The sequence below is a fragment of the Chenopodium quinoa genome, unplaced genomic scaffold, assembly GCF_001683475.1.
Source record: "Chenopodium quinoa cultivar QQ74 unplaced genomic scaffold, ASM168347v1, whole genome shotgun sequence".
In the NCBI taxonomy this organism is placed as follows: domain Eukaryota; kingdom Viridiplantae; phylum Streptophyta; class Magnoliopsida; order Caryophyllales; family Amaranthaceae; genus Chenopodium; species Chenopodium quinoa.
The window spans coordinates 1-136,048 of NW_018744290.1; the positions used below are offsets into that span (position 1 = coordinate 1).

The 136,048-nt window shown below is 37.2% G+C and overlaps 13 protein-coding genes, 2 long non-coding RNA genes and 2 pseudogenes across 21 annotated transcripts; 11 read left to right on the forward strand and 6 right to left on the reverse strand.

The window, feature by feature from the left end:
- Positions 1-1,017: 1,017 nt before the first annotated feature.
- LOC110695370 lies at positions 1,018-8,684 on the reverse strand (annotated as a pseudogene).
- A 3,262-nt stretch (positions 8,685-11,946) lies between these two features.
- LOC110695345 lies at positions 11,947-12,543 on the forward strand. The gene is made up of 2 exons (XM_021872594.1): positions 11,947-12,401; positions 12,494-12,543. Exons 1-2 carry the CDS (start codon positions 12,001-12,003, stop codon positions 12,498-12,500), a joined length of 408 nt encoding a protein of 135 aa, XP_021728286.1. The 5' UTR covers positions 11,947-12,000; the 3' UTR covers positions 12,501-12,543.
- A 15-nt stretch (positions 12,544-12,558) lies between these two features.
- On the forward strand, positions 12,559-13,104 carry LOC110695308 (ankyrin repeat-containing protein ITN1-like). Its single transcript, XM_021872566.1, has one exon. It carries the CDS (start codon positions 12,559-12,561, stop codon positions 13,102-13,104), a length of 546 nt encoding a protein of 181 aa, XP_021728258.1.
- Positions 13,105-14,829: 1,725 nt separating this feature from the next.
- On the reverse strand, positions 14,830-15,485 carry LOC110695346. Its single transcript, XR_002506041.1, has 2 exons — positions 15,315-15,485; positions 14,830-15,220 (listed from the first exon to the last, which is right to left on the reverse strand). It is a non-coding gene; the product is annotated as an uncharacterized LOC110695346 (long non-coding RNA).
- Positions 15,486-20,005: 4,520 nt separating this feature from the next.
- On the forward strand, positions 20,006-34,737 carry LOC110695347. Its single transcript, XM_021872596.1, has 5 exons — positions 20,006-20,216; positions 31,010-31,528; positions 31,711-31,875; positions 33,173-33,606; positions 33,870-34,737. The coding sequence occupies exons 1-5, from the start codon at positions 20,141-20,143 to the stop codon at positions 34,473-34,475; spliced, it is 1,800 nt and encodes a 599-aa protein (XP_021728288.1). The 5' UTR covers positions 20,006-20,140; the 3' UTR covers positions 34,476-34,737.
- Positions 34,738-35,340: 603 nt separating this feature from the next.
- On the forward strand, positions 35,341-40,810 carry LOC110695037 (probable disease resistance RPP8-like protein 2). The gene is made up of 2 exons (XM_021872226.1): positions 35,341-37,595; positions 38,887-40,810. Exons 1-2 carry the CDS (start codon positions 35,755-35,757, stop codon positions 40,154-40,156), a joined length of 3,111 nt encoding a protein of 1,036 aa, XP_021727918.1. The 5' UTR covers positions 35,341-35,754; the 3' UTR covers positions 40,157-40,810.
- Positions 40,811-41,564: 754 nt separating this feature from the next.
- LOC110695036 (putative disease resistance protein RGA3) lies at positions 41,565-46,595 on the forward strand. The gene is made up of 2 exons (XM_021872225.1): positions 41,565-45,298; positions 45,447-46,595. The coding sequence occupies exons 1-2, from the start codon at positions 41,704-41,706 to the stop codon at positions 45,458-45,460; spliced, it is 3,609 nt and encodes a 1,202-aa protein (XP_021727917.1). The 5' UTR covers positions 41,565-41,703; the 3' UTR covers positions 45,461-46,595.
- A 142-nt stretch (positions 46,596-46,737) lies between these two features.
- On the reverse strand, positions 46,738-47,341 carry LOC110695040. Its single transcript, XM_021872229.1, has one exon. The coding sequence runs from the start codon at positions 47,131-47,133 to the stop codon at positions 46,918-46,920; it is 216 nt and encodes a 71-aa protein (XP_021727921.1). The 5' UTR covers positions 47,134-47,341; the 3' UTR covers positions 46,738-46,917.
- Positions 47,342-47,886: 545 nt separating this feature from the next.
- LOC110695041 lies at positions 47,887-51,342 on the forward strand. Its single transcript, XM_021872230.1, has one exon. The coding sequence runs from the start codon at positions 49,253-49,255 to the stop codon at positions 49,460-49,462; it is 210 nt and encodes a 69-aa protein (XP_021727922.1). The 5' UTR covers positions 47,887-49,252; the 3' UTR covers positions 49,463-51,342.
- A 1,252-nt stretch (positions 51,343-52,594) lies between these two features.
- Positions 52,595-54,729, reverse strand: LOC110695039. Its single transcript, XM_021872228.1, has 2 exons — positions 53,480-54,729; positions 52,595-52,866 (listed from the first exon to the last, which is right to left on the reverse strand). Exons 1-2 carry the CDS (start codon positions 53,865-53,867, stop codon positions 52,850-52,852), a joined length of 405 nt encoding a protein of 134 aa, XP_021727920.1. The 5' UTR covers positions 53,868-54,729; the 3' UTR covers positions 52,595-52,849.
- Positions 54,730-55,963: 1,234 nt separating this feature from the next.
- On the forward strand, positions 55,964-63,095 carry LOC110695042. The gene is made up of 2 exons (XR_002506023.1): positions 55,964-56,206; positions 58,642-63,095. It is a non-coding gene; the product is annotated as an uncharacterized LOC110695042 (long non-coding RNA).
- A 25,808-nt stretch (positions 63,096-88,903) lies between these two features.
- On the reverse strand, positions 88,904-95,928 carry LOC110695043 (uncharacterized protein At2g02148-like). The gene is made up of 8 exons (XM_021872231.1): positions 94,906-95,928; positions 94,277-94,400; positions 93,817-94,158; positions 92,345-92,507; positions 91,771-91,894; positions 91,645-91,689; positions 90,696-90,959; positions 88,904-89,756 (listed from the first exon to the last, which is right to left on the reverse strand). The coding sequence occupies exons 1-8, from the start codon at positions 95,128-95,130 to the stop codon at positions 89,655-89,657; spliced, it is 1,389 nt and encodes a 462-aa protein (XP_021727923.1). The 5' UTR covers positions 95,131-95,928; the 3' UTR covers positions 88,904-89,654.
- A 998-nt stretch (positions 95,929-96,926) lies between these two features.
- Positions 96,927-102,004, forward strand: LOC110695044 (30S ribosomal protein S16-2, chloroplastic/mitochondrial-like). 2 transcript variants are annotated; one of them, XM_021872233.1, is made up of 4 exons: positions 96,927-97,123; positions 97,249-97,395; positions 97,498-97,543; positions 101,436-102,004. In XM_021872233.1, exons 2-4 carry the CDS (start codon positions 97,263-97,265, stop codon positions 101,674-101,676), a joined length of 420 nt encoding a protein of 139 aa, XP_021727925.1. In that variant the 5' UTR covers positions 96,927-97,123; positions 97,249-97,262; the 3' UTR covers positions 101,677-102,004. The 2 variants fall into 2 exon arrangements, with proteins under 2 accessions (XP_021727925.1, XP_021727924.1); XM_021872232.1 differs by having other exon boundaries at positions 96,928-97,135; positions 97,251-97,395.
- Positions 102,005-103,669: 1,665 nt separating this feature from the next.
- Positions 103,670-107,528, forward strand: LOC110695045 (nucleosome assembly protein 1;3-like). The gene is made up of 11 exons (XM_021872234.1): positions 103,670-103,812; positions 103,926-103,969; positions 104,102-104,185; positions 104,985-105,077; positions 105,434-105,518; positions 105,629-105,690; positions 105,783-105,997; positions 106,072-106,249; positions 106,338-106,381; positions 106,575-106,785; positions 107,112-107,528. Exons 1-11 carry the CDS (start codon positions 103,773-103,775, stop codon positions 107,178-107,180), a joined length of 1,125 nt encoding a protein of 374 aa, XP_021727926.1. The 5' UTR covers positions 103,670-103,772; the 3' UTR covers positions 107,181-107,528.
- A 2,158-nt stretch (positions 107,529-109,686) lies between these two features.
- Positions 109,687-117,050, forward strand: LOC110695046 (putative pentatricopeptide repeat-containing protein At2g02150). 6 transcript variants are annotated; one of them, XM_021872239.1, is made up of 6 exons: positions 109,687-113,102; positions 113,873-114,005; positions 115,754-115,896; positions 115,996-116,071; positions 116,172-116,278; positions 116,479-117,050. In XM_021872239.1, exon 1 carries the CDS (start codon positions 110,184-110,186, stop codon positions 112,914-112,916), a length of 2,733 nt encoding a protein of 910 aa, XP_021727931.1. In that variant the 5' UTR covers positions 109,687-110,183; the 3' UTR covers positions 112,917-113,102; positions 113,873-114,005; positions 115,754-115,896; positions 115,996-116,071; positions 116,172-116,278; positions 116,479-117,050. The 6 variants fall into 6 exon arrangements, with proteins under 6 accessions (XP_021727931.1, XP_021727927.1, XP_021727932.1 ...); XM_021872235.1 differs by having other exon boundaries at positions 115,996-116,029; XM_021872240.1 differs by having other exon boundaries at positions 115,999-116,071.
- A 1,296-nt stretch (positions 117,051-118,346) lies between these two features.
- Positions 118,347-121,865, reverse strand: LOC110695047 (zinc finger CCCH domain-containing protein 17-like). The gene is made up of 3 exons (XM_021872241.1): positions 121,437-121,865; positions 120,651-120,761; positions 118,347-120,551 (listed from the first exon to the last, which is right to left on the reverse strand). Exons 1-3 carry the CDS (start codon positions 121,569-121,571, stop codon positions 118,572-118,574), a joined length of 2,226 nt encoding a protein of 741 aa, XP_021727933.1. The 5' UTR covers positions 121,572-121,865; the 3' UTR covers positions 118,347-118,571.
- A 122-nt stretch (positions 121,866-121,987) lies between these two features.
- LOC110695048 lies at positions 121,988-129,402 on the forward strand (annotated as a pseudogene).
- The last annotated feature ends 6,646 nt before the right edge of the window (positions 129,403-136,048 follow it).

Genomic DNA, 136,048 nt, shown 5'->3' on the forward strand with positions numbered 1-136,048 from the left:
AATCAACAATATTACAATTTGGTTCAACAATTTTACAACTTCAAGTCTTCAACCAACAATATTACAACTTCAATTAACAGTTTTTTAACTTGAAAAATTAAAAATAATACCTGAATTGAAGAACAGAAAATCGCCGGTCTCCATTAAGGAGCGCCAACTGCCGGCCGCCGTTGAGGGGAGAGAAGCAGAAAACGGCGACTTATTGTCTTCTTCGATGAGAGTGAGGAGAGAATAAGAAGTTAGGGTCTCCCCCTTCAATGCTCTGTATAACTAAATTGGAATTTGAAGGAATTTTCCCAGAAGCTAAAATTTTTACAAAAAAAAAAAATGTTACTATGGATTTTGAACCCGCGAGTATGCGACCTATGTCTAATAATTTCAGGTTTTCACCACTAGACAGCCACGGGGGTTTAATGAAATTGGGAATTAATTGTTAGTTAGGGGTGTTAATTGAGTTGAGCAGCTCGTAAGCAATTCGAACTCAACTCGGTTAAAATTCGACGCGAGTTGGCTCGACTCGAGACGTTAACAAGCACAAGTTGAGTAAGATTTAGCTCAGCTTGATAGGCTCGTGAGCAACTTGATAATATGTTTTACTGTATTACTATATAATTTAAAAACAAAGTCATCATGATTAAAAAAAAAATGACACTCAATAAGTGTTAATTTATATTATAATAAAATAAAGAATATAAATCTAATCTATTACATATTACTAAAGGTGAAACCTAAAGGGACAAATGTTGGCGTTACATTAGAAATTTTCCCTCCAAATGTATTAGCCAAAAAGAAAAAATAAATAAAGAATAAATAAAAAAAAAATTCTTACTCTACCAAAGGATTGTATCTAGATTATTATATACGCTTTACTAAAAATATAAACTAAACTTTCTAAAATATTAAATACTTTATTATAACTATTAATTATTGTTGTTTTTTTTTTTCAAATATGCTTCATACTCTTAAATAATTGGTGTGTCGAGTACTTATTTTTTTACACAATTTTTATAATTTTGTTGTCATTAAAAGTATTTAACAACTTTGCATCTATTGTACGGGGTTCAACCTAGTAAAAAATAAATAAATATAAAAGCTTATATAAAGCGGGAAAAGAAAATAATAAAACAAAAAAGAATGACATATAATTTTAGAAGGATCAAAACCTTAACGAGCCATGATCGACGAATAATCCACACATTCAAATTTCAAATATTTCTATGGTTTACATAGAATAACGTAACAGTCTACAAATTCAAAACTTTTTTCTTCAAGAAGGAGAATTTTTGCATGGTTTAACCATTAACGAGGGCGGTTCAAATCAGTAATCATATTTATATCCATTGAATGCAGTCCAGAGAACTCTCCAGTACTTGGATTACCACTATAACCATTTGAAGGCACAGGGTAAAGATCATGTTGGCCAGTTAAGCCGATTGTCTCCTCGTAGTTGTGCTCGGCCCAAGGATGCCTGTTCTGCTTTTTTAACCCCTCTAGTTCAAGAGCCACTTCTTTCATGGTAGGTCTATCTTCACCCTTGACATTAAGGCAATTCTTAACGAGTTTTGCCAGTGTAACTAGCTGCACTTCACTAGCTTCCCTCACCAACTGAGGATCAAGGATTTCCATTAAACGATCTTCCTTCAATGATAGGACAAAGTATGTAGCCAAATTTCTTTCTTCCTGTTTCCTTTCAAAGGAAAGGGGTTTCTCTTTGGTCAAGAGCTCGGCAAGAAACAACACCAAAGCTATAAACATCACTTTTCTCCGTTAATTGACTTGTATGGAAGTACTCTGGATCCAAATATCCCATTGTCCCTTGAACTAATGTTGTCACCTGACTTTGATCAATTGGTATTAACCTTGAGGCACCAAAATCAGCTATTTTTGCCGTATAACTTTCGTCAACTAGTATGTTGGTAGATTTAACATCCCTATGAATTATTGGTATTGAAGCGGCTGAATGAAGATATGCAAGCGCATCAGCAGCCTCTGCAGCAAGTCTAATACGATTTGCCCAAGTAAGCCAAGATGTGATACCCTTACTCTTATGGATATGTTCGAAGAGAGTACCATTCGAGATGAATTCATACACGAGCAAAGGTACCTCGGTCTCAAGACAACATCCTAAAAGTTTCACCACATTTCGATGGTTGATTTGTGTAAGGATGACTACTTCATTTATAAACAACTCAACTTGGGACTCATCTGCAACTTTAGATTTTTTAATTGCAACTTCACGTCCATCCTTTAAAATCCCCTTGTATACTGTACCATAACCACCTTTACCTAATATATGATCTTCACTATAATTATTTGTTGCCACTTTTAATTCGTCTGCAGAAAATATTTTGGACGACTCCATAGTTCCTCCCTTTTGAGAAAGTTGTTGTTTCATTAAAAGTCCTCCATTTTGCTCAAAGAACTTCTCTCTCAATTTCATAAGCTTCTTCCTTCTGGCGCTAAAATAGATCCAACCCACTAATATTAGCAAGAATATGACTCCAAAGCTCATACCTGACAAAGCAATTTCGGCAAAATTTTGGTTATGTTCCCAATTTTTTACATTATGTTGGTGTAAGAAGCAAAAGATAACTAAAATAAACGTTAAATAATAGTACTACTTCTCATTCGATCAGGAATTACATAGACGCCTATTGTATAGGCTCTACAATAACATATTTTTACTAAAAAAAATAGAAAATGCTAGTAGCACTTGGGGGATTAACATGGACCACCACTACAAGAAAATTGTTTTTTGGCAACAAGTTTTGGCAACAACAATTTTTTTCATTGCAAAAGATAAATTTCAGCAACGGGGAAATCTAGGTCGTTACTAAAGATTGTTGCCATAAAACAATTTTCACTTTCCCTCCACATATATCAAGCGGCGGGAATTGCCAAAAGGGGGAGTTATTTTTGGCAACAAACATTTTGTTAGCAAAAAACATTATTATGTATGTGCTTTCTCGTTATAATAAATTAATAAGTTTTTTACTACAAAGGTTGTCGTTGTGAAAAATATTTTTAAAATAAAAAAAAATACAATTATAATTCTGGAGGGTTCTAATTCCCCTTTCAGATCTAGGTCTAATTCTCCAATCTCTCTCTCGCATCTCAAAATTTCCTCGCTCATCCCCACTTCTCACCGCGGTTCTCTAGTGATTTTCTCATCTTTCGGTGGTCCACCTTCAATTCCTCTTTCCAACAGCTTGTCTGCATACTCCCCCAATCTTTAAAATTTCTTGGAATTATAATAGCTTTTGTTGTTGATGGCTAAGCAGGTATTACATTCTTATTTATAATATGTATTGGAAAATCTCTCATATTATCTAAATCTACTCCATAGCAGGTTAATTCCGCCTTAGTGTTTGCTTCGATACCCACTTCACTCTCAGGTAAATGATTGATTTTTTAGTTTCTGAAATTATAATTAATTGTATTAATTTGGGTATTGTTATAATTAGGATTTTATTCATACTATATATCGATTTTGTTTCTTGTAGTTTCTTCTTTTTAATGATAGTAATATTTTAGGAACAGTGGCTAAAGTAGCAGCAAAATTTAGTGGATCTTCAGAAAAAGTATATATTTGTATAGATTTTCTATTATTGCATCCTCTTTTATTATGTTAGATTTATAGTGTAAATTTTGACATCTGCATGTTTAGCTATATACTTGAAAGTTTTGGAGTTTCTTGTGTGGCTCAATTTGTTCATCAATTTATTTGAAGTTGGCTAAAACAATATGAAAAGATTCGCAGATCTAATTGCTGATGCTTAATTCTTTTCTTGTCTTTCTCTGGTTTTGTACCTTAGTATGCTCCTATACTCAGAATAGTTTTTTTTTAAAAAAAAAAATAACTTCACAAGCTATCATAGATAAGTACTAGGAATGCTATTGAATGATGTCTTTTAATTTTTAGTACTACGTACTCAAAAGTTCATTGAACAAACATTGCTCATAGTGAGGCATACTCTGTAGTTTTGTAATGGATAGTATTTGAATGGCTTGTCGGGTCGTCTTATTTGTGTTCTATATGCAGTGTTGTTGCATGCATGCGTGGTCTATTTGATTATAAGAGGTATTATGGTTAAGTAATTTGTGGTAGCTACTAGGTTCTTGTGAGTGTATGTGTATTACACTAGTGTATGTAGTAGTTGTTAGGTGTGTGTGAGTGTATTACACTAATGTAAGTCCTGGTTGTTCTTGGTGGTGTTGTAGGCTAAGCTAGTAGGGCCTTTTGTGATGTTGGCAGTTGTAGAGCTCTGGATTGTGACACTATGAGCATAAGTAAGGGGGTTATAACTTATAAGCTGTTCTTTTCTTACTTTAATTTCATACTAGTATATGTATTATGAGGTGCTCTTTCCTTACTTTCAATTTGGGTGTGTTTAAGTATTTGATGTATCTTTATTTTACTTTCTTTTCTCATTAATGATATAGTGGTAGTAGTACTCTAATACTATGTTTCTTTGGATGGAGTTTACTCAGTAATATAAGTGGATTTGTTTATGTAGGTCATAATTAAGATCCTAAATGGCTTTACTTACTCAGCAATAGAAGTTTTTATTAATCAATTTGTTAAAACCCAAAGGGATGTCTTTTTCATTGATTTTGAGCTTGTTGAACTTTTTGTTCTGAATTAAAAATACCATTACTATATATATATATATACACACACAACCAATCTAGAATACATGTGTGCCACTCATTTTTATTTATATGTGAATATGTAGTTGGGGGATATTAGAAAACTTGATTCATCTGAGCAACCGAGAAAAGAAGCTGCTCATAAAAGTTTGGTTCAAACTCTTACAGTCATAAGTTAAGCTACGAAAATATAACTTATATAGAAGTACAAAGTATATTCAGTGGTGCAGTGTAAAAGTTGAATTAATATAATGCTAGATACTTTTGCTATATGATAGTTTTGAGCATGTAAGTTCTCCTTGAAACTTATCATTGCAAGGTAGAGTTTTTTGGTTTTTTCCTCTATGATAGAATACTACTATCTTCCCATATATAAATCATGTTTTCCCGTTCATAAATGTGGTTGAAATATTGAGTATGTCCTAATAGACATTTTTTGTATGTGTTGGTACGGGGGCATTCGGGGATCATAATGAAAATCAAGAATGACGAAGTGACGTACAAAGAGATCATTTTAAAGATATAAAATGTATATTTACTAGTAAATGAATGTATATCTTATTTTTCTTATGCGTTGTCAAAATTACCTATAAACTTCTAGCTATTTTTTATTGGAAAATAAAGTATAATGTAAATTTCAATGATCTATGAAATGAGTTTAACTTCCTAATGCCTTCGTTGGAAATTAATCCATTATTTCTTAATTATATTGTTATAAAATTTGTATAATTTGAATATAAATTTGTTTAATTTATATTTATAAAGCACATGATAATTTAATTCTGTAACAAAAACTTTCAGCAACAAAATTTGTTGTTGCTAAAGTAAAAATGTTTTTAACAACAACTACTATTGTTGCAGAAAAGTTCTAAGTACAAAACAAAAAAAGTTTTCAGCAACAAAATTTGTCATTGCTAAAGTAAAAATATTTTTAACAACAACTATTATTGTTGCGAAAAACTTCTAATCACATACTCCGTATCAGGTAATATTGAAATTTGGCAACAACAACATTTTTGCTATAGAAATGTTGTAGCGAAAGAATAATTTTTTGGCAACAAAAATAAGTCGTTGCAAATACTTTGGTAACGGCATCATGGATAATAAGCGAAAGTCGTTGCAAAAAATGTAAACTTGTTGCCAAAGATATTTTTAACAGCTTCTTTCGTTGCCAAAAAGCAAACAAATAATCGGACTAAAATTAAAGTGACTAACTAAATACTTTGAACTTTAGAATTGAAGCACTAAATAAAACTTTAACAATTACCTAAACTGAACCTTGTAACGAATTGTGAATGGTCACTTGTACAACCAGTGCACTCTTAAGACCATCACCACGGTGTCCTTTCGGACAAGAGCACTTGTAGCCGCCAAGGCTATTAGAGCAGAAATGAGAGCAAGGCTTGATTGGACCTGTGCACTCATCAATATCTGCCAAAACAAATTTATGACGATAATCATTATGGACAATCTATCATACATCCATTCCGATTATGATATTCTCTTCAATTATGTTGCAAGATGAGGATACATAATGACACAAACGATTAAATTTAAATTAAGTATCATGTTAAATGCACAATGTAATTAACTATACTACAAGAGGGAATTCGAAATGAAGTTCGACAACATTGTGGAGTATGACGGAAAAAAAAGTAAAAACATATATATTTCACCACGAATACTACAAAAATATAGACATTTAGCAACAGATCAAATTCGTTGCTAGATTGTACTTTTCTGTCGCTAAATATAGGTAGCGACAGATTTTGAAACGGAATTACTCCGTTGGCAAAACTGTTGTCGCTAAATGAGACTAACGCCGTTGTATTTGTTCTCCATTGCTGAACTTAGCAACGGATTTTTATTTTCCGTCGCTGGTTTTTAGCACGAATTATTTTTTATCTGTCGTTGGTATCAGCAACGGAAAAAAAAACGCTGTCTCTAAATTTAGCACGGAAAAAATTATTTTGTGTCTAAAAGTAGATGCTATTCAGTTCGACCTCACTCGGGTCAACCTAATTCAGCTTTGCATGTAAGGCTCCTTGAATCCCCAATCTCAAGAATCGCAATAGGTAGGAGTCGAACCCGTGACCTCAAAGTCACATAGTGAAACTCTTACCAACTATACAAATATTATTTGTTTACTTCTAGTTTAGAAAACGAATTTTCAAATCCGTTTCTAATTTAGAAACAAAATTTCAAATCCGTCTCTAATTTAGTTTACATAATTCGTCTTTAAAGTAATATTTTACATAATTCGTTTCGAAAATAATTTAGAGACGGAATTAAAAATCCGTCGCTCATATCAGCAACGGAAAAAAAAAAATCGTCTCTTAATTTAGCAACGGAAAAAAAAAAATCCATCTCTAAATTTAGCAACTGAAAAAAAATCCGTTTTTAATTTAGCAACGGATTTTTTAGAAATGAATTTTTTAAATTCCGTTTCTAAATTAATTTAGAGATGAATTTTTTAATTCCGTCTCTAATTTAGAAATGGATCGACTTCCATTGCTAGATTTCCGTTTCTATATGGACATTTTTTTGTAGTGGTTGTGAGGCGATTATTTTGTTAAAAGTTGCATTCAATTAAGTTGCACTCAACTGTGACACAAAATAATGTTCAAACTTATTCTTAGAAAATGTACTTATTAAAATATAGTAGTAATATTGTCAAAAAAGTACTTACTCCCCCTGTTTTTTTAAATGTCCCATTTGATCATCATCATAATTGTTAATGTGAAACTTTGATCAATGATTTTTAAATTGATAATAAGAGCAAGTAAAACTTAAAACTGGTCAAACTAATTGAGATCATGAGAAGAGAGAGATTTAATACTCGGGTAATAAAATAAGAAAATATGTCAAAAGAAAAAGTAAGACTCTAAAAACGGACAAAAAAAAAGAAGGGTTGATGCATGAAAGAACTGACCTGTACAACCAGGGCTAAGGTAAGGATTACCCTGATAACCAGAAAGACAGCTACAACGATATCCTAATCCGTTATCAAAATCGGTACAGTCGTATTTTTGTTGGCAAGCATATGTAGCCGGATCCCCTTGGCCTGACTACAGGTCTGATTAACTCCAACAAACCAATCGAGCATGACCGGGATTTCATCCTTCATCCTGCTTATGAACATTGGATCGGAAAGATTTGCTAGATTAAAGGTGAACTTATCCTGCTCCGCAGGAAAGCGTGACCACAAGGATTGAAGTAGGACACATTTGTGTGATTGTCTAAGCTTGTTACGGATGTTATAAAACGTTTTCAACCCTTTGGAATGGATGTTTGGCAGCAACCAATCCCGGTACACGATCCATTAAGCACTTGATCTGGCCTGGCACACACTGCAATACACCCACTTGTAAAGGGGGTCGAGGAACGACCCAAGGTGCCTTGGATCAAAGCTAAGTCATCGCAACCTACAACGACAAACTTGTTCGCTATGTCTGAAAACACGAGTGGTAAATCGTCAAGATTTATCCATGCCGAACGCAATGATCTAGTGGAATTATCTATCTCCCTCCTTGGTAGCATCTAGTTGCCATATAGTTTCGAATTCGCATCTGCACATTATCGAAAAGATCCAAGACCTCAAGGTTAGTCGTACCCAAGAAGGATTTCGGAGGGTCAAAGGAGGTGTTACAATTTATAATGTACATGCTACTAAGGGAACATGCTCCGTCTAGCCCAAATCCAAATGGTATTGAATGGTTAAGTTTCCGCATTTAGTTGGGCAACCGGTTTTTGCAATAGGGGTGGCGGCAAATGTGATCATAGCCAAACTCGACCAAAACCATGAGAAGAGAAGAAAGAGAGATCGTTTTATCGAACATGCTTAGTTCTTTTTGGTTTGTTAGTTAAGAAAGGTGAGTCATTTTACGTACCCTAAGCTAATCTACTTATCTATGGCTTATGGACGACAAATCAAAGTCAACCACAAGAGAGAAAACGATAGCACAATGGAATAATTAACTGCCTGAGAGTGAACGTTGGAAACTTGGAATGATGATTGAGATTGAAGTTGACATCTTTTAGCACAACAAGCTTGTTTAATCCCTGAATATATACTCGGTCTTTGTTGAGCTAAGCTTAATCTTTCTATGTGATAGGACGGCGATTGGATTTAAAATTTATGTGGCAGTGAATTTATGTGGCAGTGATATTGGACTATTGGCCTTTTCTATCGAGATATCGCTATCTCCTAAACATAAACCGTCTCAATTATCTCCATACTTTACAAAAGGCCTTATATTGTCTGCTTTCGATCTCATGGTCTTGTGTTGATTTAATGGTGGGAGTTCGATCAACTTTGTGAATTTGAGGTTACAAGTTATCTTTAACGTGTTAATATGTTTAAACAAAATTCGTTCATACAAATATTTGCACTCCGTAAGTGTTGAAATTCATTGTAGCCCACTTGTGAGTTGTGAGTGTCCCACATTAAAGAAAGCGGAGAGATAGTTCCACTTTATAAGATTGAGGAGTTACTCCTACTATTGCCAATTGATTTTTGTATGGAAACTCCTAAACTAAGACATTCTTAGTTCATTCCTTCACTTTTTACCAAGTTGCCTAAAAAGAGCAAGTGATTATTAATTTGTTTTACTACAGAAAAATAAAAAAATAAATAAATAGTTTTTTCTGTTCTAGACTTCGATCTAGTGACAAACGCAATACTTCAGTTTTATCAAACACCTAGCCTGGGCTAAACTTAAGAAGAATTATTGTGTCTGGCTCTTGGGCTGAACATAAGAAGAATTAATCTGGCCATTGGGCTAGGCAATGCTAGTCAACTGATTCATTGACTTTTATTTTTGAATTAGATAATTAAGGTCGTCATAAATGATGATTCCTCATAAAAAAATAACCTATTCAAAGTACCAACTAAGTTTTATTCTCTTATTAATCAATCAGGATTAAATATGCAATTTACTAATTAAAATGCGTTGTCATTAGCCATGAACTATTTTAATAATGCATGCCACAATTATAAAGAGGAGTCATCAACAGCATTTGCGCTAGCTGTTTCAGTTTGGCTTGAGAAATAGCTCAAAATAGTGAAGTATAGTACTTTAATTTCTCACTACTCAGGTAGGGAAATCACAGGCCGGATTCATGGGAGTTTGGTCATCAAGACCACGGGCCGAAGGCGTACGTGGCCAGGAGAGTGACAATGGTAGCGCTAGATTCTGTAAGTTTGTTCTTTTCTACAGATTTCTCTATTAATAAGTATAAATGCTAGTGCTATGATCAGAATAAGTATAAATGTTTGTCTACTCGTACAAACATTTATGGTTTGCCTTCTATGCTTCACTAATATAAACGATCAATTTATCCGGTAATTGTATGCTGCATGCATGTTCAAATTCAAGAACCATGTAAAGGAAGAAGAAGAAATGCTGTTCAAATATTAACAAAATAAATGCAAAATTTTATATTACTCTACAATATATCCAAGTTTAAAGATTCCTTTTTAAAGTCAAAGTCAATTAGCCAATGATGAAGATCAGGAGGGTATCACACATCCAAAAACTTTCACGATTCATCAATAATGTATGAAATAGTATTTAATTTAATACTTAGATGCATAATTGCATCATTATTGTACGTAGGGATTAACTAAACGATGATAATTAATAATAAGCATTAAAGAAATTGTTTTCTTCAACGGAAAAAGGTGTCTATCTAATTTATTAACTAATATTAAAATAGGTCATGCTAACAAAAAAAAATCAAATGAGCAAAGAAAAGAAAAGAGTAATTCCCTGTTCCTCACTGTGAGGAACAAATTTTATTCCTCATGGGGTATGTGTCAAGAGTAGAGAGGTCCACCCAAAATTGACAGACGGTCCCCACTAGTGAAAAACATCACATTATTTTCCAAAATGCCATTATGAGGAACAAAAGTGTTGCTCATGATGAGAAATTAGGGCTCCCTCGAAAAAAAACCTTTAGTGCAACTACCTCTACGTACACCTAGGTGCATGCATATAAAAGTTTCTAATTAAAGAGATTGAAGGTTCATATCTTTTATAGAAATGTTACAACAATTTTGGCACAAGTTTATAAAGAAAATGATGAGAATAATACGGGATGGGGGATGATGAGAGTAGAAGTAGTTACCGCAAAGTTTGCATTTCAACTAAGCTGCCATGGCATCAAACAATGCAAGTCTTACATAATGTTTATGCTGATACTTATTTTGTAAATGGCATCTCTAGTGAGCCGGCGTGCAGAGGGCGGGTGGAGAACAAGTTGAAGGACCTAGGAGGTTACCTGCCTTTGTATAAAGCTGTTGTTAGAGGTGACTGGAATGAAGCCAGGAAATTCTTGGATGAAGACCTGAAGCACTAATTGCTAAGATCACCATAGCGTCTGAAACAGCACTTCACATTGCGGTTGGCACAGGAAAAGATCTAGAGTTTGTGGAGAAATTGATAAGGAGGATGTCCCCTGAAGATTTGGCACTCACTGATCAAATGGGAGACTGCACTATCAGTAGCTGCAGTGGTTGGCAATATTCGAGCAGCTAAGTTATTGGTGAACATACACTGGAAGTAACATTTAATTTCCTAGCTAGAAATATTTCTTGCTATTTATGTAGGTTTTTATTTCCTAGGAAGTGCTACAAGTTCAAAGTTATCGAAAGGTTTTCTAATAAAAATTTAAAATATGTATCATAATGAGATGTTGGGACAATAGTACAAGAATTTCAAAACGAATGGGGTTAATTAATATAGCTTAGTCTCTAGAGAAGAGTCGTTGAAAATGATCTTTAATATTTTGATCTCTATGAGTTTATCAGGCATTGGTCTCTATTTGGTTGAACGGTACCCGGAGATGGCTACAGCTGAGGTACATGGTGTGGGTTCCCCGTTGGCTGTGCTAGCCAGAAAGACTAATGCTTTCCCCAGTGGTGCTGTTTCACATTGGCAACTACTATATGATCATCATGGTATGCTATTCTATAATCCAAATTCTTGATTCATTGTTAATATTGACTACGTTTACAATACACCCCAAAACTGGTATACTTCCCCTGTTTCACTAAAATTGCCTATTTAACAAGTAAAAGAAGACATATAAAGTTAATAGAGAAAAAGGAGGGAATAAAATACTTCCCCTGTTTCACTAAAAAGAATTGCACAATAATGCAATAGGAAAGTGATTTAAGCACAATGATCATGATTGTTGAGAAAGTTAATTTGAAGCTCCACGAATATACCTACATTAGGAAGGGAAATGCTATAGCTATTTAGCTACTCCGTATTTTAACATTAAGTACTTATTTGGGTGTGTGTTGTTGTAGTTAAATATCCTATAAAACTGCAACAAAGAGCGCAGATGCAACATGACGCACTTGAGCTTGTCAAAAGCTTGTGCATGGAGATATTAGAGTTGGACGATGCCAAAGCCTTCTCTTTATTTCAACAACCACTTTTAATTGCCGCAAATTTAGGCACTCACGAAATTATAGAAGAGATTGTAGACGTATTTCCTCCAGCAATTTGGGCTTCGGATGAGGAGAATCATAACGTGTTTCAACTTGCTGTCTTACATCGTCGAGAAAATGTTTTCAATCTTATACATCAAATGAGTGATTACAAGCATCTAATCACAAGATATATAGATCACCGCATGATAATAACATATTACATTTGGCTGGCAAGTTACCATCTTCAGACAGGCTTAATCTTGTATCGGGTGCAGCTTTACAAGTTCAACGGGAGTTGCAATGGTTTAAGGTTTGCTTGCTGATTCTTCTACCACTTTTGTTTTCTCAAACACGATTAATTTATACGAGTATTCATAATGTAAACTCCGTATATGTTTTCAGGAAGTGAAGAAGTTTGTGCAGCCTGGCCAAAAAGAGGCAATAAACAAAGATGGGAAAACCCATGGATGGTTTTCAAGGAGGCACACGAACAATTGATGAAAGACGGAGAAGCATGGATGAAGACTACAGCACAATCATGTACAGTTGCCGCGACACTGATTGCAACAGTAGCGTTCAATGCAGGACTTAAAGTTCCTGGTGGTGATAGCAAAGATGGCCTTTCCCAATTTTTTAATGATACTTCCTTTGGTGTATTTGCTGTGGCAGACGCTATATCTCTATTCTCTTCGGTCACTTCCATACTAATGTTTTTGTCAATCCTAACATCGCGTTACTCAGAAGATGACTTCCGAGTTGCACTACCAAGGGGGTTGGTTGTTGGAATGAGCATGCTTTTCATTTCCATAATAAGCATGATGATAGCCTTCAGCTCAGCAATCTACCTTGTGTTCGGTTATCTGAGGGCTCGAATTGTGATTCCGGTGGGTTCGATCCTTGTTCTGCCAGTAACCTTGTATGTGCTGTTGATCCCTCTCTATCAAATAATTACAAGGTCCAAACTCATTGGACCTGGACTTTTCGGCAAACAAAGTACCCGCATACTTCACTAAGGAAGGATTTTTCATTATCCTCATATAATTACCTGAAAATAAAGAGAGATTTATTGGCTGAGGGGTAACTTGGTTATGACATATATATAAAACTAGATCTATATGGCACGATGGTTATTTTAAATTTCATAATTCATACAGTAACTATTTTGAAAAAGTAAGTAAAATTTAAGGGCATACATTATCACCCCAGTGGCGGACCCAGGAATTTCCGACTGGTGAGTCACAATTGATAACCAAATATGTAAAAAGAAAAAATTTACCAAAATTCCCAAGAGAAATTATTTACAAAGATCATCCAAATAGAAAATTGACAAGATTACAGTACTAACTAATAATTAACAAGCTTAAAATTGACAAGACTAAAATTAACAAACTAATAATTAACAAGCTAATAATTGACAACATGACAAGCTTAGCTCTCTAATAATTAACAAACTAATAATTGACAAGATTAAAATTTGTACAAGCATTAGGTTCACATTTCATCAAAAACCCAACAACATTAACAAAAGGTTCAAAGTTAGTATTTTTTTTTAAAAAAAAACTTAGAAAATAATTTATTTATTTATTTTTTTAAAAAAAACTTAAAAAATATTTTGGGCCCTGGTGAGTCATTTGACCCACCAGGCATAAGGCCAAGTCCGCCAATGATCATCCCTTGACTTACAGTAATAGAGATTTTTCATTTCTTTTTTAAGATATTTGCCTCTTAGAAACAAAAATAATGTTTGAGTTATTTACATGGAGATTTTATTTGGACTATTTCATATACTGTGTATAAGTTAAATTTTTCTTAATTATGTAACTTATTCTTAATAATGTATGAGTCTATAGGAATATCAATCATGGTATCCCTCTTATAAAGATATCGCCAATAATATACAATTGGGATCTCCAAGGTATCATGTCCTAGTGTGTGCAACCACCACAAACTTGGATTAGGTGGAGATAGCTCTTTTCTAACTACTTTGTGTACTCAAGAGGATGCTATATTTTTTTGGAAAAAAAAAAAAAAAAAAAAAAAAAAAAAAAAAAAATTGGATTAGGTTTGGTCATTTAGTTTAGTTTATGACTGCAACAGCTCAGTAATTGTTCAATGAGATTTTGTTCTTTTTTAAAACTTATCTCGAAACTGCAACAACTTTTGGTTGAATTGGTACTCAAGCGAGATTCTATATGAGAATACATGTCATTTTATTATATACTAGTTTAACTCTTGTACGATATACGGTTTAACAAAAAGAACACAAATTGATTAATATTACAAATTTAAAAGCATCATAATTTTACAATTAATTGAAATGCTTTTAAAAATAAAACAATTGTGTTACATTGAATATTAATCAAAATTATAAAACAAAGGAATCAATAACTGTACACATTAAAAAAATAAAAATAAATAAAAAATAAAAAAATAAAATAAAATAAAAAAAACAGAGAGAAAATTTAAATATTGAAATAAGAAAGAGGCACCAAAACAACGTAATTGAGGAAGAAGAAAAGCAATAAGGGGCCATTTGGTTTGCACAGGGGAATCAGAATAGAATGCAGAAAGGGAATGAAGAAGAAAGGAATGGATTAACCCTGATTTGCCCTAGTTGTTTGGTTGTATCCAGGAAACGGAATGAAATGCTGACTGATTCCCTTTGTGACTGTTTTGTTCAAACTAGGGAATCAAACCATTCTATACAAATTCATTCGTGCTATAGCAAAAAACTTTCAACAATGGCAAATTCTATAGAAAATTCAATCACCATGAAGGCACTTATGAACAAATTAAAGAGTAATATCAATTTAAAACAAGACAAATCCACAAAGTTACATAAATTCAAGAAAAAAATGAAAACTGCATTACAAAATCAAAACCCCAATTTCTTGAGCTTGAATCAATGGCTGCCACCGCCATTTCCCCCCAAAACCTTTAAACCAACTCTTACCCTCTTTCTCTCTCCTCGGCGAAGAAGAAGAAGACGACGACGGTTGCGACGACGAGCTCGAATTCGACGCCCCTTTGCTCCCCTGTTTCGCGTCGTTTTTCTCCGACGAAGAAGAAGAAGATGAATTGGGTGTAGTAGAATCAGTATCTTGCTCGCAAGAACTATTAGCTCGAATTCTGGTAGTACCCTTCCACAAGTTAGAGGAATTGCAGAAATCCCTAGAAATTGAAACCCTAGAAGAAGAAGAAGAAGAAGAAGAGTAGAAATTACATGAGAAGCTTGAGAAGAGAGAGAGAGAGGGGCGTCGGTGTTCGACTTAGCTTCACCCGCGATCTTGACGTGCACACCGGAAGGCTCGGTCGGACCGTGGCTCACCGGCGGCGGCAACGTCTTCGACCATGGCAGGGAGCATCCAAGCAATGGAGAGGCTTGAGAGGAGAGAGAAAGGGCGTGAGTAATGAAGGGGAATGGGAATGCAAAAGGTAGGGGAGTGGGAATGGGTTTAGGGGATTTTTGGGTAAACCCAAAAATAAAATGGGGGAATGGAAATGACAAAATTGTGAAAACAAACACTAACAAAGGGAATCATTCTCATTCCCTTTCCCCATTCCAGCGAACTAAACGGCCCCTAAGGGTTTTCAATAGTTGGGGGAAATGGGAATAGTACTATTTTCTAGGCATAATAGATGGAAGGATTTAGCAGAAAAGAAAAAAAAAATTATTAAAATAATGTCATCAATACATTTAGGCGGGAAATTTTTTTATGAGAGCATGATATATGTACAATTTAAGAAGATAATGATGTCAACGGTTTCTATTTTAGTATTAATTAATAATAATTAATAATTAATTAATTAATGATTCTAGATATGGTTTGATGATCTAAATAATTATATTTTCAAATAAAGATATATGATGTACAAGGTGGCCAGCACACGCTAATGGCCCATTCATTCTCAAATACAAACTATCAAGCCAACTGGGACATTCATTAAACTTTCTGTCGAGGTCAATTACCATTTCTTAATAAAATTGATTACGACCACACTAATTGGCTTCAACTCCGGCACCACATTAACCAAATTAAATTTGCACCCAAACAAAAAAAAAAAAAAAAAGCCAAAGCGTGTTTTTCGAAGCCACTTGAATTTAATTAAGGACCTGTTCTATTCTTCTTGGAAAAACAGATCTAGAAAATTTTAGATGAGCTAATAATTAGTGATTTAGTATTCTGTCTGTACTCTGATTAAAGTTCATTACATAACGGCTAATTAGTACATATAAATTGAATTCAAAGCCTTTTCTTCTGCTTTTCAAAGTTCCGATAATTATTCAAAGTAAAAATACTTACAAAGTATAATACGTTTTTTTTCCTTTTGAATTCTTGTATAGTATCCATTTCATCCCTATTTGAATTTCACGATCTTCAAATACGTTTTAAAATATACAATATGAGTAAAAATTACAAGGTTTTGATTTTCTAAAATTAGATATTAAAAAGTATTACCCCCGTTTCATATTATGTGCAACATTTACAAAAAACGGATGCTACACATAATGTGCATCAAATGTTTTCTTTCCTTTTTAAGTTGTCATTTCTCTCAGTCTCGCTTCTCATCATATGCATATGTATATGCATATGTATCTTTCTCTCTTGATTTAACACTCACAAAAAAATTGCTCAGGAGTCCGTGTCAAAGCCATTACTGCGCATAGTATGAACAGAGATCGTATAAAAATAAATCCACATGATTCTATTGTTTCTTTTATAATGGTGAAGTTCGTGGTTAAACTTTTTAAAATTTGACACATAAAAATATAATGGATCGCTCTTTAGGGAACAAAGAAGTACTCTCTTTCGAGTGGATAATAGTTAGAGCTGAAATTCAGTTGCTTGAGTCGGGTTTGGTTTGGTCAATGTAACTCAAGTTAGATATGGGTTGGACAAAAGATTAAAGAGTCAAATTTAACTCATACTCTCTTTAACCAGATCTATTTGTCAAATGGCTTTAAGGTCGTGGAACTTCCTTAAACTTGTAAAATCATAAGGATTGAAAAAACACAAACTATTGGGTCAGTCCAACCTGACCAGACATTTCGTCTGTCCAGCTATTATTTGTACGGCAATACAAACTTCTCACACCCTCATTTTCACTCACCACCACCAAGAGTACTCCCACGACATCCTACTTCACTTTCTCTCTCCTCTCTCACCTTTGACCCACCCCTATTTTCTCTCTCCTCAACTTTCTGCTAAATTCCTCCATTTTATTTGTCCATGATTTATGCTTGAATTGAAGAGGATGGAGAGGAGAGAGAAAATATAGATTGTTGATTATATTTGTCCATAATTTATGCTTGAATTGGTTTGATAATTGCTTAAGATTTTCGGATTTTTTGAAAAATGTCCAAAAAATCGATTTGGGGCTTTCTTGGGTGATGTATAATTGTTGAAATTGATTGTCTTATGTAATTGTATGTTGAATTATGAGCGTTTTGATAACAAAAGCATGTATTTTGGTTGAGAAATGAGCATGTTATGTTATACCCACGAGCTTAGTACAGGACCTTCAATGATGGTTTCGCCATTGTAACCTTTTAATTATTTTTATAAAATAAATTATATTGTGTAGATTATATCATCTATAATAAGTTGGATGATATCATCTATAAGTTGGTGTTATCCTCTATAAGTTGGAAGATATCATGTATTGTGTCTATAATATTATCCATACGATGGATGATATCTCCTCTATTGTTTTTTTATATCATTTATTGTTTTTAAGATACGAGTATCTTCTATGAGTTGGATGATATCCTCTATTGTTTTGATAATATCCTCTATTGTTTTTATGATATCTTTCATAAGTTGGATGATATCCTCTATTGGTTCTATGATATAAGCTAGATGATATCATCAAATGTGTATAAGATATCATCAGTGGACTGGATGATATCTTTTATTGGCTACATGATACTCCCTCTGTTTCATAATATTAGTCTCATTTAGAATCTTTTGACTATTAAAAATTAGTAGAGAGAACCTTCTAAATTTTTCTCCCTATATAAGAATAAACAGTCTTATAAGATCTATATTTATTCGTCTCGATGAGTACTTCATTAATATCTAATTTTTATAATTTTTACTATTGTGAGATTAAAGATATTTGCGATAAAAAATTTGCATCGATATAAGTAAATGGGACTAACATTATGAAATGGAGGGAGTATCATTTATAATTTGTGTCTATGATATCCTTTATTCGCTGGATGATATCCTCTATTGGCTATATGATATATTTATAATTGTGTCTATGATATCCTTTATTGGCTGAATGATATCCTCTATTGACGATATGATATCATTTATAATTGTGTCTATAATATCATTTATAGGCTGGATGATATCATCTATATGCTGGACGATATCCTTTATTGGCTATATGATGATATACTCTAACAAACTGTAGTATCTTTTACCAAAGATAATGTACATATCATCTATCAAATACTACATATCCTATAACAAACAATACATATCCTACAACAAAACTGTACGTATCCTCTATTAAATAACACGTATTCTCTAACAAGTTGTACATATCCTCTATCAAATAATACATATCCTGATCAAATATTGCATATCATATATATTTGACGCACGAATTGTTTGGTGCGGCTTGCCGCACCCAATACTTTCTCTAGAAAAAATACTCCCTCCGTTAATTTTTATGTGCAACTTTTACTATTTTGGTCCGCTAAACATTATGTGCAACTTTCTATGTTCTTTCCTCTTTTAGTAAAAAAGAACTAGTCAAATGTCAATTTTACCCTCATTTAAAAAATTAAAACACAATTTACTTACTATAATCAGATTTTATTAATCACTAATTCTCACCCAATTTTCACCCCAACCAACCCAATCTAATTCATCAAATCTTCATCTTCAATTCAAGAAACCCAAAACCATCCTCATTCATCTTCATCTTCATTTTCACCTTCCCCCATATTTTCTCTCTCCTCTTTCAAAACCAGAGACATTCATCTTCATCTTCCCCCATATTTGCTCTCTCCTCTGTCATCCTCATCTTCCCCCATTGATCTTCTTTCTCTCTCTTCAACTTCAACCGGCGATTTCGTGGGTTTTCGTGAGGGTGGTGGTGGTTTCGTGGGGTTGGTACTGGTGGTGGTGAAGCCCGCATTGAAGGCGGCGGTGGTGTTGGTGAAGGCCGTGTGGGTCGTGGTTTTGGGTTTGAGTTGGGGGTTTAATTTCTGGTGGGTTGGTTTTCGTGGGTTGTCGTTTTCGTGGTTCCGTTGATGGGTTTTGGTGGATGGTCATGGATTTGGGTTTGGTGGGTGGGTTTTGGTGGGTGGTTGTGGATTTGGGTTTCGTGGGGTTGTTTGGAGGTGGTGGCCTGGGTTTTTTGTGGGTGGTATGGTGGTGATTTCGTGAGGGTGGTGGTGCTTTCGTGGGGTTGGTTGTGGTGGTGGTTTCGTGGGGGTGGTAGTGGTGGTGGTGAAGCCGGCGGTGGTGTTGGTGAAGGCAGCGTTGGTGTTGGCCGGTCTTGGTGGTGGCAGTGGGTGGTTGATTAATTATTCAAACATTCTCTCTCCACCTTAATTACATACCCCTATAATACATTAATCACCATTATCAAGTTTTGCCTCGTGAACCGTAAAATCCCCCAAAGTTGCACTTAAAAATTAACGGAGGGAGTATATACGTAGTATATGAATTAATAAAAAAAAATAATAAAAAAAGATTAAACAATAGGTATTGTCTAATTGTCCAACTTACACAGCTGACTAGCTAGTTTAAAATTACATCAATACCATGTGTATTACTGTATTAGAGTGGGTATTGACTAATAATTATGCTAAATTCAATAATGCGTTGTCACTTGTCACAATATATTTAATACTACTAGTACTGTAAGCCGTAAGAAGCTGTACTGTTGAATCAAGGTTAGGCAAAAACTCAAAAAAAAAAACTGCAAATGTCGCTGTTGTTATCTTCGTTGTAGTTGGTGTTGTTGCAAAAGAAGCAAAGGGAGGAACGTAGATAATCTAGTACTGGAATTGAAGCAAACGGATCCATGGGTATTAGTTCTTCTAAATCAATGGCGGACGTTGAACTTGGCCAAGAGAGTGACTTTGATAGCCGCAGAATGTGTAAGTTTTTCATTTTGTTCGTTGTTTTTTTCTTTGCTTAACTCATGTTTCTCATTCTCTACCAATGTTAACGAATAATGTTTAGGTTTATTCATTACAGTACATTAAATCTATATAGGAATAATTATACATAGTAGCTGCATTGCTGCAATGTTATTGTTTCTTTACTCTTTAGCACTAATTAAACTATCTAGACAACTATAGGTCTATACCAGCCCAAGTGATTATAATTTACCATCCATATATATATATTTTATTTATTTTTTTTAACAGCGGTTATGCTTAATTATTAAGAAAGGAAAATTAAACTAATTCTTCCTCTGCTCCACAAATATTGCAGCAAGAATGAAATTACGCATCCCAAAGAACATTTTATATGCTAAATATCTATAATTATATAAGAGTTAAAATTATTAAAAATTGATATTGTGAAAGTACTTTACGAGACGAATCTAACAAGACCCCACATGACTATATTTTACTTTACGTATAAATCATAATATGTGGTCAAACAAGCGTGATGAATACTGTAATAGTCCAGTTATTGCAATATTACTAAAACGAAGGAACTATGATATTTTTGTAGTTAATTTGATTTGAAGCAAAATGAAGATAACGTAATACTAGCAAATATCTAATAATGTTAAACTATTCTTCCTATCTATTAAAGAGCCGAAATTAGACGTGTTTCGGTTGAAAACAATGGGACCTTGCCGAAGGTCCACTGAAATGGAGAAGACTGGATTCGATCCAAGCTGTGTTGGGCCGAAGGTTTCCTGCACAGTGAACACACGTAAACTAGCCTCGGGGGTGTTTCCGAGGAAGGCCCCTCCGATGCTAAAGTCAGTACAATGTGTAAAAAGGAAGACACTATGCAAGAGAGTTTGTAGCTTGAGGCTTTTGTGGAGTATTTCTCAATGCAAGAATGAGCATATGAATTGGAATAATCAGTGTATGAGATAATGTATGTGATAATGTATGTGATGTCCTTTTGAATGTGTTAATATGATGGCTTTTATACCTTGTCATACTTGGAGAGGTTGGGCTTTAGCCCAATTGGCTTACTTTGTGGGCTGACTTTTGACTTTTGAGCAATTGGAGAGTTGAACCTTGACCTTGGGCTTTTAATTGGATCATTTAGTGCTCAGGCCCAATTTTGACTAAATTGGACCCAAACAACTTGCCCCCCAGACCCGATTTGGAAGAATGACGGGTCGGGTTTGATTTAACTCAGAAAAGGAGGGAAGTAAATGATTTAATTGATCCAAAAATTTGAATTTAAACCGTAATTAATGAGATAACAACGGTTAATGATTTGCGGAAGTTGGACGGATAATGGGCGGTTTAATCACAAGACATGTGTTTAATGGTTACTTAGTGGGTACTTAAGAGAAATTAAAGCACAGACTCTTCGTATCCCGTACCTGGAGATATAAACAGAGGCGCGTCATTCTCCTCACTTATTCACCAACACAAACCCAGAATTCTTCGAGAGAGAAACCAAGAACCCGCATCAAAACTTCGCAAATTCCCCCGAGCATTGAGCTTAGAAACTGAGACTTGCCACTACGAACTCGTAAATCGGCAACTTTCGCTTCAGATTAAGGTAAATTCCTTTGATTTCAGTTTATTTTTCTTCGAATTCGAACTCCTTCCCCTTTTCTTTCGACTTTTCTCTTCGAAATAATCCATGGCAAGAGGAGTTAGAGGTAGAGCCCGTGCTCCAAGAAGAGCAAGGCCGATTCCCGATCCTAGGAATAGGATTGGGACCTGGAATGGTCGAAGGCCGGAGTCTGACCCTGCTGAAGGGATTAGGGCGACTCCCCTTTCCTCGGCTCCTCCTCAAAGAACGGATGAGCCGAGTGCTTCTGGACGGGACGATGAAATTCCCGCTGTCCTTTGGGATATCCTCCCTGGGTTTTCAGAGTGGGAGAATGCCGAAGTCGCTTCGGCCATGATAAAGAACCGCCCCTACTCATGGTGGGTAGAGAACGCCGATCAATATCGATTTGCTGAGCAAATTGAGTTGCACTACGACATTTTTGAAGCTGATGGATATTGGTGCCGAATGCCCTCAGCATCCGATAGAATCCATCGTCCACCCCCGGGGTATGTGGGGGTGTACACGAGACAGCTTCAGTATGGGCTGAGGTTCCCTTTGGACGTTTTCGTCCGAGACTTGCTGATCCATTACAACATTTCCCTATGTCAGCTAACCCCCACCAGCATCCGAAGGGTGATGACATACTTATGGGTCTGCAAGTTCTTCAAATACGTGCCGAACCTGCACTGCTTCAGAAAGCTCCATCGGCTAGTGCCAAATATTCAGAGTGGGCACGGAAGCCATGGTTCTGGGTGGTATCGGATTGAGTCCCGGCCCCAATACTTGACCATGTGGCCAAATGACTCTTCAGACAAGGACTGGAGAGGTCAATGGATTTGGGTTAGGGCACCCACAGATCCGGGCCACCCTTGCGCCTTCAGCGCTCCCCGGTACTTAGCTGAGCCTGATCCCGAAATGGGAAGTCTAGGTCCCCCGCAGATAACGGGGCGGATCCGAACCTGGATCAGCAACATATCTTCGGCAAGCTGCCGAACCCGGGGGGGAGTGGTCGAATGCAGCATATCCCGGAGACTTGGCTCCCCGATACGCATTACGTTTTCCAAGAGAATATGCTAGCAGCTGTTGGCCTCAGCCGAAAGTTTAAGGATGGTAAGCTTCTTCGGCTGGGGCCGAGGCTTTTAACTACCTCTTTTTCTTCTCTCGCTTTGCTTTTTTATGCTGTGCCAACATATCTGAGCTAAACTTTTTCCCCTTTCCCTTTTTTCAGAGCGGGACGAGACCAACGTTGGTATTAACTACGCTCGTCTTGGTGTTAACCGAGAGCGAGTTGTAACTGAACGGGCCCCGTCTATCACTGAGCCGAGGCATAGGGAAGTTCATCTGGACTCTTCCCACTTCCAAATTGAGGCTGTTGCTCTGTATCAGAGGCAGAAGCCTTGGTGGAAGAAGAGAGACCCTTGGTTTCAGCTGCTGAACGAAGAAGCTGAAGCTGCCCGCACAGCCGAAGAGGTTGCACGGGTACTTGAGGCTTGTGAAGGAGGAGAAGGGTCCTCCAGAGCTGCTGAAGCCGAAGCTGCAGCTAGAGCAGCTGAAGAAGACGAGGCTTTGCTGAAAACCTCGGTGAGTCTTCTTTTTTTTTTTTTTTTTTTTTTTTTTCATTTCTTCTTTTCTTTTTTTTTTTTTTTTTTTTTTTTACTCACACTCTTCTTCCCCCCTGTCTGTTACAGTCTGAAGAGAGTAACAGACACAGAGAAGGCAAAGCTCCTGTTCGTCCCGAAGATCAAATACAAGAGTCTTCAGACTCAGATATGGACGAGCAGCCCCTTCTGAAAAGGCGCCGAAGGATGGCCATCATCGGCCCTCATGATTTTCAGCAGAGGCCGATGACCATCGGCGTCGCAATAAGGGAACCTGAGGAAGGCAATGGATCGCCGAGGGTTCCCCAGCCAACACCCCAATCTCCTCAAAAGACCCCTCCGCCACCTCCTGAGATGGAGGTGGATCAGAGAACTCCCGAACCTATGGGAGGGGTCCAAGAAGAAATCAAGAAGAGTGCTGCTGAGCACGAAAATAAAGATGCCGTGATGTCCAGTGCTGAGGGCTTCACGGCAGATATCGCCAGAGAGGTTGAGGCTTTCGTCCTCACCCCTGAAGAAGAGGAGGTCATAGTACTTGACTCCTCTGAGAAGGATGATGCTGAGACAACCAAAGCTAATCAAGCTCCATCGTCGTCCTTCCCTTCTTTCCAGACTCTGCATTCTGGAGAAATGGGTTTCTCGGCCCCCCGAATTCCAATCCCAGATCACATCTGGGACCTCATATGGGGTCAAAACCGAGAAGGAGCTGAAGCCTACTTCGGCAGTTTTGCTGGCATGTCCGAAGTAGACAGGGCAAGGATCTGGTCGCTGAAGGCCACTGCTGGGATGGGCGAATCCAGTAGATCAGTTCCTGACCCAGCCAGGTCTAACCAACTGCTGATGATGCAGGTAATTTTCCTTCATTTCCTCCGAAATTCAGCTCTATTTTTTTCTTATTACTTATTTTTTTTTTTTGTCTTCCTGTTTTCAGTTCGTGCACAATCAGACTCTCACTGTAGAGCTGATTGATACCCTACAAGATAGGGTAGACGCTGCTGTGCACGAAAGGAAGGTGGCTGAAGAGGAAGTTAAGCTTGCTAAGCTGAAGCAAGCAGCAGCTGAAGAGAAGCAGCAGGAGGTTGAGGAGTACGGTAAAAAAGCTGCCGAAGCTCTGAAAACCTTCTGCGATGCTATGGAGATGGAGGTTTTTCCCCCACTGATGGAAGGGGAAAAATTCCTCCAGGAGCATATGGGAGTGGACGTCTCCAAATTCAAGGCTGCTATTGAGAGCCGAATTCAAGAAGGAACTGCTGCACAAGCTGAAGTACAGCAGCGTCTAGAGGCTCTTGAAGCCAGCCGAATGGCTGCTGAAGAGTTGCTCCTGGCCAAAGACGTCCAACTCTCAGAGGCTGCTGCTGCTGCTGAAGCCCAAAGAGCTAAATTCCAAGAGGCTAAGGATCAATTGCTGATCCAGAAAGTTGAAGTGGCCCAGGCCCAGACAAAGGCTTTCCAAATTCAGCAAGAGCTGAATGAGCTGAGAGGTTCCTCCTCCCAAGTCGCTGATGAGCTGAAGAAATCCAAGGAAGACTTGGAGGAGACCCAGAAGAAGCTGGCTGATGCTGAGGCTTTACTCAATGTCCGTGTATATACCCAAGAGGAATATGAGATGGGTTTCAGAAACGGATTCCGAGTATGCCGAAGAGTCTGCCTTCATGCTGAGCCGAAGCTGGACTGGTCTAAATGTGCTGAGTGGGTCCAGAATCCCGAAGACCCTCACATGAAGTATGCAACTCCAGCTGAAGCTGAAATTCTTAAGGCTGAGGAAGCCGAAGAGGAAGTTGGAAGCTGAGCAGAGGGAAAGGGAGGCTCGGCAAAGTGCAAAGCCCGCTTCTTCTGCTGCTGGGGCTGAGGCCACCATGGGGCTCAACGCTGATCAGTCTGATCCTCCGGCTGAAGCATAGGAACTCGGGCAGTCGTCTTCAGAATCTTGCGGTTCATCATGTGCTTAACTTTAGACTTGCCGCTTTCTGAGTTTTTTGCCTTGTTTTTTGCTTCAGCTTGCCTTGTCGTACAGCAGTTTTATTTTTTTTGCTTATGTACGTATTTCGGCAGCTGTTATTTTCCGCTTGTGGGCGGCTGCCGATACTGAATTATTGAACTTGTAGCTCAATTTTTTTTTTTTCTTCAGTTGCTTTATTTTTGAATGCTTTACTGTTTCTTTTCTTCAACTCTGCCGAACATAGCTGCACTGCGTGCTTCTTGCCCCCACAGAAATTGAAGTATGACTTTAGTTGAATAAGCAATTTCTGAACTTCTTCAAAATGGATATCCGAAACACAGGGCCAACTGAAGGCAATGCTTCTGGGATACAAGTCTTACTGAAGATTGACTGTCTGAAAGTTGGATATCCGAAACACAGGGCCAACTGGAGGCAATGCTTGGGATATTAGCTTTCTGGGACTAACCTCTTTAGAACAAGTCTTACTGAAATTTGACTTCAGCTGAAAGACCAGCGTTCTTAAAGAAGACGCATATCCGAAACACAGGGCCAACTTAAGGCAATGTTTCGGATAATGGCTCTCTGGGATACAAGGCTCAGTTAAGGCAATATCCCAGAATTGTCCATGGACTCATGTCTTTGGAGAACAGGTCTTACTGATGTTTGATTTCAGCTGAAAGACCAGTGTTTCTTTAAAAAGACTGAGTTTTTGTAAAGCCATACTGAAAACCCAGTTACCCGAAGGCGAAGGCTTCAGACGAGGCTGAATAAAAAACCCTCAAAGAGTAGATAGAACAAAGAAAATTTTGAAAGGATAAAAAGTTGTAAATTTTATATAAATGGCGGCTCCAAGGCCTGTCATTAGTTCAAAATGTACTTACAAAGATTGTTCTGCCCCGAAGGGTTTACACATGGTATTTTTTCAGTACATCAGCATTCCAGTGATTCTTCAACTCAGTTCCATCCAACTGCCGAAGTCGGTATGTCCCTGGCTGAAGCTCATCATAAATTTCATAAGGTCCCTCCCATGTAGCTGAGAGCTTCCCATGGATTCGGCCTTTCTGAACTGCAGCAGCATTCCGAAGGACAAGATCCCCAATTTTGAGAGGCCTTGCATGGACCCTTCGGTTATGGGAGATGAGGTCTGAACTTATCCCGGGCATATCAGCTGTCGAGAAAGCAAACACATCTCTGTTATCCCGCAGGAGCTGAATAAGTTCACAACGGGTGTTAGGATCAAGGTCCATCCCGATTGTTACACATTTCTCAGCATCTCCTTCGGCCAACTCTGCTGTTTCAGTCTGTTGGTCCATGTCCATTGCCGATGGACTGGACTCTTCAGAATCTGGTCTGCTGCCAATGTCAGCAGGTGTCCCAGTCTTTGTGTTCTTCGGCTGGCTCTCTGAGTCTTTCGGCTCAGATGAAGAGTCAACCTTTTCCCTTTCGGGACCTTTTTCTCTGGGCACTGATCCTTGGGCCGAAGCACTTAGGCCTTTCGGCTTTTTTGTGCTTGGCTCTCTTTCTTTTTCTTTCTCCTCCTCATCCTTGTCGTTATCTGGGCGACTACTGGATGGCTTGAGGTAGTTGCACCTTCGGGCGTCCTTCTGGTTGCCCTGTATCCTTTCGGGGAAGCCGGCGTCTGAGACATAAATCATCAGCTGATGATAAGTTGAGACGACCCCTTGGATCTCGTGAATTATGGGTCTCCCCAAAATCACGTTGTACACTGAAGGAGCGTCGATGACCAAAAACTCAATCATGACGTTCCGGGCTGCCTCATCGCAACCGATGGTGACAGGAAGTGTCACCTTCCCATCTGGATAAGTTGAAGCCCCATTGAACCCGGATACCGGATAGGGTACCGGCGTAAGGTGCTTGGGCTTCAGCTTAATTTGGTTGTAGGCCTTTCGGAACAGAATGTTTGCTCCGCTGCCACCGTCAACAAGGACCTTACTGACGTCGTGGTTGGCCACCGTGGCGATGATCACCAACGGATCCTCGTGAGGGAACGTAATCCCCCGGCAGTCGGCGGCTGTGAACGTCATGTTCGGCACCGGCGACTGGGGAGATTGAATGTCAGCGTTGTTCACCTGGTGAGTCAAAGCTCTAAGGTGACGCTTGTGCTCCCTCCGAGAGTATATTCCTCCCGAGATAACATTGATCGGAGGGAATTTCCCCTCCGGTTTTTTACTGTTTTTCCGAGGGAAATCAAGGTCCTGCCGAGGGTCCTTTGCTAACCTTTCGGATTCTTTTTTCTCGCGGTGATCCGCGATGTATTTTTTCAAGTATCCCTTCCGGACCATGTCTTCTATCTGGTCCTTCAGCTGGATACACTCCTCAGTGTTGTGGCCCGAAGAATCGTGGAACTCACACCACTGATTTTTATTTTTTCGCTGATACCACTCTGGGAGTGGTCTCGGCTTTCGGTAACTCTGCTCCTCCTTCGTCACACTGTAAATTTTGGCGCGTGGAAGAGAGAGCGGAGTGTAGGACTCGTATCTGCCTGTGTATGAGGCAAACCTGTCCTTCTTTAGGTCGTTGGCCGAAGATGGCTCCGAGGCCTTTGATTTTCCCTTTGCCTTATGGCCTTGGCCTTCAGACAAGGGTATTTGCCTCTGTTTCCCTCCCCCGGATTGAGGTTGGGTTTTTGCTTTATTCCATTCTTCGGCTCGGATGAACTTATCCGAAGCACTAAGAGCTTCCTCCAAGGTCTGCGGGGTATGCATGACCATGAAGTCTAGGAATTTTCCTGGCTGAAGGCCATTCTGCATTGCAAAAACAGCTAGCCCCTGGTCCAGCTGAGAGACGCTTGATGACTCGTTACTGAAACGGGTCAGGTAGTCTCGGAGGCTTTCAGTTTCCCCCTGTTGCAGACCCATGAGCTCTGCGGTAGTCTTCTCTCGGCGGTTTGCCGTGGAAAACTTGCTCCTGAACTTGGAGGACAGATCATCCCAACCTGTTATGGAGCCTTGCCTTACTCCCTTGGAGATCCACGCTTGCGCGACCCCCTTGAGAGTGGTTGGGAAATATTTGCACCAAGTCGCCTCGGATCTGGGGCAAAGATGCATATGAGTCTCATACGAGGCCACGTGGTCCTTCGGATCCGTGGTCCCGTCATATGTGATATGCGACGGTATTTTAACCGTGGGTACGCGCTCTTCCAGTATCCATTGCTCGAATGGTGAACTAGCGGGTAGCATAATGGCCTTGCCCTTGTTCCTGGCCGAAGGGACCGCGCTCCGCCCTCTTAGAGAGGTAGGAGTGGTTTTCGTCCCTGGCTGGGAAGTCTGGGCCTCGGCTACAGGGAACGAGAGGCGACTACGCACGCTCGGTTCCTGGCCGCCGAGTCGGTCAAGGACGCTTCTGCGAGCAGTCTCGGGTTCCCGGCGAGTAGATTCTGGCCGAGAAGCTGAGCTGCTGCTCTTATGCGCTGCTGGTCTTGAGGATGAGGATCCTTTAAATAATTGAGAGTTCTTCTTCCTCTGTTTTTCATTTTTCCAAGAATCCTCCTCCCACTCTTCCAGTTCCCGGAAGGAAGGAAGCTTCCCACCGTCATGGTCTAACTTCCTCCGCTGATGCCGGGTATGCGGAGGAGTTCGATCACGAGGCGGTGGCATATTCTGTGCCCTCATTGCCTCCATGAGTACTGCCAGCGCTCTTGCCACCTCTTCCGAACTGGGCCCCGTCAAAGGGGTCCCCGGCCGAGTGTGGACATGAGGCCGTGCAGCCGATGGTTGGCTTCGGGACACTGAATATGTCCTATGATCAGACTGACCCCTGCTAGACCGAGAGTGGTCCGGCCTATATTGAGAGTCATGCATTATAGGAGATAGGGAATCCTCCTTGTGTGATCCTCCCCCCGAGCCGGCACCCTTGGGAGAGTTCCGGTCCGGCGAGGGCGATGGTGTAGGGGTTTTAGGCTTTTCGCCCGCTCCTTGACGGAGGCTTTTGCTCTTGCGGTTCTTAGCCATGGCTGCTAAGATAATTGCAAGATGATCTTGGTTAGGAATTTGGCTTAAAGATTTTTGAAAGTCTTCCCCACAGACGGCGCCAAATTGTTTCGGTTGAAAACAATGGGACCTTGCCGAAGGTCCACTGAAATGGAGAAGACTGGATTCGATCCAAGCTGTGTTGGGCCGAAGGTTTCCTGCACAGTGAACACACGTAAACTAGCCTCGGGGGTGTTTCCGAGGAAGGCCCCTCCGATGCTAAAGTCAGTACAATGTGTAAAAAGGAAGACACTATGCAAGAGAGTTTGTAGCTTGAGGCTTTTGTGGAGTATTTCTCAATGCAAGAATGAGCATATGAATTGGAATAATCAGTGTATGAGATAATGTATGTGATAATGTATGTGATGTCCTTTTGAATGTGTTAATATGATGGCTTTTATACCTTGTCATACTTGGAGAGGTTGGGCTTTAGCCCAATTGGCTTACTTTGTGGGCTGACTTTTGACTTTTGAGCAATTGGAGAGTTGAACCTTGACCTTGGGCTTTTAATTGGATCATTTAGTGCTCAGGCCCAATTTTGACTAAATTGGACCCAAACAAGACGTATTAGCAATAATCGAAAATTATGACCCAATCATCATTTTATTGTTAAGTATCCTTCCTATTTACAGAGGGGCCGGTATTTCATTAAATTTAACTTATTAGCAATAAAATAGAAAATTATCACCCAATAATCATCATGTTTTCACGATCGAAATCAAATCGAAAAAAAATCTTATCAAAAAATGTCTTGACCTAAATTACACGATCCAATAAATGAATGATTGTTACCTGTTTTCATAATCATTATCATGTTCTAGATTCCTCAAATAATAAATTATTTTTATATTCAATTGTATATATTATGTCACCAGATGTACATCCAGGCTGTTCGATAATCAATTTTTATTTTTTTAACAAATAATGAAACAGGGCTGTAATTAATACGACCATGCATTACGTACGTATTGATCTATGATTTAAGATATCTTTGATAATCAAATATGGAGTTTTATTTTAAACCAGAGATGATAATTATATTACGAGTACAATTTTTTGCTGAGAAAACTCTTCTATGGAGTATAGTGATGTGTATAGCTTAATAAATAAAATATACTGGTTAAGTTCATCATCTATCTATTTTTTGTGAAGACATTCAATAATCCTTAGCTTAGTGATACAAATAAGTTTAGTTAGATGTATAAATTAGTGCTTTGAGCGAGGGGATCTCTTTATTTTAAAATGTATACCCTATTAGCCACCAAGTACTCCGTACAAGTTATATGCAACTTATGATCCCATAAGGATCTATCGGAATTGAGGGTATCACTTCTCGAAAAGTGTCAAGTATTTTATGGTTGAAAATGTTAACTCATCGATAAATAGGCAAACTAGTTGTATGTTTTTGCTGATGGTATCCAAACAACATCAAAGAATACACATGTAAATTGGGAAATTCCCTGTTTCTCATAATGAGAAACGAAATTTGTGTCTTATGGGGGCATTTTCGTGAATAAATCAACAACTTTTTCATTATTATGGGCTCCATAATTGAATAAACTTGAATAAAGTTGTTGGTTTATTTACAAAAAGGGTATGTGGGAAATGGGAAACTGAGGCTCCCTCAAATTAAATTATAGTAAAACATGCCTCATATGTTGTAGTGTTTCAACGTGCAAGAGGGCACACAGAGAACAAGTTGAAGGGTGTGGCAGGTTACTTGCCATTGTACAAAGCTGCAATTGCAGGTAAATGGAACGAAGCAACGAAATTTCTAGACAAAGATCCAGGGGCATTGACGGCGAAGATCACAATAGCCTCAGAAACAGCACTTCATATAGCCGTGGGTGCAGTAGAAAAAAATTATGAGTTTGTCGAGACACTAATAAGGAGGATGTCCCCTGAAGACTTGGCCTTAACTGATCAAAATGGCGAAACTGCCCTTTCAGTGGCAGCAGTAACTGGCAATGTTAAAGCTGCCAAATTACTGGTTGATAAGAATCCAGACTTGCCTAATATTGTTGGCAAATCTGGCTTCCCTATCCATAGAGCTGCGGAATATGGCCATGAAAATATGATTTGGTATCTGTGGGATGTTACTAGCGATCAATTTGAGCCAAGTCCGTTCACAGGCAGATCTGGTGTTGAGCTTCTCAATCACGTTATTAATGCTGAATTTTTTGGTGAGTCATTTAGTTCTTAATTAATTAGTTGTCAATTTGTCATCGATCATCTTCATCTCTAGAGATTTTGGAATGGTATGCATATTTTCAAGATCATATGCAGTGTGCGTAGCAGTATAACATTATATCTAATCTGATTTGATCTGATCTTAATGTTGTGTTGCTCTCTGAGCTCAAAACAGATATTGCTCTTAAATTAGTTAACCGGTACCCTAATATGGCAACAACTGACGGACATGATATAGAATTGGAATCCCCCTTAACTGTGCTCGCGAGAATTTCTAGTGCTTTCCCCAGTGGATGTGGTGTTACACTTACACCTTCGAAGCCACATTTCTACAATCCTGGTAAGTTAATTAGTAGCATTAAAAGTCTTAGTTTTGGCGATAACATTGGCAATGTCTCACACAACATAAGTAACTTAAGATAATTCAGAGACTAATAATCATGTCAATATTATTTTAAAGCATTTTTCTTTGGGTGATGCTTTGTGACAATTAAATGTTTCACAATTTTATGTAGCACTCATTCATTCTTTCAAAAAAAAAAAATAAAAAAAAATGTAGCACTCATTTATGGGCATACATGACAAATACGGAGTACTCGTATTTTTTTACAATCAAATTAAAAATTGGGTAATGATACAGGAGCTATAAGTGTTACCGCATTTCCTTAAATGGTACTCGTTAAATTTGGTAATTAATGACAAATTTACACATAGATCAATGTAATTAATGTCAATTTATTCTTGATCATTTATCTTTTTTTTACGAAACACTTTCTTATATGTAGCCATAAGGGCGAGTATACAAATATTTCCTCGGCTCTTTTTACTTTCTTATATGTCAATTTATTCTTGATCTTTTCTCTTTTTTACGAATTAATTTCTTATATGTAGTCATTAGGGCGAGTAATAAAGAAAAGAAAAGTAATAAAATATTTCCTCGGTTCTTTTTACTTGTAACATTTTTTCATCCCATGCTATCAATATATTATTCTATTTGTTTCGTAATAATTTAGGTCTTGCACAAAGTAATAGGAAACTTTTAGCGTGAATTTAATAATAGAAAGTATAGTCGGTGGTGATATAGTTACTTAATGATTTGTAAGAGAGAGAAATAGGGAAAATACTTGTTTGGACCTAATACACAATAACATTATTTGGAGTTGAGGTCCACACGTACCAGACAATGTTATATTTATTGCACATAATGACCTTAAATTGTGTGGATTTGGTTCATCATAATATTATTACGGATCTTATCTCGCTCGTGTAAATCGACGTTATGTTGAATATACAGTGACCATAATTTTAACATAGCGTTTACCTTTAATATTCACATTGACTAAGCTAGTTCATTAAAAGTCTCATTATAAAATGGATAATGCTATATGCCCCTAAGAGCTGGAGTACATATGAGCATTAAATATATTCTTGAAAATTATATAAAATTAGGAATTTATGACAAAAGCACACGCAAATCAGTGTTTATATTTTTATGATTTTCTAAATTTTTACGATTTTTTAGTGTGTATTTAATGCTTATATATAACCATAAGGGTTATGTATAGCATTTTCCTTATAAAATATATGTATTAATCCTTTATGACCTTTATTAAAATGCAATGACTTTTGGGTCACAGTGAAGTTTTCCGGACTATGCAAAAAAAGAAAATTGAAGGAAGATAAAGCAATGGAGCTAGTTAAAAGCTTGTGCACGGAGATTTTGCAGATGGATGATTCCAAAGCTTTCAATTATATTCAAGAACCGGTCCTAATAGCAGCAAAGTTAGGCACTCATGAGATCATAGAAGAGATTGTCAAGGCATTTCCTCCAGCAATATGGGCAGCCGATAATGAGAATCGTAACATGTTTGAATTGGCTGTCTTACATCGTCGGGAAAATGTTTTCAATCTCATATACCAGATGAGTGGTTACAGGCATTTAGTAACAAGGTATCTAGACGTACAAGATAATAACATATTACATTTGGCTGGCCAATTGCCTCGTCCAGACCGCCTTAAACTTGTCTCGGGTGCAGCTTTACAAGTTCAGCGAGAGCTGCAATGGTTCCAGGTTTGCTTCTTTCCACGTAATTATTGTGTATATTGCAACGTTTAATTGTTTAGACTTTAGAGTCTAAATTACGTTAATTAAGGCCATGTTAGGTTCACATTAAAAAATTCCACTTAATACGATTAAAAGTAAAATAAGTTTAAATGAGTTCAGATGAATTTAGTAATATGTAAATATATATATATATATATATATATATATATATATATATATATATATATATATATATATATATATATATATATATATTGTGCACGTTTCAGGAAGTGGAGAAATTTGTACAGCCTGGTCAGAAAGAAAAAAAAAATAAAGAGGGGAAAACTCCTTGGATGGTTTTTAGTGAGACACACCAAGAGTTGATGAAAGAAGGTGAAAAATGGATGAAAGAAACAGCAAGCGCTTGCACAGTTGCTTCGACCCTGATTACAACTATAGTTTTCAGTGCAGCAATGAACGTTCCGGGAGGTGAATCAAGTGAAGGGAGTCCTAATTTGTATCATCATTGGGCTTTTACTGCATTTGCAGTGACAGACGCCATCTCTCTCTTTTTTTCAGTGACCGCCGTCCTAACGTTCTTGAAGATCTTAACATCCCGGTATACCGAAAAAGACTTTCTGCACTTTCTTCCTAGGAGGTTGATTTTCGGATTGACAATGCTTTTTCTCTCAATACTAAACATGGCAGTCGCCTTCAGTTCAGCAATTTACCTTTTGTTCGGTTTTAAGAGGGCTATCATTGTGATTTCAGTGGGTGCTCCAATTCTTTTATATAACTTGGCTAGGCTCATGTTTCCCCTTCTCCATCGTTACATCGGAGCTACTTATTACTGTGGCATTTTCAGGAAGCAAAAGGATCGCATACTCCACTGATGAAAAAGCTAGCTCTTAGGTCCTGGTGATGATACCGGATGTTTTCAACACTTCTATATTAAGGGATTGTTCATTCTTTTTTCTAAGCATATTGTTACTCTTTTTCTAAGAATATTCACACACATATTAGTGAATGATGCCTTTAGATACCCAATCTATTCTAAAGATCTCTAATAACAAACGGTGTCAAACGTTAGAAGACTAATTCAATAACTAATAAGTACAGTATATACTTAGTAACAATATTGTTAAAACTTCAATTACTTTAAATAACGGCCGAAAAAAGAAAGTAAAACACTTAGTAAAAAACAAAAAGAGTATTAATTAGTGTTATATATTCACCTTTAGTCACACAATTCAACCATTTCATCATCCACATATGATGGATGAATAATAAATGTGGGTGATATGTAAGGGATCCGGGTGACCGGTAGATATGGATGAAGCAAATGGTAGGGAATGATTGATGGATACAGGTGAAACTTTGCCCAAACCAAATCTTATACATTGATATCTCTAATAATCATAAGACAGTAATTCAATCTCATGCCGTTTATGACGTAATTTATGTTCATACTAATTACGGAGTAACATTTTTTTTTTTGACCCATCTTACTCATTAACATGGAGGCCACTTTAGCACCACTCATCAGCACGTTAATTTCTTACTTCTTCCTGACCAAAATTAAAAATAATTAAGTCCACTTATCTACCACGTCTCGTGTATGTTCGTGAAGGAAGCCACCAAGTGAACTGAAAATTAGACACCCTTCATCCTCAGCCAAAATCTTTTTTCCTAAAAGTTTTATTTTAACATTATCCAATCTAGGCCATCAGATCTATTTCAAAATGATTGACATTTTTTTTTTTTTTTTTTTGAGAAATCAAAATGATCGACATTGTAAGACACTATAACTGACTTTAATAATACTTCTTTTTCTTACTAATAAATTGTAATATGGTCTATTAAATTGTGTTAATATACAACATCCATATCCCAAAAAGAAAAATGATGCAGTAAATAAAAAAATAAAAAAAAAAAAAAAGAGAGAAAAGTATTAAATATGGTAACTTGTAATAAAGAAATTGTAACACTCAATAATTCTCAAAATTGTGTGGAGGTCAAATTACAACATTAAATAATAAAAAATATAAAATTATTGAATCAATTCTTTTGGTTGAGTCGTCTGTATCTCCTCCGGCCATATACTTATGCAGGGAGTAACAAAATGGAGATAATGAAGTGAAAACAAATCTAATAAAGTGAAAAGAGAGTTCAATGGCAGAATCAGTGGTTTCGTTTGCTGCAGAACACATCAAAAAGCTGATGGAATCGGATTTATCTGATGTGCATAACGAAGCCAAGGCCGTGCAAGAGGAGCTAGCGAACATTGCGAAATTCCTCTGTGATAACAAGGAACAAGCCAACAAGAACAAGTTTCTCTTATGGTTACCAACCCTAAGAAAATTGGCTTACGATGCAGAGGATGCGGTTGATACTTACATCTCTGATGCTAAATCTTTCAGCAATCTAAGCCGTGGACTACTCAGGAATTACAGAGCCCGCCAAGCCTCAAAACAGTTGAGCAGGCTGTGTAAGGAGATGAAGGAGGTGTTGGCGGAGATGGAAAAACAGCGTAAAAATGGGTTTGATGGAGACTCGGAGAAAGAAAAACAAAGGCAGACCGACAAGGAAAAACAAGATCAGATTGCGGACTCACCAGAGAAAGAATTAGGGGACTCATTAAGAGGCTTGGAAGAAATTGAAGGGAGCAACAACGCCGATGCGAGCACAGATTCGGATGAAGATGTAATGGGATCAGAGGAAGAGGGGGAAGAGGAGTACACGACGGATACTAAGGCAGCTGGATCACAGCAGTCTAACAAGGGGCACCGCCAAGCCGACGATGAAATTGTGGTTGGCATAGAGGAGGATGTAGAAAGGCTGGTGAAAATGTTAACAGCTCCGAAAGGAAAAGCCCCTCTTGATGCGCTTGCTATAGTAGGTATGGGAGGTGCTGGAAAAACAACTCTTGCGAGGAACATTTACAACGACCCAAGGGTCAAGAAGCATTTCAAGTATCAAGTGTGGGTGCCTCTTCCTCAGAGATGGACAACCTCTGAGGTGGTATCTACAATTTCGAATGAAATACACATGAATAAGCTCCGGTTTGAGTGCCAGCATCACAACCACGAGTCTGACCATGATCATCGTCTAGTCCCAAGTTGCTTGAGAATGAAAAAATGTCTTGTTGTGTTGGACGATGTATGGGATTGGGAATCCCTCCAAAATCTGATTCCCATGTTAATAAAACGTGAGCACGAGAACCATCAACAGACTTTCTGGGATTTCTGTAAGAATGATTATGATATAACCAAGATTGTGATCACTAGCCGATACCAATACCCGCTTGAACCCCCCAACACCTGCTTCTTCAAGATAGATGAGATTCAGTGGTATCTCCATGAGGTACAACTCCTTAATAAAGATTACGGGTGGGATCTATTTAACAAGGTATCTAGTAGTGACGATGGTAAAGAGCTAGCACGAGAGTACAGCGGTTTAGCAACCGAGATGTTAAGCAAGTGTGGAGGTCTACCGTTAGCCATAGTGGCCTTAGGTAAGCTCCTTAAGACTAAGGACTCGATCCAAGGTTGGGAAAGGGTGTTTTCACTATTAGTAAGCAAAGAAGGTCCAAATGATTTATACCTTCCTGTAAATGACATATTGGCCTTAAGCTACCATGATCTGGATTACCACCTGAAGCCGTGCTTTATCTATTTCGGCCTCTTCCCGGAAGATTTCTTGATCAAAGCCGGAACATTGATCAGGATGTGGCTCGCTGAGGGGTTTGTACAAAAACAATACAAGGATAATAATGGTGTTAATAAATCTGAAGGTGAAGCAGCAATAGGTCTCCTGCAGCAGCTAATTAACCACACAATGGTTCAAGTTGTTGGCAGGAATTATACTGGGAAAGTCAAGACTTTGCGAGTTCATGATATCATGAGGGATCTTTGTATCAAACAAGCCCGGGAGATAGACTTTCTCACTGTATGTTATTATGAGTCTGATCAAATAGCAAAGATCAATTCACGTCGAGCTGCTATGAATCTTAGGTATGATTTTTCACTTTGATTATTTCGTTCAAATTCAATTCGGTATGAATTACTTTTTATAATTTCCGATATCTTATATCTCTACCATATTTCCACTTATTTTCTAAATTTTATGCATTAACCAAACCATATATAGATACATATAGAAGCATATGCTTCGTATGTATTAAGATAGTTGATTTAGGTACTCGAATACTTAATTATAAGCTTAGCTTGATGAGCTACATACAGATCAAGTACGATTATGTCCATAAGACACCTAATCTTGAATAGGTTAGGTGCATGCTCTAACTAATCCTTATCTGATGATCTCTTCAACGATCGATCCTCTAGTTTAACCTTGACGTGCCAGGCCCTTTTGGAGTGGGAGGGAGCGAGAATAAGAAATCCCTAATAAGGTCTTTTGATCATGTTAGACAAATTGACAAACCAATCTACGTCAAACTTTGCTTGGTAGTACAACTCACACGTAAAATATATATAATTTTTCTTTTTATATTTGGAGACTGAATATATAGCCTTGATTAAGGCTCTATAATTAAGTAATTAGGAACCATTCGTATAAGACAAAGTTTAATTATTAAGCTAAGGAAAATAATAAAGTCCCAAAAGTTGTCATATCATACATTACAAACCTACCCGTAGATTCTTCCCAAAGCACAGTTTCCTTTCAAACTTCCCTGTCAAAGTTCTCAGCATTATTCGGCTTCTTAATATATTAAATACATTTGTGACATTTGTAACGATTAATTCGTATTGTACAATATTATGCGACGTATAATACTGTGATGCACTCAAAATAATCGGTAGAAAATTATATACATGTGAAATTCTCCGCACCTTGCGTTAACGACACGACACAGGAAATTTCATAGAAATTGCAAATAATAAATTAAGCCTGACAATTTGAGCAGCGATAACATAATAAAATTTCTTGCTGACATTAACGTATCAAATTAAATATGTAGCGCTATTGATTGGATAATAGAGATGATGGGATAATAGAGGGTAAATGATATTATGTAACATTGACTAATTGATACTCCCTTCGTCCCAAAATAATTGACAGGCTTAATATTTTTTTTCATTGTTCGTGTATTAATTTTGACAATTTTGTCATGAAATATGTTTGTTAAATAAGTACTAATAAAAGTTTTATAATATCAAAATTTTCTTTTTCTAATGTTCAATTACACATATATATGTATGTAACGTCAAATTAGCGCATTGACAATTGCGCCAAGTATAACTATATATCCGTGGTAAATACTCATATGCATTTTCCGTGCAGCAAGTGCCCAATTCTTCCGCTGGAGAATTCACATCTCAGATCTCTCTTTCTACATGATTACGAAGGAGTTGGAAAACGTGGAAGTAAAGGGAAGCAGAAGGCAATTACATTGGACTTAGCGCTTGTGTGTGAGAAGTTTAAATTGCTAAGAGTGTTAGATATCAATGGAATCAAAACCTCCGATGGTATGATGCCAAAAGAAATAGGCAACTTATTTCATTTGCGATATTTAAGAATTCGGTCAACAAACATAAGAGAACTACCTAGGACCATTGGCAAGTTGCGCAATTTATTGACCTTAGACTATTGGGATGTTTCGGTTGATAACTGTGGTATAAGATTGCCCAATGTGTTGTGTAAGTTGAAAAAGCTAAGGCACTTGTATCTGCCGAATGAAGTGACTAATAACACGAAGGAGAGCTTGAAGTTGCATATGATCAAGGATTTACAAACGTTGTGGGGTGTAAGAGGCGGAGATTGGATGACCAAAGAGATGGAAAAATTGAGCACCAATATTAACAAGTTGTACATACAAGGGATATCAAAAGCTGAACAAATGAAGTCGGTATTAGATTGCAACCTGATAAAGAAAAAGGATTCTAATCTTTATTCACTGGCTTTGAATTGGTATGGTTTTTCTTTCGAGGGTCTTGAAGCATTGAATTCAACTAATAACAGTAATTTGATAAAAGTGAGATTGATGGGAAAAGCACCAGACACCTCAAAACCCCTTAAATTTCCTTCTACGCTCAACAAATTAGAGCTGTATCACACTCAACTTCAACAATCGGAGAGTATGAAGGCTTTAGGGGAGCTTACGCACTTAAAGTTCCTAAGATTAGCAAAGGATTCCTTTATAGGGAAGGAATGGAAAGTTTTAACGGAAGATTCATTTCCGGAACTTGAAAATCTCAAACTGTTTGATTTGCTAAAGTTGGAGGAATGGGAGGTGTCAAAGGAGTCGATGAAAAAACTCAAGAAGTTGACAATATCCGGTTGCACCAGCCTAAAACGAATGCCAGAAGGGTTGAAACCCTTTGATAAGTTTGAGAGACTGAAGACTAAAAACATGCCGGCTAAATTCATCGACGATCTTCAGCCAAACGACAACACCAAGGCAAACAGTATTGCTAGAGAACTCTACAGCACTATCCTGAACATCTTTAGTATTGCAACTAGAACTTCACCTGTATTGACAAGTATTATATACGCGATATGTATTATTCTTTGTATATTTGTAGTTTGGTGGACATGGTTCAAGGCAAGATAGATAAGTCAAGTAAAAGCAAGGCTTTGGCTTCAAAAACAGAACAGAAGCACGCCCGTGCTATGAGGTCTGGTCCACCAGGAGGAGGAAGTTGGCAGAAACGAGCATAAAACCAGGCCAGACACGATGACCCTGCAGTGAGGGGTGGCAAGTCCTCCTTGAAGGCCATTTTGGGCGATGTTAAACTTGGCAAATTTGTGCGATTGATTTGTAATAACTAATTCATTTCAGCTTTACTTAACAATGCAATTTGATGGGTTTTTTTTTCTAATGCTTTGGTTTGGTTCCAACAGTAATTCGGTGTTTTATGCATTTATCTTTCATTGCTTATACAGTTATAGTCCATGATAAGTTGTTTTTGTTCATTATCTAGTCTAGCTTGCAAGCTCCAAGCTTCCACATTAATCTTCAATCAAATGCCAAACACAATAATCAATTTCAACCCTCAAGATTCAGCTTGATATAGAGAAGTTTAACAAATTCAACATTTTTTATGCGGACGCAAAAGGTGATTACTTTCCTACACAATACTCATGTACAAGTTTGTTAAGTTTGCCTCATTATCCTATATAGCTTATCCCCAAATTTATGCTCAATTTCCATATTTTTTTTTTCACAAATTTCTTACCTTGTCTCTCTATTGTTTCTGTTGTATCTACTACAGGACAATTCTTACCAAAAAGGAAGAAAATGAATGGATGAAGGGAGAAGAGAAATGGGACAAACAGAGTAAAAGACTAAGGGTCTGTTCTGTTTTGTTCACCTTAAAAACGAGAAGTTATAGGATTAATCATGTCCAATCAGATGTGCATATGACATCAAACTCAAGGCTATTCAGGTCTAATAGATTGAGTTTAGGTGTTTAAAAAAAAAAAAAAAAAAAAAAAAAAAAAAAAAAAAAAAAAACAAACAAACAAACTTCACACAGGAAGCCAACAGATATACTGATAATTTGAGTTCAATTTACAAATAAAGGAGGTACTAGATGGTGATAAAATGTGCCTACTCTCTATAATCACTAATAAAGAAGAAAAAAAGTGTCAATTGTTCCGAAAAGAAACAAAGGGAGTAAATTAAATTCACCTTTGTTAATTCTGGTTTATGAAGCTCATCATCTTGCTGATTAAAAAAAAGGGGAAAACAAGGTGGTGGTATGCGGGTGGGGGAATATTGAAGCAATTAAAAACTGTCAAGATTTTCAGAAACACGTTAGTCTCGAAGCAAAAAATCTCACATCGTATCTTTCAAATTGTCAATTGAAATAATGAAGAGCTAGTTAAGAACTCTAATGACCTGGGTTCCAGGCTGTTAGCCTGTATAATGACCTCTAAAAAAATACAGAGTAGGGGTAAACTGTATTACGAAGTATTTATTTATTTAAGATACTTGGATTTATTATTAGGCCTATCAAATGAGCCGACAGAGTATGACCTGTCAAAGAAAGTAAAACAACAGTTCTAAAAATTAATTCAGAGATAATTCTGTTACCTCTAAGATACAGATCTTAGAAACTGAGCTACTAAAATTAAACCCTCTAAAATTTGTAAAGAATGAAAAATTTGGCAGCTGATGAAGTTGTATGGAATAACCTTTCAAGAATCTTGGAGGTTGAATTGGTGATCAATGCAATGAAGCCTCTCGAGGAGTTGAAGAAATCAGTGAAAGCGGCTAAAATTACTATGGCAGCAGTGCAAGAGAGTGACGACACCAATTCCAATATGCTCAAGAATCTTGGGGATTTACTCTATCAAGCTGATGATCTTCTTGATGAAATCCTTACTTTCAAGCAAAATACTGGTAGCGGATTCTCTAGAAAGGCTGGCCTTTTATTCTCATGTCATAACCCGCTTTTTTACCCTAATAGATTGGGTGAGCAAGTTAAGAGAATAAGCCAAAAGATAGGAGAGCTTACGAAGCAGTTGCACTATGAGCCCGAGCCTGAGCCTGGGCTTCAGGGGCAATCGACATCAGAGCCTGAACATCAGCCTCAAACGGCTCAGAATGAAACAGAGCATACTCAGGAGTTCAAGCTTGCTGAAAACAAAGTCATTGGTAGGGAATCTGATAAAGAAAAGATCATAAAGATGCTGCTGCGACCTAAGACAGAATTTACAAATGATGTTTCTGTCATCCCCATACATGGAGCACCAGGAGTAGGAAAGTCAACTTTGGCCAAGTATGTGTATGATGATAAAAAGGTCAGCAGTCATTTTGACTTAAAAATCTGGATTCGAGTGTCAGGGCTCACTGACGAAGCAGAAATTGTACGAGAAATTGTTAAGTCTTGTACAAATTGGTCTAATGATAACAGAAGCTCCAAACTCACCAACATTCCCCATTCCCGATTTTATGATCTTTTAGGTTGTCAGAATGATGATAGATCAGCAATTCCTCCAAACGATAGTAATAGCAATAATGAAAAAGACATCTCTAAGCGCCGACTTCAAAAAGAGATTGAGGGGAAACTCTATTTACTCATCCTAGATGATGTGGAAGTCTCCATCAAAAAATGGGATGATTTGAAAAAATTGTTAGCTGGAGGTGCAAGAGGAAGTCATATTTTGGCGACTACAAGGTTTAAAGAAATTGCAAAATTATCAAAATCTGAAGGAGTTGAGTATTACGAGCTAGAAGGTCTGCAAAAGAAAGATTGTTGGTCTTTGCTCAAAACATTTGCATTTGGCAATACAGACAGTCCAGGGAAATCAAATGCATTCAATCATATAGGGGAACAAATTGCTCATGACAAATGCAAAGGTGTTCCGCTTACAATAAAGGTTGCAGCAAGTCTTCTTGGGAAAACTATAGAAGATTGGGTGTCTTTCAATGACCAAATACCTAATAATCTGAAAGAGAAGAAAGACATCATGAACCATATCTTAGAAAAGAGCTACACTGCCCTTCCAGCGCACCTGAAGGCTTGCTTTGACTATTGCTCCTTGTTTCCTGATGATTTTAATTTCAACAAGCACGATCTGATTAGTCTCTGGACAGCACAAGGATACGTTATTCACCAACAGGTGAACCCGGGCTTGGAAGATGTTGCAGAGAAGTACTTTCTCGAATTGTCTCGGCGCTGCTTCTTTGAGGATGTGAGCACTAATGATTTGGGGCACATTTTGACCTGTAAGATGCATCGCATTATGCGTGACTTGGCCCATCAACACACAGCTGGGGTTTTAGATACATATGTGAAAGATTCAAGAGCCAAGCAAGTTCCAGATTCAGCATGCAAACATGATTCTTTTACCCCCGTTGGAGATTCTCCAACAAAAATTGCACCATCCCTAGTTCAGGCTCGAAATTTACGGACACTCATTTCGGTCAAGGAAACAGATTGTGACACAAAGATGGGTCCATTGGTGTGTGACAGATTGATCTCCAGGTTAAAATGCCTCAGGGTGCTGGACTTCCATGATCTTGGGATAGAGGAATTGCCAGTATCCATTGGCAAGCTCATCCATTTGAGATACCTAGATCTCTCCAAGAATGGACTAATTACTCTTCCAAAGTCGATTACAGAACTGTACAACTTGCAAACACTGAAGCTTAACTCATGCTTGAGGCTGAAAAGATTATCTAGAAACTTTGGAAAGCTAGTCAATCTTCGACGTTTTGAGATTGATGAGTGTGATAGCCTGGCTAGCATGCCCACCGGTTTAGAGAAACTAACTCAGCTTCAGACACTGAGTCGGTTTGTAGTCAGCAAGGACTGTTCCACAGAACTAGAAGTTCTGAATAAACTGGTGAATTTGAAAGGACGGCTGGAAATCGAGCTGTCTGGAGATTGGGAAACCAACATACCCGAATCTCAGAAGACAAAATGGCAAATAAAAAACCACCTTGAGGAATTGAAGATAAGCTGGGCAAAAACAGCTTCAAAAAATACATCTTATCTGCAGCTACTAGAGCAGCTCCAACCAACTTCGAAACTGAGAATCCTTCGCATAGAAGGATATAAAGGGGGGCACTTTCCAGATTGGTTAAAGAAAAGCATGTTGTCTTGTCTCTCCGATTTAGAGGTTATCAGCATTGAGGGATGTGACCAATGCAAGCATCTTCCACCATTTGGTAAGCTTCAATCTCTTAGAAAACTCACCCTTAGACACATGGCTAATGTAGAATATGTGGAAGGACCACAAGAAGATGGCAGCAAATCATTTTTCCCACGTCTTGAAGAACTTACCCTCCACAACTTCTACAACCTGGAACAATGGCGGAAAGATGAGCTGATGGTACCAGGGAAAGATCAAACTCGATCCTTCACTAGACTTAAGAAATTAAAGATGTGGAACTGCCCAAAAATGATATCTATGCCTTTGTTCGAGAAAGTTGTAGACCTTGAGCTCCGCAATATCAATCAGATGTTGTTACAAGAACTTGCCAAGGCATCCACAAAAAAATCTATAATCAACAACCTGCAGATTAAGGAATGCCACAACCTGGAAAGCTTCAGTGTGGTCAGAAAGGGGCTAGGAGGCCTTCCTGTCCTAAATGAGCTTGTGGTTGAGAGGTGCAATGCACTACATTTGTTGGCGTCAGAGCTGAAATACCTCACCTCATTAAACAGGTTGGAGATTTCCAGCTGCAAAAATCTCAATTTTTCTAACAATGATATTACTAAATCAAGCGACAGTAACACCATAATATGGATATCAAGCAAAATAGTTCATCTTGATGAACTCTCAAGAAATCCATGGAAATCGTTGAAATGTCTTCACCATTTGAACCTCCGAGAAATCCCAAAGATGGAGACCCTTCCGGAGGGGCTGAAACATGTAACAAGTCTCAGATCCCTGTGGATATCAGCTTGCCCTGCTTTGAAAGCACTGCCAGAGTGGATTGGTAGCCTGACTGCACTCCAGCACCTTCGAATTGAGAACTGCAAAAGTCTTAAAACACTTCCAGATGGGATCAAGGATGTACAATCCCTGATAAAAGTCGAGATTAGCGAATGCCCAGAACTAATGAAACGCTGCAAAGAGCACACAGGGGAAGACTGGCACAAGATCAAACATGCTCAGGTTTTGCTCCGTAAATCATGGCGTTATGGACTCATGTCAGAGCAAGGAGCCCAACAGAACAGATCTAATGTCCGGGCAATTACTGATGTTAAGTACTTCATTGTCCCCGTCATAGCTGCAGGTATATAATTATTGGTGATTTTAAATTTCACTTGTTTTTTTACAGCAAATTTCAAATTTAGTGTTCTCTTCAGCCTTTTTTTTTGGGGGGGGGGAGAAGGGGGAAAGGGGGTCTTGTTTAAAATATTAACTCAGTCCTCCTCTTGCAGAAGCCGTGGTCTGACACATCTTTACACAACTACACAAGGAATGCAGAGTCTGCACAATGTTATATGTTGGTGCATCAAAAGAAAAGTACACAAAAGGATTAGAAGAAGCAACTAATGTCTAAGACATGAAGCCTTAACTATTAACAACAGCAACCTTTAGTTATTACAACACCATTGTCAATGCTTCAGTTCGAGTTGCTGAAAGTCAATATTGCCACAGCATGATTATTCTGTAATGACTTTTTTTTTCCTGAAACTTACTTGTTTTAGACCTTAATCTTTTTCAATTGCAAAGATCATCAAATTAAACTTCTTTCTTTTTTCCCCCTTTTAATTGTTTTGGCAATTGTTATAAAAAGAAGTTGCATTATTTCTCTAAGTTTTTTTTTTTTCTTATCATGTTGTAGTTTTATTAAACAAGAGTCTGCGTGGTGATTCAGTGAGGATATATAGCAATAACTGTGACTAAATAACAGATAATATAAGCATTTTCAGCATTTTAGAAAATCATTTTTGGTAATTTCGCAACTTGGTGAGTATAAGGTCTTTCTCTTTAGGTAATCAGGTCACACATTGTTTTTATACTTTATTTAGTGTTTCTAGTTTAAAAATAAAAAATAAAAAAAAAACAAAAAACAGAATAATTTCTTTTCTTCTCAAGCCATGATCTGAAATTTCATAGCATATTGGCTATGTAAAAAGACTTATCAGTGAACTTAAAATAGAAAATTACCAAAGCTTGAGGCTTCTTGGGTTATGCCAACTTTTTGGTTTCAGAAGTTGCTAATCTTATGATCTTTAATAATTTTGCCAAAGCCATGATCTGACATTTCATAGCATATCTTACCCTTTTACTTGTGTTGTATGGCCTTGTTTGTGTCACATGAAGAGAATTACATATCCCCTTGAATTGAGCTCTCTCTCGTTAGTTTACTTATCTTTTTATCCTTTATCTTAGGGTGAAGCTATACTGAGTACATAATACTCTGTAATCAATGAATAGTACTCAACCATCATTTTTTTCCCCAAACTAGTAGCCTTGTTTAGTGTAGTTGATATGATACTTAAGGTACAGCATATTACATTAGTAATTATTATATTGCATCATATTAGATCCAATAAGCATATACCATTAGGCATTAGCCTATTATGGTGTCTAGCAATTAGCAATTTATTCGTATAATAATTGAAATAATTAGCAAGAGCAACCTTTTGGACACTAGAACATTGGAACTGTATGGCAAAATTTAAAATAACAATTTAGCATTTTAAATTGCTCTCAAATAAGTTATTTTCCAAGCTGCTCAGAAATATATAATCTTCCCTTAAATATGATGTAGAAAACTTTACAACTCTGTATCTAGAAGCAGAAGAGGAAATGAAATTACAGTTGGGTAAGAGAGAAAGAAGTAAAGAAATAACAAAACCCAAAGCTGTTGTTGATGGCCAAACTTCAGGGAGCTTTAATAGATTATACACCAGAACGTATGTGGATGCCAATGGCAATAGTCAAGATAGTAAGGATACAAAAATAAATAACAGCATGGATCAAAATAGAAATCCCACTGGTGCTCATATTTCCAAACTCCACTATCCTTGTTCTCGCAGGAAGTTGAAACAACAGCCCTGGCGACAACAATATAAACAGCCCCACAGACACCACCACCGGCCCCCAATCTACCATCATCTTTCTCTCTGTTTTTTTTTTCTTTTTTTTTCTGACTCCTGCTCTCACTCTTCCTCTGCCTCTCTCAAGTGGCTAATTCTTTTAGTGTCACTCTAGCAAACACCTGTCTCTCTCGTAGTCTTTAGAAAAGTGTAAGGAGAAGGAAAGAACTCCGAGGGAATATGTAGAGCAAATGAGTGGGAATTCCTTGGTGAAGAAGGATAAGAATGAAGGGAAGGAAGACAAGCTAGCGAAGGAAAAGAGAAGCAAAAGAAGAGAGGTGGGGTAATAAAAAAAAGCTAAGGAGGGAAGGGATCAGGAAAGGTATAGATGTTTTAAAACACTTAGTGGGTTTGCTTTAGTTAGATCAAACAACTGCTTTTCCAATTTACGCTTCACAATATAGTTAAGAATTACTGTCTGTGTGTGTGTTATCTTTTCTTTTATGGGTGCTTTGCCTTTGCTTTAGTTTTCGATCGTCGGAAAAAGCAGCAGGCAATGTGTAAAGTTGTGGACTCAAGACTTGGAATACGTAGGCAAGGCTTCTCTTTTTTCTTGAGTTGGCTACTAGGCTGGTTATCAAAAGCTATTTTGTCTAACAAGATTGATAAAGCTAAACATGATTAGATACAGCAAAGATCCTTTCACATTTTATATGCCACTCATTACTCGAGAAAATGAAATACATATATACATACTTTATAAAAGGTAAGTTATAATACTCTCTAAGCCAAAACCACGCTATTTACATGTATATAGCAGTTGACATATTCTAATTTTTATAACATAGGAAGAAAGACTCTAATTAGACTACAACCTTCACAATTTTCTTGGAAATGAGGAGTTTAATATGCATTCTTCAACCTTAGCAATAGGGAGGATTCAACCTTAAGACCTCAAGATTAAAAAAAATGAATCCTCAACCAATTATAAACCTTACTTGGTAAAACAACAAAAGATATTGACTACGGATCTCGTCCATGTTTCTCATACCAAATGGTATCAAGACTATCAACCTTGTGTCCAACTTTTAATATGGCGTCTTCATATTAATACATGCTACTAATAAAGACTCTCCACTTAGAAAGGTTACACTCCATTCGATAGAATACTGAAACTTAAACTAGAGAAAGAAAGGAATCTACTTCTTTTATCCATCCTTCGTTTGTACTCATTTACTTCCCAGGTGCTGATGTGCATGTAATAAATTACTCCCTTCATTCCCGAATAAAAACCTAATTTTTCCAAAAATTATTGTCCCTAATTAAAAACTCGTCTTTCATATGGGTGAGATCCGTCATCCACTAACTTCTATTCTTTAATCAATTTAAATCAACAAAATCATGAAATCTCACTATAGTTTCTCTCATTTCCCCAAAAAACAATAAACTATTCTCACTGTCATTTATTTATTCAACTTTAATCAACGATTCCTTGCCAAAATTCCTCTCCTAAAACTTTCGTTTCTATGAAAAAAGGAATTTTTTTTTCACAAACAGAGGTAATATTTTCATTTTGTGCATTAAAGCTTTAGTAAGACAAAATATATAAACCCACATTACCTACTGGAAACTAGCAGCCTAGAACTACCTCTATTGGTACTCAATCGGCACATTATCAATTCAAATAAGCCAACAAGAAGTAGATGATTTCGGACAGCAGGATTAACAAAACAAAATATTCATAAACAAAATCAACAGCTAATTAGTTATATATAAAACTACTTTTAAGTATTACCAAATTTAGAAAGAAAGCATTGAAGATGCTCTAGATGAGGACAAACTGGTTTTCTTTTAGAGGCTAACTTGAGACAAAAGCAAAAGCTGGAGTGCTGGATGGTAACCCTCTACGGGATGTCATCTACCATGAAGTACAGAATCAATCCTAAATCCCTATCAAGTTCCATGATTTTGATCTCGTGATGTTTCCTTCCAGATTGGGTCACCTCTTTTGTCTGAGCACTAATTAAGTTGTATTAGTCTGTCTCACTCTATCTCCCAATCTAATGGCCCAAAAACTATCCTGTATATATAAATAAGACTGTTTAATCTCCAAAATATCACACCAATCACCATCAATACATCACTCAAGAAGCCATCTAAAAAAAAGACAGGGCAATCAGTGAGGCAGAGAAAGAGAAATGGCAGATTGGGGACCAGTGGTGGTTGCGTTGGTTCTGTTTATTCTGTTGACACCGGGACTGCTGTTTCAGCTGCCCGGGAAGAGCAGAGTAGTGGAGTTTGGAAGCTTGCAGACCAGTGGGATGTCAATAATAGTCCACACCGTCATCTACTTCTGCCTCATCACCATTTTCCTAATTGCTGTTGGCGTCCATATATACACCAACTAGTTCTCACTCCTATGCTGAGATTTTCATGTTTCAACTGTCTGCTATTTTGATTTGTCATTTATTGGTTTGTTGATATTCAAATCCATTACTTTAGGGATGTTTGGCACTCCTAAAATGTAATCCTTTTAAGATGTTTAATGATATAACAATTTCTATACTATAGACTACTGAGAAATACTGTGATCTTTAACATTCGCACAATTGCAACAAAGCATAAACTACACAGTAATGCTCGACAAGAAGAGGTATGAACTAACAAACAGCAAATCACAAACTATCACGACAACAATAAAGATTTTGCACTCTGTAGATTGATGCAATTGACCTAAAGTTTGTGTTAACAAATAACACCCTTGGTAATAGCAATAGCATAATAGCATATATAAGCCTGATACTATTAACTGTTTACAAATCAGCCAGGTAGACGCGTAAAACATTAAAACATAGCATTTTTACATATATAATTGTGAAAGTATTTTAAGCAGAACAACAAAAGCATACTTGACATATTCAGAGGAAAAGGAGATTCTACTCTGTTTTTTTAATATAGTTAGGGGATTCAGAGAAGTTTGTTCAAACTGTAATAGAGGGGCAAAAAAAAAAAAAAAAGAGGAGACCAATTTGTTCAGAGTAACAAAACCTTTCACCTAAGAAAAATAAAAACTAAGTCTGATCTAGCCAAATAATGAATCTAAATTGACCGTAGAAAATAAAAAATTAAATAAGACAAAAAAAAAAAAAAAAAAAAAAAAAAAAAAAAAAAAAAAGTAAAAGTAAAGGAAATCAAACCAATTTTAAGAAATGTTACTATAGAGAAAATGCATTATAGTATAAAGTAGCAATATGCAAATAAAATTAGTAGTTCGTTTTTAATATCTTAAAACTAATACTATAGATATTTCCTAGCACTTGTGGTGTTGTAATAAAAAAAAAGTTGGACAAATCAAACCTTAAAACATAAGAAAAAGAGATGGGTTTTTTTTACCTTTCAACTTAAGGGTTTGTGCCAAATTGTGTTCACTTACGTTGAAAAGGTCAAAAGGAAACTAGTCAAACTACAACACACACACGCACGCAATCTGGTCAAACCCTCAAAAGAAATCAAGGCCGTTCAAGGTACTTCAAACCCCCAAAAAAAATAACATAAAAAAAAATTTATTTTAGAAAAATATAAATAATATAGAATGAAAAATGGTGCTAGAGTTGAACCCATGTATTTCCATAGACCATTTCTTCCTGATCTAGTTATCCCTTCTTAATAGAACAGAAACCACTGCATCCAGAGAAATCCAAGATTACAGAACAAATGGCACTTTGGGCAGTATCCTTGGTGGTGCTGGCATTTGTATTGAGCGTAGTGCTATCACCAGGAATGGAATTCCAGCTACCAGGTAATAGTTCTCAGTGAAATTCAAAACGAGGCACAATTGTTCTCTCTATTTTTTTTATTCCACTTTTCTTTCTCGCTCTCATCGCCATTTTATTACAGTAGCATATGACCAGGAAACTAAGAGTCCAAGACACATAGCATCTGATTGTATTTGCTATTCTTTTGGTCTGAAAGCCCCGTCTAGTAGTTAGAAATATGGCTATAAAATTGGGTGTATTTTTTTTTTTTTTTGGTCTAAAGTAATTAATTTATGTTGTTCATATGCAGACCCCCTCATCTGTCTGCTCATCTGCAGTGGACCTTGGTGCTAACTTCTTATTTCATTTGTAAGTGTCTAGTATCTCTGTATCTCAAATGCCAGGTCAAGTAAGCACAAAAAGTGAAGAATTTTGGGGCTACGAGAGCAGCTGAAGTGTGACTTTTACTACGAGGATGAAAAGGAACTGTGAACCATGTAAATCAATTCTGTATGTTTTTTTTTTTTTTTTTTGAATAAATCCAATCTCATCCCTTCATGTGTTCAAGCCCCTTCAGGGCGTTCAGCACTCACACTATATAACTCTACTCAATCACAACCTTCTACTCTTAAAGGTTTAATACAAAGGCATGATCACCAAATAAACCTAGGCATAAAAATCCCCGGATCTTAAAAGAAACAGCAAACAACACTTTTCAACAGCACTACAACACTATATTAATGAAATGTATATGCTGCAATAAGTTTAAGCTGTACATTTATACTTCTTTTAGGCTAAGTCTACTACTGCATGGGAATAGTTGCCAAGAGAATGTTGTACACGTACGGAAGAACTAGGAGGTTTTCTAGAAAAAAAAAAATGAAGCTAGTAGTTACTAGTTTTGTATTGCAGAAACGCCTTAATGGAATTTATTACCTCCGTTTCATATTAATTACAACTTTGGAGTATTATTTGTGTGACATAAAATATTCCAAAGTTGCAACTAATATGAAAAGGAGGTAGTAGAATTTATGGTACGAAACCTGATTCTGCATGTTCTTAAACAAAGCGCCACTTCATTTGGTTAAGTCAATTATTTCCTGGACATGATTGCAAAAATGCCAGAAGCAGCAATCATAGTAGGATTTCCAGTAAAGGTGTTCAGTAACAGATGGAAAATTTCACTATAATGAAATGATCTGTAGCCGAATGAGTACCAAGAAGAGAGATAAGCAATAAAAAGGTACAATGATGAAGGTTGATCAAAAGAGAAGTCTCGGCAGGGAAGAAAGCTAAAGGAAGTTTAAGAGACAATATTACCACAACAGAACCTGACTTCGGACCTTAAAAAAAACTTAAAACCAACTCATTTATTAGTATTTTGATTCGGACTTCCGAACCAAAACAAGGCACATCCAAGTGATCCAACACTAAATCATCCAGAATATACCACTAACACCAAATCCAGAGTCAAATAAACAGAAATGTCTAAACAGTATCCAAGAAATTACTTCCAGCATTACAGAACAGCAACCTTTGGCTTGTACAATTGCTTTTGGTGTACATAATAACTAAATGAGCAATTACTATATATTTACTTCGTATATGTTTCACAATAAAATAAAAAATGCAGAAACCAGTCAATTAGCATTCATTAAGCAGAAAAACAATCTTACAACACTAATATGTGGACAAGATACAGCCATCGTAACTCAGCAACCGACTTTCTACAATTGACCAGCCATATCATCCTCATGAGCATTTCCAAGCTGAAAAGAATGAGAATGTTCAAACACTAGTCAAGGAAACACTACCAGCAGACCCAACACATAGCTGTTTCTGACATATTTTATAAATGATCCAATTATCACAAATGCATATATTTAGCAAGAGTATGAAAATCCAAAAACCAGTCATCTAGTATTCATTAAGGGAAAAAATATTCTTACAAGTTACAACACTAATATACTAGGACAAGAGACAGCAACTGCATTTCAGCAACCCAAAAGTTCTCTCTACAGTTGACAACCCACGTCGTCCCTATAAGCGTTTCCAAGCTGAAAAGAATGCAACCAAAACACAATTAGCACATGCACTGTGGCCAACCAAACTTAAGTTTATAGAACAGCAACAATTGAGCACATGAAGGAACTAAAATTGAGAAGCTCAATCATGGACTTCAATTTCTTAAAAGACTCAGATCCAAATATTGTCTCTCTTTATTCAATAAAAACTAGAACTACACAAACTTGCATTAGCAATTCCAGCATATAAACCAAAAGTAAGCCTTCTAAACAGATACTTATCGTCGACAACCTCAGATCAACCAAGTGAATCGGATATTGATTGATACGTAATTGACAGAACACTACTTGAAACTGGATATTCTGTTCCAAATCAAAATGTTCCAATTTCTATTCTCGAAAAAGATACATTGAGCATAGCGAGTGCGAACATAGTATAAAATTGAGATTTTGCCAGCTAATTACTTAAAAACAGGTTCGATTAATCTTCAAAATAAAAACATGAACCATATATCTACATCAATTCAATCAAATAACAAAATCAAACATTATTATTACAAAAATAGTATGAATATAATCAAATATACATAAACCAAGAAAAAAGGGGCTAAAAAAACCCTAAATTGAAAAAAAGAAGAACCCTAACCAGGAACATGTTGGGGAGATAAAGCCCAGCAAAGAAAAGATCGTCCAAAATCAGACAAATTGGAGAGAAACCCAGCAAAATAGAAGACCAAAACAAGTCCAATAATCCATGGCATCAATATAAATCCAATCAGAAACGCCACTGATCCAAGTATCATCAAAGTCAGCGAAATTCCCAAGAACAAACAAGCAAACGACGCCGGAGATATCTGTGTCGGGTAATACGGCGTCGTATTACGACGGATTGATGATGAAGATAACGAATTTTCCGGCGAGAGCGTCGCCGGAAAAGGGAGTGTGATCGGAGTTGGATACCGTAGAATGTGAAAAATCATAGAACAGAGGTCGTATAAAACCCTGATTTGTGGATCTTCTTCGTTTCTAGACATTGTCGCCTTGAATTTCGGATGATTTGAGTTGGATTTTAGGGTTTTGAGATTATGGTTTGATTGTTTGAGTTGCAGAGAATGATGGCGGCAAAAAAAGATAAGGATTTTGATTGAGTTTGTAACTGTAATTTTGGAATTTTGACAGATAGTTGAGTGATTGCACGGTGTACCCCTAATTGGCCAAATAGAAGAAGAATCCAAAGTGACTGAGTAATAGTATGGGCAGTTAAGCGAGCCAATGAGCAGGAAATGGCGGGGCCATGTCACTTTTCGGTGCAATTAATTGGTCCCAACTCCCAAGTCGATTTTTTCATGTTTAGAGAGTCAGAGCCATAAGGGTGAATGATAAAAATCGATCCCATAATCACTTGAAATAAGGAGGAAAGTTGTAACCACTTAAATTATCCCTCACTCTCAAGTGGTCCCAAGTCAAAGAGAGTTGGTTTTAGTTGGGTCGGGTTTCTTCAAATTTATGTAATAGAGCAAACTTTTACAACGACTCATGCATTATTTCTACGGTTTTTTCACCATATACTCCTGAATAATTGTTTATTCATCATATACCCATGAAACTTTTGAATTAACTGTATACACCTAAGTTTCACAAAAATGTCACCAAATGCCCTTAATCTAATGACTAACGGCGGTTAACTCCGTTAATCATTAAGCCTAAATATGCCACGTGGCAACTTCTAATTAGTTTTCTTTTAAAATTATTTAATTAATTATTGAAAAAAAAAAACCACCTTAGCCAGCCACCCTCCCATCCTGACCGGCGCTCAAACCCCCTGCCCCACATTCGTCGTCGACACCTAGACCCATCCACGTGGATCCCCTTGGTCGACCATCGCTGAACCAACTCCTCTCTTTCCCCCAACCCCAACGCCCCACCCCTCTCCATTTGCCTCACCGACCTCAATCGCCACCCCAAAGCCCCCGGAAAACAGCCCCTTCTCCGAATCGAGCCCCCGCCCCTTATTTTCGGCCCCCAAACCCTAAGCCCCACCCAAAACCACCTAGAAATCCAAACCCCCAAAACCCTAAGTTTCGACCCATCTTTTAAGTGGTTGGTTTTTTGGGTGGTTTTGGGTTGGGCCTAGGGTTTAAGGAGCCGGAAAACTGGGAATAGGGAGTCAACTCGGAGTGGAGAGTATTTTCGGGGTGTTTTGGATGGGGTTTGGGGTCGGGGTGGGGCAAATGGGAGGAGGGGTGTCGGGCTGGGGGGATGAGAGGAGGAGGTCCGGCGGGATGGAGTAGGCTGCGCAACGGCTGATCGAGGGCTAGGTAAGGCAGAGGCAAGGGGGTTCAGGCCACTTAACCGGGAGTGGGGGGTGGGGGTGGCTGGCTGGGGTGGTTGTTTTTTTAAAAAAAAAAAAATAAATAATCAAATAATTAAAATAGTAGCCAATTAGAAGTTGTCATGTGGTATTATTAGCCAATGACTAACGGAGTTGGTGACAATTTTGTAAAACTTAGGTGAGGAAGTACTAATGTAGGTTTGATATGTATGTGCAAATACATATTAAACATTAAAATATTGAAAAGTATTGTAAAGCACATGGGGGTGGGAGAAAAGGAGGAGAGAGATGGGCATGTGGGACCAGTTTTAAATGTACCACTGAAAGCTTATATAATATCATTGACTATGTAGTGATTCTATTTCTACACGTAGTTAGTACCACTGAATGAATATACAGTACCATTGAATGAATATATAGTACCACTGAATGTTCAATGATACTATTTGATCATCTAGTGATACTATTAATCACCCAGTGGTACACTTAAATTCAGCACATGGGGGTGAGAGAAAGGAGGAGATAAATGGGTAAATTTCATGTGAAATGTCTCTTATGCCCCTTGATATGTATGTCCAGGTACCTATCAAACCTCCCTTTGGAAGGCCTCAAACTTAAGTGTTTATGGTGAATTTAAAAATATTTTATAAATATAAAATAAATAAATAAACAAATTACTCGGGGGAATATAGTGAAAAAATCGTTAAAAAAAACGTGTGAATTAATTAGAACCGGAACTATATACGAAGTATGATTATATGGTGTGTCCGTGTGTGTGATCCATTCGACAAATTAAAGTGTAATGGGCTTATTATGGGCATAACTCAATTTTAGAGGTAACAGCCTATAACAAAAGGTAGCACGCCCAATAAGCAAAATGAAACGAGTCGAGTTTTTTTTCCTTTTATATTTTCTTAATGAAAATCAATTTTGCCTTTTGGAGCTGCGTTTCATGTCGACGAACTTCTTTCGCGGCAATTTCAAAATCAAACTCCTATGGTTTCCTTCTCAATCAGATTCGGCAGACATTCGAGTGCAAAGGTTAGGGTTTCAGTTTTTTAATCTATGAATTGATGATTATTTACTTGTAAATTTTACAGTAATTGAATGGATTTCATCGAATCGAATTTTAATTTATCGTTTGTGATGAATGTGGTGTTTTTGATTCGCACAATTTGGTATTTAGAGTATAAAATGAAACGAAAGGAGTGTATTGTACTATCTTGCTTCTTGATTTTACCGATTGAGATAAGCTAGGGTTTATTTTAATGTAATTTCGTTACTGTTTGGTTGAGCCTGTTACTATTTATAATTTCAAGTATAATAAAAGGATAAAGATTAAAGCGCCTTTCTAATACAATTATCTTATACTAGAAGAATTGAGTCTAATGTCTTATTTTGATATGCATATCATGTTTTTGATCTTGTGAAAAAGCCTTTTTAATTGCAGAATAATAAATTATTCTGTGTTATCTAATCCACTTATACAATTAACAAAGTGTACAACTAGGATTCGGCAAATCTCCTGTGCTTAGTTTTTGATAATTAACTAACATGATAAATATCTTATTAATAATATATCAGTAAACAGTTCATGGAACCAACAGATGCTCTACTGTTAACTAATGTGGATAGATTAGGGAGAATAATAAGTCAAATAAATACGAAACAAGTTTTGCAGCAGTCCAATAAATTTAGTTTGGACAGTCTTATCTTTTTTATGTGTATTGCTGTGAAAGTTGCTGAAGCTGAATTGCTGAAACCTAACGATAGTAACTCCCGTTGTCTCAGACATACAAATTGCCTCCGCTGATATGGCCATGAACAATACTGAAAATATAATATACTGTTTCGTGCATTTTGCTCTATTCCACCTTGTTGCAGTATAACTTGTATAAGCCAATAGGTTGTATTTCTTGTACACAAGTTGGGGGCATGGTCAAAAATCTTTGGAGGGTTATTGATTATAAGTAGATTAAACCGAATTTTATAATATACTGTTCCGTGTGCTTTGTTCTGTTCCTAAGTCAAAGAAGAAATTTATTTTAGGACATACGAGAAATAACAAACAGATTAACAGAATAAATTCTGCATCTGTCAGAGTCAAAGTGGAAGTTTATTTTGGGATAGATGGGAAGGGTAAATGAATCTAAAGCATACAGATAGTTTCAAACAAAAACATAATATTTTCTTAGTGGTTCTTGCTCCTGTTACTGAAAAAAAAAGGAAATATCATGCAATTTTATGATACTGTGCTGGATTCTGTTTCTTTTCCTTTCTTTTGATTTGGAATAATTAAACTAAAGATTGAGGTGAAATCTTGTCTTACAGAAAACTAGAAAAGTATTATATTGGCTTGTTATCAACAGTATGCCTTAAAAAAATACTTAATCCTACTGGCCAATCTTTCTGACCGCGTAAAAGTTATATGTTATTTATGAAGCAAGATATATACTCGTATCTTAAACGAAGTATATTGCTGCTTGATTGATTAATATATCAAATAAAACTGATACTTTTTTCTTCCTTGTACGGTTGGACCACCCTTCAGTCAAAGTTACAAAGAGCTAACCATCCTCCATCCCTGTAGGATCAATCTAAACCGGTAAACTTAAGTAGTCTTGCAGCAGCAGACTCCTATATAGGCATGCTTTTCTGCAACAAAATATGAACAGTATATATAGACTTTAACTCAAATTATTTTGCAGAACCTTCATCTACTACTTCTGTTTGTAAGTCAGCTGGTACATAAACCTTTATCAATACAGACACAGAATTGCTTTCAATCTTCCTTTTGACCATTGAACAGTCATGAAATGCTAGGTTGGTTCATGTTCATGAATTAATTTGTTTTCTAAATATCAACTGCATAGATCCAGATAAATCAACCATAAAGAAAATAGAAATATTGGCACAACAGTTTCGCGCCAGTTGTCGTAAAATTTCTTGTGCTAGATGTTTAAATTTATCAAACACACTTGCATGCGCTTCACTATTAAGAAGAAATTTTAAAATTCCTTTTCAGAAGTCCTCCTTAGAATTGTTATTATTGCAGATTTAGGAAATTCTAAATTTGAGGTTCCAACAGCCTACAATTCAAAGAAGCATTCCTTTCACTTATGTTAACACATAAGTACATAATGTGTTTTCTTTCTATCCTTGAAAGCCTTCAAAGTGCAGAAATAGCAAAGTAATAAATTAGTGAGTGTTATCCATACCACATAGTATTAAATTATTTGACTAGGATTAGGCATATCTATAAAGGAGTATAGGAATAATCCTCCCTTATCCATAGTTTAAAATTTTGAACTAGCTAAACATTTTGATTTAAAATATGATTAACAGAAAAGACATTGTAATATGCATCTGATAAATAATGAATGTGAACTGTGGAATCTTTGCTGAATTTATTTCTGTCACTTAATGCTGGCTCCACAAATATATGAAGAGACATTTTGACACCAAGCTCATTGCAGGAACTAACAAGTATCGATGAACAGATACAGATCAATGAATTTGAGGTAAATAGTTCGCAGTCCAACAAATTTTCTCTATGACAGACCTCTGGTCTCTGGACAAGTTGCTGAATTCTGATAATGGTGATCATATTGACTGATTGTACATGAAAAATGCTTTCTATGTGAAGATAGGAAGAACATTGGGCACTAATTAACAGAGTCAGAGAGACCCTTTCACGAGTTTCATCCAACTCCTACCTTGTGATTTTCCAGAGGTACACTGACCATTAAATCTTTTTGAAACCAAAGTATGGACTAGTCTTCTTGAATATGACTTAGAGATATATTAGATGGTTCATTAACTGATAGTGTCAAATATCTCCAAGTAATTTCGATAATTCTTGGTAGTGGATTGAAGGAATCTATACAATACTGTTCTGAGTTATTCAGTTCTGTGCCAAAGTTAGGGTGAGATTTTTTTCATGTTGGAAAAAAGAAAAAGTTACACGTACATAAACCTAATTTAAAAAACAAAGTATCAGCAGGAACTGTCAAATTTTTGATAATGAAAATATGAAAATGATCTGTCTTGAAATGTTTCTTTCATCTGCTGCTGCAAATATGAAATATGAAATGATAGATTCTGCTAATAATAAGTTTATGATTCAATTTAATTTCTTTTCTTTACTTCTAGACTTGAAAGACTTAATCTAGAAGTGTCACTGAAGATAATTATACTGGCCTGTAATCAACATCATACCTCAAAAAAAAGGCACAATCATTATGGTACATTCCGTAGATGATAAGATTATTCAGTTTTTCCACCACTAAAAAAGGCATTGCATAATTGCATTGCTTGGCTGAGTGAAAATACCTCATGTCATGGAGACTTAGCATTTATGTAATCCAAGTGGACCATTCTTGAACTGAAAGTGCATAGAATAAAACACCCTCCATCTTTGTAGGATTCATCTTAATCTGATTAGCTTATAGTAAATACAGAGTGCAGTTTTAGAACCCTATAAAAGGCAAGCTTCCTAAGCAATAAAATACATCATTATAAAAGGCAAGTGTACAATAGAGCATCTAAACTTCAATTCAAAGAATTGTTTAACTTGAATACACTTCCATTATGAAGGTCAAGCTGATCCCATCATTCTACCAAACTCCAAAACCTTCATCAACTACTTCAGTTTGTTACCTTGTTAATCAGGACAGAAAACCTTTATCAATCCAAGCACTTTCGTATCTTGTCCCTGACAGTAAAAATGGTTCTGTCAATCATTTGGACAGCTATTTTGGTGCTGTTGCTGATGAATCAGTTGACATGAAGGCCTCAAGCTACATTTCTTCAGTTAAAGCACGCTTTAGGCATGAACTCACTTATTCAGAGTGAGTATACATCTAGGGCCACAGAGTTTTGATATGTTCTTTCATACTGTGTCCGAGTCATTATGCTATACCTTGTATACAAATTGAGGTTATGGTAATAACTAGTTGTCTTTGTTACTCATTTTGCACCATAATTTGGATATAGGTGCTTTTAAAGGTTTCTCTGGTAAAAGACAATTATATAAATACATACAAGTATTTATTTGTGTAAAAGCTGCTTTTATCACAAATTAATCCTTTTTTAATTCAAACCTGTTATATACCTGTGTGCAACTCTATCAAGTCCTCATAGTGAGGAACCACAAAAGGTGGAAAGTTGGCTGTACAACTATCCAAATTTATATAAATACATACGAGTATTTATTTGTGTAAAAGCTGCTTTTACCACAAATTGATCCTTTTTTAATACGAACCTGAAACATACCTGTGTACAACTCTATCAACTAATCATAGTATGAAACCACAAAAGGTGGAAAGTTGGCTATAGAACTATCCAAATAATCCAATTCCACAAAATTCTCTTCTTGATAAGAGATTTTGAAGTTAATTCTTGAGGCATAAACCAATGAGGAGGTAACGAGTAGGTTTGTAATTAATGGCATAACAAATGCTGTAAGACAATCTTACTGTCTAATCTGCATTACTTGGCCTCGACTCTTCTGATTTTCAGGATTAAAAAAAAAAAATAGAAAAATCAGGAATCACAGGCCTTGTATTTTCAAAAGTTAAGGATTCCTTCTGATTGCATCTGTATTTTTTCCTCCTGGTAAGGTTGTTGATAATTCATGAATCCCAATCAATTCTTTCTTAGCAGCATCTGGTTCTACACTTCAATTATTGCAAGTTCCCTTAAGGTCTAATATGTAACTTGTAATGGAAGTCCAAAAGTTCGAGTGAGCCACCAAAATTCTTTTTCCAGCATATGCCATCTTAATTGTTAATTTTAATACTTCATATTGAACGATTTTCCTTTTTGTAATATACATATGATGGATCACAAGTATTAAAATCTTGAAATACAACTGGTACAGACCCCATCAAAATCTTTCTTATCTTGAACTTTATTTTGAATTATCTTCCCAATTAAGCTTTCTGACATTATTCTGCATCCTTGAGCCACGAAAGGATCATGCCATGATGATACTGATGATGAGACTCCCAGGATCCTTTGGTACAAAGATCATGTGCATGAACAATCTGACTCAGTTAAACTTTTGATCCACTTGTGAATTGTTCTTATTTCTTCGTGATGACCCAAAGAGATGGTTTTTGAGTCGGTTGTTTGCTCAAGAAAGGCAAACACCTTAAAATTCATCACCAATAACGTAATGAATTTCCTTATCTTCAAAAAGTCCACAAAATTTATTCGTTAACATCATCTTTCTCTGCTTAGTCACTTTGTTAGAATATCATTGTTTTCCTTAAACACTATTCCCTTCCCGGCCTCTCATAATCTTCTCCTCCTCAATCTCCTGTCTGCCTTTTAACCTCTAAATAAAGGGATAAAAGGTTCTTTGTAATAAAGCTTATTGGTCCATTGCAAAATATACCAACACTACAAAATCTTATAAATCGAAATATACTATTCTCTCCATCCTTGGTTCATCCCATGAGAGTTTAAAGCTAAGGGTGAGCCACTTTCTCATGTAGTCGTGGATATGCCTTCTATGCTTGCCAATATAAAAGATTTCAACTCTCTGCCTCTAATTTGGTCAGCTTCTAAAATCAGAGGAGAATTTATCCCACTTAACATATTCTAGTGACTTTACAATTAGACAGATGCAGAGAGGTTCTTCAAAAAAATTATCTTACATACCACCTTTTGTCACCAATATCAGATTTTTAATTTGGGTTTACCATAAGGAATAGATTTTCTGTACTGATCCTGATTTACAGGAACCTGCAAAGTTGGACAACATCGAGCCTTTTTAATGCCTTATATCCCAGAGTTCCGAAGTACGCGTGTAATAAGTGCACGATAATGCTAAGAAAAACATCCTATCTTTTAATTGATTTGATTCCATTTCCCTTACATTGATTAAAAATATGGTTAAAGATATGAATTAAACAATTAACTATAGAAAAGGGACTAGATTATGGAGGAGCTGAACTAGGATTGCTTCATTATCACCCTGATGGCGAATAAAAGCAAGTGTTCAGGTATGTTCTCTTTACACTAGCTAGTGTTTTTTTCAGAATTATAAATAATTAGTACACGCGGATTAACCATCGTTTAGAAGGAATCATTAAGTGATTCGGTTAGATATTTTTTTTTCACTTTTGTATGATTTGCATACTAGATTCCCCATTTCTCCTAATTGTTTAAACACTAAAGTTCTGTAAACAGATAAACTTTGATTAATTAAAAATCATTTAACCACCCTGAACATTAACCTACCAATTGAGTTGAACCGTCATTTTCATACCTGAAAGAATATATTTCATTTCTATCTTTATAATAACTTTATGGACCACTAAAAGATGCACCAAAAACTCACTACTTAAGGCCCCCTCCAGTTAGTGAAGAAGCTAACCACACAAAGGTAAACACATCAGTATACACTACACATACACAACAAAAAATAGCAGAGATGGGAGTGGTCAGGACATCCTTCTTCAGAGCAACAGAACCTTCATCGACTCTCAGATATGTGAGGCCGAATCAGACGTTTCCAACTGCCGCGTTGGTTGACTATGTTGTCAACCACGATGCCAAACCTCAGATGGCACGAAAAGTTTCGTTCATCACAGGAGACAGTTATAACTCTTACAAGCCAGATTCAGTTGAGGAGTCCAGTAACTACTTAGGAGCACCTGCTGATGATTGTGTTGATTTTAAGGCTGCTAACTACATCCTCCAAAGGAAACTCAGCCTTCAATATGATTCTGATTAACAGCTAAGCTCTTCCTATGAATGTAGCTTGAAAGTTGTCTCAATTTTCTGCTTTCTGGCTTTGTAGTTTATGACTTTGTTTTTAGGAGTTGGAAACTTGGAAGCACTATGTAAGTTTTTTTAATGAAACTGACATCATGTGTAACAAACCATAAAGATATATAAATCTTCTGTTCTCTTGTACTTCCTTATTTCGTGTCCTCTGTTCCTGCTATTTATCGACTTTAGATTAAGTCCGTAGTATATATTCATTGGTTTTTCCAGAAGCAACTGTTATGTATGCCTAAATTATAGATGTGCAGGTAACAAGATTTAAAAACATTTGGATGTTCCATAAAGAAATCACAGTGTAAGAACAGTCACAAAAGAACATGGTAAATTTATTGTTCATGGTAATTTTTACTATAGCTATAAATCAAACGTCACTCTAGGAAACCCAAAAAGAAAAAAATGCGCCTACATAGTTGTTTTTTTACTGGTCACTCCTACATGGTTAAGCAATAACATTTTTTAAACCCAAAAAGAAAAAAATTAATATTGTAACATATGAAAATAAGATAACGAAATGGGCTTATATTGGCAATCAACTAGGGGAATGAATAAGAATTGGGACATCGATAGGTCCAATAAGAGATAAGAGACTGGTCTTATATAAAGAGAGATCAAAGCCCATCTATAGATTATACGAAGCATTTGTTAAACGCAGAAGAAGTGGAAACTGCAATGAATACTTGTATACAATACTTGAATTACAGCGGTTGATTGGATAAAATGACCATAATTAGTCTTCTAATATCTACAATGCAAGTTAGGGAGTTGTTAAACAACGCTTCCATTTTACAAGGTACCGCTCGCATTTTAATACAAACTTCCATATTTACCCCTCGTAAATAAATACTCATGACACTCACAACACTCATTTCTCATTTCTGAAAATATCACAACTCTCTCGTAACTTCACTCTCATTTCATCTCTCGTATCCTCCTTGGTTCATCCGGATATTTCAGGCGGAAATCCTGAATTATCTTTTTATCATGATTTAATTTTTTTTAATTATTATTATAATAAAAAAAAAATAACAAAAACCTACAAAGTCAATCGATTTACAAGAAATTAGTGGGGAGTCGGGCTGGGGCCCCACCCCTCTAGCTATAGCGAACCCGATCCTATTGAAGATCACTACAAGAAATAGGCCGATTTTAGACGGACTGTTTCCGACGGACACGTATTTCCATCGAAAAAATCAGAAATTCCGACAAATTTTTATGCCGTCGGATATTTTCGACGATAACAATCAGTAGGAAATCCGTCAGAAATTTCCGACAGAATTAAAATCCGTCGGAAATTTCCGACGGATTATTCCGTGGGAATATAATTATATTATAAAAAATAAAATAAAATAAAAAACCCCTTACCAGATGATGAGATGAACCAATGCCCTCCCCCTTCATTTCATCTTTTCTCTTTTCTTTCTTTCTCCTTCTTATTTCTCTTTCTCTAGCTCCGCCCACTGTTTCTCTCTCCTCCTCCTCCTCCTTCTCTTCATTCTTCTCTTTCCTCTTCTATCTCTGGTCTTCTTCTCCTTCTCTTGCCCTCCCTCATCTTTCTCGGTCTTCTTCTCCTTCTCCCTCCTCTTTCTCTTGTCTTTTTCCTCTTCTCCCTCTGTTCACCACCAACATCAAGCACCGTCAACAACAACAACCAACATCAACCACAACAACAACGGCGAAACAACAAAGCCAACAACCACCATCGCGAGTCACCCAGTCTCAAGGTTTTTGTTTTGTAGATCTTGTTATTTAGGTTAGAGTGTAGATCTAGTAATTTTGCATGTAATTGTAAGGTTAGTTTATAAATTTTATTAGACAATTGTATATTTATATATTTCTCTTAATTTTCGTTGGTTAATTATAGTTTTTTTTTTTTAATTTTTATAATGAAATTCTGATTAATATGTAGATTTACTGGTTTTGATTTTTTTGTGTGGTGTTTTTTTATTCTATTGTGTTAATTTTCGGTTTTGTGGGGATTTTCGTTTTTTTGGGGTTGATTTTCCTTTTTTGGGGGGTTTTTTGGGTTAATTTTTGGAATGGTGGTGGTGTGTGGTGGTTTTGTTGTTGTAAGGTAGGGGCTGGTGTGAGTTTTGTGCTGGGTAAGTTAATGGTTGGGGTCGGTGTGCAGTTTGGTGCTGGGTAAGTTAATGGTTTGGGTGGTTTCGGTTTGGTGTGGGTGGGGTTTTGGTTGGGGTGGTTTCGGTTATGGGTTACGGGTTTTGGTGGTGGATCTGTGTGGTGGTGGGGGGTTTTGATAGTGATGGTGTGAATTTAGGCGGTGGTGGTGGGTGAATTGCGGTGTTGGTGGGGAGAATTTTGATGGTGGCTTAGGAGCGGAGGAGGTATGGTTTAGGGGTGGGACTGTTTTTTTTATTGTCTTTTCCAACGAAAATTCCGTCGGAATTTTCCGGGCCGGAAAATCTCTTGCGACACCTGAAATCCATTGGCCGGAAAAGGTCATTTTTCCTACAAACACTACTAGAAAACAGGTCATTTCTTACGGAAAAATTCCGTCGAAATCACCCTGAATTCCGTCGGAATCGGTTGTCGGAAGAGGTTTTGTAGGAAAAATGACCTTTTTCGAGAGAATTTCCGACGGAATTTTTCCGTAGGAAGAGGTTTTCCGGCACCGGAATATCCGTCGGAAACTTCCGACAGAAAAAGTTCCACCGGAAAATTCCGACGGAATTTCCGTTAGAAAGTGCTTTACAAAAAAAAAAGATACCTACCACCCCAGCCCCACCCGCCTACATTCCCTGCCTCCCTTACCCATCCCATGTCGCCTACCTCCACCATAAACCACCCACCTCCGCCATAAACCACCCACCTCCACCGTGAAACACCCACCTCCGCCTTAAACCACCCACCTCCAACCGTCAAAAACCACAAAAAAAAAAAAAACTACGGAAAAAAACCCCCCACAAAAATCACATAAAAACACCCAAAAAAACCAAGAAAAAACAACAAAATCAATCGGAAAAAAAAAATCGAATATTCCAAATCAACACCCACAATTTCAAACCCGAAACAAATTAAGAGAAAGAGAAAAGAGAACTTACTTGAACTCCATCAAAACCTCTAAATTAGCTTAAATTTGGGTTTTAAAGGTCAAATTCGACCATAAAAACTCTAGATCTAGGGTTTTTATGGTCGAATTTGACATGAAAAACCTTACTTTGATCTTTAATGTTTCATGCGTGAAGTGTTGCGAGGCGTGAAGGAGAAGAAGAAGAAGAAGAAGAAGAAGAAGAAGAAGAAGAAGAAGAAGAAGAAGAAGAAGAAGAAGAAGAAGAAGAAGAAGAAGAAGAAGAAGAAGAAGAAGAAGAAGAAGAAGAAGAAGAAGAAGAAGAAGAAGAAGAAGAAGAAGAAGAAGAAGAGAGGAAGAGAGGGCAGAGGAGAGAGGAAGAGGGAGGAGAAAAAAGGAGGGAGGAGAGGAGTATAGAAAAGAAGAGAAGAAATTGGGGCGCAGGAGAAGGAAGAGAAGAGGAGAAAGAGGAGAGAGAAGGGCGCAGGGAAAGAAGAGAAGAGGAGAAAGAGGACAGAGAGGGGCGCAGGAGAAGAAAGAGGGGCGGGTTTTATTGGGTAGGGTTTGGGAAAAGGTTTTATTTATTTTTTTAATAATATTCCGACAGAAATTTTCGTCGGAATCTTCCGATGGACTGTAAATCCGACAGAATATTCCATCGGAAATTACAAATATTCCGAGGGAATTTATTTCCATCGGATTTCCGATGGAATTTTTTAATTCGTCGGAAATATCCAACAGAACAAAAATCCGTCGGAATTATGCTTTTTCCGACAGAATTTCGTGTCCGTCAGAACAAGTTCGTCGGAATTAGCCTGTTTTATAGTAGTGAAAATCTTTTCTGACAACCGATTCCAACGGAAATTCCGTCGGAAACGGGTTTCGACGGAAAATAGGGTGTTTCTGACGGAATTTTTCCGTCAGAAATAGCCTATTTTCTAGTAGCGGATGTGAGCAGCTGCACGAGCACCAATATCCTGAGTCCTAGCAAACACCTGAACCTGCTTCAGCAACGCAACAACATCCTTCTCTAATTCCCCCAATGAAGAAAAGGAGAGAGGAAGAAAACCATAGTCAATAGCCCTGCAACGCGCCCCATACTCGTCCCGCTTCCGCTGCGCCGCAACCGACACAACACCACCAGGAACGAAGTCAGACAACCCAGATTGAGTCAAAGGAGAAGACTTCGTCAAGTGAACACATACATCAAGGCCTCTATCCCAGGAATAAAGCAACACATGTACATCTGCAGGTCGAAGAGCCCCGTCGTTCCCTCCAGTCAACCCAATGTTAACCTCCTTTCTTGCAGAAATCTCAAACCGAAAACAAAAATCAACAAGGGTGTCACAAACAACGTTATTATTATTATTATTCAGGGTGATTCCGACGGAAAAATTTCGTCGGAAATGGCCTGTTTTCTAGTAGTGTATTAAGGTGGATGTGTGTGAACACTCTAAGAGATAGAATCAGAAATAAGGTTATTCGCAAGAAAGTAGGTGTGGCAGGAATTGCAGATAAACTAAGGGAAACTCGCCTGCGTTGGTTTGGACATATAAAACGGAGATCCGTCGGGTGCACCAGTACTCAATACCATGAATCTTCATCTCAGCCTGCGCAAGTGCAAGCAAAGAAACACTCATCAAAACGACGACGTGGCAATAAGTCCGGCCAAGGAGGGTCGTAAGGATGATGTTATACAATTTTTTTGGGGTAATGTTGTAATACTGATACCGCTCCTGAAGCGGGTTTTGAGGAGTTGTCGGCCTGTGGCAGAATTGATGAATATCTTCTACCTGTTTTGGTGTAGTGGCTATTGTGCTGCATTTGTTGAGCCTTATCTTATGCCTGATTGGAAGCTAGGTAATTAGGGGATTTTGCTCCCACCAATCGGAATGCTCCACGTGGGCCAATCAGGTCCTGCCAAGTGTCCCCCAGTTGGACCTCTCAGGGCTTGCCACGTGGCACACGCTTATTCGTCCACCCTGGACTTATTATGTCATGACACGTGGCATACTCCATGCCTAATGGAGAAGCCGGTCACCTAGGCCCAACTTCCGAGGGAAGCCCAATCAGCCCAAGGTTAACCTAAACCTAGTTTGGCACGTTTCCCGAGGTTATAAATACCTCCCTTAATCCTCATTAAGGGAGAGGACGCGAACAACGCAGATTACACACATTAAACACTCTCACCTAGAGAGACCCAATCACTTTAATTTCCGCATTAATTACTCCTTAATCAAGTACTAACTTGACCGTCGGAGGCGGATCTCCAACCATCCGGAGCATCCGTTTGTTTTGCAGGTACAGGCGTCCGGTTCCAGTCTCGGAATTGTAACTCTCCCGCAGGACATCAGAAAACCCCGAAACATTTTGGCGCCGTCTGTGGGGAGAGTACTTCTGAGATGGCACCCACGTTTGTACCGGCTTCTGAAGAGAGACGTCCCCTGGACGATCCTCTAGTTCAGTCGGACCACGATACTGAGAATGAATTTGAAGTTGAAGCTCACAAAGCTTCATACGGGACCCTAAGGGCCCGACGTACCCGTCATACCGAAAGGAGGGAATGGGAACATCTTCAAACTGGAAGCGAGCCAGCAGGCGCACCGCCTGTTCGGCAGCAGCCGACTGATGGGTCTGCTCCCATCACAAGGAACGAACTCATGACCTTCATGAGGGACTTCAAGGGAGAAATTCAAGAGTTGATCAACAAGAAGCCGCCTGCTCTGGACAAGGAGCAGTCGGCTAAGAAACCCTCCACTTCACGGAAGAGGAAGCCAGTTCAAGGGCGAGAGGCGACCCCTCATCCTAAATCTAGGAAGTGGGAGCCACCTGCCCTTGATTTCACAAAATACCGTTTTCATACTCCAGGAAATAGGAAACATGTTCGTCATATTCAGGCGGACGGGTCGAGGAAAACATACACAGACGCTCGGCTACTGCTAGAGCAGAAGAAGAGTGACCGATTGTCAGAGTCGGCCTCTACTTCATACTTCCAAGACAGTCTGCGAAATACCTCGATGAGGCATACTCAGTCGTATCATGAGAGTCAGTCAGGCGGCACCTCCCGTCAGTCCGGCTTTCATAGCGACCAGGCGGTACCAAACTTACCGTTTGTACCGCAACAACAGTATTTTTTACAGCCACCTCCGTTTGGTGGACATGCAGCAAAAAATGTCCAACCTATGGACTGGCAGCTACGGTTGCTTAGACTTGGTGAACAGCCGTCGGCCTTCTCCAAGGAAATTACTGAAGCCGCTCAGCCGGCCAAAGTGAAAAATGTATTAGTAGGCGCCTATGACGGCACTACTAACCCAGAAGACCATCTGATGGCATTCACCAACCTGATGTACCTTCAAGGGTTGGATGATCCCACTTGGTGCAAGTGTTTCCCAGCGACTCTCAAAGGAATCGCACAACAATGGTTCGGCAACCTGCCGACTGGTTGTGTAAATAACTTCAAGACGCTTGCTTACTTATTCACCTCCAACTTCGCCATGAACATCCTTGCGAAGAAGACGACCCTTGATTTAGGAACAATTCAGCAGGGCGAGAAGGAGGGGCTTCGTTCTTACATCAGGCGGTTTAACCTGATGAGAATACAGATTCAAGGGTTACCGGATGAAGTAGCCTATACTGACTTTTTCAGAGGTCTCAAAGACGGGTCGACCTTCAAATTTGATTTGGTCCGAAAGAGGGTGGCGACTCTTCAAGAGGCCTTGATTGAAGCGGAAGCCTATATACAGGCGACTGATCTTTGTAGTACGGTAAAACAGTCAGACGGGAGAAGGTCCGACAAAAGAGAAGGACGACAGAAACAGTCGTCAAACAAAGACGAGAAGAGAAAAGAGGTCTGGGCGACTGATTCCTCTAAACAGCCGGCCCAGAAGAAGAAAAAAGAATTCAAACCATACTCCCCAAAGTATGCGTTTAACAAGGATAGCCAATTTATCCTAAAGGAAATCAAGGGACGGATCTCAATTGAGAAGCCGGTCCCCATGAAGGGTTCTGCAAACAATCGGAACCAAGAAAAATTCTGTGATTATCATGAAGATGTTGGTCATCACACCAATGAATGCATCACTCTCATGCGGTATCTGGACCGCCTGGCTGAGCAAGGTGACCTTGACACTTATGTCAAGAAATCTACGGGGAACACTTCCTCGAAAAAGCGGTCGACCAAAAAGAATCAACAGGCCGACAGCTCCGATACAGATGATGCAGTCGTCTACACCATTGCAGGCGGCTTCTCAGGAGGCGGCCCCACTATTAGGGGCAACAAAGACAATATCAGACGGTTAGATGTAAATTCCGTTCACCAAGAACGACCCTCCAAATATTCATTTCCTGAGATTGTCATCACTGAAGAAGATCTAGGAGGGGTAAGAGGGTCGCATGACGACCCTATCGTTATTGAATGTAAAGTGGCCAACCAGAGAGTTGGCCGAATCCTCATAGATACCGGAAGCTCCTCAGATCTCATCAGTAGCAAATGTCTGTCGAAACTAAAATATCAGACTGATTGCATACATCCGGCATCCCACCCTTTAGTAGGGTTTGGAGGAGGAGGATTCCACCCAGTGGGACGAGTGGATTTACCCATCCGCCTGGGCGAAAAAGGGGAAGGACGACACATGGTAGTCCGGTTCCTGGTTATAGAAGAACTCTCGGCCTACAACATGATTCTGGGACGACCAACCCTGAATAATTCCAAGGTTGTTATAATCCCATCTCTTATGTTGCTCAAGTTTGAGAGGGATAATGGAACAGTCGGGTCCCTAAGGGGAGATCAGAGGATGGCCCGAGAGTGCTATCTCTCGGATGTCAAGCCCACTGTTATGGCCACTGGGTCGAGCGGTGGAAAAATAGACCTTGACAATGTCAAGGAGAGTGCGCGTGTTCAAGAAGCAGGCGGCAAGAAGAGAAAGGCATCCCAGACAGAGGCCGCAAGAAAAGACAGAAAATAGCAATCATTGGCAGAGGAGCGGTCGGATGAATTCCGCCCTCAACCGGCTGGTGAGCATACGGACCTGATCTTAGATAACTCGCGTCCTGACAGAGCAATCAAGGTTGGGACGACTGCTCTAAGGGACCTGGGTGACGACTTTCACAAACTATTGAAAGAATACAAGGACATCTTTGCATTCGAAGTCCATGAAATGCCAGGCATTAGTCCTGATCTGGCGGTACATAAACTGGCCGTGGATCCGAAAAAGAAGCCGGTACAGCAGAAGAAGCGGAACCATGGCGAAGAAAGAAGTCAGGCGGCAGCCGCCGAAGTTAAAAAATTACTTGATGCAGGGTTCATTCGGCAATGTTACTTCCCAGACTGGGTTGCAAATGTGGTGCTTGTTAAAAAGCCGAATGGCACCTGGCGAATGTGTGTAGACTACACAGACTTAAACAAGGCGTGCCCCAAAGACAGTTACCCTCTGCCTAAAATTGATAACCTGGTCGACTCAACAGCCGGCCATGCTTTGATGAGCTTTATGGACGCCTACTCTGGTTTCCATCAAATTCCTTTATGGAAGAAAGATCAGGAGAAGACGGCCTTCGTCACTGATCAGGGGTTATACAGTTACACGGTCATGCCGTTTGGTCTTAAGAATGCCCTGGCCATTTTCCAGCGAATGATAAACACTGTGTTCTTTGATCAGATTGGGAGAAATGTCGAGGCATATATTGATGATATGATTGTCAAGTCTAAACTTCAGAAAGATCATCTGTCGGACCTCCGAGAAACTTTCGCCACACTCAGGCGGCACCATGTCATGCTCAATCCCAGTAAATATTTCTTTGGAGTTGAGTCTGGGAAATTTCTCGGATTCCTTATCAATCAGAGAGGAATAAAGGCGAACCCTGAGAAGGTGCAGGCGATCATCGACATGCAGTCGCCTCGTACCATCCGAGAGGTTCTAAGCCGATCAGGCGACAAATGCCTATACTTTTTCCAGGCAATTAAGAAAAAGGCAAGGTTTGAATGGGGGCCGGATGCTGAGGCGGCCTTCCAGAAATTGAAAGTTCACTTGCATTCCTTGCCGAGGCTGGTCAGCCCTTTGCCCAAAGAAGTACTCTACATGTACCTGACCGTCTCTGATCATGCGTTAAGCGCTGTTCTCCTTGCTGAAAGAGACGGCTGTCAGCTCCCGGTCTACTTTGTCAGTCACGTACTGAAAAATGCCGAGTTGAGGTATCCCTTAGTGGAGAAATTTGGTCTTGCACTCTTCATGGCTGTTAAAAAATTGAAGCCCTACTTTTTGGCACATGCAGTCGTCGTGTATACAGACCAACCTATCAAGCGGCCACTGACCATCATGGAGTCGTCAGGCCGAATGATCAAATGGGCCATAGAAATACAGAGCCTCGAAGTTACCTTCGAGCCTAGAAAAGCAGTGAAGGGGCAAGCCTTTGCTGACTTTATTGTTGAGATGACTCGTCCTCCTGACTCTCAAGTTCCAGACCAAGTCTGGAAGGTATATGTGGATGGAAGCTCTACTTCAAATGGTTGTGGAGCAGGCGTCATATGTCAGTCGCCAGAGGGCGACAGGTACGAGTATGCTCTACGCTTCAGTTTTCAGGCCTCAAACAATGAGGCAGAATATGAAGCTTTACTAGCCGGAATCCGCATGTGCAAGGCGGCAGGGGCAAGAAAAATAGACGCCTGTTCCGATTCAGAATTGATAGTGAGTCAGTACAATGGCGAATACGAAGCAACCCATCCGGCCATGATCAAGTATTTACAGGCGGTCCGACAACCAGTCGGCTCCCTTGAGGATTTCCATCTGACCCAAGTGCCGAGATCAGAAAACAACCAGGCGGATGCACTTTCAAAATTAGCATCATCCGCCTCCTGTGATACTCCTCGAACTGTTTTTTGGGAAGTAATGGAGAAGAGAAGCATCGAGGAAGACCCTATTGGAATCCTAGACAGAAGCTCAACCTGGATGGATCCAATCAGGGCATATCTGACAAACGGTACCCTGCCGGATGATCATCAACAGGCGGCAGCACTGAAAAAACGAGCAACCAGTTTTGAAATAATAAAGGGAGAACTTCACAAAAGGGGGTACCTTCAACCCTTCTTAAAGTGTGTTACTCCAGAAAAGGGACGAGAGATATTAGACGATCTTCACTCTGGTTACTGTGCTTCCCATATAGGCGGTAGGACGCTTGCTCAACGGGCAAGGCGGCAGGGCTACTTTTGGCCTACTTTAGAAGCAGATGCAATGGAGATGGTGAAAAAATGTGACAAGTGCCAAAGGTTTGGCAAGCTAATTCACCGTCCGGCTACTGACCTTACTACCATTCATAGCCCACTACCGTTTGCTAAGTGGGGCATGGATATTCTGGGTCCATATACGCCTGCTACAGGCGGAAGGAGGCACATACTTGTTGCCGTCGACTACTTCACTAAATGGGTAGAGGCGGAGGCTGTAAAGGGAATCAAGACGAAGGATGTAATTTCATTCATTTGGAAAAATGTCATCACTCGGTTCGGGGTTCCCATGTCTATGGTTTTTGATAATGGTCCCCAATTTGAGACGCCTGTTCTCAAAAGCTGGTTGGGTGACTAAGGAATTGCGCACTACTTTGCATCTGTCGGTCGTCCACAAGCAAACGGCCAGGTAGAAGCCTTTAATAAAATCATCTCAGACGGTCTCAAGAAAAAGATTGAACGAGCAGGCGGCCTATGGGCGGATGAATTACCACATGTTCTCTGGGCCATTAGGACGACTGAAAAAGGGGCGACTGGAGAAACTCCATTCCTCCTAACTTATGGTGCGGAAGCTGTTCTTCCAATAGAACACTACGAGCCGACTCTTCGAGTAATGCTATATGACGAAGAGGCAAACTGGGAAGCCATGCGCCTGGCATTAGACTCACTTCCTGAAAGGAGGGGCAATGCTGTCTTGCGCCATGAAATTTACCGCCTGAGAATGACTAGATCATACAACAAAAAAGTACACAGGCGTCCACTCAAAGTGGGGGACTTTGTACTTAGAAAAATGGAAGCAGTTGGAAGGGCTAATGAGTCTGGCAAACTAACTCCCAACTGGGAAGGACCCTACCGAATCTGTGAAGAGGTCAGGGACGGTACCTACCGTCTGGAAACACCAGACGGCCAACCGTTGCCTCGAACTTGGAATACAGATAATCTTAAGAAATATTTCTTTTGAATGATATAAATAGTCAAGGGCTACTTAATAAAAGTTTGCATACTTAATATTCAATTTTGTACTAAGAGGGGCACGCCTACTAACAAACAGTCGGCTACTCTCCATACTCAGTTTTCATTTTTACTTAAGAGGGGCATGCCTACTGACAAACAGTCGGCTACTCTCCATGTTTAATTTTTATTCTTACTTAAGAAGGGCAGGCCACCTATACATTTACAGTCGCCTACTCTCCATTGAGTATTTTACTCTATCTTCAAAGCATGCTGTCTGTACCTTTACAGTCGGCTACTCTCCATTGAGTATTTTACTCTATCTTCAGAGGGGCATGCCGCCTGTACCTTTACAGTCGGCTACTCTCCATTGAATATTTTACTCTATCACCATAGGGGCATGCCGTCTGGATATATAGTCGGCTACTCTCCATAGAAGAGGGCCGACTGGTTCCAAAGCACACAGCCACCCCCCTTATACTTAGCTAAAAATGATCAGGGCCTGGCCGACCCTGTGCCTAAACAGGCGGCTACCCTCCTTTTACTTAGCACCTTCGTTCACCAAGAACTAACCAAGGCCACAAGCCGAATGATCAGTCCAGGCGCCAAGCCAACTGATCCAATCTTTAAACTAATACGACCTGTCCCAACATCATAGCAGGCATCCGGCGGCATCCCTCCGGATGAAATTCGTCGCAGAGAGCAGCTCCCTTTTGGGTGGAACATTGCTCTATAAACTAATTACACGGCACCTATACGACTGTCCCCAAGGGCAACCACGTAGCCGTTTTTGAGACAAGGATAACTCTATCACTAACCAAACCAGTGGTAGCAGTTGACATCTGAGTCAGATGACCGCCTGTATTACTTGGGATAAATGCAGGGGGTACCTCTTGAGTTAATAGCCAACAAACATTGGCGAATCAAAAGGTTCAGCCGGCCTCCGCCGCCTGGTACCTTTACTACTCAAGCAGGAGTGACGGCGACTGAGTAACACCAAAGTTAACTCATAGTCACTCTCTCAAACTTAGTATGGAGCCTAAAAGGTATGAGTCGTCCGCCTGTTTTTAGCAAACAGGGACTCTCAACCACTACTCCTGCTAGGTTAACAACCTATGAGTTAAAAGCCAACAAACATTGGCGAATAAAGGGGAACAACCGGTACCCACCTCTTGATACCTCTACTACTCAGTTACTTGGTCACTCCTTAAAAATTTAGTATGAAACTAAAAAGGTGTTCATACAGCACCTGTTCACACTAGATTAAATATGGCGGGGAACAGTCGGCCTAGACGGCCTAAAGTCTCTAGCCTAAAAGCATGACAAGTAGGAAACCACTTTCCTACTTGGTTAATTTTACAAATGACAGGACCGCCTGCCTAAAGGGGATCCAGTCTTTAAAATGTTTCGAATACCGATTGGATAAATGGCCGACTGATCGTCTAGCCTGGAAACAGACAACCAGTCGTCCAGGGGCATAGGCGGCGTGACTAACTATCCGTACCTGTCTGCAACTATCGGCCATGTAAAACAGTCGGTATAGTGTACAATTGGATATCAGAATATTCAATACTTAAACAAATTTGAAGCAAAACAAAAATATTCATTAAAAAGAAGCCGGTCATTAAAGACCGGCAAAATATTCAGAGCCCCGGCCCCCTGGCCGGGTAAATACAAACATACGGCACGCAGGCCGGGGAAAGAAGACATAAAGCTTATGAAGGGGGCAGATCTTCAATATTAGCAGTTGTCGCCTGGTCAGCACTCTTTTTGCTGGACTCGGCTTCAGCTGCATCCTTCTTTGATGTATTACCCCCAAGCGGCACAAGCGCCACCACCGGCTGCTCCTCCTCCTCCAGTGCCTCTTCCTCAGCAGCCGCCAGGATCTCTTGATTATATCTATTAGAACACTGGCGGTACGTTTTTTCCCAGGAGGCAAAGTCGGCATTGGGGAAGAGGCGGCCCCAAGTCATGCGCTGGATTTGAGCAGAGTCTTCCATCATCTCCCGGACCAGCTCTTTCTTTTCTTGCTCGGCCTTTTCCGAGAGCTCCTGAGTAAGACTCTTCTCCTGGGTCACCAGGCGTACCTTTACGCTCGCCAAGGATTTCTCCAAGGTTTCGTATGAGGACATCTTTTGGCGAAGAGGTCTCAGCTCGGCCTTGAGGTTGTTGATGGTCGCCTCCAGCTCGCTATTCCTCTTCTGGGCCGCCTCTAACTGAGCCCGGATAGCGGCGGTAGCCTGCGCCTGATAATAAAGAATATCAATGGTCAGAACTTCATTTTGGGCAATTTGAAACATTGCCTTATCACAGTCAGAAGCGGCCATAGCTTTTGCAGCCTTTACCTCTTTGTTCTTCCGGTCAAGCGGCTTGCAAAGGCCGTTCACTCGGAGCAGGGCCTAAGTAAAAAGGGGAACAGGCGTCAGTTTCCAAACAAAAAAGAAAACAGGCGTCCTGGAATTCAAATACTCAAAAATATGCTAAGTATACCTCAGCAAGGACCCCTGCAATCCCGTCTAGGTCAAGGGTGCCGACACCCCTGACCGCCTCCCTTTCAGCTGGAGGAACGACTTTGATCATAGACTTGGCCACTTCGACCAAGTCAGGCTCCTGAGGGCCGGCTGCATCAAGCATAAACAAACGGATTAGACCTAGTAAAGGAGGGAACAAGTCTAAAATTTACAAGGACAATTTCATACTTCTAGGTGGCCCAGCTGGAGTTTTAGAAGAAGTGGCCGGCTGTTTCTCAGCCGCCACATGTTTCCTGGCAGAACCAGGAGAGCTCGCAACAGTCGTCCTCCGGGCCTTGGGGTCCGGCTGTTGGGAAGAAGAAGCTCTTGGAGCGCCCGTCTAAAAAAGAAGAAAAGAGTCAGTATTTGCATAAACACAACTCCAAAAAGAGGGTGAAAGGTTCGAAGCCCACCAAGGGTGCCCCCTTGTTGGGGGAGTCGGTTGAAGACTGTTGCATGATGGAGGCCCGCAACATGGCCGCCGCAGTCTTGGAGGCGGTAATTTTGCTCATGGCGTCCGCTGCAAAAACAAATAGCAAAGTTAATAAAAGTCATAACAAGAAATGCATGGAACAACAGAGTATTCGACAGGCCGGCTACCTCTTGAGCACCGACTGCTGAGGCCACAGGCGGCCAAAAAGTACTCGTCGTAGAGCCATTTGAAGCTCGGGACGCAGTGCAGGGGTACTTGCTCTCGTACCCCTGAAGTAGAGTTCACCTTCGACTCTACTTTGAAGAGTCCTTTATCTAGGATCTCTTTCTTAGCCTTGGGGGGAACAGGCGGCATGCTGCGGCCGCCTGCAAGAAGGGGCGGATTCCTGTTCCACCTGTTGAAGCGCTTGTTCAGCTCTGTGTCTGAACTCTCAATGATAAGGAAGGTGCTCCGCCAGTCCTTCCATTTGTTTGCTTTACCTCTCGTCATGAGGTAGCCCCTGTGGCTCGTCAATTGATACCAGCCGGTACCGCCTGTCTTAGGGGTCCGGCTGAGGTAGTTCATGTGGGCGAAAGCCTCGAAGTTCGGGTCCACCCCGTGCAGTTCGCACCCGGCCACATAGCCGAGTACGTTGACCCAGGAGTTCGGGGCTAACTGCCATAACCCCAACTCATACCCATCCAAGATCCGCTGAACAGCCGGATGTAGTGGGAAGCGCAGCCCAGCCTTGATGGCCGCCTCGTAGAAGCCAAAGCAGGCGCCATCATAACTGGTACCAGCCGGCCAGACGACTGTGTCTTCTGGATCCGGCACGAACACTAAAAAGCCGGGGCCCATTGTGTGGTTTGCGATAAAGCTCTCCACTTTCTCTTGCATGGCCGTGATCCGGCCCCGAGGTACCGTGCAGTAGTAGGGGGTATTTTGCTCTCGGTGAGAGGCGGATGGCTCCGCCCAATCGTCCCCCTTCTCAACTGCGTGAGAAAGCCTCGCCTCTTGTAGGCGACTGTTTTTCTCTTCTGTGTCCAGAGAAGCATGGCCAGAAGAGCTAGACTCGGAATCGTCCTCTGACGAGTCCGAAGAGGACGACTTCTCCCCTCTCCCGGAGGGGCCCGCCTCCTCTCCTTTAAAAGGAGCAGGAGAGAATGTAGAATTGTCAACTGTAAAATGGGAAGGGGTCACTTTGACTTCTCCCTCAGAACTGCCGGCTTTCAAGCCGCTTTGTTTCACTTCCACATCTGGCGCCTGGTCAGATGTTTCACTAATTGGCACCCTGTGGGAGGAGCCGTCTGAGTTTGAGATCCTGGCAGTCTTTTTTGTTCTGGCCATCATGCTCTGCATAGACACAGATACAGTCGGACTTTGTATAAAGGGCAAAGATGGGTCCAGAAAAGGGCAGGCGGCACTCCTAGTCCTAGATTCAGCCGTCCCCGGTGACCGGCTGATCACTAACCTAGGTCGTGTCGTGTGCTTCCGTGGTGCCATTTCAAAAAAGAATAAAGTAAAGAGAAAATTAAGAGTAAGAGAACCGACGGTTACCTGAACGAGTGACGATTGATGAAGTTCTGAAAATCCTTTGCAGTCGGCTTGTCAGAGCAGGCGGTAGGCAGAAAGGGTCCAAAATGTCAGAGCAAGTTCAGGGGTCCGAATGTTCTCTCACAAAGTTTTCAAGTGTGAAAATGACCGAAGTCAACACTCCTTTATATAGGCGAAGTGAGAAGGCGAAGGGTCACTTCCAGAATTCAAAATTTTGGCGGGAGAATCTCTCGGCCTCTCGCCGAGTGACACCTGTAGCAGGCCGTCGCCTGTTACAGGGCGATACCTGTCACAGGTAACACGTGACCAGTCACGTGCCACCTGTGAGGGGCAAATGATTAGGGGATTTTGCTCCCACCAATCGGAATGCGCCACGTGGGCCAATCAGGTCCTGCCAAGTGTCCCCCAGTTGGACCTCTTAGGGCTTGCCACGTGGCACACGCTTATTCGTCCACCCTGGACTTATTATGTCATGACACGTGGCATACTCCATGCCTAATGGAGAAGCCGGTCACCTAGGCCCAACTTCCGAGGGAAGCCCAATCAGCCCAAGGTTAACCTAAACCTAGTTTGGCACGTTTCCCGAGGTTATAAATACCTCCCTTAATCCTCATTAAGGGAGAGGACGCGAACAACGCAGACTACACACATTAAACACTCTCACCTAGAGAGACCCAATCACTTTAATTTCCGCATTAATTACTCCTTAATCAAGTACTAACTTGACCGTCGGAGGCGGATCTCCAACCATCCGGAGCATCCGTTTGTTTTGCAGGTACAGGCGTCCGGTTCCAGTCTCGGAATTGTAACTCTCCCGCAGGACATCAGAAAACCCCGAAACACTAGGTTTTCGAGCTCGACCTTTGAAGCTAGGTTTTCAAGCCGACCTTTGAATTTACCGACGGCCCCTTATACTAGGTTTTCGTACACCAAACATTCTGTAAATAGTAAGTTGTAGACCTTGTAGTACTGCAGTGATCCCGAATATCTTGTTATTTTTCCCGATGTCAAATATTGGCTTACCACAAATTAATGCGAAGGAGCTAGTGCATTTTTGAGTTTATGCAATGGCAATTAGTCTCCATATTTTTTTAGCCTTCTGATTATGTTGTCAGTACTTGTATTAACAATATCAACTTTATTTCACAGTATGGATTTCATAGTTCATGTACAATCTAATTCCTACATATTTTTTAATTGCATTATTTACAAAATGTTGTTCATTAATAGCTTTGATTTGTTTTTAGTAAAAGATTATGAAAATTTGAATTATAAAAACAAAATTAAGACGAATTTAATCAGTTTTTACATGACTATATTTTTTCTAACGAACGTATAATTGTAAAAAAAAATGTGTGAATAGTAAAACGTCCAAATGGTGATATATAAAATGTTGTAATTTGGGGGTGCCTTATAGATTATATTTATAGATTATAGGATGCATTTGTTAAAATCAGAAAATGTGGAAACTGTAATACATTTATACAATACTTGAATACTCGATTTGATGATTTCATTGCCGTATCAAATACGGATTAGAAAATATTCCACTTTGGTATCCTGAGGTTTGACATAATTTTTCTTCATTACCCGGCCCTACGCTAACGGATTTTCAATTTCGATGATTGACGAACATTCCATGGTGAAAAAAGCTTACATAAACCGCCGAACACAGATTATTTTATGTTAAAGTTTAACCCTAAAATCCAAAATAATTATTCATACAATAATTAAGCAAATCATTATTATAATTATTTAATACGAAGTATATGTTATATATGCAAGTCAAAATTGAACAAATTGTAAAATCCTAATGGGGTAACATTAAAGATCGTTCAATTGATATTGTAATAAATTAGATACACTCAAACACTCGAATTCTTAAGAAGCCAATAAGCCACAATCTTTATTAATTGACTAAACTAAACTCTATAAATACAACCAACAAACGTACCTAATAAAACTAATACTCCGTACTAATGCTAATTAAACTCTTACGAATTAATTGAATGATGAGTAAACTATCCAGAATAAATCTCCAGCATACATGAGATTGATCAATAATCTTGGACTAATTAATTAAACTTAATCCTCCTAATTAAGCGTATTTATGGCCTATAGCAGTTCCAAACAGCATGACGGGTTTTCCTTTGATGATGACAAAGTGAAGAGCGTTGTTGTGTCGAAACGTTGCAAGAAGAATGTAATCATCTGTTTGTAGTCCATTCTCCTCCTTGAGTTTAGGCCACTGGCGTCTTTTCCCCGACTTCAAAACATACTTAAATCCGGGATCCTCGTTGTTGCTGTTGTTCTTCTTCTTATCTTTATCAACGAAATTATTCCATCTTCCTAGTGGCATCTCGTACACGGACGATCCCATGATGACCTTGACGTCGATATCCGCCGCTTTAAGAAACTCTTTCTCATCATTTGTCAGAAACGACGCATCAAGTGAACCTGCTGGGAGGGCTAGTCGTGCTTGTTGAGGTGCCATATCAGTTGGAGTCATTTTCTTTTCCATTATTATTTTCAATTCGCTAATATCTTCTTTATTGTATCCCAAATTACGCGTCACATGTTCGACAATTGAGGCTTTAACAGCATCATTATCATGATCAACGAAAGAAAATTTATTGGCAGGCTTCTTCATCTTCATCATCTTAGGTTTGTTGTTGCTCATGATCACGGGAGGTTTGAACTCGACTTTCGAGGCCTCGGGTTGTTTGTTGTTGTTGTTGTTTAAAGAGGGTTGTTGTTGTGATGATGGTTGTTTGGCAAAGGTAATATTCAAGTTGTAATTAGGGCTTCTCATAATGTAACACTCTCTTTGTATCTTGGCTTTTGGTTCTTCGTCTTCGGTATTTGGTTTTGTTGGAGATGAATTTGGTGTTGGCAAGGAAGACGAGGTTGTTGTAGCATTGTTGTTTCGTTTGTTGTTGGTCATGGTGGTGTTTTCTTGGGTTTCTGATTTCTCCATCGAAATCGATCAACAAAGAAGAACGATGAACAAGAGAGAATGATTTCAAGGGAATAATGATGAATTTAATGAAGGTAGCTATAATGCGTAGTAACTGAAATAAGTGAATTAGTATATATAGGAAAATATGAATCAAGAGTTTGGGATGATTTAGGAATAAACAAATAAACTTTGTGAGCACGTTACCTAAAATATTTTTGTAGTAGTAATATGATAGTTTTTAGGAAATAAAATCAAAAGATTTTGTTTAAAAAATGATAATCTTATTTTAGAAAATAATATCTAAAAACCTCGATTATGATTGGATGCATGTGTACGAGGGGATATCAAAGAAGATCAGATACTCTAATATTTTAGGCAACTTATTATTTTGGAAGCTATACCGGAGTACGAGTATTAGTAAAGCTGAGTTTTGTTTATATAAAATCTGATTATTTTTTTTTCAATTTGATGATATAATTTCATTTTTTTAAATAATAACTCCCCAGAGTTGTAGTCCAAGAATGAAAAATTTACGAACTTGGCCGCCAAAACTTATGCAATGGCAATTTGTCCTCCGTACTTATTTTAGCTTTCTGATTATGTTGTCACTTAGGGGTGAGCAAAAAATCAGGGTACACTGAATTGGAATCAGAACCTGTGTCAGTAGGGGTGAGCAAAAAATCAGGCCAGGGTACCCTGAATCAGAACCGGAATTTGTTAGGAACCACATGTTTCGAAACTTGAACCTAGAGGTTCCGGTTTCGGGTTCCAGTTCAGGTTCTCAGTTTTTTTGGAACTGAAACCTGAGGGTATCTTGTTACCTGTTAAAAGTATCACTTAATTTAAATTTATACACCAATTCTAACTTATTTTTTAAATAATAAATATCAAAATCACAATTACAATTACAAATATACGAATTAAATTTGTTAGACAATTACTATTAGTTTGTTTATTTTGCGAGTTGTAAAAATTATAAATTAGTGACCAACCAGTTTTTTTATTAAAAAAATCTGCAAAAAGTGAGCAATTATATTACAAGATAGGGTACCCTGAATCAGAACCGGAACCGGTTTTGATTCCCAATTTCCAGGAACATGTTCAACAGGTTCCGGTTCCGGTTCCAAGAATTTTTATAGGGTACCCTATTATGCTCACCCCTAGTTGCCAGTACTTGTATTAATAACATTATCAACTTTATTTCAAAGAATGGATTTCTTAGTTCATGTACAATCTAATTCCTTCATATTTTTCTAATTATTTCATTTGCAGTTTTACGCTTGTCAATGCAAAATGTTGTTCATTAATATCTTTAATTTGCTTATAGTAAAAAAAAATATAAAATTTGAATTCAAAATAACAAATCAAGACAAATTATCATATAAAACACAAAAGGCTGTCATTTGTGTGAATAGTAAAATAATCCAAATGGCGATATTTAAAAGAAAATAATAATAATAATAATAATAATAATAATAATAATAATAATAATAATAATAATAATAATAATAATAATAATAATAATAATAATAAGAAGAATAATAATAATAATAATAATAATAATAATAATAATAAAAAGGAGAAATTATATATATTTAGTTCACTTTACAAAAATAATATTCACTTTAAATAATTTCAGTTCACTCAAATAAAAGAGGGAAGCCACCATATTTTTTTAATCTTGATTTTTTATTAATTGATGGTACCACTTTATTATTACAATAATACATAACTTCTTAATTAATGCAACTAACCAAGAGTAGCTAATTGAAGTTATGATACTTTTGCTTTAAAAAAAAATGATACTTATAAACATAGTCTGAAATTGAACAGTTAGCCCTAACAAATAATAATCAAAACATCTGATAATTTAATGAGCTAGTAGACTAGCTATCTAATTAAAAATTAATTTGATAACACTTGTTTCAATAACAGAATAAATCTCCAGCGAGCATACATGAGACTGATCAATAATCTTGGACGACAAATTAATTAAACTTAATCCATAGAGTATTTGCGCCCTATTGCAGTTCCAAACACCATGACGGGTTTTGCTTTGATGATGACAAAGTGAAGAAGGTTGATGTGCCGAAACAATGTAGTCATCTTTTTGTAGCCCATTTTCCTCTCTCAGTTTAGACCACTGGTGCCTCAACCCGGTCTTCAAAACATACTTAAATCCGGGATTCTTGTTGTTGTTGTTGTTCTTCTTCTTCTTCTCTTTATCTTCGTAATAATTCCATCTACTTAGCGGCATATCATACACGGACATTCCAAGTTTCCAACAATGACCTTCACGTCAATATCCGCCTCTTTATTTTTAAGAAGCTCTTTCTCATCATGTGTTAGAAACGACGCATCAAGCTTATTTGCCGAACCTGCTGGGATGGCTAATCGTGCTTGCTTAGGTTCCGTATCACTTTGAGCCATTTTCTTTTCCATTATTATTTTAACATCGCTAACTTCATTGTATCCGACATTACGCTTCACATGCTCAATAATTGTTACCTTAATAGCATCATCATGATCAACAAATAATAATTTACCACTTTCTTTAGGCTTCTTGTTATTCATCTTAGGCTCCGACGATGCTTTCCGCTTACGGTAACGTCTCTTTGGCTGATCACCGGGGGGGATCGACCATCGAGACCTCGGGTTGTTTCTTGTTTAAGGAGGGTTCAATAATATTTGGTTTAGAAAAGGTAATTTTCAAGTTGTAGTTAGAGCTTCTCATTGTGTAACACTCTTTTTGTTGGTTATTAGGATTGTTTGTTGGAGATGAATTTGGTTCTGATATGGAACAAAAGGCCATTGCAAAGGAAGAAGAAAGAAGGAGAATGTTTTCAAGAAGGGAATGAATGGAAGGTAGCTTAGGTTACGTGAATGAATTTCTTTTTTTTTTAATAAATGAATAGATGTATATATTGGAAATTAGGAATATATGAGTTTGGAAACATTTAGAAGTATAAGAGTAAACTTGGATTTCAAGTTACCTAAAATTTATTTGATCAAAAGATGATATTTTTAGGAAGTAAAATTGATCTTCGCAGTAAATTCAGTTTTTATAAAATCTGATCTCATTTTCAATTATAAAAAGATATAAAATTTATTTACACAAGGAATTGTTGATTGCACTTGTATTACCAACAAAAAAAATAAAAAAATATTAGGTAAATTCTAATTGAATGTTTACTCAACTTGTTTAGCGTATATTAACTCTATTTTCTATTTTATTGTTATAACTCTATTTTCAATTATCGTAAAACCTTAATTTTTTTATATGGTTACATGCTTATATTATATTTTGAGCGATTAAATTAAGATAGAGTTAAAATAGTACTAGCAGTCAAATACTTAAGTTATGGAATTGGCTTAATTCCAAAATATAAAAGATTAAATATTAGAATTTGATCCAAGTCTAGCTAAATCCAACAAATCCATTGAAATATAGCCCAAAAAATGAATTGTTGAGTGATCCGATATCATGCAATTTGGTAAATAGACATAAATTCGTTTCTAATTTTATTTGTTAACCCCAATTAAATTAATTATTAGCTGTAAATCAGAAATTTAGATATTTTTTAGGGAAAGGTGAATCAGCAACTTTTATATGCGGTTGGCCACACCGTGTGGCCAGCTGACACACACTAAGTAACCCTTGATCGACGAATAATCTCTGACCGAGTAACCCCTGACCGTCTGAGTCCCCCTTAACCGACCAAATAACCCTTGACCAAGTGAATAACCCCTGACCGACTTAGTAAACCCTGACCAAGTGAATAACTCCTAACAAACCAAGTAACCCCTAACCGAGTAACCTCGGATCGGCTTAATAACCCCTGACCGAGTGAGTAACCCCTATAAAACAACCCTAACAAATAATAATCAGAACATCAAAGAATTGAATGAATGATGAGTAAACTATCTATATATCAAATCTCCAACATACATGAGATTGATCATAATCTTGGACAAATTAATTAAACTTAATCCTCGAAAGAGTATGTACGGCCTATTGCAGCTCCAAACACCTTGACGGGTTTAGCTTTGATTATGACAAAGTGAAGAGCGTTGTTGTACCGAAACGTTGCAAGAAGAATGTTATCATCTGTTTGTAGTCCATTCTCCTCCTTCAGTTTAGGCCACTGGTGTCTTAACTCGGACTTCAAAACATACTTAAATCTAGGATCCTCATTGTTGTTGTTGTTCTTCTTCTTCTTCTCTATATCAACGAAATAATTCCATCTACCTAGGGGCATCTCATACACAGACAATCCCATGTTGACCTTGATGTTGATATCCGCCTTTATAAGAAGCTCTTTCTCATCATTTCTTAGAAACGACGCGTCAAGTTTTTCTGGTGAACCTGCTGGGAGGGCTAGTCGAGCTTGTTTAGGTTCCATATCAGTTGGTGTCATTTTCTTTTCCATTATTATTTTCACTTCGCTTATATCTTCTTTATTGTATCCCAAATTACGCCTCACATGCTCGATAATTGATGCTTTAGTAGCATCATTATTATGATCGACAAAAGATAATTTAGCACTTTCATTATTAGGCTTCTTGATCTTCATCCTCTTAGGTTTGTTGTTGCTGATCACGGGGGGTACGAGCTCCCTATTATTTTTATTATTATTAGGCTTCTTGATCTTCATCCTCTTCGCAATTCTGGTATTGTTGGTCCGGAATCGGCTTTCGACGATGCTCTTAGTCTTTTTCATAGGACTGTGGAGACTGACCTTATGCGTAACCCTAGTGAGATCGCTGCCCCCAAACTCATGAAGAAATTGGCAAATATATATTTTGCGAAGATTACTGCTTCTTCAACATCCGCTTTCTCCTTATCTTCGCGTCAGGTTGCCTTATGGAAGTCCCAGCAGAGGGATCACGCTTCTGCCTGGTTGCGGGTGGTCCCAATATCGGGGTTGGGTCAGTCTATGAATGGTAAAGCTTACCGTTTTGTTCTTTGTAACCGATTGGGTGTCCCATTGTTCTCGATTTCGACACCGTGTTCCGCTTGATCAATGGGGATATATTTGGAGATCATGTAGTGTCTCGTGCTGAGATGGTGGGTATTAAACACCGGCATAATGTTGTTCGCGACACCCTTGTTGATATTTGTTTTCGGTTCGGGATTTCTACAACAAAGGAGGCCGGTTAACGTTGGGTTGACTGAAGGAAACGATGGGGCTCTTCGACCTGCAGATGTGTTGCTTTATTCTTGGGATAGAGGCCTTGATGTGTGTGTTGATTTGACGGGGTCTTCTCCTTTAACACAATAAGGGTTGTCTGACTTTGTTTCTGGTTGTGTTGTGTCAATTGCTGCATGCTCACCAGAAACGGGACAAGTATGGGGCACATTGTAGGGCTATTGGCTATGGTTTTCTTCCCTTCTCCTTTTCTTCATTGGGGGAATTAGAGAAGGATGTTTTTGCGTTGCTGAAGCGGGTTCAGGCGTCGTTAGGACTCGGGATATAGGTGCTCGTGCAGCTGCTCACATTTTTAGCAGGATCGGGTTCGCTATAACTAGAGGAGTGGGGGCCCACATTGTGTCTCGGCTCCCCACTAATTTCCTGTAAATTGATTGACTTTGTAGGTTTTTAATAATAATAATAATAAGGACAATTTCAATTTTGCTACCACCAAAAGGCAGGCACCTCAGTTTTGCTACCCCTTTAATTTTTTTTTTTATTTTACTACCACCTAAAATCACAGTTTTTAATTTTGCTACCACCTGACGGATTCCGTTAAGTTTATTCAAAAAAAAATTAAAATGGTTTAAAAAAAGAAAAAAAAAAGAACCCACCCTCCCCCTCCCTTTCCTCCACCACCCCTCCTGTCAGCCACCCTCCCCCCTCCCCCCTGCCGGCGACCGGCGCCCAAACGTAGCCCACGCCCTCCCTTTTCCCCTTCTTGCTGCCTCGACCTCCACCCCGAATCGGAAACCACCCCCCTCCCCATTCGCCCCACCTGAATCGCCGCTTCCCCCCCCCACCCACAAACACCCTGTTCCGGTGTTGCGACCCACCTCCACCCTCAATCCCCTCCTTTCTCGATTTGGTTTTCCGCCCTCCACAACCGGAACTCCCTTTAAACCCCTCCAACCATTCGAAACACCCTCAAAACCCCTCCCCCACTCCTGAAAACCCCCAACAACCACTTCCTCACCGTCAAAAACCCTAGCCGCTAGGGTTTCGGGGTTGGAAGTTTTCGAAATGGGGGATGGAGGGGTTTAATAGGTGGTTGCGTGGGGGGTTTCGGGGGGGGGACTGTGGCTTAGGGGAAGCGCCGGAGCGGCGAGTCTAGTGGTTGGGCGAGCGAGGTGGCTGGGCGAGTCTAGTGGTTAGGCGAGCGAGGTGGCTGGGCAGGGAGGTGGCGGGTTGCCGGAGTTCTAAGGTGGTTGGGGTTTTTTTTTTAATAAACTTAACAGAGAATCCTAACGGATTCTGTCAACTGGTAGCAATTTTTAATAACTCTGATTTAAGTGGTAGTAAAATAATAAAAATATAAAAATAATTAAAGGGGTATCAAAACTAAGGTGCCTGCCTTTTGGTGGTAGCAAAATTGAAATTGTCCCAATAATTATAGTAATATCTAGAATTATGTGCCTCAAAGTAAATACATAGGCATTTAATTAAGGAAATTTTGATTTTTTAACACCTCAAAAATACACGAAAATGGTTTTCAACACCACAAAAAAAAAAAAAAAAAAAAATAACACCACCAAAAATTTTAAAAAATTGATTTTACCACCACTTAATAATTTCCGTCCAAAAAATCGTAATGTGTGGTCCACTGTGTCACGTGTCGCCATTTTATTAGTAAAAAAAAATTAAAAAAAAAAAAGAATCTAAATTTTTGTTTTTAAAAAAAAACCAAAAACCCTGGCCCAAAACTAACCCAGCCACCCCACCCCCACTGTCGGATGCACACCGCCACCCCGCCCCCACCCTGCCACCCCCAACCATTGGAAACTCCACCCCTCCCTTTCCCCCACCCCAAAACCGACAGCCCCTCCCCAACAACCACCAACAAACGCCCAACTGTTTTTCAAACTACCTAAAATACGGCCACCAACGACAGCCGCTAACGGTCGAAATCGACCTTTTAAGCCCTAAATTGGCCGATTTCGACCGCTATAGGTCGTTTTTGGTGGCCGATTAAGGGGGTGTGAAAAGCACCGACCTATTTGGTGGCCGTTGGGGAGGGTAGCCGATTTTGGGAGGGGGAAAGGGAAGGGCAAAGTTTTCGGTGGTTTCGGCTGGGAACAGGGAGGGGTATAGTGGGGCAGTGGTGGCAGCGCTGCTGGTGGAGATTGGGGTGGCTGGGTTGTTTTTGTTTTTTTTTTAAATTTTTTTATTATTTTGAAACTATAAAATGCTAACATGTACGCCTTATGGGTCTCACTAACGGATTCCATCCAAGAATTCGTTAAGTGGAGGCAAAAACCAATTTCTTAAAATTTCGATGGTGTTAAATTTTTATTTTTATTTTTATTTTTTCTTTTTTTTATTATTTTTCTTTTTTTTTTTAGAAATCTAAATTTCCTTTAATTAATAAACTTATATTATAAAAATCCTTGGATAGATTTTCTTATAATCATATCATGATTAAGATATGTAAATAAGAACCTAATCATAGTGGGAAAAAATGTTATCTTTCTCCATTTCTCCTAGTAAAGATGGTAACAAAAGCGGAACACAAATTCTAGAATAAGAAGTACTTTCATTAATAAGAAGTACCTTAAAAGTATTTAAAGTTCCATAAAATACAATTAAACTGATTAGAAGTTTAAGTTACCCTTACATATTACACAATAGGTAAAAGTTACCATAAAATTTGTTAAAAATTATCCTCAAATTAACTGTTTTAATAATATTGACGAATGTCTGCCGTATACAAGAGTTATTGAAGGGGGGGGGGGGGAAATAAAGCAATTATAACAGAACCATTGTTCAGGAGTTCATGAAAATGTATACATATATTAGCTTCAATCATATGAACATAAAAATTAACAATGAACGAATTTTGAGGCCACAAGAATCGTGCATAAATTACCAAGAGCGACTCATATCCCAAACCTCTTCGTACCACATTCTGAGCAGAACTTGGAAGTCGGTCTCAAGTACGGAGATCCACATTCATCACAAAACTTTGCGGGACTAGTTGGCTGAAAAAGACGGGAAAAAATGAAAAAAAAAAAAGGGGGGGGATAAATCACAGGTAATTAGGAAAAAGTATCTAGCATACAGAAAGAAACTGGAATTTCGAAGTCAATAAGTCATAAGATTATGCCAACTTCTCAGGAATGCAAAATAGTAATACTGTTTTTTTTTTTTTTTTTTTTTTTGCAAAAACATAACCCTCACTGATCAAAAACTTCTGAAAGGACATGCACATTAGAAACTGGCTACTGGTCAAAAGGCATCATTGACAATGCTTTCAATTCATATAATTCTCTAAGTAATCTTGAACTTGAAAGTTTATATGCCTCACAAACTTTAAGAGGTGACCAAAACATCAGCAAAATGGAGCAGTTAAGATTATATAAACACACTATGAAGCAATTCTCCATCTAAAATACTCCTTTAACCCATTAAAGGTTGGCATGTGTAGGGTCTGGGTAGCCTGAACTCTGAAGCTAGTCCACTCCTCGAATAAGTCCGGAAAATCTGCCATATGTTAGTTCTGATACTCCCTTACAAGATCTTTTTGGTGACTAAGCCACTAAGCGATTACAAATATCAGCAGATTTAGCTATATGTAATGGTCTCTCACAGAGTTCCTCTAAGAGTTAATGCATAAACTACGAACACAGGTCCTTGGGTATCAACCAAAATACAGCCTCTCACGGAGTTCCTCTAAAGTTAACGCATATGTAAGGGTTTTTTAAGCAATCAAGTGGGGTGGGGGCTGAGGGGGCAACTGGTTAGGCTAGTTAGAACTAGACATGAATAATAACTCTCCACCCCCATAAGACAGCAACCAGTGAAAGAATTGACTTAAAATTTTGCTTCAGAATAAAATGGAAATGAAAATTTGCTTCAGAATAAGATGGAAATAATGACTTATGGAAACAGGTAATATGAATAGACATAAGAAAACTTACCATCACATGTAAACGACCTACTACATGACTTCCTCCTAGAGACTCTAATGATGCCATGTTCTGAGAAAAAGTCGGAGATTCATGGCCATGAGCAATGTCTGGTAAATGGGAAGATTGCCCACTTTCATGAGTGCAAGCTAAGAGAGTAGCCTGTTGATTCTGGTTAAGAGACTGATGATGATTAAGGATAATGGTATCATATCGTGGCTGGCGAGCCAATGTCACCAAAGAATGTTTGGATGGTGTCTCCTGCTCCCGTGGATTCTGCCATATGCACTTTAGCAGCATTAATCACAGAGGATAAAATAAAATTAAAAAAATGTGGTTTTCAGCATAAGACCAAAGCTTGGCATCTTTAATTAACTTATTTTGTATATGAGTTGGATAGTGAAAAGGGGAGAAAATTTCTGAAAGACAGGAAGTACAAACAGATTGCTGTCGGAAAGAAAGGTGTGGTCCTAACTTTTGAGACCAGATACTTAGGTTCAGGAGGTTGGAAGATTATCCTGAGATGGATTTGGCTATTCAGTAGGTTCACCAGATTGAGAAGAATGATTGTAAGGCCAACAATTTGAGCATATACTGAAGCGTTCATTCTGGACTAGATAGTACTCTTATCTTCACATTAGACTCATACTGCCATACCTCACAAACTTTTTCTGTTTGTCTTAATTCAGTTAAGCATAACTAACCCACTTTACTGTCTTCTAACAAGTGCTGTAAGTATTTTCTAATACTAGTATTTTTTTTGGTAAATGGATCCCTAACCAATTATCAATAGAAGTTAATAAACATAAACAGAAGGTATGCTAAGATATCAATATTTTAAATCAGAAATTTCCACCCAGAAAATTAACCCACACTGCCCTCCCTTTAGAAAGAGGGATGCTAAAGACACTATCAGCAGAAGGATTTTTAATATAGAACTCAGAAAGTCGAGTCAGCATACCTCTGTTGCAGACTGGAACTCGTGATCACTGTTGCTATTGTATGACTGATAAAAGATATATCAAGCTTCATCAACAAGTTTCATATTGTAGAAATAAAACCACATACAGATGAGAAATGAGCTTACAAGCAAACCAGGGACAGTCGGTGAAGTGTTTGATAAAGCACGCCTAACTTTATGCCTTGGGTTGTAAAACTTATAGTCCCTAGCTGTAATTGCTATTTCAGTCCGACCTGTCAAACGCTTGAACCTGTAAGATCACGAACGCCATTTAACATAGATGATCAACCACTTGCACCTTATATAGATGATCATATTTATAGCTTTCTTTGGAGCTTTTTTCTACCGTTAATACACTATCACATATACAAGCTAAGAAGAATTCCAACATACTTTAGAGCACGACATTCATGCAAACTAAAAACTGCTGAAATAAGGTGTTCCAAATCTAAACTGCATGGAAAGATGCCTCAGATAGTCAAATTTACAGATATATAATTATCTTATTAAATCTTCATAAACTAAGGCACTTTTGACTTTATTTCCAAACGCTCTTTCATCTAAACAGTAGAAAGTTCCAAATGACCTATCAAAGCAAAATAATCACTGTAGATACTACTTGGGCAAGGACATCAATAAATATTTAACATGTGTAACCACAATAGGCTACTGCAAGCATGTATAAATGACAGAAACTAACCATTCTGCATCATCAACAGGAACAACAGTTGGTCTCTCAACAATATCTAAGCCATTGGCCACCACAAAACGAACCCTCTTCTCTTCTTGGACAACTAATTCTGGAAACCTAGTCCTTGTTTCGAGAGAAGTAGCCAATTCCCGTCGTTTAAAAGAATAAGAGCCTATGTTTCACAGGATGCATAAAATGTTAGACAAAAAACTTAATAAGATGAAAGAAACATCCAGGAGATGTATACATTTTTTATGAGCATGAAAAAGAATTCTAGACTTTCTAGTTTCTCAAGCTGCAAAGTTAGGCTAGTTCAAACACACATAAGTTTCTGATTTTTTAACAGACCAATCCTCTGCCATATATGCTAAAAGACCGACTTTCATATCAAAAATATCCCGCTTCGGTAAAAATGCTTTTAAAGACATTATAACATAGAAATAAATGTTTGTGCAACAGGAAAGTACATAACAATATAATGTTAAAACTAAACAACACTTGTATGAGATAATTCATTAATGAGGTACAGACCCTTTCCTTAACCAAGAAAAGGTTTATGCGACAGGAAAGTACACGACGATAAAATGTTACAAACTAAACAATACATGTATAAGATAATTCATTAATGAGGTACAGACCTCTTCCTTAGCCAAGCAAAGGTGGGTACCCATTGAGGCAGAAAATGAAATTTATGAAGGCTGGGCTCCGAGCCAAGAGCTACAGATTTATTTCCCTATAAATATGAGTCAAGCAAAATAAAGAGCAAACCATAACATGATTTCATTAGATATACCCTTAGAACTATAGATATTGCAAGGGTCAAAGAACAAGTAGCCAGTGGCCAATCACAGCTACCATGCAGTGAAAGGAATACTAAAGAGTAGTAACATCTGATTGGCTTGACTGGGCAATCAGAATTACTCAGATGCAAAGAAGTGTAAATTGCTAATATATACCATTTGAATAGGAAAGCAGATGGACAGAGAAATTGCTCATTTGCTACTGAACTATTTTTAAATTTGTGTTTGCTATTCCTGTAAAAGCATCAAACCATTCAGCGACGCTGATGTGAATCAAAAAAGCTAGTTGGTTTCATAAATAAAGACTTGTTTTGCAAGGGTCTAGGCAGGACAAAGGCCAATTGCAAGGAAGGAACTGCAGGGTGGGGGGGAATCTGTTAGCCAGCAACAAGCAGTGTAGGCCCACTGTCTATGGAGTTAAATATGTAGACAGTGTTAACCTGGAAGGCTTACACAGAGTTTATATAGTTAGGCATATGTTCTTAATATTATTTAGAAGATGAAGGCTCTGATTCTAGAAACTGTATCCGACCTAAATAATACCTCTGATATGAATTGTTCAAAACTAATCTATTTTGTTATCTCACACTAATTCGCTTGAATTTTTTTTATGCTATCCCTCACTATTAAGCAATGAAGAGATAAGCCAACAAAAAAAGCTAAAAAGCTAAAATATGCTACCTGTTTTAGGATATTTCTGAGTCAACTTTCTGTAGAGCCCGCCAGATGCTTCTAGAGCTACTCCAATAGTCTTTTCACGCAAACCATTTAATAAAGCAATTCTTATGTTCGCTTCACTCACCAGAGTTTCGTACAAATTAGCCACATACATCAGCGGCAAAACAAACCTTGGATCTCCTTCATATTGAACTTCAGCAGACTTTCTCTTGTTTGATTTATCACCTCCAGGCTCAACAATATTATCAATATAAGCACCCGGCTTCTCAATAGTATGCTCAGTGATAAAATTATCCACAACAATTTGCAAGAATCTTGCCCTTGCAGTTTCAATTGGCAAAACATCTAATACAAATATAATTCATATAAGTTGTTTGAGCAAGTGAAGAATAAAGCACTATAAAAGATGCAAATGCTGAAGCAAACTAAGACATATACAAGTATGTAACATGTTCAGATTTACCCTTTGCTGTTAAGGCATGACAGGAATTTCTTAGAGACCCACTACTTTCTAGACTAGATCGATCATCTTCAACACCAATGTTAGGAATCTGAATTGGGGTCTTGTATACCTCATCCAAGCAATCCTGGATAAACACAGAAAGGCGAATCAAACCTAAAATTGAAAACTCATCGATGAACATTTAAAACTAGTCGAAGATTCAACCTTTAAACCCTTTATCCACAGTTTCAAAAGGGTCAACTACTCAGCTCATACAAGTATACAACAAAATGCACAACATGTTAATCATTACATATTCCAAAATTCTATACATTTTGGACCAAATAAACATTAACTGAACAAAAATTCATGATTAAAAATTTAATCTTTATCCCCTCCTTTCACATTAACTTATTGCAAATAAAGTCACAATTCCCACAAAACACCAAATTTTTTGTGACCAACTTTTTCCCTACTCTCTCTGAAACATTCCAATAAATCAAAGAATGACCCAGAAAATTATGTCAAATAAGCACATGTAGCATACACAAAGACAATCACAATATAATTAGCAGTTAATCACAAGATTAACCCACAAAATTTCAATCATAAAATAAAAACCAATCATTAACCCAAAAAAATGAACTTACAATGTTATTAGAGCCCTCCTCGTGATCTAAACTATTTTCAGTAATGGCATCACGATCACCGTTGCTAATTCTGTCGATTTTGCAGTCTTTTTTAACTTCATCTAAATTTCTCCCATCAATGTAAGAATCTACTGATCTTATATTGATATTATTATTAACATTATTGATGTTACTTTCATCATTATCAATGCTACTATGATTATGAATTGGAACCCTAGATTCCATATCGCTTTGTAATCCTACAATCCCATCAATTATCTCACCTCAAATACCCAAACCCATGATTTTGATTTGGATTTTCAGCTTTATTTCTAATCAAATTTCGTGAATAAATGAATAGGGTAATCGAATTTTGAAGTGCATTTTCGCGCCAGACGAAGACGGAAAAGGACTTTTTTAAAAAATTTAATTGAAATTAACGGATATACAGACTGAGAAGAGTGATGAGAGAGAAAATGGAGGTTGATGAGAGTGAAGGGGTGACCGGAGCTAAGACCATACCAGTAGTATAAACAACCAAGGAGAAATTGAGGAAATTCCCAAACCTAATCCCGGTTTTTCTAAACCGGTTAATGGTGTCTTTGGTTTTTTTTTTTTTTTTTTTTTTTTTGAATGTAAATTTTGGGATCAGCAGGTCTTATATGGACCCGATCTACAATAAATTATTGTAAACCCAAAGTTTAATATTCTCTAATAATACAGTCACATTCTGAATGATATGTGATATAATCACTTTTTTAGATGATCTTGTGAGTCATACTCCCTCCGCCCCACATATATAGTTCTTTTATGTAAAGACCATTATACTTTTTTTTTTTTTTACTTTATTCATTAAATTTCCTAATTTACCCTTAACTTATACACTTGCATTTTACTTTTTCCACTTTCTCTCTTAACTTTTGTCTATAATTGTATTTTACACTTTTTTTTCCCCTTGAATTATACACTTGTCTTGTACTTTTGTCTAGCTTTTGTCCACTTTTAATGTAATTCTTCCACTTCTCCTCCCATTTTTAAATATCGTGAAAAAAAAAAACACAGTAGAAACTATATTATGGGACGGAGGGAGTATTTTGAATGGTATAATCGTATTTTAAACAATTTAGTGAGATGATACAATTATCTTTTGGATGATATAATTATTTTTCAAGTGATTTAATTACTGTTTGATACCTTTTTTAATGATGAATTTATTTTTTGAATGATACATTTACATAATCAGTTTTTGGATGATATAATTACTTTTGTAATGATATAATCACATTTTGTATGATATAATCACATTTCGTATGATATACTAGATGGTTGGGTGCTCAATAAGACTTTGCCTTTTTGGAATAAGCTAATTTTTAATTTTCAAAAATGATAAAATCGAAATTAAAAAGTGTAAAAAATACAAGTAATTTGTTTATATGTGACCTCGTTTAGGTTTTACTTTAGAAATACTAGATTACACAAATAAAAAGAATTAGTTGAGATTGTAGATTACTCAAGCTCAAATTGAACAAAACTTAGCTCGAGTAGTTTGGTCTCGAGACCAAGCTTTTTTGTCATTGTGATATTGGCCAAATGAGTTCATTTATTCCATTATTTATTACGGTGTATAGAAAATGCAAAATATCTATTTTTAATCTATTGTTTACTCTAAAAATGCTATTTCATATTAAGACGGAAAAAAATCACGATAATCTCAAGGTCGACTTAGTCATGAACTCAACTCGATAAAACCTTGGCTTAACTCGAGTTCGAACTCAAAATGTTAGTGAATTGAGTCAAACTAACTCAAACTTGAAGTCGACACACACCTAGTCAACCTACATGAAGTTATGAAATACTCCATAAAAGGTATTATATTACTCCGTAATGAGAAAATACAAGTTTATCTCCTCGATAAACAAAATATATTTGTAACAACTTTTAGTCAAATACGGGACCCACAGTTATTGATTTATTTACATAAATGTCAAGCTGACTCGACAAAATTTGATAAACAAAATATGTCTCCTCCTCCGTAATTTCGTAATTACACGAAACAGGTAATTCAATCTTTTGCATTTCCTGCTACCAAAAAATACCCCGAACCACATTTGGTGCTCCAATAGTCCAATCGCATAACCCACAGACCCTTAATTGCTAGCTTGGTGGCTGCTGCTGCTGTGACTCAGACTGAGTGTGTGGCTCGTCTTCCTCAAACGTTGAGACATCAAGAACAAAGCTAATTTTATACCAGGTTAAACACTTTTCTCACTCTTAAACCCCTAACTTTATTTCATTTTTGCTGAAGAAATTCCCAGTTTTTATTCATTTTTCTCACTGATAATTGATTGGATTTGTTTGAAATTTAGTAACAAGAAAAGATGGTGATGAGAATTCGATTATCTAGATTTGGGTGTAAAAATAAACCCTTTTATAGGGTTATGGCGGCTGATAGCAGGTCTCCTAGAGATGGCAAACACATCGAAGTTCTTGGTTACTATAACCCTCTTCCAGGTTTCCTTCTCTTTCCCATTTCCCCCTATTTTCATATATTAAATCTTGGATTTCTTTTATTGATTTTATATTATTTTTGGTTGAATTATTTGATATATGTAGGTCAAGATGGGCAAAAGCGAATGGGGCTTAATTTTGATAGAGTGAAGTAAGTGATTATGCATTTCAAATTGCTCTTTTTTTTCGAATTTGATTGTTTAATCTGTTGCATTATTGTGTGATTCTTGTTAATATATGCGCCTTGAAAAATGTTTTTTAGAGAAGAATTTGGTAAATTAGGCTGCATTTGTGTGGACTCTAGTGTGTGAACTTAAATCGCAGATGACAATGTAGAAAAACTCGTCTAGTTTCGACCTTAATATGAATTTAAGTTGATCATTGCTACTGATGATAAGCTAAGTGAAGTAGACTTTTGAGGGGTATGAAGATAATGGGTTTGTCCCCGAAGAGTTTGCTGTTTGCCTCTATATGATCTTTTTCCTGGTGCAAGTGCTTGGCCGGTGCTATCTGTTGAGCTAACTCATATAAGGATCATTTGCTGCTGTCCTGCCAAAAATAATTTCAAGAGGGAAAAGTTTTTCCATTGTCCTGTATCTAAGATTCTAAGGTCTCAGTTGTGTGTTTGAAACCAATTAGCATCGTCGTTTATGTATGATAGGAAAATGTGTGCAAGCTGCAACAGTTAGTTATTTTTATTCAGTTCACATTTCGTGTTTATTTAGGCACTTGGGTCTTGGTGACATGAACGTATGGAAAGTAATGTTGGCATCCCAGATATCAGATACTTGGTGATGCAATTATACTTCTGGGAAAGATTGGGTAGGGTCATTGGGATGGGGTCTGGAGGGAGTTGGTGGGTGCTAGTATGCTGCGATTTGCATTTTGTAAATGGTTTGTATCAATACTAAGTCTTATAACTACAGATAAAAATAGCTTAATTCAACTGCAATTTCTGCAGTCCAGGCATGCCCATATTATATACTCTCAATTTTTAATCATAGAGCACTATATGGAAATTGAACTTTTTCTAGAATCAGGCCTTATCCATCATTTTTTTCTTTAATCTATTATGTATAAAGTATTTGGTCTCAAGTCTCTGTTACTTGTTGATGTTATCTTTATTTCTATTGTCGATTTCTTGGTTAGGTTTCCTACTCTAAGCTTTAGCTTGGTTTACTAGGTCTATGAACAAGTTCTGTCTAGTGTACGGGTATCCTCATTTTGTGTTCTGTACACTGTCCATAATGTTTTTATACGAAGTATAACACTTGAGTGAAGGCTAATTCCTTTGATATCAGACCCTTTCTGACCTTTAGAAGCCCATTAAACTCTTATGGTCACAATCATGAGGTACTATTGATGGTTGATGAATCTCGACAAAAACAAGACGGTAGCTTATTAATGTCATTTTATGGCCCCAAGTAGTAGATGATGATGATCACAGGATCCAACATTATAATATGAAAATACTCATGTTCAAGAGTCTCTTTGCAATGTATGTGGTAACTCTTAAGCTAGTAAAAGGGAAGAGTTTCTAATTTCTAGGCTAGCTCTAGTGACCTTAGTCACCATTTAAACCATATTTGACGTAGGACCAAAGTCGCCATAGCCACTGAACTTGAAATATATGGCTCAAACCTGTGAAAATTTTCTAATAATCTGTTGAAACTCGAAAAGAAATTTGAGTGTAGTCTTCTTCAACTGTCATAAGGAAAGGACTCTGGAAGAGATGACACAAAATTTGTATCAATGACCCCAACCAATAAAGGTCCATAATCATGCTTAGGGGACTTATTTGGCATATTCATGGAAGCTTTTCTGCTGTTGTTCACTGAGAGTTTGTAATTTTTGGAGTTCCATATTAATATCTGAACCTAAGCCTAAAATTGTTGGCAAGAACCTAATTTTGAAAACTATAACATATTCCTGTGACACTCTTTGATTCAATTATTTAGATCTTGCCAAACAAGCAGAGTGAAACCTCTCTGGGTGCTTGTCTACAGCTCCACAATCTTGGTCATCCAACTAATAATACTATGATAGCATTGTCCCCAACAACAATTTTGGTTGACAAGCTAAGCCTATTTATTATGGCCTGCAGATTCATGTTCTGTGTTGAAGGATGGGTTATGTCAATGCAATAACTAAAAAAAATCAATGCAAAAACTATCTCTTGTTTTTGTCTTGACACTCCTTTTTGGGCAAATTTGATCTTGTGTTTGTCTTGACACTCCATTGTGCACAAATGTATTTGATCTTGTTTTTGTCTTGACACTCCTTTTTGCACAAATGTACGTAGTATAATGTTTTCTTTAGCGTTATATTCAATCAATCAATCAAAGCTTTAATCCCATAAGTGGGGTCGGTTACATGAACCAAAAGTGATTATTCTGTATAATTATCACCCAAAATCTTCTTCCTCTATCCCTTATGATCAAATACCTCATTCTCATGCAAATCCATATGCTTCATATCCTTCCTAACTCCTTCCAACCAAGTCATGATACTTATCTGGAATTTCATCCATCCCTTTTTTTATAAAGTAATTATTGTTCTCTTTCCATTTTAGATTTCTCAATTTTAATGTTTCATCATCTAATGCTCTAATGGAAGTTAATACACTATGTTACCGCTCTTTAAAATGAGCATTCAGAAAAATCATGATGGTTTGGTTCTTTACATATTGGTCTTGATTGCTATATATGCTTCACTGAAGTAGGATGCAATATAGCTGTAATTTGTGATACTTTGGTTTTGTACTCTGGAATATGATGCCATAAAAATGAATGTAAATCATTTTGTCTTCCTCATGTGATTTTGACATACTCCTTAGGGCATGCTTGGATTGAGGGAGATAGTGATGGTGTGATTGTGAAAATAGGGAAAGAGGAGATAGTGATGGTGTGATTGTAAGGAAAATTATGTAGTGATGGTGTGGTATAAGGTGAAGAAAGAGGCTCATTTTGGGGGTAAAAGTTACACTAGTGGGAGGGTGGGTAACTATTACCCTCATTATGAGGGTAATAATTCCTCCATCTCTCTCTTTCCCTCGTGGCACAACTACCTTATTTTATTTGTAAACACCATGCCTCATACAACACCACCTCTAATTACTTATGTTTTTTCAAGTTTGACTTTTATTACCCCTTTAATATATTACCCCCAATCCAAGCAAGGCATTAATGGAAAGTTTCTCATGTATGAGACATGTGGATATATGATCCAAAATGTTATTTCATTGTTTGGTGAGGATATCTGGCTTCGAGCTGCTAGAATTAGGCCCTCATATTCTTATGGTGTTTGCTTTGGCGATAATTTGTGAATGTGATGGGATCTCCTACGAACATTTACTCCTTATGTTGGAAGGATTTTCTTTCATCTTCCAAATTATAAATCTGGAATGTATTACTGTTTCACTGTACCTGTGCTATGTTCAAACACAATATTCCAAGGAGCAGCAGCATTGAATCTGCCCCTGCTTCAAAAAGATAGGCAATACTGTTCTGATTGATTGATTTTTATTTTTTTTTATGTTGCCCCTTCCTCTTGTTAGACTATTCTTATATTTTGTTGGGATGTGAGGTATCCTGGGATGGAGGTTGCTTGTGGACTCAAATTGAAAACATGCAGTTTAAAATGTTAATTGCTCATTTCACTTTGGCATGCTGATTTATTGACCCTAGGTTTTTTTTTTCAATCGATTATCTTGTTATTTTCTTGTTCCTTTTCGGATGGTTACTTGCGACAATTCATGTTAGCCGACCCCAAATCATTTTGGGACTAAGGCTTTGTTGTTGGGGGAGGGGGGTGTAAGTGTGGGTGTGGGTGTGGGTGGTGGTGGTGGTGGCTGTGGGGCAGTTCAAGCTGTGTTGATATGAACTGTGTGATTCATCTACCCACAGGGATGATTGTAGATGTTGCATTTATAAGAGCCAGTCAGAATTGTTGGACTTGATTTGACTAATTTTGCTTGACTTGAGTTGTGTTTTGATCCTTTGCAAGCGTCTCTTGATTTTTTTCTTTAAACCCACTATCAACAGGTATTGGCTTTCAGTTGGAGCCCAGCCATCAGATCCAGTTCAGCGAGTTCTGTTTAGAGCCGGGTTGCTCCCTCCTCCTCCAATGATGGCCATGGGACGCAAAGGTGGGCCACGTGATACCCATTTTGTTGATCCCATGACTGGACGTGTTTTGACTCCAGGAAAGCTTAGCAGCTCAGAGGATTCTGAGAATCCCAACATCGATGATGCGGAAATAGTAGATACCCCAACCACTTCATGATGTATTTTCTCATAGGTTTTTAGATTTTAAAGCAGACAACCCTTTCTGCAGTTTGTAGTACAAGTTTATGCTTGATTACAATATACGAAGTGCTTGGATTACATTGTGTGCGTGGAGGATTCCTGTCAATGCCTCCTCTTTTTGGTTGTAAACTTGTCAAAAGAAGGTTTATCATTGATGTTGAATAAGTATTTCTATTGCTTGGCAAATCCTGTCTGTAATAATCAATAATGTTAAAGGTCTCATTGCACTCTGAAGAGTCTCTTCAGATACATCTGTTAGAATTGGACGATTTAGGAACCGTGAATGTTTTGTTCCTAATTTAATATCCTGCAAAAAATCTCCCTTTCATTTATTTGTTTTTGTGAAGCAGACAATGACCTCTGGAAAAGCATAAAATTTGTAGCAGAAACACAATAATTTCAGGGGTAAGCACAAAGATTTATCAAACTATTCTTGATTTGCCTGCCTGGAGTTTCATAGGAGAAACACAATGATTTAACAGCAAGCACAATATTTATGGCCTTATGGGCCAGTTACATCCTTTTCTTGTTTCCCTCCAAGACCCCAAGTCAAACTACATGGGGTAGAGTTGGTTTAATATCTCTTAAACTACTTTTTCTCTCCCTCTCCCTAGATACGTCCCCATAGATACTACCGAGTAATATTCAATAAAGAAGTTAATTGTTTGTTATAAATATGAGCATTAATATATACTTAAGGCACCAAAGTGAAAAAAAACAGTATAAAATAGAATTATCAAACCACGGACACCATAGTGAAACAGAGTTTATAAACTTAATGCACCAAAGTGGAATTATGTCAATCCTCAAAGCACCAAAGTAGAAATTTTCACTTATAATACTTTGTGGTGCTATGCAATATATGCACGGAGTTATTGTGAAAATACAATGGGAAAACTAATTGGGAAAATTACATGCAGTCGATGTAGGCACATAACATATGAGATAAATCTGAACATTTATGATAAATTAAAATCAAAACTAATATAAAAAGGAAAAATGAAAATGCAACTATCTCCTCGTCAATTAATATAGATGAAAAATTTATTTTTCGACAATAAGAGAAATTGACATAATTTATTGTTGAAAGAAACCGACATAGCAAAGATCTTCTCTTTCCACCTACTCTATCAAAGTAAGAGAATTGCTTGAAAAGATCCATATGGGCTGATAGCAACAATTGGCTACTTTAAATACAAATTACCTTTTACATATTGACGACTAATTTTTTTTCTCGATTAAAGCTTATTGTATAGTTCTTTGAGAATTAAGGGGTTAGACTCGCTTTCCACTAAACTAATTGACAAATGCATTTCAATACTAACTCCAAATCTGGACAGAACTTCTTTAATCATTATTAGGATGACTATATGTGGTAATTTTCTTAAAGTTTTAATGCTAGTACATGCTCCATACCTTTTACAGTAGGAAATGTAACGAACACGAATCAATCAATCAGATCATCACTATTAAAAGAACTTATTATAACCGCAATTAAAGCTATCAAAGAATTTCTTCATCATAAAGTAGATACTCACCACAGTCATTAGATAATAAAACCGCAGTTAAAGCCATGTTCATTATGTAAGACCGTTTTCTTAATTGGAATACCGCAATTAAAACCAGGTAATGTAATGAACAAGTTGCATTGTATATTTGTATTCCATTTAAGAAGTTTGAACATCATCAATGCCAGCTAAAATCTCTGAATTATCTGCCACAATCATACTCTCGTACCATCAAAAAATTCAAACCAAACACTTCACAGCTCACAGTCTCACACCCAACAACTTGTAAAAATTAAAGAAAATAAAAACCCAAAAAAGCATTTGGATTCGGCGGGAAAAAAGCCCAAAACCCCAACCACGTAATCATTAAAATTAAAAAAAAAAATCAGTTTTTTTTTAAAAAGTACCGTATTATTTAAGTGGGTCCCATTTCCCATCCCCTTTTTTCTCTCACATAAATACACTCTTTGAACCCTTTATCTTTCTCTCTCTTCCGCTCAAAAATTAGGGTTTTTGAGCTTCCGAAACACCAGAACTTTATCCCTTTCTTTCTCACTCCTCTAAAATGGCCAACAACGATATCAACATGTCCACCATCGCCGCCGGTATGTTCTTCGCTTAACCCTAATTCTTTATTTTTTCGTCTTCAATTTTTTATTTTTTATGATTTTTTTGTTTTTCAATGTTTTTGATTTCGATTTTTGATTATTTTCTGTAGCTCTTAATTCAGCGGATAAATCAGCAATTCTTAACGCTCTTAAGGTTATTCACTCAGTTTTAATTTGTCTATTCACTTTTTTGTTAAATTCTAAGGGTTTTTTTTTTTTTTTTCCTTTTTTGTGGATTTTTGAATTCTTTTAGGGTTTAAGCTTTTTTTTTTTTTTTTTTTTTCAGGCTGCTAAGGCTGAGAATGAATCAATTCTTGATAAGTTGCCGCCTAATGTTCAGAAGCGTGTAGAGGTTTTGAGGCAGATTCAGGTACTTGATATTCCATTTTTTGGTTTAAATTTGAAATTATTATTTGTATATATTTTATTTTTTTTGAGGAATGAAATTATTATTTGTATTATTGTTATGCGAAATTGCGAATGTGATGATTTTGCCTGATATATACCAAATTCGATGTAGCAGCTTTAGAAAAATATATTCCTGTTTTGTAAGGGTTTAAATTTGCCCTGTCCGAGCACTGGTAGGAAGAATGGCTGGTAGACTTTGGGTGACAGTGGTAGACATAGTACGCATTTGATTGATCTTCGGTTAAAAGCACTTTTTTTTTTTTTCCGTATAACAGTAGCTTAATTTGATGCCTGATTAAACAATAGTATCCTTGTTTTTTCTTTTCACTCGTGCGGATAGGAAGATTGGTCAATTAGGAAGGTTTTGTGTACAAAATCTGGTTCGAGAAATTAATGGTATGTTTCCGGTGTTTTGTTTAATGCCCTTCTATTGACATGCTGGTTGTTTAGGAATGTGAAGCCTTTCTAATAAGATAATAAATAATATTAGCTTCCCACGTGTTAACGTCATTATTATTCATAAATGTTTGTAAACACTAACATGGTAAGAAATTCTTCAATAAGAAGTTTATCCTGTATTCTCACTTTTCTTACTTTTAATCTAATGTTTGGTGGTTGTTCCTGAAAAGTAAAACTTCCAATATGAAGCTCTACAATTTATTAATATGACAAATATTGGTACGAGTAAAATAAGTCCTATTGTTAAGTAGCTGCCCCAATTAAATGAATGCTAAAATTAGCTTTACCTTTTTCATTGACAGAGTGACCATGATGAACTCGAGGCTAAGTTCTTCGAGGAGAGAAGAGCTCTTGAAGATAAATACCAGAAATTATATCAACCACTCTACACGAAGGTATGCTAATTATGATACTTCTTGATCTCAATTTACTCTGTAGTCTGAAATTTACTACTGCTAAGAATATCGTGTTAACTACTTTCTTCTGAGGATATATATGAACTTGATTTTAAATTAGTGTGTGTATTTTCATCAAGTAGTGTTGTTGTACTCAATCATGCATATTTTACCACAATATGTGGAGATCAGAACTATGGAAGCCCAAGTTATTTTAGTGCGCCATTACCTTGTTGGAGCTTTTGAATTGAAAGCTATATTTATCGAATGTTCGGAAAGCTTAATTTGCTTGATTTGACATCTCATTTCAAGAAAAGTTGTTAAATTCCTTAATCAACATTGGTGTACTTTTGCAGAGATATGAAATTGTCAACGGTGTTGTTGAAGTTGAAGGAGTTGTTAGTGAACCAGCAACAGAAGAAGCTGATAAAGCTGCTGAAGGTACTTAATTGAAATTCACTATTATGTATATATTTGAAGTTAGAAATGTTTCATGTTTTTCTTTGTTTAACATTAGAAATGTTTCATGTTTTGCTTCTTGTTTAATTCAGAGAAAGGAGTGCCTAATTTCTGGGTCACTGCAATGAAGACTAATGAAGTGCTGGCTGAATCAGTGAGTATCTTATGATGTCAGCTTTATTTACTACTTGTCCTCTACTTTTGTTGCTCTTTTATTTACTTATTTATTTATCTATATGACTATAGATCCAGGAGCGTGATGAAGAGGCTCTCAAATATCTTAAAGATATAAAATGGTCTAGGGTTGAATTGCCCAAGGATGATGTTCAAAAGGGTGAAGCTTCAAAGGGATTCAAGCTTGAATTTTTCTTTGATCCTAATCCTTTTTTTACAAATTCTGTTTTGACGAAGACATACTACATGATTGATGAAGATGAACCTATTTTGGAGAAAGCCATCGGGTATGTAGCTTCCTTGCCTTATCCACTGCTTTTAATGATTCAATATTTTTACTGATGGCAATTGATACTTTTAGGACGGAGATAGAGTGGTGCCCAGGAAAATGCCTCACCCAGAAGGTTTTGAAGAAGAAGCCAAAGAAGGGTTCTAAGAATTCCAAACCCATTACAAAAACTGAAGCTGTTGATAGCTTTTTCAATTTCTTTAGCCCCCCTGATGTCCCAGAGGATGAGGAGGAGATTGACGAGGATGCTGTGAGTTGTGCTTCACTGTGTTAAATAGTTTGAGTTGTTGAAGCACTTTACTTAGTCCATTCGATTTAAATTTTACTTTTTTTAACAGGCTGATGAGCTACAGGCCCTTATGGAACAAGATTATGATGTAGGGTAAGCTCATGATCTTCTATTCTGCTTAACAGCTCACCTGATGTCATGTTGTTGGCTTAGTTACATACAAAGTATATGAGTTCAATTTGATTTCTCACACCACCTTCCTAAAGGGTATTTATTATTTGGTTATTATTCCGTGACTTCATCCTCTTATAAAAGCTGAGTAAGACTTTCATTTTATTGTCCACAGGTCAACTATTCGTGACAAAATCATTCCCCATGCTGTTTCATGGTTTACTGGGGAAGCTGCTCAGGATGATGACTTTGTGCTAGGTGAGGACGATGACATTGATGAAGATGACGAGGATGAAGATGAGGATGAAGACGACGAAGATGAGGATGAAGACGACGAAGATGAGGATGATGATGAGGAAGATGACAAACCCAGCCACCAGAAGAAGGTAAGGCAACTAAAAGAGATTTTACTCTTGCCAAAGATCAAGTAACTAGGACTTTGCAGTTTGCTTCTCTCTTGTCATTGTATTTCTGTGTTTCTTCTGTACTCACCATATATATCTACCCCCAAGTTTCTTCTGCATTGATGACTATTTTTTGGGCTTCAATTGCATTTAAGTACTTTTATTTGCTTGTCTTGTTTTTCCAAATTTCTTCCTCAACTCATCGATAACACCTCCCTTTCATGAAAAGGGGATTATAGAAGATAAATTAGGAAAGCTGAAGAAGTTTTGCATTTGATTAACAGTAAATTGTTGGGCTATTTTTGCAGAGAGGTGCAAAGACATCAGGTGTTGCTCAGCAATCTGGTGAAAGGCCACCAGAGTGCAAGCAACAGTGATTTTATTGTGGGGTGTGTTAATTGATGATTGTCGATTGGGAAGAGCAGCAAAATTTTGGATTTATCTTTTTTATTTTCCTTCATTTGTTATTAAAATTATCGAAGGATGCCCATACAGGTGTAGTTTCTAGTCGTTTCTATTTTTATTTTCATGGATGAGACAACCGAGTATTAGTTCGCAAATGGTGTGTAATAGGGAATTTGTCAAAACAAATATCTATATTATATCTTATATTGGTGAAGCATTTGCTCTACCGAGATTTTGTTTAAGAAACTGTCCTGAGCAACTTTGATATGGGGTATGTGCTCACTGCTCAGTGATTCAGTGAATACAGTAGATGATATTAAGTTTTTGTTGTTGTATGTGCTTTATTTTTATAATATTTTTTCAATATATAAATTTAATTGTAAATATATTAAATTATCAATAAAATTAATAAATTACAAAAGTTGATGCTTAAAAGTAAACATTTATAGGAATCTAAAAATTAGTCAAAGACTTAGAGTTGGTAAAACTTGATATGATAACATGACATGAACTTGACATAAAAATATTAAGTTAGTGTCAAGGGTTTTTACATGTTTAATTTTTACGAATTAATATGACACGACCTGTTTATTTAAACAGGTTGGGTTAGCGTAGAGATTCTTAATACAAAATTTACACGACTCAACTTGTCTAAGAATAAAAAATCTGATAAATTATGGAATCTTCCCATTGTTTGATCAAATATGACACGATTGCCAGCGCTAGTCGAGGCTGGCTTTAGTCAAAGTAGAGTATGTGAATTTGATTTAGAATTTTTCTATATGATAATATAGGCTATGTTCACAATCTACGGGAGAGACTAAGATAGGAGTAAATGATTGGTGTATGTAATGTTAGATCTTTTTGTATATTTTGACAATTATCACCTATAATTGTTGTTGTTTTAGGAATTACCACTTACGGTTTCTTTTTTTGAAATTTACCATCTACATTTTTCCAAATCACTAAAACTTCCCACCACTTTGACCAACCCCTCAAAGATGACGTCATCCTTGCTATTTTCCTCCGTTTTCTTTTTTCTTCACTCGACTCTCACTTCCCTCTTCTTCCACTTCCATCTACATTGAGGCATAGCTTGAAATCGAATTGCTAGAAACAAAATTTAGGTTTTAATAATAATCTCTCTTGCTTCAACACTCCAATAATTACTTAATTTGGGGGTTTTCAATTGAATTAAGGGTTTAGGGTTTTCACTTTGAGAATTTAATTATTGGGTTAGGGTTTTTAATTTGGGAATTTAATAAGTGATTTAGGGTTTGGGATTAATTTGGGGGGTTTCAATTGCATTGAATTTATGGTTTAGGGTTTTCAATTTGATTACAACTAAACGAAAATTGATTAAACTCTAATTCTAATTGATTGATTTCAACAACATAATCAAATTCCCAAATTGATTAAATCTTATATCAATTGAAAAACTCCTAAATTATGTCGTTCAGAACATGAATTTTTCAGACATACCTTTTTCGTAACCGCAATGGAGATTCGAAGCAAGAACAATCTTTTTTATTTTAGCAATTTGATTTTAGTATTTGTGCAGAATTAAAAAGGAGATGAAGAAGAAAGACTAAATATCAAAAGGGCAAGGAGGGAAAATGAAGGGAAGACCGATTGTGGGCCCCACCATGATGTCATCTTTCATAATGGTGGAAAGTTTTATCATTTTCATAAAATGTGGGTGGTAAGTTTCAATAAAAAAAAAAACTGTAGGTGGTAATTCCTAAAACAGCAACAATTGTAGGTGGTAATTGTCAAAAAATCTTATCTTTTTATTTGCGTTTGTTTATCGACTTTATCACTTTAGTGTATCTAAATAAATCATTTTATCTATTGTGACTAATGCGACAAAAATTTATATTATAACATTTGGTTTTTATATAGTACTTCGTAGTAAAGAAATCAAGTCAAAGTTAGGCTCCGTTCACTTCACCTTATTTTTGCTGAACTGAAATTATTTTTACTGAACTAAAATTATTTTTGCTGAACTGAAATTATTTTTACTGATTTTCTATTATATTTCTTCTTTAAAGTCACTGATTTTTACTGAACTGAAATTATTTTTACTGAATATTAGTTTTTTAAAGTGAAGTGAACAGAGCCTCTGTATATGTTGTATAAAAGTCAAACTGATGCACTTATTCAGGTTTTATTGAATTAAGTCAAAGTGATCAAACATATTCATTTTTGAAAAATATCATTTGTATTGAGTATTACTTTATTTATTTTTATTTTTTGTAAAAAAAAAAAACAGTATTACTTGTAGTTCGTTTTAAAAAAATACAGTATTTTCCAAAATGGCAAAATAACACATACAAACTATTAATAAAAAAAAGGAAAAAGAAGAGAATCGTGATTGATACTTTTTCCTCTTTCATTAAAATCTACTAATTTCTTACTAATGGTCGAAGTTATATATACAAATCACCTGAAAGACAAAACTTTTTGAAGTTGATTTATTTTAACATTTCATAGTATTTATGTCACCTTTACCATCGTTTGCTACTGTATTCACGGTACCATATTCCATTAAATTCATCCTATTTTAAATGTATGATTTTAATAAGAGTAATTTTTACAATATAAAATTTTATAACTTAATGGACAATGTCAAATCAAAATGGAAGAAAGAAATAAATTTTTTGTAAAAAAAAAGAAAAAGAAAAAAAAAGGACATTAAACAAAACAAAAGCTGCGTGTTTGAGCAGCCTAAACCCTGCAAACCCAAGCTCAAACTTATGCCCAACACTCTCATAAACCCTAAATTAGAACTTCAACCCATTTTTCAACTTGTTCAGCTCTTAATTACTCTACTTCTTCTTCTTCACCTGTTATTTACAAATTCAACAAAAAAAATTTAAGTTTTTTGTAGGGATTTCAGGCTTAAATTTCCCCCAAATATGTCCTTTTGTGACAATGGAACTCACTGAATTTCAACAACCCACCAATTATCAGCGATGTTATTGTTTCTTCGCACTTTCTTTGGCGTTGTTGGTCGCAGAAACTCCCTTTCCAATCGCATAGGTGCGTCCATTGTTGCCCCTTTTCCTCATAATAATATGCCTTTCTCTCTCCTCCCTTCGACCCACTTCATCATTTGTCCTTTACAATGCAATTTGATGATCTGGGTCACTGGTTTTTTGTTAAATTTTAAATATCCTTTTAGCAGTAAAGTAAATTCTGATTGTTTCAATGAAGTTTTTGATAGAGATTATATGAAAAAATTAGTTCTTGAAGAGAGGTGGAATGATGTTAGGATTGAGAGTTTGTTTGATTCTGCATTAGCCCCAATTTTAGTTTCAAGGGCTTTAGTTGTATTGAAGGAAGAACCTAAATTAATGATGAAGTTCTTTCGGTGGGCGAAAACGCGTATTGGGTTTAGGTATTCTACTGAATCTTATTGTATAGTGAATCATATCTTGTTTAGTAGTAGAATGTACCATGATGCTAACTTGATACTGAAAGAAATGATACTTTCATCGAAGCCATGGCCTGGTTTGGATTTGTTTGATGCTTTGTGGTTGACAAGGAGCGTTTGTGTTACGGGTTATGGAGTGTTTGATGCGTTTTTTAGTGTGTTGATTGAATTGGGAATGCTTGATGAGGCTAGCCAGTGTTTTGAGAGGTTGAAGAAATATAGGGTCCTTCCTAAGGTGCGTTCGTGTAACAACCTTCTAAAAAGGCTTTGTGAATCGGGTAGAGGTGGGACGTCGAGGAAGATTTTCAGTGATATGCTTGGGGTTGGGATGTCCCCATCTGTGTTTACTTATAACATAATGATATGTGATAGATGCAAGGAGAAGGATATGGTAGGAGCTATGACATTGTTTAGTCAGATGAAAGATAGCGGCTTAATACCGGATATTGTTACATATAATACACTGATTGATGGGCATGGAAAGCTTGGCCTGTTAAAAGAAACAATAAATAGTTACGTGGAGATGAGAGAAGTAGGTTGTCGTCCTGATCTTATAACATATAATACTCTGATTAATTGTTTTTGTAAATATGAAAAGTTGCCTCAAGCTTTCGAATTTCTTCGTCAGATGAAAAGTGATGGTTTGAAGCCTAATGTTGTAACATATAGCACATTAATTGATTCTTTTTGCAAAGAAGGGATGATGAGAGAAGCTATGAAATTTTTTGTTGATATGAGACGTCTTGGTCTCTCTCCAAATGAATATACATATACTTCTTTGATTGATGCGAATTGTAAAAGCGGAAACCTTGGTGAAGCGTCAAAAATAGTGAAAGAGATGTTGGAGGTGGGGCTTAACCTAAATGTTGTAACTTGTACTGCTCTGATGGATGGCCTTTGTGACAAAGGGAAAATAGAAGAAGCAGAGGAATTATTTAATACTATGCAGAAAGCTGGCATAATCCCAAACCAGAAAACCTACACTGCTTTTATCCACGGCTGCATTAAAGCTGGGAAGGTGGAAAAAGCAAAAAATATCCTAGAAGCAATGAAAAAGAAAGAAATAAAGACAGACGAGACTCTTTATGGCACCCTTATCTGGGGACTTTGCAATGAAGGAAAAGTTGAGGAAGCTAACGTTTTAGTAACTGAAATGAAACAAATTGGTCTTGAGGTAAATAGCCATTTGTTCACAACTCTGATAGATGCTTATTTAAAAGCAGGGAATGCCATAAAAGCTCTTGAACTTTTCCAGGAAATGCAAGAGTTTGAAATCATGCCTACTCTAATAACATTCATTGTGTTAATTGACGGTCTCTGCAAATTGGGACTGATCTCGGATGCAGTTGACCATTTTTACAAAATGGAAGGTTCGGGTTTACCTCCCAATATTTCTATCTATACGTCTCTGATTGATGCTCATTGTAAAAGTAATTGCATGGAAGTGGCAAAAAGGCTTTTTGATGAAATGCAAGCAAAGGGGATAGTTCCAGATGGATCTGTTTTCACAGCTTTGATTGATGGGAACTCAAAGCATGGAAATGTTGAAGAAGTCTTTAACTTAATCAGCAAAATGACCAGTTCTGGTTTGCAGCTGGATTTGTATGCTTATACTTCTTTGTTACAGGCTTACTTTAGAGCAGGGGATGCAAAAGGGGCCCTTAATCTGTTTCAGGAAATGCAGAACTTGGGCATTGCTCCAACACTTGGGACTTACACGGTCTTGATTGATGGTATGTGTAAATCAGGATTGGTTGAGGATGCACTGGACCAATTTCGTAGGATGGATGGTACTATTATATCTCCAAATGTTGTCATATATACAGCTTTAATTGATGGTCTTTGTAAAAGCAACTGCTTGGAGATGGCTAAAGAACTTTTTAGTCAAATGCAAGCTAAGGGTATGGTTCCAGATGTAGCTGCTTTTACAGCTTTGATCTCTGGCAATTTAAAGTTTGGTAGCATTGAGGAGGCATTTAAGTTGAAGAATGAGATGATTGATATGGGTTTGGAGCTTGATTTACAGGCATACACCTGTTTGGTTCAGGTGCTTGCTAACTTTGGTCAACTTGAAGAATCAAGAATGTTATTTGATGAGATGATCAGGAAGGGTATTCGCCCTGACAAAGTTATATATGGTGTACTAGTGAGAAAATATCGTGACCATGGAAAGGCTGATGAGGCTGTAAAATTACAAAATGAAATGATTAGGAATGGTCTCTTGACTGAAGATAGAAACTCTGCTGCTATGGTGCACAATCACTGTAGATGATGGTATGAAGCTTCAACACTTTTTGTGGGATGTTTTATCTTGTTTGAGAATTTCTAGAAACCTTATAATTGCAGTGAACAAGTCAGCTCAGCCAATTTGTGTTCATTCATGATGTTTCACACAAACCCTGGATGCTGATAAAAATTCCGATCTCTGGTTGTTCATAGAGAAAATTTCATCCTTGAGGTTAGTTTTCCTATTAATTCACTAGCACTTTAATAAAATTTTCTAGGCCTAGGTGTTTTTTTTGCTTTGAAACTAGATACAGCTAGGATAAGGCCATAAGGATAGAATAGTGGTGATTTTTAAAATTTATATTTCTAAAATGTTATTTCATGGCCTTGTTTGGCTATCAATAATTGGTTGGTTCTTAGCATGTTTGATCAGCTAGTATTAATTGTATCGGTTCATTTATCTTGCATCTGTTGTTTGACTCATCTCAAACTGTTAATTGTTTGAGCCAACTTAGCACTAGTTGTTTATTTAGATCTGTGCTTAAATCACTTGTTGGTTGGGTGTGTTTGTGAAATATACGTTGTAGATAATTAATTGGGCAAACAGCAAACAGCCAATGAGAAAAAGCTACTCATGGCACCTTTTTCATTTTGAGTGAATAGTCAACTAAAGGTCACGGAAAACCATTTACCAAACATGATTTTTCACTATTAGGACAACATGAAATAGCTTAAAGTCAAAGGGTAACTAAACGAGGCTAGCAAAAAGCCGTTTACCATACAAGGTCAATTGTACATAACATTTGTTTGTCTCCGTCTATCACACAAGACACACTCTTCCTTTTAGAAGTGTCTGCTTGCCTGTACAAGCTTAGGCACTACTTATTGTCTTAATGAGCTGCTGTGATAGCCCACCCCTAGCACATTTTCTTTCTTCAACCCTCTGTCCTCTCCTCTTGCTCTCTTGTGTTTTACTTAACCATGCTTATTTTTTTGCATTAGTGCACAGGCTCCATGTGGCAATGAAAAACACAAGATTGATGATGCCATTCTCGCTTACAGATCAATCATCAATTGTTTTTCTAAGGAGAGGAGCCAGTACTACTCACGTATGTGCCTTTGGTTATCCAACAAGGTATGCCAGTATAAGTTCACGTAGAGAGATTATGCTGACTTGTATGCCACCTTACGCTTTTCTGTCCCATCTGCATCCTCATCTTGTGTAATTAATAGTGGAATAAAGTCACCTTCTTTGCTTCTTTATGGGCTAAGCAACTGGGGCTTCCCCAGACTATCCTACGGGCAGATAAACAGGAATTTGGCTAATTTGTAGATGTATTTTTCTGTTACTTGTGAGGATACGTTGTCCTCTTGATGTGATTTAGTTTTGCAGTTTCAGTAAATAATTTTAAGGCTTATTTATAATCAATGCCAACATGGCAGCAATTAAGAAATGGGACACTGAGAGAAAATGGGGATCACAACTGCTTCCTTACTGTGAGACATTGATAGGCAACAACTAAGGTACGCAATGTCAGATACCACGCGAGCATTAGCTCAAGTGGTATATGGGCTGCTTTCCTAATAGGAGGTCAGAGATTTGAAGGCTGACTCCTTTCCATGTTATTGGGGCCTTGGAGGAAAGGAGGCTAGCCAACTGCCGATCCAGGCGTAACCTGGAGTCTTTTCAAAGGAAAGGGCAGGAGCCTTTTGGTAGTAAGGCCTTAGACTTGCTACTCGCGTGGTTATACTTGAGTTAGGTATCCAGGCCAAGAGCTACACCTTACCATATTTCAGATACATCAGTATTATAATGCTTATTATCTTCATGAATCCTGAGATTTGATTTTTCTACTCTATATCTCTCTCTTCTTTCTAAGGCGGTGATTGGTGACAAAGTAAATAGCAACTGGTAAACTGGATTAGCTTTACCTGCTATCACTGCTTAACTTCCATTATTTGGTTGAAGAGGTTTCTGTAGAGTGGTATGAGATGACTCGTATTACCGAAGTTCAAAGTTTTTGGTGGGTCATTTGTAAACATACCAGACTTTTGCTTTTATTTCTCCCTCTCCCGCTCCTTCCTGTTCAATCTAAAGAAGTCAAGTACCAGACCAGAGAGAAGATAGGAGATAGAACATTGGTAAATTTGTGACAAGTCTGACAACGTTTTTGTTATTTTCTAAATTAGTCCGTACATTCATTAGTGGGAAACATAAGTGCACAAGTGCATTCACTATATTTATGATGAAGTTGAATATCATGGTATACATGAAACATGCTACATCCTGAATATCTAGCTGTACGATACAACTTTTAAACACTGAATCAAGTATATTAATGTAACTGGATAGCAGTCATAGCACTTTTCCAAGTAAATAACTAGAATGGACTGAATGGTATGATTTGGCCAGAAGGCTCTGTAGTCAGTACCCTAGTTATCTTTCAAGCAATTGTGATTAAATAACTAATTTGAAATTAATATATTAGCTACTAGTGAAGTATCCATTTGTAGTTGCAGTTATTCATGCTCAAGTAATTTTCTTTTACTTGATGAATTTTGCCGTCATTTCATTGACTTTTTACTTTAGTAGTGCTTATTCATTATAAATAACTGCTGTCAAATGTGAAAATGGTCTAGATCATTGTTTTTGTTGCTTTTCATTAACTGTTTTTTTTTTTTTTTTTTTTTTTTTTTTTTTTTTTTTTTTTTTTTTTTTTTTTTTTTTTGGCGGGTGCTTTTCATTAACTTAATCCATATAAATCATAAAATCTTTGTGATTTTTCTTGATTGCTTTATTATGAAATCCATTCTCTCGTTACAAGTACATAACAATTTACCGTCCTTCCTTTCCCTTCATGAGATTCTGTTTTATTATTGCAGATAATGTAAGCATTCAATCCTTTCAACTTTCAGCTTTAGGCACTACTAATATATTCTTCACATATTTAAACAAGATGCATCAATTAAGGAAATCACAAGAGTGCCTTAAGACAAATTGAGATCCTCCCGGGTTATCAGAGCAGGTAATTACAAACTGTTGAATTTTGACATAATCAAGCTTGTCTTATGAGTATGGTTGTGAAACTGATGCCTCATGTACCCGCGACTTTCACTGCTGACAGTAGGCAAAGATTTGCTGCTCTGCTTTCCTTCCATGTAAGTGATTACACTTTATTCCTATGATAAATTACCAAACAGGTGGCCCCTTCTCTGCTATTAATAACTAAATCTTTTTTTTTTTTTTTTTTGGTCCAGCTTTTAATCTGAATTTTAAAGCTCTCTTGCTAATTTATGACAGGCTACAGTCAAGACAAAGTGTGCAAACAGAGAAGAAAAAAGGGACGTGTAGGGGAGATGATGGAAGGAAGAAGAAAAGGACAAAGATGTGGCATTCCTTCCTTAAAGGTAAATATCTTTCATCCTTGGGAAAACTAATGTTGAATAAAGAGGATTGTGTATTTGTGTGCACCCATCTACAAAGTGAAGAAAAGAACTTCCAGAAAAAAATTTACTACCAACCAAACTTTCTTAAGCTTTTCCACGAAAACATATGTAGTTTAGAAACATCACTGATGCTGCTGATTTAACTTCACAATTATTCACAGCCCACCAATCAAAGACTGTAAGATCAGCTGGTTGGCTCACCTCCAGAAGACGGCCAAATCAAGTAGAAAGGCGACAACTTTAAGCTACAGTAAAATCAATTCTGAGGTGTATGGATTCCTCTATTGGCTAGAAAATGAGGATGTCCAGATCTACATAGCCTTGTTCCCAACCATGGCCATGATCAGTCAAAAGTTCAGTGGTAGATAAATTGTATGAAAAATAAACCCATAGGCGTGAGATTGCCATAAGCTGGCCTTAAGTCCGAGCTCCAAAGCATTTTACAGTTTTTATGATGTCTTTAAGAATCCAACAGTTATGTTGCCATAAGTACAAATTATGAGATCTTATACCTCAATGTTCATGTACAAGTCTTGATGGATTTGCAAGGTAAACTTGCCAGTATTAAGGCTCTAAACACCTTTATTTTGACATTGTTCTTGTAATCGTATGTGTTTTGCAGTCCTTGGATCTCCTTGAGGCCTTACCTCCATGGATACTTCTATTTGTCACAAGTACATGATACATTTTTTCTATAGTTGCCATGAATATAGTTTCTTCGATTTATTTAGTATGATATGTACTCCAAAAAGAGTGAAATTGTTGGAAACACAAAGCCTCCTATGTAAGATGTGAGTCGTGACCAATTCATGATAAAAATTGAATATTATACTCTCTTTGTTCCTAAATAAAAGTCTCATTTCACTTAACACTTGTGATAGTGCTAATGCATGCTCAATTACCTCATTTTCTTCATAAACCATCATTACCATCTATAATTAGTAATTTGAAGGTGGCATTAAGTGTACTGAAATTCTTAAAACTTAAAAGGAGTAGTCCGTTATTACCACACCCACAATTTATAATCACCTATCAAATAAGTCGTACTAATAAGTGTACTCCGTAATAAATATCTTAGGAAATCATTATATCAATCCAATATACCAATTGTACTGTGTAACACCCACTCAAACTTTTGTTTTTATTAATGGACTCAAATACAAAATTGTGGATTTTGGTGTAGCTTCTCCTCGGGTACATTGTCAAATTGTTATCACACACTTGTCAAATTGTTTGCACAGTATCAAACACTCCGTACTTAGTAATATTTGGATCTATCGTCGTCATGAAGCGAGTTTTCCAGCTTTTCCAAGCTAGCTTAACAATGGCTGCAAATTTCACCCAAAGTACACGCGTATAGATTGTTTTTGGTTAATTATCACACAACATTTTAACACCAACATTAAAAAGTTAATTGTTACATTTTTGTACTTCGTATTATATATACTCGATTTGAATTAATTAACAAATAAATATTCTACCAATAATATACTTTGAATGGGAGTAATTACTAATTAGTACAGATTTGTGTTCTGTATGCTCCCAAATCCTGAGTCCTAATATAATTATTGTGATGATACTCCATCACTCCGTATAATTTAAACTAGTAAGTTGACAAAGAAATCCTGAAAATGGTAATATGTTTTTTGACTGCTTTAATTGTTTCAAAATAGGAAGAGACAACATAAACATACCATATCTGCTTATTATATGGTAAGACATAAAGAAAAGCAGCAGAACATGTTTCAGACCAGCAGTTCAAGCTGCCTTCACAATCCAGCAAATTATAATGAAACATTGCTCAAAATAGTACAAGCATTATTCCGTGGAACAATGACCGTCACACTACCATCTTCCACTTTTGAATTCAGAAGTACTTTCAGGAATCAGGATGACAACTGAAACGAATACACTGTCTAAATGAGGCTATATTGCCATAACTGATGATCGATTTCTAATGTCAAGATTTCAAGAACAACCATGGTGTCCTACAAATTAGAGCCATCATAACAACAAATCATTGCGAATCTTATTGTAAAATGGAATCAAGCTACTAAAAATTTCATTCATTAACTCTAATGTTACAATGATGTCTACAGAAAAAAGGGGGAACTATTGAAGGCTCCACAAAATAGAAAATTTTCCCTTTAGAACAGTATAATACAAATAGAAGAACATACAAGGAGAAAAAACAGATGAGAGCTGAATAAACTTAACTAGAAGCAGAATCAATGATTAAGGCAGGAGTTCTATTTTAGAAAGAAACACCGAGTTTCTTTGCGAAATCATCTCCATCGTCTTCATCCATGAACTCCTCTTCAAGGTCACCAGTTTCACCATCATTCAGATGATACCCTTCTCCGTCATCCTGTTCATATTCATATTCCCCATCATCCCCATGATCATACTCTTCATCAAATTCATGCTCTTCACCATCAGCTACAACCAAAGCCTCTTCTGCTTCAGGTTGTTTATTGTCGTCAAGTGAGGGAGATTCACTGTCACCATTTGACTTTATCTTCTTATTTGAAATTTCACCTTCTTCTTCATCTGCCTCAACCTCCAGTATCTTGTTCTCTACTTTACTGGCCTTTGCTTGTTCATCAGCAGAGTGAGAGGCGACTTGTTTTCTTGTATCCGCAGCAGAATTTGAGGGACTGCTCGTCAAGTTTACATCATTTTCATTATCCTTGATTTCTTCTTTATCGTCGGAACTTGTACCACCAGTAGAAGCAGTTCTTTTTCTCTTCAAAATCTCACTTAATGGCTTGGGCCCAGCAAACGCAATATTACCCTCAGTTCCAATAGAACTGGCTAAGACTGTGTCTCTCAACTTCCCCCCTGAAACTGGTTCTTGGTTCTTCAGCTGCTGTGACTTGCTATCAGTATGTTTGGTTCCTTTTAGCTCAGACAAGCTTTTTGGACCGGCAAAATTGACATCAACTGATGGAACAGTATCTTTTCTCATCACTGGACCTTTTATCATTCTTCCCTCACGGCTTTCATCTTGTTTTATTCCACTCAATCTATCTCGAAGACGACTTGGTTGACCAGAAACTTGCTGCCTGCTTGGAGATAATCTTCCAAAGCTCCTCCCTCTTTCACTCTCTCTCTCTGAGTAAATATCATTAACACTCACTGGAGAAGATTTTCTAGGAAGCTTTATTCTACCCTGAAGACGGTGGCCACGAGAACTTTCATGTATTGGTGACCGGCGCGAGTCCCTCCGAGTACTCCTGTAGCCACGGTCCTCAGCACGATCATCATGGCTGTAGTCAGAATTAACTACCGACTTCAAGCCATTTACCCTCCTATGCTTAGATAAACGATGACGCAAATCAGAATTTTGATTGACATCAAGACTCTCAGACTTGTATGGAGGACCTCGCCTGTCCATGTGAGCAGGTTCACCAAGTGATCTTTCTGATGATACCCTACGATGATCCCGAGCATACTTCTCCGGCATACGATCAAATGAATCATAGCCACGTCGATTGTGATAAATTTCAGGCTCAACATCAGCAACTGAACCGTAATCATCCTGACGACCAATGTCAAACTCGTTTAGATTTCTTCCGTCACGACCTCTCATCTTCGCATACTGATCTTCATTGTGATAAAACTCATCCTCGTTGACTTTATTATCCACAAGTACATCAAATCCAGGAGACGATTCCCTCAATGAGTCATCAGCATCTCTACCATTCTGAAAATAATGGTCGTCATATGAGCGACCATGATGTGCACGTCCAGTCCTGCTTCTGGAATTTCCATTGTCAACAGGTGGTTTTATTTCCCCATATTTAGAAGTCCCTACGGCGGTCACACCACTAGGAGGTAAATAGCCTTTTCCAACAGTTGCTCCATTCGTCGGCCGTATGGACTGATTTTTTGGAAATGCATTAGCTTGATGTGGCGTTTCAACAACCTTAGGTTTATTTGCTTGGAAATTCATTTGGGGTTGTGTACACTTTTCGAGACTACTAAAAGCTTTCTTGAAAGCATGAGCTCCAGGCGTAGGAGTGCTGGATGGAGCTTGTTGAATCTTGGTATTAGGAGGACTTGGGCCATGCATGTAAGGGCATCTATCGGCTTTTAAGCACTGTCCCCTCTGAAAGAAAATGCAGGGAACTCCTTGCTTAGCTGGATTCTGAGGAGCTGAATGCATAGGTGGGCCAGGCGGTACAAGAGCAGAAGGCCCATCAACTTGATTTCCCACCAAACCATCCAAAGGCTGAATAATTGGGAAAAGATGATTAGTAATAGTACAGTCTGGTGAACAAAGCAATTAGGCAAGAGTATATCATAACATTGACATAGAATAAGAACTTACAGGATGCCTAAATGAGCATTTAGGATTCAAGCAGTTCCCATTCATCCAGTACCAACAATCTGTTGGGTTCATCCGAGCATATTCACTATGTCGATACTCACATTCAGCTCCCTGCAGACACACAGAGCAATACCGAGGGCATGTCAGATAAACAGAGCAAAAGAGCCACCGATTTCAGCCAATCATACAACCAACTAGGCCTATGCTTCAAAACATTAGGGAAGAGTACATCATAACATTAGCTCGGACGTTATATACATACCAATTAGGCCTATGCTTCAAAACGTATCGCTTCCGTAAAGAGCATACGACCAAATCAGATAAAACTACTGGTTTTACAAACATACATAACGTATTTCACATATGCATCAATCAAGATCCAACAGATTAGGTAACAAAAAAATTGGAAACCTTTCTCTTCTGTTTCATAACTTACACAAGCTAGCCAATCAAAATCACACTAAAACCATAACCCTAAATCATTCCAAGATAGACAACGACGATAACCAAAATTAATCAACATTCAAAAAAAAAAATTAAGATCGAAACCCTAACACCAAACAAGTTCAATTGAGAAATAAAGTGGATCCAAATCAAACCCAATAACAAACGCAATCCCTAAAATCATCAACTTCAAATCAAACATACTTCACTCAAATCCCTAAGATTTAACCACCGAACAATCAAAAAACAGAAATCAAACAAACACAAAACAAATCCAAAAATCACATAAAATAAATTAACTCAAAATCAATAAAATCATACTTAGAACAAATCAAACAATACCTTTTTACAGGTCAAGGGAGAAGCCAAATAATAAACACAATCAGTATTCCTCTTCAAAGATTCATCTTCCGCCGCCGAAGACGAAGGAGGGCCTTGCTGGAGTTGCAACGCCTCCTTAGTAACGGTAGTAGCCATGAATTTATTGTATAATTTCAACTTCTATAGCGTCGATTTAAGCTATAGATCGAGAAATCAGGGTTAAAAATTGGAACCGCGGAAACCCTAAGAACGCATGAATTAGGGTTTGATTTGCGGTTTCTTCCCCAAAATTATTAAAATTGAGATTAGGAGAGAGAAAGAGGGATTAGAGTAGAGAGAGAAAGAGAGAAGTGAGTTTGAGTTTTTGGGGATTAAGAGAAAGATAGAGAGAGAAGTTGAAGCTGGTTAAGGATTCAGCTATAAGCGGCTTTGTTTGCCTTCTAAAAAGCGTTCTTCAAAAGGCCAATAGATTTACTGGCTTTGTTATTTGGGTGAAGTACTTTTTTGTTTGCCTTTTGTAGCCCACACTTTACCGTTTTGGTTTGGTTTGGTTTTTTTGTGTACCATACATTCCCGGAGCGTGTATAGCCGATAGCCGGACGGTGACCGTTAGTTCTGCATCGAAGTTTTGGCGACTCAGGAAGGTTGTAAATGTTCTCGTTTGTGAAGTTTCTCGGTATTTAATTCTTAGAGTCGACGGTTTGTTAGTTATGTGTTGAGGTTTGGCGATTTAAAAAGATATTACAGCTGCTCATTTTGGTTACTTAATTTTTTTTTTAATATTACTCATATTAAATCGTGATTACATGGAATACTTAGTAAGTATAATTTTAAAAAAATAATAATAAAAATCTAAAAAAATTATCTTTTTACTAAAAACTTATAAAAAGATAAAGAGGAAAGAATCGTAGTACGAGTAGATGTAAATTTAGTGGGCAAGGACTTACCCCGTATTAGACTAGAATTCGGAAAACCTTTTTTTTATTTTTCCTATAAATTCATAGTTTTCTCATCATATTCTCTCATATTTCAAACAACAAACAACTCCACTCTCTTTAATTTTCTCAACTCTTTCAATCTTTTACCTCTTAGCCTAATTAGCAATGGCAGCATCAACCTCTTCTTCATCTTCTTCCAAGAAGATAATCCTTAGGAGTTCCGATGAAGAGACTTTCAACGTTGACGAAAAGGCAGCATGCTTTCTCAAACCATCAAGAACATGATCGAGGACCTCTGCGACAACACCAATCCTATTCCGCTACATAATGTTACCTCTAAAATTCTCTCTAACGTTATCGAGTATTGTAACAAACACGTTGTTGCCGATAACTCTGTATCTGTAATGTCTGATGATGATCTCAAGCAATGGGATAAGGAGTTCCTTAATGTCGACCAAAACACCCTCTTTGATCTTATTCTTGTAAGAAATTTCTTTTACTTTGATCTATTTTCTTTATTTTAGTTGAATTGTGATTGACTTTATTTTCTTTCTTTTTCTTTCGTTTGTTTCTATTTATTTTGTTGCTTGATTATATGATCAGGGCTAATATGTGTTAATGCGTTATAAGTGTTATTATCATTATTAAGTCTATTTTTTTTAAGTGTTACGGTTCAAATTTAAGGTTTTGAAATCTATAATATTTAAAGTACGGTTATCTATATTTAAATTATATTTTAAGATTTGTTGATTATTTGTGAAAGTATTTTTATTTGCCATTGGTATGCAATTTTTTATTTTATTTTTATTTTTTAAGAACTATGTGGTTAACTAATGAAGAATTAATTATTATTTTGTTGATGAATTGTAGGCTGCAAACTACATGGATATCAAGGGATTGCTTGATTTAACTTGCCGATGTGTGGCCGAAATGATTATAGGAAAATCACCGGAAGAGATAAGGAAGCACTTCAACATCGTGAATGATTTTACACCCGAAGAAAAGGAAGAAGTTCGAAGGGAGAATCAATGGGCATTCGAGTGATAGATTGGAAATTACTACTTAGGATAACTCAATCATTATGTTTCGTTCTTTTTATTTCAAACAATGTCTTAATTAGTTTAATTCTTTACTAAGTATTGTGAAATACACTATATACATTGCATTACTCTTATGGAAATCAAAATTTTATTCTTTAATCATTTAGTTTGTTTTTACGAAAATTTCACTATATGGCTAATAAAAAATCATAGAAAGTTGGATGATGTTTTAAAATCATACATACGTATCTACTTACATAACTGATTTTTTTTTTCTTAAGTGGGGTTACATGACTGATCTTAGACCTTTTTTCTCTCTCTCTTTCGACCTTTCCTCTCTCCTCTGTCTGGCCAATTCACCATTCTTTCACACTCTTTTCCTCTAAAAATACCCTAATTAAGGTTTCGTACAAGTATGGAGCGCAAAGGTTTGGTCTTCAACTTACCTCCAAAGGTAATTCCGTTCTCTTTTATACTTTTAACTTTGTTGGAGTTTTATTTAATTTTTTTTTTGGGGTTTGGTGTTGAATTAATTCGAATTTTGAACGAACAGGTTAGCAACTTTTTCATTTCCTTTGTCTTATTTTTAAATTTGTGGTTTAATAGATCGATTGATTTACATTGATGAATTTGATCCTTTTTCATTCGATTTTTGGGTTTTCTTCCTGTATGAATTAGTAACCTTTTGCAGGTTTTTTTTTTAATAATTTTGTTTTGGGTATGTTAAATTGAGCATATCCAAACAATTTTTGCTGTTATTGTTTGTTGGGTGGGTGTTTCGTATCTTTTTGGGTTATCGAATATGGCTATGTTATTTCTGATTGATTTTATTGGTTTGATATCGTTCATAAAGGTTTTTTTTTTCTCCTAATGTACTCGTGAATTTGTTTTCTTTGTTTAGTTGAATTTTGCTTATTAAAAGTGGGTTTATGGCCAGATTTGTTACTTGATTTTACATTTTGTTTTTGGTTGATTTTCATCGGAAAACTTCAAAATTTTGGGTTTCACTTCTTTTATTTTTCCACTTTCGCTTCGGGTGTTTTAACTTATCAGAGAGAATGATAGTGGGTTTTGGAGGATTTAAGGAAAAAACAAAAAGATAAGACTATGTAATTGGTTTTAAAAGGGTCAATCACTCTACAGTATGCTCACTAGGATTGCTGCAGAAATATAACAGTTATGGATCACCTTGCTTAATCATGTCAACTACTTGGAAAAAGGCTTTTAGATTCTATTAAGTATCATGCATTTTTGGAGAATTTATTTTCAGATATAGTCTTAATTAAGTTATTTCTCTTGTTTGTCTATACAGGTATGGATGCACAACTTGCTTATGGTTTTCGTACCTTGTGTTATGAAAAGCCGTATCTTGCACAGGGTCTGGTTGCAAATAAGGTATGGCTAATATACTGATGCCGTAACAACTATTTTCTTCTCAATTTTCTGTTTATTGTGTTTGTATCATCATGTTTAACAATAAATGCTTGCTTAGTTGCTTAGGCACATATTCTGTCATATCTCTACAACTCAATTTCTGAACCCAATCCTTTGATTTTAGATCATGTTGTTTCATCATGGAAAAAGAGGAGAATAAGTTTTATTATGGGATATGTCTGCAAACTTTCTGAAGAGCATCATGGGAATAATTGCATTCTTGTTCCTCATCATTATTATTTTTCCTCGACTCATGAATCATGATGTGAAATTTTGGTTGTTATTGATAATATATACCCTACCTAGCTTGCATATGGCCTAGCCTTACGTGTGTCATACATGGGAGTAAGAATTCAAAAATACTGGGAATACTTCAAAAATACCTAAAGACCTTAGAATAACTAGATGTCACACACCATATCCTATCTACACTTTTGGGTATGTTCAAGTAAGTGAAATAACATAGTGACTCAATCAGGAAAAATATGTCTTCTATTGCATTTTCCCTTGAAAGTGTTTCTTTTTTCTATTAAAACTCATTCCTATTTGAAATTGATTTTTGTCCAACCAAACCCACCCTTGCTCCAATCTGATCATGCTGAAACATCAGTTCACCTTTGGTTTTTTTCGATCATAATTTTGATTTTATTGCTTGATTTATCAGGAAGTTGAGGGGAACTAAAACCCAGTGTAATTAGAAAATCGACGTGGGTGAAATTAGAGCTCGGGGTGTCTATGAACAGTACTCGGCTTGACAATATAATATCATTTCAATGGTTTTATTTTGCAATGCAGCTGACATCATGCATAGGTTTCTTGGTCCTCTATGCTTTATTTTTGCTTTATGATCTGAAAGTCTTCATCTAATAAGCAAGCAATATTCTCTGACCATGTTGTTACAAACCAGCAGTTGGTTAAGCATTTACAATAGGAAGTTTCTATATTGGAAGCTGAGATCAAAAGTTTAACTGGATAAGTAACAGATTGACATGAAGTTTTTTTTTTTTATTACTGTGAGATTAGGAATTTAGGATCTATACTTATTGAGTTATTGTGCATCTGCTTCCGCAATAGTGGATCTTGTCCTGTGTTTTAACTTTTATCCTCTTGGGATCTGTTACTTATGTTCTTCTGGATGATGAAGCAGCTTGCAAAAGTGAGTGCCTGGTTTCCTAGCCGTTGCGTGTAGGGGATTGACAAAAAAACATTCATTAATAATTAATTTACTGTCTCCGGAACAAGAATTCGACAAGGAGCTTGAATTTCTTGTGCTTTCCTGCGACGACCTTTGGGATACTGTCCCAAATGAGGTATGCTTTAAACAATTAATCTGCTATATGCTTATATTTTGATATCTTCCAAAATAAATTTGAGATTTATTGAACATTAAAGCTAGACTACTTTTAAGTATATTATGTTGAATGTGTTCTGTTTCAGCAGGATCTGCTAGGTAAAAGAGTAATATTCTTGGTTCTTTTAGTGATTCTATTTTCTACTTGAAGAGGATATTCTCTCTCTATATATGGCCATTTACCAGTTATTTATTTTTATTTCCATAGTCTTGTCATTATCCATTATCTCACTTATGTGCTGTGTCTTCTTCTTCTTCTTCTTCTTCTTCTCTTTTTTTTTTTTTTTTTTTTTTTTTTTTTTTTTTTTTTTTTGTATCAGATTGTATTCAAAGTTTTCTATCAATTAGCTTGAGTTGTTTGTGCTTGCTTTGTGGTCAAGAATTCAGGATGTTGTTTCAAGTGCTTGGCCTGGCAGATGAAGAACCTGAAACAATTGCTAGGAAATTTAACAAGAGTGCTTATAACCAGTGTAATGCTAACAATATGACCTGCATTTTGGTAAGGTTCCACTGTGACTACGCTGGTGAGCCCCAGATTGAGCAGCAGATGCCGCTTGAATTCCATCAAGGCATAAGTGCAGAACCCGTTAAACTGGTGAGAGTTTATTTTCAGAAATTTTAGAATGAATTTTCTATGCATTCATACATAGAAATTTTAAGCATGACATTCTTATTCTTTATGTGCTATGGTTGATTTCTCATTCAGCGGCTTGTAACTATGTCACTTTAGATATAGTATTGATTAGGCTTATTGCTGGCTTTTTTACAAAGTATCATATATTTATTTGGTGAATTAGCGAGTTAATTTAATGAATTACTGAGTTGGTTATTGATTTATTGAGTTATACCAGTTATTTAATTTGCTTTCAGTTTCTGGGCTGTTTAAGATAATGAAGAAACTGTTTTTTACCTGCACTCCCCAATTTCATGTCAATTAATCTTTGATTTTTGTCAATTTTTTTCCTTTCTTTTAATTAGTATGCGTTAATCTTTGAAGTTAGATTCTGAAATTGTGGGATTATTGATTTGCTATCTGGGTCATAGTAATTGAAGCTAGACAGAAGGGTGATGAGGAAAATAAATTAAATTAAGAGATGGGATATCAAGATTCCCAGTAGGATTGGCATATTGATTGCCTACTAATTTCCTCTTACTTGATATCAGCTTGCTATCAAATATTGCCAACTACCCTCATTAAATCAGTTTCTGTACCTTAAAAATGAGTCAAATGACCATCTTGTGAAATTAATCGGGAAACATTAAGTGTACAAGCATAAAAATTTGATGAATTTTTATTATTTTATGTACAATAAAAAGAAGGTCAATGAGCAAGCAAAACCTTTTTTTTTTTTAATGTATAATACATACTATACATAGACCTATCCCTAGAACTATATAGTATAGGCTCTCTTTTTCATATAGTAATGGACTGCCCTCTGTGTTGCTTGTTCCTTAGACTCATCAACAGTTACTGTTTCTCTACCATTAAACCCAAAAAGCCATGCTTAAACTCTGTCCTTATAAACACAAATGCACTATACTTAGTTGCATCTACTACTGAATAAATTTGGGCTGATTAATTAAGGCTTTATGCGGGCTTCTGCTTGTGTTAATTGCTGCTGGTGGCTGGTTGTTTGCAGTGGAGGCGTGGTTGGAAGCCGGTTGTTGGTGGTTATGAGTTGATGGTGGTGCAAGTGGGCAGTGCTTTAAGGGAGTTAGGGCTGCTGGTGTGAGTTGTTGTCATTGGTTTGTGGGTGGTGTCGTGGCTGAGAATTGGGTTTAGCTGATTGTTGCGATTTTGGGTGTGTGAGGGAAGTTGGAGTTTGGGTGGCTGATTGGCTGCTGCGTGGTGCTCGGTTGAGAGTAGGGGGGGGAAGCGTGGTAAGTTACCAAATGCGAGCTTGAGGATGAATTTTGAGATGGTGTTCTTTGCAAGTTCAGGTTTTTTTCCAATTATGAAGTATAAAATCAATTTTGGTGGTAGAAATGTTAGTTCCATGGTTCATTGCTAGATTTTGGCAAGAGTAATTTTCGTGTCTACTCTTTTTTTTTGGTGCATATTTTTCCATGTGATTTGATATTTTACAGATTTAGATATATAGTAGATATTAGATACGAACTACTCCATATCTTTTTTCTATATATTTTACAGATTTCATTTTTTTTTTGGGTATTATGAATCATAATTTTTTTTACATCTTTAATTGTTTTTCAATACCTTTTAAAATAGAGAACTGAGGTGTATATAAAGAATGTCTCTTCCATATTTTTCTTGATTATTTATGTTGGCAGGAGTATGTAATTTTTTTGTCTACTTTGTTTTTTGTGCATACTTTTTTTTTATGTGATTTGATATTTCACAAATTTGATGGTAGATATTAGATTCGAAGTACTCTGTATCTTTTTCTATATATTTTACAGATTTCATTTTCGATTGGTATTATGAATCATAATTTGTTTTCATCTTTAATTGCTTTTCAATACCTTCTGAAATAGAGAACTGAGGTTTATATAAAGAATGTTTCTTCAATATATCTCTTGACTGTTGCAGGTGAAAATTTTTATTCTCCTTAGGGATATTCATAAAAGCATATATTTTCTCGACTGGAAGGAACAAGGTTCTCAACTTAGCTTGTTAGCAAAGGATTACACTCAGCCTTGTAGTTTCAGATGAACAGAAGGTCTGCACTTTCCTATGGTTATTAAAATTTATGTAGCAACTGGAATGGAAATAGAGACAGAAGTGGAACAGTGGAAGAATGTAGCAGCGCCAGACTAACTTGATGGGGAATAATAATGAGATGGTAACCTATAGGTGGTTTTTTAATCTTATATTATATACAAGTTTGTCCATGGCCTTGTATGTAGTTATCAAAAGGAAAATTTTATCAAATAGTATATTTTTGTCTTCAACAATGTCTTTTATCAAGGCAAAGTGATTGATTAGTTTAAATAGGTTTGTACATTTTCATATTGTGAAAATATGATGGATTAATACAGTTTTTTAATCCCAACTTTCACCTATTTAGTTTCATTAATCCCAATTTTGGATTATTCCTCAATAATCCCAATTTTATGGTGGCCTATCTTTCTTCAATCCCAAACCGGTCAACAAAAGTCAACAACCTTCTATTGTAGGTTGCTGGACACGTGTCGCCACGTGAGTGGTCCAATTTTTATTTTATTTTTGCTTTTTTTTTTTTATACTGAACCAAATTTTTTTTAAAAAAAAAAGAAAAAAAAGAGAAAAAAACAGAAAAAAAAATTCCTTCCACTTTTTTTCCTTCCCCTTCCTTTCTCTTTCCTCCATTAAATCAGCCTCCTTTCCCTCCCTACCTCCATTAAATCAGCCCCTTCACCTTTAACAACCCCTTCACCTTTAACAGCCCTTCCCCATCCACCTCCATTAATGGCAGCCACCATCCCCTCCATTTCCAGCAGTCCCCCCATCCCCTCCATTTCAGCAACCCTCCTTCCCCTCCGTTTTCGCCGCCCTTCCACTTCCCCTTGAAACCCCTACCCGAAACCCCTCCTGAAATCCCCTTTCCTCTTCCCTTCCCTTTCTCCTCCATGACTTCCGACCACCCTCTCCTCCCCATCTCACTTCCTTTCCCAACTATATCTCACTAGTCGACCCTCTTATTCTCTCTCCGTGACCTGAAAATCCCACCCAATCGAACACCCTAACCCCTCGAATTCCAGGAAAAACCCACCCACCTTATCGAAAAACCGCCAAAAAACCCCATCCCATGGCCGATTTTTTGGGTTTCGAGATGTTTAGCGTAGGTTTTGTGGTTGGTTTCATGTGGCTTTGGAGATGAGGGTGGGGGTGGGTCGGGTGGCTACGGGGATGAGGGTGGGGGTGGCTATGAATGCAAGGGGAGGGGGCGATAGGGTTGGCTGGGATGAGGGAAGCGGCGAAAGGGGTGGCTGAGGTGAGGGGATGGGGTGAGGTATGTGGCGGCAATGGGTGGTTGGGGGAAGGGTAGGGGATCGGGATTGGGTGGATTTAGGTGGGTGGTTGGGGTAAGGGGGAAGGAAGGATTTAGGTGGGTTCGGCTGGTGTTGTGGTGGACGGTGGGATCGGTGGGGTGGGGTGGCGTGAGGATTGGTGAGCGGGTTTTTGGTAGGGCTGGCAAACCCTAACCCGACACGAAAACCCGACCCGAACCCGACCCGAAGTTACTGAGAGAGACCCGAACCCGACCTGAACCGAACCCGAACAACCAGAATTCGACCCGATTTGACCCAAATTTCATATTTCGTAATAATATTAAGTTTTACACTATTTTTAATAGTTTCTAAGCATAACCCGAAATCGACCCGAAATTTGACCCGAACCCGACCTGCTGACCCGAATTACCACCCCTAGTTTTTGGTGAACCCTCCATTAAAGGGGAGGAGAGAGAAAGTGGTGACGGAGATAATATTTTATGAACCCTCCATTGAAGGGGAAGAGAGAGAAAGTGGTGAAGGAGAGAGAAAGTAGCGCGAGGATTGGTGAGTGGGGTTTTGGTGAACCCTCCATTAAAGGGGAGGAGAGAGAAAGTGGTGAAGTGAATGGCTGATATGTTTTTGTGATAACTTATATAGTTATACTTTGTACTTTATTTTTTGTTGTTGTTAAAAAGCATATCAGCCTAGAGGAGAAAGAAGTAAATGAAAGTATAGTGTATGTTGTTAATTATATTAGCCAACATACGACGCATATCAGTCATTAAAATGAATATATCAGCCAATTGATGTCTGATATTAGTCAACATTAAGGACATATCAGACATTAATAAAAACGTATTAGCCAACAAATGATACATATTAGCCAACAAGAGGAATACATCAGCCAACAAAAGGTACTTATCAGGCAATTGAAGAAACATATCAGCTAACAAATGAAGCATATCAACAAACAAAAGAATGAAATCAGCAAACAAAAGCAAAAGGTAAGTCAACAAAATAAAAATATCAGCCAACAAATTGAAACATATAAGCCAACAATTAAAATATACATATTAGCCAACAAAATAAATATATCAGCCAACTAAAGAAACATATAAGCCAAATGATGTCTAATATTAGCCAACAAAAGGAAAAAAAAAATTATCAGCCAACAAAAGGAACATATTAGCCAACACAAAAACCATATCAGCCAACACATGATACATATCAGCCAACAAGTAAAATATATCAGTCAAGTCTCCCGCACCAAATTTGCGGACGGACGTTCGCACCCAATACCTTCTCTAAAAACACACCGGTATTTGCCCCAACTTAGCACATTTTTAGCGACTACTTTTCTTATTACGCTTTATCTTATGTAACATATCTTTTCCTAGGCATGTGCATGTGTATCTAAACTTCATGGAATTGAGGGGAATAGAATTTAGATCTCATTGATGCCCCCAAATTATTACACAGAATGTAACCTTAGGCATTGAAATAATGACTAATTGACTATGTCATTTTCTAATAACTTGTACTAGTATGTTTTTTTTTTTTTTTTTTTTTTTTTTTTTACAAAATCAATTCATTAATAAAAAGCTATTTGGCATCTACAAATATAATCTAAATTAACAAATACATAAAATTGAATCAAATAAAGGTTTCCTTCATAAAAACTATGATCGTTGAATAGATCTTGCACTATGGTACATCCCTTGCACACATCGCTGAAAAACGCAGCCTTTCGGATACACGGTCTAATGTTTTGTTGTAGCCGTAAGGATGATTATTATATGTTCGCCGAACGCATTTGAGAATTCGACAACCGTTGCGATCCCGAACAAATGATTACCAACGAAGTGATAATAAGGCAAAGGATGATTACTTTTTTTATAAGCCCTGACACACAAATAAACGACCCTAACGAAAAACAAACAACAAAACTAACAAAAACTAACGACTCCACTATAGGGAGACGACGAATATCTACATTACTCGTGTACATTTATTAAAACCTAAAGTGCAACGCTATAGAAAAACAAGATTAAAGGGTCGGAAATAGTCTAATTTCCGAAGAAATTAAACTATTTCAAGCTTAAACGACCAAAAAATTATAAACCCTAGAAGAGAAGAGGAGATAGGAGGGGACGACTAGGTTTTTTTATATAAATTTTATTTGTTAAATTGTGTGACATGTAAGGTTTTGTTAGATTAGTCTCAACATATACTTTTAATACATCAATTTTTTTATAATTTTTTACTAAATGATATTGGAGAAAAAAAATTAATAAAACAAGTATATTAGCTTAGAAAGTTAAAAATTAATGAAGGAAGTATATTAGCTTAGAAAGTTAAATTTATTAATAGAGAAAACTTTGTAAATTTTTAAAAAAATTTAGAAAAAAATGTAAAGAGTAGACATTTTTTTTTTCTTTTCTTACCATTAGATAATGAGTAGTTTTATTTTTATTTTTTTATTATTCAATTTTTTATCCCAAAAAAAAAGTTTATTTATTTGTTTATTTTAAAGAGTAATTATTTAATGTAAAGAGTAGTTTTATTTTTTTTTTCTTATTTATTATTGAACTTTTTATCCCAAACCCAAAAAAAGCGAGTAGTTTTATCCCAAAAAAAAAAAGTAATTGAATTTTTTATTATTTTACAATTATTACTCCGTCCGTATCTAAATAAGTGAACGTTTTGTTTTTTGCTCCACTCATCTAATTTACTTTGACTAAGGTTTGTGCTTTATACATAAGAATAAATATAATCATATGGGTACTTGTTGGACCGTCTAAAATTCTCAATGATAAGTTTATTAATATCTAATTGTTATAACTTTTACTTATTGATACTTAAAGATATTATTAGTTAAAGTTTTGCATTGGTATTCGTGCACAAGAAAAACGTTTCGCTTATTTAAATATAGAGGGAGTTTTAAAGCAAATTAAAGTTGTTGCTAGCTGCTTTCGAAGCAATCGAATGTGCACAATGAATTCGTTGCCTATCAAGGAAGTCCTAATACATCACCGTTAGGCACAACCAAAATTACATAACAGACTTTTATACTACTAAAAGTCCTAATAGTACTCCTGAGATGTTATTTTAAGTACTACTAATAATGTCACTTATGCTACTGGAAGCATATATAATACTACTGAGAATATTCAGTAGTATTATATTACCTTTCAGTAGTACTCTCAAAATGTCATTATTTAATAAAATTGTCATTGTTATGTATTTGCTTGTGTCTAATTGTGATGTATTAGAACTTCCTCTTGCCTAACCACTTTGTAATTGCCATTATTATGTATTTACTTGTGTCTAATTGTGATGTATTAGGACATCCTCATGCCTATCTACCTTGTGTACGTATACTGCAATTTTAAAAAGTTAAACTGAATAGTTGAATCTGTCAAATAAGCCACTGGCCATTTTCTCGAAGAAATGTTACGAAGGTATGAAAACTATAATACTACGTAGATAGAATGTTAAACTTTGAGGCCATCCGCCCATTGAAGACCTTATAGACATGTTAGAGCCTCTTGATGCAGTGCCCATTCATTTTTGGTTCCTCCAATAATTCGATGTACATCCCACAAGTTCGATCATTATCAAGGCACCAACCCATTCTAGCCCAAAACCATCAGCCATCTATCTCCATTGTAGTCATACATGTGCCTGAAATATCGAACTCCATATGAGCTGCGTAAAATTTAGGCAATGACTCCAAAGAATACCAATGAAGGTAGCAACACGAGCTCTTGAAATCCCTTTTTGACTAATTAAAAGTCGAATATAATCTCGGATTCAATATGAAATAGAAAAGTGTCCATGCGAGCGTCATGGCTTCCACCCTACTAAATTGTTCTAACTATAAGCAATTCCCGAGTAGATGTGTTGCAAAGGTCGCAAAGACCGTCTTGCATCTGTTAAGCTCACCGTTTGTCAAATCATCATATAAGAAAAGCTTTTATTTTGGTTGTATACTTGTATTTGAAGCTAAGAGCCCTAAGATTCTTCCAGAAGTTGGGAAGTGTAGTTATAAAACCTATTATGAGCTACACTCTGCTTTCTGCATAACATATCTTGTTTAACTGTATACATTCTAGAAGACTTATAAGACCAAATATCAACAGCCTTGAGTCTTCTTTATCAGTTAGAACGAGTTTATCGGAGTTAATAGTGATCATAATGAAGGTGATAATATCTGTGTCATCAACAGTGTTAACTATGTATCAATTTAATTCTTCTCGAGGGGTGAATGAAGCAAGCAACATATATGGGTCTAATTTCGATTGTTATCATCCAGGCATGTTTTTTTGATCACCTCTACCTTAACGTTAAATTCAATATTGATTAGCAGTTTGAGAGGAGAATTAAAGGTGAGATTTTGATTAAGACTTTAATACGTTGGAGGTTTTGTGGATTAGAGTTTGGGGATGGGTGGCTTTAGGCGACAAATGAGAGTAGGTAGTGGTTTTTAACTTTTTATGGTATGTGGTTGATAGTTCTTGATGCGTATGAGCGTGGAAATGTAGGCTTGGGCTAACCATTATGAATTTATTTGTGACTACTTTCTCCCCCCGTTTTTTTCTAGGAAAAATTGATTTTAATAATCCCACATTTGTTGTTGATGATTTTCTCTCTCTCTCTCTTTTTTTTTCATTGAAATTAACAGCCGATTTTTGTTGTGTGGGGGTGGGAATAGGGGTTTCGACGGTGAAATAAGGGTTACGACGTTGGGGATGGGGGAGGAGGGGATGCCGAAGGTTGGGAATTAGGGTGGTCGTTGGGGATTGGCTGGGTTTTTAAAAAAAATTCTTTTTTTAATAATTTTTTTGACAAGATTTTTTTTTTTTTAGGTTTTTTTTGACCAATCATTTAGTGACATGTGTCACTCAAATTAAAAAAGAAAAGAGTTTACCCAATGTATAGGTTACCGGTCATAAAGGACTAATGGAAGAAGATCTCCTATAAAGGTGGGATTATTAAATAATAATCTAAAGGTGGGATTATTAATAGCGAACCAGTCAAAGGTGAGATTATTAGAATCAGTTTTTCCTTTTTTTCTATTTGTTCCAATTTCACTTTAATTTTACGGTCTGACCAACAATATGCTTAGTTACATATGCAACTATTATAAAAAATAGATATTTTGAAAATTCATTTTGATACGAATTTAACATCTCACGTGATATGATTTTGATTTTTTTTTTTTAATATCTATTAACAATTACTAAAACAAAACATGCTGGCATCATTAAGGGACACATGTCTAACTTTCTATGAAAAATTTTCCCGCATAAACTATTTTTGACATCATCCTTTTTTATTTTTTCCTTCTAATTTTCATGACTAAATAAATAAAATACTTCTTTCAAAATAAATTATGATTACACTATTTTTCAATATAAAGAATATTAACAACTATTTTAAATAAATAATAGCTATTTAATTCGCGCAACGCACGGGATTAAACTAGTTGTATATATATAGTAAGTGGTTTTAAAAGTTGACCACAAAAGCGATAAGGGCTATTAACAATTTCATACTCATATTTTTAAAATTTATTATTTTTGTGGTTTTTTATTTTATCTTTTATATATATATATATATATATATATATATATATTTGATTTTGCAGAGGTTACCAACTAAGTTTTATAAGGGGTTACTTACTTAATGTTAGAGGTACCTATTAAGGGGTATAGATGTTACTTAACCTATATTGTAGTATAATGTTACCAAATATAATATATATAATAACTCATATAAGGTTACTTAATAAGGGTTTAAGACTATAAGGATTATTAAATCTTATATTTGAGGATTATAATTTATACGAAGTTACCTATTCATGTTACAAGGGTTACTTATTTCACCGTTGGCAAATAAGTTTTCCTCAATTTGGTGGTTCTTACTCTCAAT

Bases quoted from the DNA above. Each gene is read 5' to 3' on its own strand.
- LOC110695036 (XM_021872225.1), top strand. From the start codon at position 41,704: ATGAAAAATTTGGCAGCTGATGAAGTTGTATGGAATAACCTTTCAAGA.
- LOC110695047 (XM_021872241.1), bottom strand. From the start codon at position 121,571: ATGGCTACTACCGTTACTAAGGAGGCGTTGCAACTCCAGCAAGGCCCT. The intron at 120,762-121,436 runs GTATTGTTTGAT...GTGTGTCTGCAG, and splicing joins CTCCCTTGACCTGTAAAAAG to GGAGCTGAATGTGAGTATCG. The intron at 120,552-120,650 runs GTAAGTTCTTAT...CCAATTATTCAG, and splicing joins AATGCTCATTTAGGCATCCT to CCTTTGGATGGTTTGGTGGG.
- LOC110695043 (XM_021872231.1), bottom strand. From the start codon at position 95,130: ATGGAATCTAGGGTTCCAATTCATAATCATAGTAGCATTGATAATGAT. The intron at 94,159-94,276 runs GTAAATCTGAAC...TATTTGTATTAG, and splicing joins TCATGCCTTAACAGCAAAGG to ATGTTTTGCCAATTGAAACT. The intron at 91,690-91,770 runs GTAAGCTCATTT...ATCTTTTATCAG, and splicing joins CGACTGTCCCTGGTTTGCTT to TCATACAATAGCAACAGTGA.
- LOC110695308 (XM_021872566.1), top strand. From the start codon at position 12,559: ATGGTTTTCAAGGAGGCACACGAACAATTGATGAAAGACGGAGAAGCA.
- LOC110695041 (XM_021872230.1), top strand. From the start codon at position 49,253: ATGGCAGATTGGGGACCAGTGGTGGTTGCGTTGGTTCTGTTTATTCTG.
- LOC110695040 (XM_021872229.1), bottom strand. From the start codon at position 47,133: ATGATGGTAGATTGGGGGCCGGTGGTGGTGTCTGTGGGGCTGTTTATA.
- LOC110695345 (XM_021872594.1), top strand. From the start codon at position 12,001: ATGCAACATGACGCACTTGAGCTTGTCAAAAGCTTGTGCATGGAGATA.
- LOC110695037 (XM_021872226.1), top strand. From the start codon at position 35,755: ATGGCAGAATCAGTGGTTTCGTTTGCTGCAGAACACATCAAAAAGCTG. The intron at 37,596-38,886 runs GTATGATTTTTC...TTTTCCGTGCAG, and splicing joins CGAGCTGCTATGAATCTTAG to CAAGTGCCCAATTCTTCCGC.
- LOC110695044 (XM_021872233.1), top strand. From the start codon at position 97,263: ATGGTGATGAGAATTCGATTATCTAGATTTGGGTGTAAAAATAAACCC. The intron at 97,396-97,497 runs GTTTCCTTCTCT...TGATATATGTAG, and splicing joins TTACTATAACCCTCTTCCAG to GTCAAGATGGGCAAAAGCGA. The intron at 97,544-101,435 runs GTAAGTGATTAT...CACTATCAACAG, and splicing joins CTTAATTTTGATAGAGTGAA to GTATTGGCTTTCAGTTGGAG.
- LOC110695045 (XM_021872234.1), top strand. From the start codon at position 103,773: ATGGCCAACAACGATATCAACATGTCCACCATCGCCGCCG. The intron at 103,970-104,101 runs GTTATTCACTCA...TTTTTTTTTCAG, and splicing joins CAATTCTTAACGCTCTTAAG to GCTGCTAAGGCTGAGAATGA. The intron at 105,998-106,071 runs GTATGTAGCTTC...TGATACTTTTAG, and splicing joins ATTTTGGAGAAAGCCATCGG to GACGGAGATAGAGTGGTGCC.
- LOC110695347 (XM_021872596.1), top strand. From the start codon at position 20,141: ATGGGTATTAGTTCTTCTAAATCAATGGCGGACGTTGAACTTGGCCAA. The intron at 31,529-31,710 runs GTGAGTCATTTA...AGCTCAAAACAG, and splicing joins TATTAATGCTGAATTTTTTG to ATATTGCTCTTAAATTAGTT. The intron at 33,607-33,869 runs GTTTGCTTCTTT...TGCACGTTTCAG, and splicing joins GAGAGCTGCAATGGTTCCAG to GAAGTGGAGAAATTTGTACA.
- LOC110695039 (XM_021872228.1), bottom strand. From the start codon at position 53,867: ATGTCTAGAAACGAAGAAGATCCACAAATCAGGGTTTTATACGACCTC.
- LOC110695046 (XM_021872237.1), top strand. From the start codon at position 110,184: ATGTTATTGTTTCTTCGCACTTTCTTTGGCGTTGTTGGTCGCAGAAAC.